Below are 144,179 nucleotides of genomic sequence, written 5' to 3'. Positions count from 1 at the left end.
AACATAATTACATACATTGGAATCAATGTAAGTGCAAATATTTGGAGCCAATGATCCAAACAAGTTAATCTGAATCTTAAATCTATCATGAACCGAGCCTAAGAGTGTTGATTTACACCTCTTAGCATACCAACATGCAATAGTTTCATGTCAATATACTTGGATGCACAGACAGTGAATGGCAGCACAGGCAGCGAAGAGGTCGGAACAGGCTTACTTAGGAGACAAAGAACCTGTTGGTGCTGATACCAATTTTGGAATATTAGCAGTGGAATGAATCTCTTCTTCTAGTAAGTTCACTCCTAGCGGCATGTCAGCCTGCAGTCTCTTTGCATGCAAAGGGACAACACCTGTGAATAGTAGATGAGGAGAGGAAGAAGCAAAAAGGGGCAGAATAAGGGAAACAATTGATTCGTGGGTTTGCTTTTGGGAGGCGCTTCAATGTCGATCTCATGATCAACCTTCACATGGATGTAAGCTGGGACTTTATAGTCCACCTCCCAGGATTTCCCAAATCCCAGCGTCAGTTCTGGCCAGAGAAATGCTTGGCAAGCTCGTGAATGGTAATAAATCGGACTTTAATTCTGTTTAATGAAAACTTTATTTTGGAAATCAGTTTTCTTTCTTAACTTAATCTCGTAACTGCAATTTCGCCCTTTTGCAGTTATGAAGTGAAGGATAGGGCTCAGGGCACTATCCAACAATTTCCACCGTTAAGAAAAGGTTGATGGGACGATCGTGAGCTTCCTTTGTGTACACGTTTAACTGTAAATCTTTTTCTCATTTGATGACGTGCTTCTATCTATCTTAATGTTGTGAGATTTTCTCACTGATAATGCACATGAACATTTTGCCAGCAGTTTGTCTCATGGAGTCCGATCTTTCTCCTAATTTTTGAATCTTTATAACCTGCAATTCAAATTTGAAGTTAATATGCAACTTCTGGTAATCGCGAAGAATACTTACCCCCTCCCCCCTTCCCCACATATATATAGATATAGCCCAAGTTCCTATATGGAAAAAAAAAGGTTGAGCTTCAGCGTGCACTCCGTTGTGCGCTCAATCAGTCGATTGTGATGAAATAGGCTCTTGGTTCATGTTTAAAAGGGTGGCGAGAAAGAGGACAGGTTACTTACATAAACTAATCATGTTGAGATTAGCGTAAACTGAGCGGTTTAATTCAAATTGAACCCATTTTATTTGGAACGAGGTTCAATTCGTTTTTGGGTTTCTTTGAATTTTGACCTGATTGACAGACAATCGTCTGATTAAATTATGCCAATTCATAAAAATTTTGTGTTGATCGAATCAATCGAGAAGAATTGCATTTATTTCCTTCTGCTTATTGCTTCATGTTTTCTTGACTTTTCCTTCATGTTGTCAATGTCACCTTTGGCTTTGTCACTACCTTATGTAATCAACAAGGAAATGGCCAAGCGGCTGGTGGCAGTTAGGAAATTTAGCAGTCCACAAATTCATTCTTCCAAATTTTGCAATTTGAAGGAAGCTGTCATTATTTTTCTCACAAGGTAATTGAAATAGACCATCTGCTGCACGTTGCCTGATTGGCAGAAGACTTAAAAAGCATGGCTAAAAAACCTTTGCCACAGGGCTATTACTGGAAAGCTATTATGCGTGCTAGTTTTAGCAACAATGTTTTGTTTTTCCAGCAGCACTTTTAAATTTGACCATCAGACTGCTGGCAGATTTCAATTCTCATGAATGAAACTCAAGCATGTCCCAGCTGCCTCGTTTAAATGGTCGGAGCTTATCCTTGTTGAAATTTCATAGCATGCATTTGAGTTTTCATGTTGGCAAAAGAAAAAGAATTTAAGGCATGCCGCTGTCACTATTTTATCTTGTGGAACTTTCTAGAGAGGAGATTATGCTGGAAGCTTCTAGAAAGGAGATTACGAATAATCTTCCAATTTTCTAGAGAGAAGATTACGTTGGATCTTTTTAGAAAAGAGATTGTGCTGAAACTTTTTAGAGAACTCTTCTTATTCTAAAAAAAAAATTATTCTGGAACTTTCTGGAGAACTCTTCATAATTTTTTGTGCTTTATCCCTAACGTTTCTCCCCTATTCTGAGCCAATTGTAAATTATAAATACCTCTTTTGTATCTCCAATTAATTCAAGTTCTCAATAAAAGAACTCGTCTCTTCTGTCGTGGATGTAGACTACAAGCTGAACCACGTAAATTGGTGTCTTTCTCTGTTTTTACCTCGTTCGTATCCTTTGTTTATCTATCATATGCTTTTTAACATATCCAACCAATAAAAGAAATGGCCCAATGTATAGGTGGCAGCCAAGAGGTCTTCTGGTCCAGTGACCTTAGTTTACCGGCAAAAGCAGAAGCTTCAACGTGTCATTGTGATTACTCTATCCGTTCAAAAAATGGCCCAATGAATAGCTGGGGTCCAGCAAAACTACTAGTCCACTAATTATTTATTTGAATTTTCAAAATCTGATTGAGCTGGGTTGATCAGAAATAATATAGGTTAACCATTAATTAAGGGGATTTTTGTTAAAATTGGCTGGTTTAAATAGGATTTGCTGAAAAAAGTTTTAGGGTCATGACTTGGTTAGCTTGTTCCAGTGATCACTAGAACATATTGATAATTGACCATAAGTTCTTTGTTCCCTAACAGTGGGGCACATTGCCCTTCTATCCAATGAGGGAAGCTGCAGCTTTAGGGGAAGCATCACACAAACATCTTTTTCATGCTCACTGATGCAATAGCAAGTGGGAAATTTAATAATATTGGCCCAATGAATAGCTGGTGTCCAGCAAAGCTACTAGTTTTTTTAACTTTTCAAAATCTGATTGAACTTCGAAATAATACGGGTTAAGCATTTAAGACGATTTTTTGTTAAAATTGGCTTGAATTGTCCGGTTTAGACTGGATTTGCTGAAATTGGTTTTAGGATAGAACAGTGGCTCATGACTTGGTCGTCTTGTTTTGGTAATCACTAGAACATATTGATGGTTGGCAATAAGTGCTTTGTTCCCTAAGGGGGCACATTGCCCTTACATCTAATGAGGGAAGCTGCGGCTGTAGGGGAAGCGTCACACAAACATCTCTTTCATGCTCACTGAATAGCAAGTGGGAACCTCCTATTTAATGGCCAGAGTTTGTAAGATCCTAGAGTATGTCTAATGCACTGTAACAAGACATACACTGATGTGTAACTCAACCAACATTGCAAGTTTTTAAGGAATTATTTTGCCTCTCCATTCTTCGATGTTTCACTCTCTACCAGGGAACCTTGAAACCTTGAATTTTGAAACACTGTCGATAGTTTTTTTTTTTAGTTTTTTTTTGTCGGATGCATTTAGAATTCGATGTTTGCATCTATTTTGATGAATTGGGACTACAATACTGCGTTTGAGCACCGGAATGATACAGAACGTACTCCATAAGAATCTGTTTTGAGTTTTTGACATACATTAACCACGGCCACTTGTAACCATTTGATAAAAAATTTAGATTCATTAGCAGAGGGCAGTTTAAAAGGGAAAGTCCAAGTACCCATAATTAGGCAAACGCCCACAATGCACTAAACCTTCAAGATAAAGGCTTTAGCAATGGGAGGCCATGGAATAAGTTGGCAATGACACGCCCAAGCTCAGTAGTTTATCCATGAATTTGGGTTGCAGAGGGACGGTAATTTAAAAACTCATAACTTCAGGGGCACATTATAAGATAATGAGCAAATCATTTAAGGCACCAATATAAATTAAAAAAAAAAAACTTATATGGAGCAGGTGTGGGAACTGCCCACACCTGCACATATGTGGATGCACTGCCCGAGCTTCTTTCTTCTGCCATATTAAGACTCAACCACTCAATCATAATGAAGCTTGGGCTCCCTCGATGAGCTTCTACAGTCAAAATATGGTAGCTCTAACTTGCTTGAGTTTCTTTAGTTACACCACAATCACATGGAAGCACTGGTGGCATAATCAATGCGATAGGATGAGACAGTACTTGGGATCAGAAGAGCACGAAGACTTTTATAAACGCATGGTATCCAACTCTGATCACCCACCATAAACACTAGATGAATGACATAGGAAAGGGTAAAATACTGAAGAAAAGGATGTACCATTCACAAAAAAATTAACATTGGACGTTATGTGGGGGCTAGCGAGATATAGGATTTCGTTGTTGCTCAGATGCGATTTTTCCTTTTTTTTAATTCATTTTTTAGCTTCGTTGTTATCTTGTTTCAAGTTTTAGAAGTCAGAATTTTATTGTTACTGAGCTTTGCTAAACTCAAAAGAATGCTGAAAATGGCGATGACATTTTTTAGGGAAAGGAAATGCCTGTCTGCAAGTAAGGCTGTAAAGTTTCTATTCTTCACCCTCATGTATAGTGTTGAATAAATGCTCTGTCAAAAGCTTCACATGAGTCCACTGTTGCTGCTTTATAGATCACGTAGTGAAGTCCATTCGGGCTAGAAGCTCTATAAGGTGGACAACTACGTCTTCTATTGCAACGATCGATTTAGTTTGATTTGTCTTTTGACATTTCCGCTTCCACCACTTGTAGCCATTTTTATTAGCACCCTCCAACCTTGTTTCGGATACGATGCTAGAATAGTTTATGTTTCAAATATTCATGTCTCATATGCTATTGCATTACGTTGGTTTGATTTCTAATTATTTACCTATTGCCCATGTTCAACTTTGTACTTCTGGTTCTTGACATATCGACGATCCAAAGGCGTATCGACGATCTAACAACCACGCATGTTGCAACAATGTAATGGTCCCACAAAATTAAAATCAAAATCCAACCCCGTGACCATTTGCGGGTCTGAAGCAGAGCATCACCACATGGCAAATCTGAGAGACAAAACCCTGAACTGAGCTATGACAGACATCATTGTTTCACAAATTACAGCCAAATTAAAAACAGCCTTTGATACTCGAAGATGCGATCAGCATGTCTAATCCAAGAAAATGCGTGGCTTTTTTACCCTGGTAGATCTCCTGATGGGCTTGTGAAGGCAAATAAGCATATCATTATGGCAGTAAAAAGAATCATAGCAAAAGAAAATAAATTAGAAGGGACGGTCGTTTATAATAGATCCAGGGATAACAAAACGTCTAACTGCGCCTCACTAGAAGGATCTTGGTGATCTTTGTAGGCAAATAATTATATATGTAGATGACAACTCACTACCAATATCATCAAGATAATGGAATTTTATCCGTGGATCTATGACGCAAGACGGACTAAGATAATGAATCCTAATTCGATGCGCTCACAACTAAGCAAGATTATGCTAAAAACTAATTAAAAGCCAAACAAATGACTAGACAAAAACGGAAGAACAAAGGAAAACTAACTAAAGTTTAAATTTGATTTCTCTTTCAACTCTGCAAAATGAAACCCACTCCCCTTTTATATAGAGAAATGGATGCATTAGGGATCTGGATTTATTGACAGTATTTGAAATTTTTTTGGTCTAGTTACAAACTTGGATTTACATTTATCTGCTTCAGGCTCTGCATCAACATAGGTCCTGCCCACCAAACCACGTAAACCCTGCTCTTCGCTTTTCCTTCCCCGCTCACTTTTTTGTTATGATACCAGAGCAGCCGAGTTCCATGATGTACCAAAGCTCTCAAGCGTTTCTTGTCCCATTTCTGCTGTGGTATGAGCTTGATGAAGAATGTGCAATTACTATAAATTTGGAACGGACGTGAAGGATACAATTATAACCATGGTGTTGACGACTGAGATCGACATCCAAGCTTCATTTATTATTAAGAACCACAGGATTTTCAAAAAAAAAGAACGATGGGTGCAGACTTGCGCTTTTTCATGTAACTTTATGAGAGGAACAGATACAGCAACAACGAGTCACACTATTTTGTACGTTGGGGAAAAATCATATTTTACAATGTAATTCAAAACTCAACTACACATAAGGGGGTGTTTGTTTGGGCTGCACGGAATGGTTAGTCATATTACAAACGGCATACTCGTTTGGGCTGCATGGATGAGTGTCTCAAGTATATGATTGAAACACTTTCATACCTGCCCTCCTTCCAACCACTGTAAGGGCCACTGTCCAAATGCCAGAAATAGAGCTGACAGGGGCTTCTTGCCCTCGTCGCCAGGAAAACAAGCTGTCAATGGCACATGATAAGGATGTCCTTGTTGAAAAACCAAATGTGGGCTCTAGATATAATTTAGATCCAAACTCGTATTTATGCGAAGAAAAAATGACAGAGTCTCGACATCCAAAATAATTCTCAATAATAAACTTAACAAAATATACTTAGTAAGAACTTAAAAACAACACCAACAAAATTAACAAAATGAACTTGACCAAGCAACGATATAACATGTGCATCAACACTTAAATCACGAATAACTATTTTTAACAATTAAATATTACATGAACACCAAGAGTCTAAGAAAGACTCACCTCACTAGCTCATGTAATGAGCTACCCTACTTACAAAAGAAGACACACCTTGCTGAACTGGTATCACCCAAGCAGCTCATGAAGTGAGCACACCCACTCAACACAATCCACTCAACACACTTCTTTGTCACACACACTAAATATGCCAGCATCCCTATTCATAGGGAGAGGAAGTCGGTGGTGGATGCTTCCACCGATTTCAACATTTTTTTTTCATCATTACACATGCACCGACTTAAAAAAAGAAAGAGGAAAAGAAAGAGGCTCATTGCCTCTTGAGTCATCTCGACTCTTCCAAGAGAGTCGATGATGACTCTTTACAATCTCCCCCTCATTACCGACTCTCTACTTATAACTCCTAACATTCTTCTAAGCTTGGCAAATGGTTGTAGTGGAAAGCCTTTGGTAAAATGTCTGCAACTTGGTCTTCTGAAGCGATTGGCTGCAACTGAATCTCTCCTTTGAGTACACTCTCTCTGATAAAGAGATGTTCTACCTCTATGTGTTTTGTTCGAACATGGAAGACAACATTCTCTGCAAGTCTAATTGCACTTTGATTATCGCAATAGATTCTCACTGCATAATCCACATCATGTTTAATGTCATTCAACAGTCGCATCAACCACACACATTGTTGTGCTTCTTGAGATGCTGCTCTATACTCTGCTTCTGTTATAGACCGTGAAACTGTCGGCTGTCGCTTACTGCACCATGAAATTGCACCACTTCCAGGACTGAATATACATCTAGTGGTTGATCTTCGTGTTGATATACCTTAATATTCTTTTGAGTTCCTTTGATATTCCTTAATATCCTTTTTACTGCTTCTAAATGTGGCTTCCTTGGAGTTTGCATGAACTTGCCCATGACACCAACTGCATAGGCAATGTCTGGTCTTGACAGTGTTAAGTAGATTAGGCTTCCAACCAGTTGTCGATACATAATGACATCTTCTAGCTTGTCTCCTTCATCAATTCTAAGCTTCATATTTGTCTCAATTGGTGTTGAGATAGATTTGCAACCGAGCATATCATACTTACGTAGTAAGTCATGAGCATACTTCTTTTGACTTAAAAATAATCCTTTAGATTCGTAATCAATTTCTAATCCAAGGAAGTGTTGCAACTCTCCCAACTCTTTCATTTCGAATCTCACGATGAGATGTTCACGAATGAGATTAATTTCTTTATTGTCATCTACTGTAATAATTAAATCGTCAACATAAATTAACAAAATAGTAAGCTTCGTACCTCTTGTCTTGACGAAGAGACTCGAATCTGCTGAGGCGACTTGAAATCTACTAAACACAAAAAATTCAGCTATTTTTCCCTACCATGCTCTTGGTGCTTGCTTCAATCCATAGAGTACTTTTCTTAGTTGGTAGATGTAGTCTGGCTTGTTTGAAGATTTGAATCCTTTAGGCTGATCCATATAGATTTCACGATCGAGATCTCCATATAGGAAATCATTTTTTACATCCATTGTCCATAACTTCTAGGATTTGCTTGCAGCAATGGCTATCAGAATATGTACGGATATGATCTTCGCAACATGACTAAAAGTTTCTTCAAATTCAATATTATACTGCTGAGAAAATCCTCTCTTGACTAGTCGAGCCTTTTATCTATCGACTGAGCCATCTGCCTTTCTTTTTATTTTGTAAACCCACTTACTAGTAATGGGCTTCACTCCTGCAGGCTTTGGTACGAGCTCCCAAGTCTCGTTATACTCCAATGCCTTCATTTCATCTTTTATTGTTGGTTGTCATTTTTCAACATCTTTTGCTTCTTCAAAAGAAGCTGGCTCGATCTCCTCCATGTTGGCACAATCTGCATCTGCATACCTGAGATTTGGTTTTGGTATTCTCGTCGATCTTCTTAGTGTTATGGGTGCTTCTTTTGGCTCTTCAAGTTGTGATGGTCTTTCTTCTTCTATACTTCGTTGTTGAAGAGGACTTACTCCTGTTCTCCATGGATCTACTCTTTTTTCTTGTCTTGGGCTATGAACTTGTTTATCTGGTCGTCTTGCTTCTATGACTTCTGGCTCAAGCTCTCAATGATTGATCTCAAATTGTATTTTATTTCGAACATTTCTCTCAAAAACTGGAGCATCTGGAAGCGCCTTCTTTCATCTGACAACCAGGACGATGCTTCATCGAAGATGACATCACGAGAAACATAAACTTGTCCTGTGCTAGGATTAGCACATCTCCAACTCTTTCGATATGGACCATATCCAACAAAGACACACATTTGTGCCTTCTTGTCAAACTTAGTCCTGTGTTGCTTAGATAGAAAGACATAGCATACACAACCAAATACTCTAAAATAACTCACAAAGGATTTCTTTTTATGGAGCATTTCATATGAAGACTTAAAATTAAATCTTGGCAACAGAAGTCGATTAATGACATGTACAACAGTGTTGACACCCTCGACCCAAAATCTTGGTGGCATGTTCTTTGCATGCATCATGCTTGGACATGTTTCTGCTATGTGGCGATTTTTCCGTTTTGCCACTCCATTTTGTTGTGGCGTATAGACATATGTAAATTGCCTTCGAATACCGTGTTGCCTCATGTATGCCATAAACATGTCAGATGTATATTCGCTACTATTATCGGTGGCTAGACACCAAATTTTTATACCCAAGTTCTTTTCGCACCATCTAGTGAAACTCCTTAAACTTTTCAAGTGTTCAGACTTTTCTTTCATAAAATAGACTCAAGTATATCTTGAAAAATCTTCAATAAATGTAATAAAATACCATTTACCTCCAACTGATGGGTCTGGTACTTTGCCGAATACATCTGAATGCACAAGCTCGAATGGTGCCTCTGTACTTGGATTCTTTAAATGGCCTTCTGTGCACCTTTCTATATTGACATCCAAGGCATACTTTGTTTGTTCGTACTTCAAGTTTTGGCAGGCCAATCAACTTCCCTTTATTAGACATCTCTGAAGTTTGTTGTATCTAATATGAGTAAGTCTCTTATATCAAATATCTGAAGTAACATGCTTTTTTGTTTTGTCAACATATGTTGTTTCTGCTGACATGACATATATGGACTCAACTTTTCTTCCTTAAAAAATGAGAGTTCCTTGAATATTTTCATTTCTATAAACTTTCACATCATTTGGGCCGAACAAAACATAGAGCCCTAAAGTTGTAAGTTGTGGCACAGACAACAAGTTCTTCGTCATTCCTGGAACATGATAAACGCTTCATAAAATCTGGTCTTTACCGAAGTTGGCTACAACTCTGCTTCTCCAATATGTGCCACTAGAAGCTTTGTGTAGTTAGTTGTAACAACAACTCGATTTCCGTCATATTCTTTCATACTTAAGAACTTGCTCTCATCACCAGTCATATGATTTGAACATTCAGAATCTATTATCCAATCAGTTTGATAATTGATCTTCTCTTCCCTTTCTTTTACTGGTTTTGTATGAGCGGAATTACATCTTGCTTGTTTAATATCATCTTTAACTTCCATTGAGTATAGAAACGAACTTTTCTGTATAGTCTCATTAGCTCCCCCATGTTGCGTACTTGTCATGACTGCATTTCCTTCATCTATTCTGACTTTGCAGTCACGAGCAAAATGACCCAATTTTCCACATTTGAAACATTTCTTCTTTGGCCTCCACTATTGTGTAGTTTTTCTTTTTTTTATATATTTTTCTCTTTCTTTGCATCAATGTTCATATTTGGAGACCTAATGACTGGCTTAGCTGGCCAACGTGATCTCTAACCCTTACTAAATAAAGCTTCCTCGTTATTTAATTTGAGTGAAAGTGAAGCCATTTACTTCGCTAATGTTTCTTGATTGATCAAAAGATTCTCCAACTCCAACAATGTTGGTTGAACTGGCCAGCCTTGAATACCAATTATAAAACTGCCAAATTCTGGACGAAGTCCACGAACAAGAATTCTCCGCATACGGGCCTCACTAATCTTAGACTCACGGCCAATTTGAGAAATCTTTCTATAGATGTTTTTTACCTTAATAAAATATTCTGCTATCGACATGTTTCCCTGAGTTAAGGTAGCTAACTCATTTTCTGGCAGTTGTAGGCGGGCATCATTAGCTCCAAAAAATAGTGTTGCAAAAACAACCCATGCTTCTTTAGGAGTCGTAGCATCACGTAAATGCTCTAATAAATCTTTTTCAATTGATACCTTAATTGCGAATAGAGCTTTTCCTACTTTAATCATCCATTTCATTTTAGCTTCCTCATCGACATGAATGTTTCTGTCTGATCCCAATACTATCCCCTATAATTCCTATCCAAGAAAATATGACTCCATACAAGATTTCCAATAGCCATAATTGCTATTGTAAATCTTCTCAATATCATTTAATTCAACCGCTAATGCCGCCATAATTTCATAATACAATTGGCCTAATTAATCTCACTAGTAAATCGGCCCTTAAACTGAACCTCGCTTTGATAGCACATGTAGGAAAAACGAATGTGGGCCCCAGATATAATTTAGATCCAAACTCGTATTTATGCGAAGAAAAACTGGCAGTCTCGACGTCCAAAATAATTCTCAATAATAAGCTTAACAAAGTATACTTAGTAGGAACTTAATAACAACACCAACAAAATTCACAAAATGAACTTGACCAAGCAACGATATAACATGTGCATCAACACTAACCAATAATAACTATTTTGAACAATTAAATATTACATGAACACCAAGAGTCTAAGAAAGACTCACCTCACTAGCTCATGTAATGAGCTACCCCACTTACAAAAGAAGACACACCTTGCTGCACTCATATCACCCAAGCAGCTCACGAAGTGAGGACACCCACTCAACACAATCCACTCAACACACTTCTTTTTCACCCACACTAAATATGCCCAGCATCCCTATTAAGTAGGGGAGAGGAAGTCGGTGATGGATGCTTCCACCGATTTCCACAATTTTTTTTTTCATCATTACACATGCACCGACTTACAAAAAAGAAAGAGGAAATGAAAGAGGCTCGGTGCCTCTTGAGTCATCTCGACTCTTCCAAGAGAGTCGGTGATGACTCTTTACAGTCCTAAGGTAAATAAGGAAAAGAAAATTCAAATATGCACAAACAGGGATGCTCGAAAAGGTTCCACCTACCCAATTTAATTGACAGAAACCTCAAGGCAGGTTGAATCTCGAGACCTTTGAGATTCAATAGGGCAGAAGAAGAATTAAGTCAGGTCTCTATGATCTATCAAATGCTGAAGTTCAAGAGTCAATAGGTGCATAATGAATCCAACTCATTGAACTAAATTTTGTCTAACGCTGATGGAATAGGTGAAGCCAAGCATTGCCTATGAAACGAGCTAAGCTTGTGCAGTAGCCCAAGTCGGCGATGTCAAATTAAAAAAGGCTGAGCTACAGCATGCCCCCTTTTGTGTTTGGTACATGACCAAACAGATTAGAAATTGAATGTCAAAGGGGTGTTGGGAGACGAAATAGGTTAGGGCCCGTTTGATGGCAAAGTATTTTACTGTAGAGGACAGATGTCTGTGTGTTTAAATTTTCTCAGGAATCCATCATGCACGGTTGAAAGCCCCGGTCAACCGACTTAAATTCTTATCCACGGATAAAAGTCTGATCTGGAGCTGAAGCTGTGACCTTCACTATTGCCACTCTCGTCCGTGTGTTTGAGATAGCTTCTCGGCAGCAGCACAAGTCTACTTCCTCTAGAGCATTAGGTCTTTACAGGTATGTGCTATCTAACCTCTCTCTCTATCTTTTCCTTACTCTTTCTCACACCCTCCCCCCCCTCCACACCCTGTTTTTTCTTCTTGTTTGGCTGCATTTTTTGATCCCCTAGCTGGATTTCAGGTTGTGCTGTTATGTTCTCTCGTTTTAGAGGACCAAGTGCTCGAGTACAAGTCTTTGATATGAACCAGTGGTTATGTTTTTATAAAACAGCATGGCTTTTTTAAATTGTATGCCAATTAAATATGCACAGGTGTGTGCGTGTATATATATATATATATACCTTGTAAGCCTCGAATCTGCTGATACTGGGCCAAATATAGAGATGGAGTAGCTGCCTTGGTCTAAAACTTTTATCGTCCTACAGTGTCATCGAGTGCACGTGTTCAACACAGAAATCTTGGTTCAGTGCCACTGACATCTTGAATCATATTACTCTCTTCAGACCAGTTTTTTTTGTGGTAATTATTCTATGAAGCTATCCCTAATATTGAGTTGATTCATGAACCACTTGAAATGGTGTTTCATAAATCTGTTTCAATATTTGAAGCAGATTTGCAGAGCAGTTACACAATGTTCCTTATCTCAAACAACCCCTTGAAGTATGACACTTGAGGAATCGAACAAAAACCTAGAAATCAGTTAAAAGAACATGAAAAAATAATCTATTTAACCTGCCGACCAACTGAATGGTGCATATAAGAGTAGATGAAAATTTTGCAGTTTGTTTGTAGGATAACATGGTAATTTCCATTGTAGGGCCTAGATTTAAAACAATAAAAAAGTAATCAGGTACTGACAGAGGGTAATATTGAAATGTAGTTGTTCCCAATCTTTTCTATTTTTCAAATCCTTAATCTTTTATCTATCTTAAAACTAACAAGGATTCACTTCAGATATTACACAGTTTTCATAAATCTTCAAACATTACGGAAACAACATCAAAGTAAGTTCGGATACCATAGTGAGTGATACCTTCAACTTGGACACAGTGTCTATCTTGCCACCTGCTTAGACATTAACCGCTCGTGGTCATAAAGATACTCCAAATCAAAACTTGGAAAATATTTTCATTAAAAAAAACAACAATGAGGATTCGATTTCAAAAATCATTGTCATCTGTTCTTAAAAGATAGACCAATTGGCATTGAATTTGTCATGGAAACGAACTAGGACTTGTGCAGTTCTATAAATTAGGTATTTTGGTTTCTAATTATACTTTATCCTAAATTTAATTTGAAAATAAAAAAATAGTAAATGCATTGACCATATGGTAGGACACGTATTAGCCAAAACACCTGTCCATCAGCAAAAAATTTTTGTTGTAATGACTAGTTTGGATTTGTTCAATATTCATTAGTGCTCTTTCAGCTACAAGAAGATGCTAGGAGTTAGGTACGTTTTGGAATCATGATGTCCTCCCATATTGTTTATTTTATCTGCTATAACCTTTTTCTTTAATTTTTTTTGGTAATCTGGTTGTGCTTGTTCAATTTGTGGCATTATCTCTCCAACAACATGAAAATCTAAGGTGAAAAACTCATTGATCTCATGCGTTAATTATCTTTTGCAATTGATATTTAATTTCAATAAGGGATGATCCTCAATATGGAGTGGAAAAATCAAAACCCGTATACGTATACATTTTTGCTCACTGCACAGCTGCCCTTGAAACAGCGATAGCACAATCAACTAGAAAAGCTCAAAGACGGACGGTCGAGCAAGTCCCAATCATACGCAAGCGAAGGAACCTTGACCAAGAGGGCTGATCGACATTAATGCGCCATTGGTGACAGATAATTCTGATTAGATTATGCCAATTCATAAAAATTTTCGTTGATCGAGTCAATGTAGGTGAATCACATTTATTTCCTTTGTTTATTGCCTTCATGTTTCTCCACTTTTCCTCTCAGATTGTTTAGGTCACCCATGGCTTTTTCACTAGTTCATGTAATCGATAAAGGAAATGGCTGCTTCAATATTACCAAATTGGAGGAAACTGCCATTATTTTCTCACAAGATAATTGAAAAGTTCCAGCTGCTGCACGTTGCCAGCCGGCTGGCCAAAAACCCATAGGGGGTATTAGCAACGATTTACTGTGAACCCATTACGTGTGCTACTTTTAACAACAATTTATGGTTTTTTCAGCTACAATTTTAAATTTGGCCATCCGGCAGCTGCCAAATTTGAATTCAATTTTCAACTCTCAGTAGGGAAGCTCAAGCAAGTCCATGCAGCTCGTTCAAATGGCCGAAGCTCAACGACGTTGAAATTTCATAGCATGCAATTGAGTTTTGATGTTGGCATAAGAAAAGAAATTAGGGAATGCCACTGCCACTGTTTTATCCAATCAATTAAAAGAAATGTCCCAATGTATAGGTGGTAGCCAAGAAATCTGCTGGTCCAGCGACCCTCCTTTAATGGCAGAAGCTGAAGTTTCAACGAACCTGTGCTTTAATGCGAAGGAAAATAGAATTCATGGTATGTCATTATCACTACTCTATCGGAAAGTTCAATAATATTGGCCCAATGAATAGCTGGTGTCCAGCAAAGCTACTAGTTTCTTTGAACTTTTCAAAATCTGATTGAGCTCAGAAATAGTACAGGTTAAGCATTTAAGACGATTTTTTGTTAAAATTGGCTTGAATTGGCCGATTTAAATTGGATTTGCTGAAAATGGTTTTAGGTTAGAACAGTGGCTCATGATTTGGTCATCTTGTTTAGGTAATCACTAGAACATAATGATGGTTGGCCATAAGTGCTTTGTTCCCTAACTGGGGGGCACAAACATCTCTTTCATGCTCAGTGACCCAATACCAAGTGGGAACCTCTTATTTAATGGCCAGACATTATAAGGCCCCAGAGTAATATATCTAGTGCATGTTACATACAGCTGACCAGTGGGATGTCTTCCTTGAATTCAAGTGTAACTCCATGAATAGTGCAAGTTGCATAATGAATTCCCTTTAATGGTAAAGTGTTCAGAATACATGCTAACGGAAATGAAACTATATCTCCTTACGCATTTATCTCTCCATATCCGACACATCTCCAATCATGTTTATAAGGCTTCCTAGCTAGGAGAACTTGAGATGGGTTACTCTGTAATGGTGCTAAGGATGAAGATCGGATTCCCCCTCCTCGTCCTCTTCCTCCTCCTTTCCTTCCGGGTCGACCAGGCAATGAGCAGTAATGACTTTGTTGATAGCTACTGCAACAGAGACATCAATTACATTGACGGAAGCAAGTTTCAAACGAACATGCACCTCGCCTTTGCCACCTTGATAGCGGATGTCAATCCCCTTGGTTTCTCCAATGCCCCAGAGGGTGAAGGATCGGAGAGAGTGTATGCCATGGTGCTGTGCAGGGGTGACATTGATAAGCAAACCTGCAAGGAGTGCATCGACACTTCGACCCAAAAGGTCAACGACACAGACTGCACCTACCCCATGGAAGCCATCATATGGTATGAAAAGTGCCAGCTCTGCTACTCCAACACCAAATTCTTTGGCCACCTCGATGTCGATCAATCTGGGGCTCATCTTTGGAACTCACCTGACGTTAATGATTCGTTCAACGAGAAGTTGAGCAGTCTGCTTCAGAATCTGATTTCCCAGGCGACAACAGGGCGTTCAACGCCCTTGTTTGCCACGGGATCCATCCCGTGGAATGGCCAAGAAACGATATACGGACTGATGCAGTGCACCAGGGATACCAGCCTTGCTAATTGCCAAAAGTGTTTGGAAACCACCAGATCCCAGATTCCTACGTCGGATACTTGCCAACATTCAATCGGTTGTGAATTTGTCAGGGGAAGTTGCCGTTTGAGGTACGATACAGTGCTCTTTTATGGAACCACAACTCCAAACCCACCCCCTCCATCAAAAATCAAGGCCAAGCCCACCTCTTACACCCTATTCAGCACCTCTATCAAGTCAAAAGCCAAGCGTATTAACTCCTCCGCCCAATGCTGGATCCAACACTACTACATCAGGCTGGTTCTCTCTCTCTGTCTCTCTCCCTCCCCCTCCCCAATTCATATGACAAGAATATTTTATATATGCAGGCCATCAGAAAAGTATAGGGAGAAAACGCATGTATATCATAACCGGCATCTCCGTCATGATGATTGTGGTTGTTATTACTTGCTTAATTTGCGGCTTTTACTGGTGGATGAGAGAATTTTGTTGCCTTTGGAGAAATACGTTGAAGCCTCGCGGATTGCAGAGGAAGAAAGAAGAAGATGACGGATCGGAACAACGAGGTTAGTAAAAAAAGGAACATTATAAATCAGAGAAAGAGAGGGACAGAGATAGGTTTTGGTTTAAACACCGGTTTATCCGTTCAAGTATCTCACTACAGTGTTACGGAAAACCCATTTTGTTTTTCAGTGTTTTCTTCAGGTTTTTTCACATTTTTCAGTACTAACCAATTTTTTATTTTCATGGAATTTACATTTTGCTTTCAGTTTTTTAACTTCTTTTGAAATTTATTGAAATTTACTCGAGAAAACTAACTTTACCGTACTGTATAATACATTTACATGATCCTATAGGAAGAACGGATGTATCATTGCATGCCATATTCATAATCGTCTGTGACAAAGCTTTCAATTTTCCATCCATAGTCCAGATTTATGTCAACCAAATCACAACCAACAAGTTTTCTGGTCCGCACGTTAAAGTCGTCGTTTGCTTCCTTGTTATGAAGATGACCTATCCAAGAAAAGTTGCATCATTTGTGCAGATCATACACAGACATTAAATTTTGGCAACATAAGATGTGTGCATGTGTGGGCTTCTGCCAAGCATGCCAATAGGTCCAATTTATATATAACATAAGATCGAACCACATAAAGGAAATAGGATAAGAGAAAATTTTGACATCAGATCGGATTCGAACATAAGAAATGACATCTCTTTGGATTCAAATTCAGATTTATGTAAATATTGATCAGATTTGGATTCAAAACATCATTCTAAATAAATATTCTATACTCAATGTCTGTAATTTGGTATGAATTCAGTTTAAAAATCAGATTTGGATTCGGCTGTTAGACCTGGATCCAGAGCATGAAAGGGAAAACCAAATTGACCTCGCATGGACCTCTGGCACCATTACGCAATGAGCCTATTTACCTTGTTTATTTGTGGAGTTCGTTTCAGCTTTGAGGAGAGCAGATGCGATAGATGGTGCAACACTCGATCTGGCTATCGTCAGAGCTGCCACCAATGATTTTGCACCCAAAAATAAGCTTGGAGAGGGAGGATTCGGTGCAGTTTACAGGGTATATGTGCACTAGTCTTTTATACTCAGTTTCCTGGCTCTGCTTGAAAATTTATGACACATCAGTTGGGAAAACGAGAGAGCTGCTGTTGAATCCGAGTTACTAAGCTTGCTAAGTTCCTTCACTAACCATGGCATTGTCAGGGCCAGCTACTGGATGGTCAAGAAATAGCTGTAAAAAGGCTGTCGCGCAATACAGGGCATGGTCCGAAGCAATTCGGCAATGAAGTGCAGACAATCACTAAACTTCAACACAGAAATCTTGTCCGACTTTTAGGAGGCTTTATGGAAGGTGAAGAGAAGATACTCATCTATGAGTATGTGCGGAATACTAGTCTCGACAATTTTCTCTTTAGCAAGTTTGTTTTAGCTTTTGCTCGTTATGCTTTCTTTTGCCTGAAGTGGTCGTCTTGTAGTGTAGTGGTGGAACCAGAGAGATGTTGTGAGAGGTGGCGACTGGGAATGGCAAGCCACAAATTTGTGGTTTAGGGTGAACTGTAATTTAAATTTCAAATTTTATGGGGCACTTAAAAATTATTAATTTGCAAATAAGAAAATTTTAAATGGCGACTCTGCTACTCATAGTAGGTAGGGAAATTGACTGTTTCATGACAAGAGGAGAGTTCCAGTGAAGGTGTTTGGCAATCAGTGGCAAAAGGAGTCAAAGTGTGTCGTTCTGAGCATGAGAACATAACATGTGTGCATGTGTAGGCAGCTGTCCATACAGGTCCACAAATTCTGTTTATTTTCACATGGGTAGTCTTCCACTAATTTGTTTATTCGTATAAGATATGCCCTTTTACCATTTTACTCTGTATGATTTTTCAAATGTATATCCCTTGGACAAAATTGAACAGGGAGACCATCTGGAGGTGAGTTTCAGAAACGGAGAGGTTGGACTCATAGTACACCTGTAACTTGTAAGAAGAAATAGCAGTGTAACAGCACCTGGTTTTCGGTTTTCTTGTTAGAGATAATTTCTTTAGCAAACTTTAGTTTGTCAGAGAGATCTTATCATTGCTGATGGAGCAAGTAGGACTGTAGACTGTAGTATGTATCATAAGTCACATAAGTACTTCAATAAGGTTCACATACTATGTTGATGTATCCGTACCTAAAGTGGGTAGTTGGATACACTTAGGTACTTTTAAAATAAAAAATGATCCAAACTATTTAATTTTACGTGATTCAATTTTTTTCAACTCATTTTTCATTCTATTTTTAGAGTTATTGTTTATTAACATGTAATGTTTTTATTGAAAATCACTTCTTTATTTAAATGTTGCTTTCATATTTTTGATTTTTGATTTTTTGATTTTTTGCATATATATATATATATATATATATCTTGTCGTACCTTCATATTCACATTTCTTAACGTTGCCATGTTGGTACCTATATCTCAGTATTCATACCCATTACTTAAGATGTATCAAGGAAGTATTGCCAGTGGATTTCTTTTAAAAAAATATAAGCAAGATAAGAGAAAAAACATGATTTTTTACTATGGAAGGCCACCATGGACCTTGTAGCGGATGGGTATCCAATTCCTTTGTTTGTAGATCTATTACAGCGATGCAATGCTTAAAATCAAGGGATCCGAACCCGACCAGGTTTATAAATATATCAACGTCATGAGTTTTGCTTGGCCTCCGTAACAAAAGACTGTGCAAATAACCTTAGCATTAGTATCTCGCTAATTTCTTTCAATTATCTCACGCTAAGATCAAAATTTATTCTAGAATGATATGGTTCAGGAAACTTCGAGACATTGATGCATATATAACTATTGGTGCCCCCTGGTTTTATTATGTTATATGCAGTTATTATGTTACACATGCAGTAGCAGAGCTATATATAGGCCAGTGTGGGCAGTTGTCCATGCTAACAACAATATTTTTATTCATTTTTGCATATTTTTACATCGATGTCTTATAATTATGTATTTATTTATATATGTTGTGCCCTTTCCAAAATAAGAATTTTTACAATAGTGCTCCATAGCCAAAAATTTCTGGCTACACCACTGGTTATATAAAGTCATACATTGCTGCATGGTTTATAAGAAAATGGTTGAACATGAAATGTTTTTGTACTTTATCTTGTAACGTTACGTATTTGCTTAGCATTACTAGAAAATAAAAGGACAATTCAACTTTGATTTTATTTTTCTTTGAAAGGGGAGCCAACCAAGTGTATGCAATTGGATTGGCCAGTACGTTTCAAGCTCATAAATGGAATAGCTAGAGGTCTCTTATTCCTGCACGAAGATTCAAGGCTGACAATTGTTCACAGGGATATGAAAGCAAGCAACATTTTACTAGATGAAGACATGAACTCCAAGATCTCAGATTTTGGCACTGCAAAGGTTGTCGACACAGACCAAACACAAACCGAAACACTTGAGATTATTTGAACTCGGTAAGTTGGTTGTTGCTTGTTGCTGCAATTTCTGATACTGCATTTGCAAAATTCAGATCGTATACCGACATTAGTATTCGAGCGTCCACAGCCCAAATTTAACTGGCAGATTCCTCTATGACTACAGTTACCAGAATTTGTCAAACTGAGTAAGCCATAGGTTGCTATTAACTTGTCCCGGTGATGTAGGTTTGCTAGATAATCTTAATCATGGAAATCTGCATTTTATGCTCACTTTGTTCAATCATTTCCAACAAAAACTGGGTTACGATGAGACGGCCCGAACTGTAACTGAACTTGGAGCAATCACACATATTAGATCCCAACCGGCTTGTTTGCTTGCTTTCAGATAGGCTCCTAAAAAGGCTATAATCTAGAATACAGGACAGTAATAAGAATAATAACTTTTTCGTTCAGAATTTGTATGAGCAAGTCGTTTCCTCACTAAAGTTTTTGCTATACATTTGCCTTCAAGGAACATGTATCTTTTTAGCTTCTGACAAAGTTCCAGAGTTATCCATATTACCAACTGTGATGGCTCACCGCCCAGCCAAAAAATTGATTCGAACATTTATTGTCATGGATCCTAACTTACTATTTGTATGCTTCAATTTAATTCCTATTGGAGCGAAAAATGATCGACAACTAGCATAGATGAGCATCAATCTTTTCGGCAATGCTCATTGCAAATGTTTTCACACTTGAATCATGTAATTAGGTTGTTTCAAAAAAATATCTTGTCTCTCCTGTTCCCTACTAAAGTTGCACCTAATGCATTTACATGAAGGCGAACTTGCTCATGAACTTAAGAAGAAAGCAGATTCGCTTGTAGCTTTAATAGTTTTTGTTTTTTTTCAGATTTTCATCTTTTTCTGCAGTGGATATATGGCACCAGAGTATCTGCTTGAAGGAAGGGTGTCAGTAAAGATAGATGTTTACACCTTTGGTGTTTTACTGCTGGAGATGATAAGTGGAAAAAAAAAATTCTCCATAATCCAAAAAGAGGCTGATGAAAATCTATTAAATTATGTAAGTGATCAACATTGTTTTTGTGCGTTTACTCTTTTGTAGGCACATTTTGTCTATTACTGGTATTATTGTTTGAATTGCATGAACATACAGATGTAATTTTGGATTTGCTTTTCTTTGTTGATCTTCAGCACCCAATAAAGCTCTTCACCATATAGGTAAAACTGTTGTCCATTCCCAGTAAATAATCCAAACAATGTTGTTTTGGTCTAGGTATGGAGACTTTGGGGGGAAAACAAGGCACTGCAAGTTGTGGATCAAATATTGGAAGGAACATGTGACAAGGACGAGATATTAAGATGCATCTATATTGGCCTGCCATGTGTTCAAGAAGATGCATCAAGCAGGACCAAAATGTCCAAGGTTGTTGCGATGCTTGAAAACAGGATCCTTCCATCCATTTTGCCTCCTGCCCCCCCTACCAAGAAAATCAGAAACCTTTCTTTGGGAGCACAAACGAGCTCAGGGTTGGTTCAAAGTTTTATTCATCATCTTACTGAAACTTTTAACTACTCATGAGAGAAGGAAGTAGAGATTGTAATTTGTTCCCTACCTTTCAATGCATGATTTGAATTGTTCCTTTGGCGTATGAGCTTTGAACTTCTTGGTTAGTTTGTCGCTGATGTGTTTTTTGTTTGTAATAGTTGTCAGGATGTGGAGATGTCTCCGTATACACTTGAGTTGTGATTTAATGTTGTGCAGTACAATGTCTAACCTCTTATTCCTCTGATAAGGAGATCAGTGTGGACCGATATGTCAAAGGAAGATGTCATCTGGGAACGGCAACTTGATCCCAAGCAGGAAATCTAAGCAACACTTAATTAGTCAAGCCATCCAAATCCATTGTTAAGAGTAGTTAATTAGTTTTACATCTTTTGTTTGTTATGTGCCAGTATGACAAGAACATTGGAAATTTCCTCTTATTATGGTAAATGAGTGAAAAGGGGACCATTATGTTTTATGTTCCTACTTGATGATGTTACCGTTAGACTTTGAAATGCATAAGCAAGTTACATGTTTCTCCTCACTCCTTGGAGGAGGGGGTGACTGTTTACCTGTATATTAATCCTTGTTCTGCTAGCTAGCTAACAAGGTAAAGTACAGTGACAATGGTTATAACCTCCAATTTGTCTGATAATTACAAGAAAACCATTGCTCTTAAATTTTGTATTGGAACTTGTTGTTTCTCTCGTGCAATAGCTGACTTCTTGTCATCTTGTAAAGAAATTCGCAGACATCGTTCTATGTAGAGATTGGACGTTGAAATGGTGATGGGTTGGACCTTTTTTAATTATCATTTCGTTGGATTTTCTGTGATGAATTTAGGATCATTTGTTAAGGGCATGTTTTATTCATCATTTGAAATCAGCAAAAATTAATTACTCGAGTTTGCCCTAGTTTTCTTGTGAATTCTTGCTTTTTTTTCCTTCCTTTTATTTCTTTCCATTTGTTTTCTCTCTTGTTCAATTTTGTTGTTTTGTTTACATACTTTTAAACTGTCGAATTTATATGAGCTTGTTTAGTTTTAGTTAGATCTTTTTTACATATATTTTTTGTTCGGTTTATGAAATAAAATGTTGAATATCATCTGCCGTTGCACTTGCCGCTTCATTTGAATAGTTAAATCGGCCAATGCTCCAAAATTGACGGTTCGGTCATATTCTAAAAATTGATTTTTACAATATTACTTTTAAAATAGAGGTGGGTGAGTCATGGTAAGATACTTGTGCAGATGGGTGCTGCAAAGCACTATGGTGGGGCTCATTAGCTACCTGTACACTAACTTGACGTGCAGGTGGGTTCAAGTGAAACCCTTTTAAGTCCAAGAGGACTTGGTGTCGCTGTGGTGTGGACCAACGATGGCGACCCTACGACTGCATGTGGACCTTTTCCAACTGCCAGGCATTGGAGTGAAGTACCCAGCCTGTGCCGTAGTCAGTACTCACTGTCCAAGAAAGTGGTAGGACAAGACAGTGGATAGAGGCGGGAGAACGGAGAACGTAGACGCATTTGTGGTCAGTCGCGCACTAAGATTTTTAGAACCACAGTGTATATTTTGTAAAAACTAGCCAAAATATGAAGGACGGCCACATGAACAACGGGCATCTTTTGAGAAGCATCCTCCTCCTCCTCTAATTAGGTTGGTGCAAAGATTACCAAGTCAAAGTCAGGGCAGACCCGAGTAGGCCGTTCTGGCAAATCCTACACCGATGTTCAAAAAGAAAGGAACTGATCAAAAGCTAGATAGGAATGCTTGGGGGCCATTAACGAACACTATTCCTTTACAACAGCTAAGATGATTAATGCTCATATTGACCTGTTCAACCACTTCAAGTACTGCGGCCACCAAGGTGCGACACTTTTTTTTGTGGGTACCAAAGTGTATGTTATCTTAAAGTGTATGCTACTTGAGACAAAAGATTAGGTGGGAGCTTCATCTTTGTACACTGAACAGTGAATCTGTACCTGCTCAGTTGGAATGTACGAATCAAACACTTGTTTTCCTTTCTCTCTCGTCATCTTTTTCATATAAATTCCATTATACAATCAAACTTATTTCCTTGGCATATAGCAAGGATGACCCGACGACGCATAAGCGACTACTGGCCATAGGTCGGACGCAGGTGGGATTTGTGTAGGGCATCTGCTGGCTAAGTCTGAGATGCACATCCGAGGTTGGGTCGACTAGGGGGTTTAAGTCTTCAATTGCTTGCCGAGAATGTGCAAGACCAAAGGTGAATTTCTGAAAAAAAAAAAATTATGGTAGACCAATGATTTTCTCGTTAGCCCCTTTTACCCGCTAATCATATCTCAGGTATATCTGATTGCTGTTCATCAAGTTGGACTGAGTCAACTTTTTGTTCGATTATAATTAGTCATCCAGAAACGGGTGAACTTGTCATTTTTTTTTCTTTTGAATGCAAAATGAATATATGATGCATTAAAGTATGACAAAGGAACTTAACGCCCTAAGGTCGATGATCGTTAAACAAAGTAATTATTTGAAGCAGCGTTTCTCAAAAATTTAGGACCTTTGAAAATGACTAGTTCTAAGGAAGGGGCCTGATACGAGTCTGCCTAGTCCTCCATCGAGCAGAATGTTTGAGTGTGGCGAGAGTAGTCAAGCCAGGGCTGAAGGGCATGAGAGCCAAGTCGAGCAAGGTGCTATGGCAGTTAAAGAGGCTAAACCAGGACTTAGTGCACAAGCAGTGGGTGGTGATGGTGGAGATGCAAAGGCCCTAGGTCCGGTTATATCGGCAGATGACCAGCACATCGGAATGGATCCAACTTTAGAAGGCCAAATTGATAGTCTTACCTCCGGTTTAGGCCTAGTCCACCCTAGTGTCGGTCAATATCCAAATCTTTAGAGGCAGCATAGGGCAAGCCTAGATAGGAGACTCGACTGAGCCTTTACTTAACTTAGGCAGGCCGAGCTGGTCAATGGGGAAATCTGAAGTCTGGGCGCAACCCAGACAAGTCCCCCACCTTGTGCTCACCAAGCGCAAGGGTTCATTTCATAGGTTAGGGGCATTACGCCCAAATTGATATGTTCATTTGCTTATGCATTTTATTTCATGTTGATTGGACCGAGATGGTTTGTATCTCGAGTCATTTGCTTTGAGTAGAAGTGAACCAGTTCGATCCATCTATTAACCGAGTCACTTAGAAAAGTATTTAAACCTTTTGTACTTTGTTTTTCGTATGCAATCAATCATTTGCCAAGCTTCTCTCTCTCCTCACGTCTCTCTCTCTCTCTCTCTATCTCTCTCTCTATCTCTCTCTATCTCTCTCTCTCTCTCTCTCTCTCTCTCGTGTGCCCCCTTCCTTTCCTTCACCTTCGTCAAGTGCCGGCCTTGGCTGGTTTCTTCCATCATGCAAGTCTCTCCATAACCGGCGGTCAATCTTCCTCCTCTCCTTTGTTTCTTGTTCTCTTCCTCAACCACTCGACCAACGGAATTGGTGGCTAGAAGATCAAGGTATGCTCCGGCGTATGCGACTTCAACAGCCCACGTTGTTCCCCACATCAACTCACGGCTATCAAAGGTGCATTCATCCTTGAACAGGAAGGAGGAATAGAAGCCAGATCAGCCCACGGGAGGACTGCATTCCAACTAGGCAACTAGGAGGCGTGTGGTGTTCGACATTTTACCAATCAAGAGAAGGTTAGTACGAGAACTTCCTTTGGTGAATTGTGAAACTTTGTTGGATTGTTTTGAGTTAGGATTCAGCCTTATAAGTTGGTTCACTCCCATGGTGTATACTCGTGAGTTTGGGCTATCATTCAACGGTGGAAGCTTGCCTTAAACCAGTTCTTAGAAGTCACAAGGACTCCTTGGAGTGATCATGATCTACCCTATCGAATTGGTGAAAATATACCAGCGAAAACTCTTTCAAATCTCAAGTCCAAGCCACGGTTTGGGCCTGATATTCACGCCAGAAACAACGAGAGAAACATCTTCAAATCAGTGCAAAAGCGGCATAAAAAAGAAGCAAAATCAGCATAGGAACCATCATCCAAGAAGAAGAAAGAAAACGTCAAAGTTTGGCGCAGTTTGGAGCCAAAACGGTAAAGTTCGGTGTCCACCGGAATTCTGAAGTTCCGGCAAACGCTGCTACTATTCTAGCAAGCATTTGGTCAGCAATGGCAGAGAGCAAGTCTACCCTTGAACCAGCAAAAGAACAACTACAGTTGGAGGGGCAAATTGGAAAAATGTGCGGTTTAGTTGGAGGCTCGCCTAGGGTTTCTTCGACCTAGCTGCCGGTGCACGTTTGGATCAAACGGCTGCCAATTCTGCACATTTGGTAAGTGGTTCTCTCCCTTGTCCATGTGAAACACCAGCCATTCATTAGGGACACGTGGCAACATTCCAAGGAAGAAGAATCCGAGCTGACCTAGCTCGATTCCTTTCCACATTTGGCGCACCACTTTCCGCGCCATCCATTTCCTTCATTTGGGCTAGAGATCCTCTTGCCCAATCCCTTCCTCATTTGGTGGGCCACCAGTGCCACCTTGCCCTACAATTCAGAATCCATTAGAGTAGGTGACCTACATTTTAGGAAAGCTTTGACCCCAACCAGCCATTTGGCCTAAACCCAATTCTGTTCACATTGCTTTTGCCTTTTCCTTCCTCACATGTTGCCTTATCTAACCCAGCCACCACCATCATTCTAGGAAGTTTCCTTGCCTCCCTTCCTACATTTGGGGAAGGTAGCCCCCACGGTCCGACATCGTCATCCATTGCCTACCCTAATCCTAATTTCGATTATACCCTAAGTTCAACTTTATATTACCTAGCCTACCCAAAACCGATCAGCATCTACTAAACCTAAACCTAAACCTAGACAACTAAACGCAAGTGATCTAACCTAGTCTAACCTTACCAAGCCCACTTGAACTAAACCTACCAAAGCCAGCCACACCATAGGTGCAGTCCGAGCTCTAGACCGAGCTTGTTTCCTTACACCGGCAGCCAAGCACTCATCGGCGAGCAGCAATCTTCCCCTAGCTCCCTTCTCACAGCCAGGCACTCCCTCTCACCTATAGACGCGACCCCATTCGTGACGAAGCCCGCGTCGCGCCATCCACAAGACCTCATCTGCAAGAAAAGGCACCCAGTGGATGAGCTTTTGCGGCAGTTCTGAAAAGCCGACAGACGTTCTCTTCAGAATTGGCTTCCTCCTACTGCATTGCTGTAGTACCCGGGGACTGGAATTCATCCCAAGGTCTCTTCTAAGTTAGCCCAGTCCGGTATTCTCCTTGATTTCTTTAGAGCTATTTAGATTACATTTTGTCCTTGCTTATTTGCATCTTTGTGGCTATGTTGTTCTTGCGGTTTTTCAGAGGTCCTTGGCCTAAGACCCAACTGCAAGACATTATCATCTTCATTGCTCTTTTTCTAGTAGTTGTTTTTTCGTATTCCATTCAGTTTAGTTTAGTTTGTTTTAATTGCGTTGTTTGTTTTCATGCCCGTTAGCATTTCTTGTAGTAGGATTTTCGTTGAATTTGTCCTTCTTTAGGTTTGCCTTAGGTGCCTCAAGAGATCTTGGGGATAGGATCGGCTATAGGAAAGCGTCTAGACCTACTTTGGAGCAAGGTCCTATCAGGGCCTCTCATTTTGAGAAACGCAAAACCGCAGCCTTTTGAAGTTTTGTGAAAGTTGCTTTTTAGCGAATGACTTGCCAGCTTTCTGGATTGGTAGAGTGCATAAGAAATGGTAAACCACTGGGAAAAGTAAACATGCACCATTCACAAATATATATATATATATATATATATATATATATATATATATATATATATATTTCGGTCTCCCTGCTCAGAGAGCTAAACCATGCCCTCGAACATTAATATTAAATATTCATTGAGGTCATTTTGAAAGGCATCTCGATTGAGAAGCATGCGTTTGGCACTTTGTTTCCATTTTCTTGTTAAATTGGTCAAACCTCTCCAGCGGAGATTTTGTTATCTTCCAATCCCAAGCTAAAAGAATGGAGATTGTTTATGGCCATGACCCCTATTTGTTGGTGTATGGAACTTGATCCATACTGAACACTCATATGCAATACCTCGGATCCAAATGCATTTATGTAAGAGCATTTATGTCATTTTATACAAATGCAGGTTTCGCCCTAATCCTTATGTTGAGAGGAAGGCCGCAGTTTTCTTTTGGAGTCTTCTTCTCTGTGAGTGTTTGTGTTCATCTGTGAGTGAATAGTAAAAGATCTGTTCGACCATGGACATTGGAGATTATTACTCCAAACCACGTAAATTTGTCTTCTTCCTTGTTGCTTCTAACCCCCTCTTGAGAGTGTGAGAGAAGAGTTTGTGTTGTTCCTAACAATTGGTATCAGATCCAGGTTCATTCGCAATAGGAACAATGGCGCTGGAAGAAGGAAAGTTAGAATCGAGAAGTTCGACGGTGAAGACTTTGGATTCTGGAAGATGCAGATCGAGGACTACTTGTATAAGAAGAAACTGCATGAACCGCTCATGGGAGCGAAGCCCGCAACAATGGCTGATGCAAATTGGCAGTTGTTGGATAGACAAGCCCTTGGAGTCATCCAGTTGACGCTGGCCGAAAACGTCGCCTTCAACATTGTTATCGAGAAAACGATAGTAAGTTTGATGTAGACGCTAACAGATATGTATGAAAAACCCCCTGCTTCGAATAAGGTATATTTGATGCATCGATTATTTAATTTGAAAATGGTTGAAGGTGCCTCTATTACGGATCACATAAATGAGTTCAATGTTATTACTTCTCAATTATGTTCTGTGGATATTAAATTTGATGATGAGGTTTAAGCCTTAATTTTACTGTCATCACTACCGGAGAGTTGGAGTGCCACTGTGACCACCATGAGTAATCGACGTCAAGTAAATTGAAGTTTAGTGGCGTTCTAGATTTAATACTTAGTGAGGAGATTCGCAGAAGGGAGGCAGGAGAACCTCTCAGTTCTGCCCTAAATGTTTGAAACAAGGGCAAAAAAAATGAACGCTACCAAGAGCATGGAAGGTCCAAATCTAAGGGAAGGAGTCAATCCAAACTTTGAAGTGATGGCTGTTGGAATTGTGGTAAGCCAGGACACCGGAAAAGAGATTGCAGGTTGTTGAAGAAGAATAACCCAAATCGTGAGGATGATTCAACGAATGCAGCAACAAAAGATACAGCTAACGCACTTGGTTTGAGTGTACACAGCTCCATAGAGTCTTGGATTTTAGACTCTGGTGCATCTTTTCATTCGACGTGTTCTAATGAAAGTATGCACAACTATGTTGTAGGAAAATTTAGCAGAGTATACCTTGCGGATGATGAACCTCTGGATATTGTAGGGAAAGGTGAGGTTCACATTAAAATGCAGAATGGACATATATGGAAGTTAAAAGATGTCAGACATGTCCCAGGGTTGAAGAAGAATCTCATTTCGGTTGGGCAGTTAGATGACGAAGGCTACGTTACTACCAAAGGTGCTATGGTTATAGTAGGAGGTTACAAACTTGGCACATTGTACATGACCGTAGATATGAAAAACACAGTGGTTGTGGCGAAATGTGAAAATAAATCCTTGTTGTGGCATTGCAGTCTTGGGCATATGAGTGAGAAGGGAATCAAGATCATGGCAATAAATGACAAGTTGCACGACTTGAAACCTGTAGACATTGGGCTATGTGAAGACTGTGTCTTTGGAAAACAGAAAATGGTCACCTTCTCCAAAGTTGGACGGCCTCTAAAGAAGGAAAAGTTAGAGTTGGTGCATACTGATGTTTTGGGACCAGCTCCAGTTCGTTCTCTTGGAGGATCCCTATACTATGTCACATTTATTGATGATTGTACCATAAAGGTATGGGTCTATTTTCTCAAGTATAAATATGATGTGTTTAATGTTTTTAAAAGGTTAAAAGCAGAAGTAGAAAATCAGACCGAAAAGAAGATTAAATGTCTGCAGTCATACAATGGAGGTGAGTATGATAGCAAAGAGTTTAAAGACTTTTGTGCAGATCATGGGATTCGAACACAAAGGACGATCCCTAAAAAGTCACGACAAAATGGGGTTGCTAAAAGAATGAACAGAACCCTTTGTGAAAGAGCAAGGAGCAGGAGACTGCATTCAGGCTTGCCAAAGACTTTTTGGGCTGATGCAATCAGTACTGCTGCATACTTGATAAATCGTGGGCCTTTTGTTCCTTTCGACATAGTCCAAACACAAACTCAACACCTAAGATTATGGAGTAAGTTGGTTATTGCATGTTATTTGATTACAAGTTGCTTGTTGCTTTTTTTTTTTGTAATATATTAGTCATAACGATATTTATATACAAATTGATAAATTTTATTTTTATTTAACGTAAAATATTTTTTATTTTCATAAATTTTTATATTAATCATAATCATTTTTTGTCAATATTAAAATAATATATAATTTTGTACACAAGAAAGACAACTTGACTTTCCCCCGAGAGTAGTGTCGCATTTCCATTTGGATGGTACCGTTGGCCGGTCAACCTTTGTTGTCACAAGCATCAGCACTCATACCGGTTCATCCGCCGTGCTTTAGGTGCCTTTCCCGATCCAACTAGCAAGGTCGACACTGAATTGCCCTTTAACGGTCAAGGTTTCAGAAACACAACAGGATTCTCCCGTCATACAAGGGGTTCACTTTTCACCCTCCATACCTTTGATATTGATGCAAATTATCTTTCTTTTTGGGCAATGGATATCTCCATACACTCTTATCTCTCCACTGCTTGCACACCACCAACCATGGCACAACATCTTATAATTAGGGCCATGGGTTCCTTATTTAAATCTTCCTTCCCCTTTGAGGTGATTTTGGGAGGCGGCCCTTAAAAGGCGGAGATTTTGTTCCCCTCCTGTCACGACCCAATTTTGCGACAATAATTTTTTTTTTCATTTCTATAATAGCAGAAGCAACATTAAGTCATGACCAAAACATAAAGAAATCAGACACTGTTTTATTTCAATAAGAAAATACATGGACCCAAACAAAAATAGAATAAACACAAGCCCAAAATCGACGTAGTGTCCGAAATGCCGATGCCTATCCATCACAAGACTGAGTCATCACTCCAAGTGCCAAAATCTATAAGGACTACCTATAGAGATAGAAAATCCAGCAATGAATGGAACATGGCCCAACAAAATAGTATTTTACTTGTGTAAAACAAATATCTTCAAATCTTAACACATATTAGAGTTATGTCACATTATAAAAAACAAAACGAGGTGTGCACAACCTCCAAAATTTCATAGGCTTCCAACCGTGGTCCTCCGACAAAGTCAGGGTCATCGTGCCGAGCAACAATAGAAATCCCCGTGGGCACAACTCACGAGCATAATAGAACATATCTTCACCAAGCGATCAAACAGATCGAGGGTACCTGTAGTGAAGCCTCCTGAGATATCGCAGATCGCCGCTGCAGCAGCATGGCCTCTCTAGGAACCCAGTTTGAGGGACCAAGAGACGCCTCACTCCCAAAAAGAAATAGAACAGAACCCTGGGCCCTTGTGCCGCCCAATACCCTGTGGGCCCTCCAGTACAGACAGAGGAGTGTTGCGACAACATTGAGCTATCGCGCACCACTACCTTCGGGGACAAAACCAACACTGGGCAAAAACACAAGCTCGTACTCACATAAACCATTGCACACAGTCCACGTTTTGCCTTCGAATTTCAAAAGTGAGGGTTTTTCATCATTAGACATCGTCTATTACCTCTCACAGAAACCGCCCTTAGAAAAAACATTAGGAAAGAAAGAAGAAGCATGGTAATTGCCTGAACAAGCCAGATGCTATCTTTAGCAATGCAACCTTGAATCAACAAGATAAAAAAAACTTGCTAGGAATAGAGCTTCCTCATGAAAATTGGCCATTGAACACTCCCCATCAAAGCTGAGAAGAATAAACATTCACAATTCCCAACTTGACCATGTTTTGGTTAACATTTCTTGTTTTACCACATTAGCGAAGATGTCCGCATGCTGCTCTTTGATATTACTAAATGGTGTTGCAATTTCTCTATTTTGGACTTTTTCTTATATTAAATGATAGCCAATTTTTATATGTTTTGTTCGTTCATAAAAGACAGAATTTGCTGCTATGCGAATGGCTGCTTGGTCATTACAATGTTGATTCATGGGTTCCTTTTGATTCAATCCCATATCTCTAAGCATAGCTTTGAGCCAAGTGAGTTCACAAGTAGTGTTATCCATGGATCTATATTCCACCTTTGTGCTAAATTTGGGAACCACTTTCTGCTTCTTACTTTTCCGTGAGACAAGATTTAAAAGGCTATAGTAAATTTTCTGTCATAACCACTACCAGCCCAATCTGCATTAGAGAAAAACTCAATAATAACTCCCTTATTACATTTCATTCAAAATACTTTGACCAAGAGCCTCCTTTAAATATCTTAAAATCTGATTAACAACATGAATGTGAGCACGTTGAGGAGAATGGACATATTTGCTCACTTCACTTACGGCATAAGTAATACCTGGTCTAGTGACGGTTAATTATATAAGTTTTCCCATAATTTTCTAATACATCTTCATGTCCTCTATAGGCTCATAATTTCCAACCATGTCCAACTTGTGGTTGACCTCAATGGATGTGACCATAGGCTTCACTCTTAATTTTCCGATCTCCTTTAACAAATCAAGAGTATACTTCCTTTCTCACAAAAATATACCTTTTTTAGAATGGATTATTTCAATACCAAGAAAGTATTTCAATCTCCTCAGATCTTTTATTTTGAACTTTTAATGCAGATATTTGTCGGTCTTGTCTATCATGGACTTGGAGTTCCTTGTGACAAAAATATCATCCACATAAACTAATACCAAAACCGTTTCATTTTGAAGTTAAAAAAGAGAATTATTTGACATACTTTGCTTGTATCCAAACTCTATCAAGGTAGAACTAACCTTGGAGTACCAAGCACGAGAAGAGTGCTTGAGTCCATAGATGGGCTTTTTTAATTTGCAAACAAGACCTTTTTACTATCATGAGTCAATCATTGAGGAACCATCATATATACTTTTTCCTGAAGATCACCTTGTAGGAAGCATTTTTAACGTCAAATTGAAATAATTCCTCATTCAAAATTACATGTAATAGTGATCAAGGTTCACAATGTTGTCATTTTTGCAATTGAAGCGAAGGTTTCTGTACAGTCAATTCCTTTAGAATGAGAGAAACCTTGCACAAGCTACAAGTCGAGTTTTGTACCTGTCAAAAGTTCCATAGTTGTGAAACTTTAATCTGAACACCCATCTACAACTAACCAGTTTTTTGCCTTGAGGAAGAGCAACAAGGCCCCATGTCCCATTTTTTCATTAGAACATTCAACTCCTCATTTATAGCCTTCTTCCAATTATGATCATGGTATGCCCCTTCAAATGTTTCTAGTTCAGCAAGGTTGTCTAATTTCCCAAAAGAAGATACCTTCTCTTGAGAAAACTTTGCCTTACTTGACATGAGATTCAATTGGGTACTTGACTTTACTGCACATAACATAATTTGTAAATATTGTGAGAGGCTTACGAGCTCTATCAGATCAGCGCAATCTAGAAACTTCCTCAATTGGGGCGTCATTCTCTTTGGAGATGATGTTCTCATTAGTATGAGTCATTATGGACTGGTTGGCATGGTCAACATCTGCCATGGGAGTCAAGTTTGGAAGAGGCAAAGAATCTGGTTTTGTGACTGTAGTCTTACCCTGAAACTGAATTTTTAAGTAGGCTTGTGACTCATCAAACTTGACGTCTCGTGAGATATACATCTTGTTTGAGAGCAGATCAAAACACCAATAGCCTTTCTTTGTTGGTGAATATCTCATAAATACACATGTAATAGCATGTGCTTGTAGTTTGTTCTGATGCCTAGGAGACTTCTAGACTTAATAACACACCCAAATTTCCTAAAATGCTCAATAGAGTGCCTTTGTCTCTTAAGAATTTCAATGGGAAACTTGTTTTTTAAATAGCATCATGGTATTTTGTTTATGATATAATTTGCTCTGGCACATGATTTTGAAATAGTAGGGCATGGATAACTTCCAAGAGATGATGATTTCTTCATTCAGAGACTCCATTTTGTTGTGGAGTCTCTCTACATGTCATTTGATGGTGCATTCCATTTTATTTACAAAAGACTCAAATTGGTGGTTTACATACTCAGATCCATTGTCAGTATGAAGAATTTTAATTCTAGTTCCAAACTGAGAACAACCATGTTATAAAAAAATTTAAATGTACAAAAAACTTCATCCTTGGATTGTAGAAAATATATCAACCAACTCTAGAATCATCAATAAAAGATGAATAATATTTGAATCCATTAGAAGAATCCTCAAATGTCCGAGTAAACTACCTCAAAAATGTTCTTAGTAGTACTTTCAGAAATAGGAAACAGTGGTCAGATTAACTTGGCATACCAGCACATCTCACAAGTACTGCAATCAAACTTTGTTTTGGTTTCAAGATGTCATCACATAGCTGGATGGGTGCCCCAATCTGGAATGCCCTGTCTCCTCTTCTTTCTTTGTAGCACCAAAAACCTTATTCAAATGATTCAAGTATAAAGCCCACAAAATTCAGTTCCTTCACTAATCGTCACCCCTATGGTTGGATCCTGGAATACAAACTTTGAAGGAGAGAAGATCACGTCGCAATTATAAGCCTTGGTAAATTTAATGACTGACATAAGGTTAGAGACTAAATCTAGCATATATAAGGCATCAATAGAATTCATGTTTTCAAAGAATAGAATTTCCTTTTGCCAATGACATTTATTTTGCCCCCATTAGCAATAATAATAAGTTTGATATAAAAAATATCCTTGATGTTATGTAAGATCTTCCTAAAGCCAGTCATATTATTTGAAGCACCAGAATCTATAATCCACGAATTTTCATCCAAGCTAGATAAATAACTACGTGCACCTGTCCCATCACCAGAGTCTTCGGTGGCTAGAGTGGCTGAGTTTGTCTTGCAAGAAGTTGTGTCAATTTTTCCATGGTCACAAGTGTCTCTGACTAGTCATCATTGAAAGCTTGGGCAGCCTTATTTCTTCCTCTGTTGTTTTATTTCTTGTTTAGCTTGCAAAAATTGTCCTGGGTATGATTTTCCTTCTTGCAATAAGTACAAAATATTTTCTTGTTCTTCTAGTTGTCTACAAGAGATGACACCGCTATAACTTTCTGTTGGAAATCATAACAGCTTGAGATTCATAATCTTCATTAATTTTATTTGATGAATTTGTGACTTGATAGCGACATTCTTCACACATGATAATAGAGCAAATAGTACTCAATTTAGGAAGGTCAGTAGTCATAAATACCTGGCTTTGAAGCTGTTCATATTCAGGTTAAAGGCTGGCCAAGCATCTGAAATATCTTGTCATCTTCTCTATCCTCATCCGACTGGTCCTCATAAAAAATTTGGGCAACCTTGTTTCTTCCCCAGTTGTCTTGTTTCTTGTTTAGCTTCTATCATTTGTTTCGGGTATGATTTTCCTTCTTGCAAAAAATACAAAATATTTTCTTTGTCTCCTTGTTATCTACATGGGATGACGCCACTATATGTTTTTGTTTGAAAATCATAAATTTTATTTGATGGATTCATGACTTGCTAGTGACATTCTTCATGCATGGTCCAGAAGATCTGACCGATGATGCGCCAGTCCTAATAGAGCAAATAGTACTCAATTTAGGGAGATCAGCAGTCATAAATACATAGCTTTGGAGTTGTTCATGTTCAAGTCGAAGGTTGACCAGCATCTAAAATATCTTGTCACCTTCTCTATTCTCATCCAACTGATCATTACGGAAAACTTGGGTACCCTTGTTTCTTCCCCATTGTTTTGTTTTTTGTTTAGCTTCTAGCATTTGTTTTGGATATGATTTTCCTTCTTGCAATAGGTACAAAATATTTTCTTTTTTCCCTATTGTCTACATGAGATGACACCAGTATATCATTTTGTTTGGAAATCATAGTAACTTGAGATTCATAAGCTTCATCAATTTTGTTTGATGGATTCATGATTTGCTGATGATATGCTTCATGCATGATATTAGAGCAAATAGTACTCAATTTAGGGAGATGAGCAGTCATAAGTATGTGGCTTTGGAGCTATTCATATTTAGGTCGAAGGTCAGCCAGCATCTAAAATATCTTGTCACCTTCTTTATTCTCATCCAACTGGTCATCATGTCTTGCCCTGTTGCTTTGTTTCTTGCTTAGCTTCTAGCATTTGTCCCATGTATAATTTTCCTTCTTGCAATAAGTACAAAATATATTCTTTTTTTTTGTGGTTGTCTACATGAGATGACACCACTATATCTTTTTGTTTGGAAGTCATAACAAGTTGAAATTCATAATCTTCATCAATTTTATTTAATGGATTCATGACTTGCTAGTGACATTCTTCACACATGATAATAGAGCTCATAGTATTCAAATTAAGGAGACCGATAGTCATAAGTACCTTGCTTTAGAACTGTTCATATTCAGGTTGAAGGCCGCCAGCATATGAAATATCTTGTCCCCTTCTTTATCCTCATCTGACTGGTCATCATGGAAAACTTAGGCAGCCTTGTTTCTTCCCCCATTGTTTTGTTACTTGTTTAGCTTCCTGCATTTGTTCTAGGTATGATGTTCTTTCTTCCAATAAGTACAAACTATTTTCATTTTCTCCTTGTTGTCTATATGAGATGACACCATGGCAACTCTTAGGGTCATGTAAAGTTGAGAAATAGTGATTGTTCAAATTTTAGGCAATTTTCTTGAAATTTTAGTGAAAATTTCTTACTTTTCAGGTCAAGATGCCAGAATGTGGGGATTAAAAATGGTAATTTTTGACTTGGATGACCTAGGCAGTTTAGGTCTAGGCATTCAATATTGATGTAAAAAGTGTTTGTTTGGCTCGAAATGACCATTTGTTCTTGAAATTTGATTATTGAAAATCAATTTTGAAATCTCATGGTAAAGGGTAAAATGGTCAATTTAAACTTGTAAAAATTTGGCTGTTCACATATGCCCCTCTTTGCTACTGAGCAGGGAATCATGCTTAGCGTCAGGAGATCGAACACTCATCCTAAAAATGATGAAATTTTTGAAATTGTGTTTTCAATTGAGATATATAAAGAAAATGCTACAGTTTGAATATTGGTGTGATGCTTGTGAAAATGCTTGAAAAATCTCATAAAATCTATGTGTTGGTGTACTTACAAGTTTATCTACATTGATGGGCAAAAATCTCACATTTTGTTTGTGCCAAAGCACAAAAATTTCACATAAATGTGAGTGCTTGTGAAATGCTTGTAAAATTCATGCAATGGAATGTGTATGCTTATATTGCACCAAAGTGTCGAAACCTCGTATGAATGTGAGTGCTTGTGAAATATTTGTGGACTTGTAATATGCTTGTAAAATTTGATAATATTATTTTGCTCATATCTCTTCTATCTTGTAAGGACTTGTATGATTTTATTTACTACAAGGACAAATTCTTTTAGCCAATGTTATGAGATTTGTTTGAGACAATTATTCTTTCATTTCATATGATAAGCCATGAAGAGTTGCTTTTTATCTCATAAGATTTCTTAGTGTAGGATTTGTCATTGTATTGACTCCCTTTGTAATCACAAGAAGAGTGCATTTTTATTTATCAGAGAATTCTTGACTCGAGTGACCTTGGCTTTCTACGTAGGCATTTTGCTTGTTTTGTTTTTGAATTTGACCATTTTGTCTTTGTTCATGCTTTCTTGATATTTTAGGTCAACCTTCGCCTGTAGAAGAAATACCTCACCACCTCACAAGCTACTATGAGGTTTTATGGCTTTGATGATCACGTAACTTTGTTATGTGCAGTGTCATGTCTATTGGGCTTTCAACTGAACTCTTTTAACAAGTTTCGGGTTGGTAGCTCTCAAACCGGTTGGCGCTGGTGTATAACACCTCTCAAACTTACTTGCTTAAACTCAAAAACTTTAAAACACATGACTAGACAAATCTTCATAGATCATACAATTTTGTAGAATATTATCAAATCAACTTTACATCTACCTGACTTTTTTGAGTATTGATCTAGTGGAATAACTACATTCGCCCCGAGCTCATATCTCAACAGTCAATTTTTACATTTACCTATTTTTCTCAAGTCAATTCAGTCTCTTGTTCTTTAATTGATTCCTGATATGCTCTTGTTTTACTAGGAGTCTAAAGCAAGTAACCTTTCCAAGACTTTTGATTTTCTCTATTTTTTCAAACTTTCTTCATGGCTTATAACTTGGTCTTGTCAAAATTTTCTTCTTTTGGCGATTATCAAATCATTGGCTAAAATTTTCTTGTTTTTTTTTGGAGAAATTGTAATCATTAAGTGTTTGCATGATACAAGTGAGAAATTGTAATCATTAAGTGCACTTCGGTGCTTGTACGAAAATATGCACCGAAGTGCGAAAATGTGTTGAGGTGTGCATACTTGTGTGCACCGAAAAGCATGAAATCTTGTACTAGAATTTAGAGACTTGAAAACTTATGAAACATGTGCATGCACTTGCATGCATCAAAGTGCAAAATCTTATGTCAATGCACATTTGCTTAGGAATAGCAAAGCACAAAATCTTATACCAAAGAGCATTTGCTTGTGTGCACAAAAGCATAAAATCTTACACTAAAACACTAGACTTATGCACCGGTACGTTTATTTGGGGGCACCAAAGTGTGAAATCTTATGCTGACACACATTTACTTGCAGTGCCGAAGCGTGAAATCTTATATCATAACATGGATGTTTGAAAACTTATGTGAATTGGTACGTTTGCTCGGGCATGCCAAAATGCAAAATCTTATACCAAAGCACGTCTACTTGTATGCATTGATGCCCAAAAATGGTGTGTTGAAGCACAAAATCATTTTCAAATTTGGGTGCACTGAAGTGCAAAAGCACAAAATTTTGAAAACTTGTGAAAATTTTAGTGTGCAAAAGCACTTAATTGAAACTTGCATGCACTTATGTGTGAACGGAAAACTTGTGTGATCAAATGTGTGAATTTGAAAACTTGCATGCACCTAGGTGCAAAATTGAAAACTCTTGTGTATTTATATGAAAATTTTGAAAAACTTATGTATGACTCAAGAATTTGTGGGTATTGAAATGTGGATATGGAAAACTTACTTGCAAAATTTGAGAAATCAGTGTGCACCAAGGAAAAACTTGTGAAATGTGAAATTGGAAAGACTGTGCACATCAAGGTGCAAAATTAGAAATACTTGAGAAATGTGAAATTAGAAAGCATGTGTGCACCTAAGTGCAGTATGTGAGATTCGAAAAGCTTGAGTAAAATTCGAAGAACTTGTGTGTGTCATAATGTGACATTTGAAAACTTTATAGTAAATGTTTGAAAACTTTAAGGTTCTTGAAAACTCACAAAAAACCTAGAAAATTGTCATGTACTTGGATGTGGAGACTCTTAGATTTGTTGAAAATATTTTGTGGTCATTTTCTTGCAGCAATTGATGTTTTGTTAAAAAAGATGCTTCAATATGAAGGGCTTTAGAGAGAATGCATGGGTTAGATAGAAAACAGAGCTAGTTAGGCCATCAAAAGAAATTGTAGTAATAGAGAAATTTTGATACAACTGGATTATACATAAAAACTTTTTCAAATGAAGAGCGTTTGCAGGATCAGACTATTCAACTTCATTCGTGTCAATCAGTCAATACAAATTGCCCAGCAAAACCCTTGATGACATATGGTCCATCCCGATTCGAGCTCACTTTCCACCAAGATGATCCTTTTAGGGGATGGTTGACCTTAACACTAGCTCATTGATTTTGAAACTCTGCTTGATGACTAATTTGGCATAATGTCAAGCTACCCTTTGTCGATTTCCTTTTGTGTATTCTATTGCTTGTAATCTTTTTTTATCGATTGGGTCTAACTATAACATCCATTGTTTTTTCTATTGGTCTATGGGTAGTTCAATAATGGATGCAAACTTCTAGGTTGACTTCTACAAATGCAAAGGAAGGACCACATTTGTGCCATATACTAGTTCTGTTGGGGTGGCATTGATGAGAGTTTTGATTGCAGTCCTATAGACCTATAATGCTTCATGTAGTATTCCATGTCAAACTCAGTCAGTTTCAACGGTCCTTTCCATGATCCGGATGAGGATCTTGTTCATTGTCTCTGGTTGGCAATTTCCTTGTCGATAGTAGGCGCTGAAAATGATCATAAACTTTGAGCAGAAAACATCTATCCTTTCATTCTTAAAATGTATTCCATTGTGGATATGATGTCATGTATCACCTTGAAACTACACGATATATTGTTATGAATGAAAGAGACAACATGCCTATCTTCCATGGTTCTCAAGGCAATGGCCTCCACTCGCTTGGTAAAATATTTCGTTGTGGTAAGGAATTATTTGTGTCCATTAGATGCATGAGGATTAATGAGGCCTACTACATCAAATGCCTACATTGATAAAGGCCATGGCAATACTACAAAATGTAAATATACTGCCAAAGCATGTACAACATCAGCATGAATCTGGCATTTCAAACACTTCTTGACAAACTTGGGATAGTATTGTTGCATAGTTGGCAAATAGTAGCCTACTCGAATCAGCTGCTTGACTAAAGTTTTGATATCTGGCAAGTCCCCCACATATTTCTTTATGAACTTTTAAAATCATTTCTTGAGCTTCCTGCCTGTCATGGTATCATGAATATTCTAAGAGGAACTTCATCTACTGCTAATATAAACTATCAGCCTAACATTTGTTGCATTGCTCTCTATTCTCTCTTAGGCATATTAGGAGGAAATTCACTTGTCTCCAAGTAGTTCTTGATGTTTTGAAACCAGGGAGTTTCATGTGAATCGATTTGATTTACTTGTTCTTGAGGGTGGCATGCTGGTTGAGTCTATCTTCCAACCTTAAAAGCTCTACATGTTTCTTTTTTTTTTTTTTGAAAATAAAAATGGATCCCAAACTAGCCAAATCATCTACAAATTAAACTCCCTCTTGATATGGAACAGCTATAATTCCTCAAACCACTGCACTAAGGCTCTAAACATCTTAGTGAGGTGCAAATTTAGATCTTTCACCTTCTATTCTTCATTGACTTGGTTTATGATAAATAAAGAATCACCATAAGCATGAACTTTTCTAACATTAAAGCATACTCAACCATGTCATGAATGCATGTGAATTCCAGCTTGAGAGAATAAGTGATCGTCACCTTTTCAGGCGTGAGTAGAAGAAATCTCAATACCTGTCCCAGCCACGTTATTGGAACCATCAAAGAACATCGTCTAGGGCTAAGTGGTTTCAATGTGTAAGGGCTAAGTGGTTTCTATCTTGTTTTCCTCTTGCTTGATTCATTGTTGAGACATCTTGAAATGAGATTTAGTAGCTACGAGTGTCTCTTTGACCTTGTATATGAGCTTCTTGATGGGCTTGAGCCTGTCGGCTTGGATTCTTATAGCCGATGTTTTCTTGCTAAGAAGCTTGATTAAAATTAAGTGGCTTCTACATAGGTTTGTCCTCAATGGCCATTATTGCCATATCCTCTTGTGTGTAGGGCTGAATATGGTCCTGCGGATAGAAAGAAATGTCAGCCACTACTGCATGGTCTTTGAATGTAACCTTGAAGACTTTAGGAGTGGCGTCCTTGACCAATAGAACTTTGTCAACAATCTTGAATAATATGTTCGAGAGGTACGCAATCTTCAGCGTCATACCCTAAAGCCCGGTGAAATTTACAGTATTAAGTTTTCCTTTTCCTTTTCATTTTCAAGGGATCTGACACACATGGCAAGTGGCAGAGTCCTTCTACTGGGAGATACTCCAGAATCTCCCCCTTTTTCTACTCCAAAGGAGTGAATTTCTTGTCTCACATCCAAGTAGGATTTTTATCACTGTTGCAGTTGGACTGTTATGCTTTCTTGCTACCTCTTTTGTTTAATCGATTTAGAAATCTTACAGTGAAAGGTAAAATGACCAAGATGGTCATTTGGACTTGTAAAAATTTTGAGTGTTCATAATAGTATTGTGTGAAATGTTTAGATGATTGTTAAACGATGCATGTCATATATTAATTGAAGAGAAATTGATATATTTGTGTGATTTTGTTTATAATTTGTTAATGTCATTTTTATTAATATATTGTAGTGAAATAACTACTTTTCCAATGTTTAGTTATTGCAAATGTCTAGTCTATTTTTATTTTTCTTTGTTAGTGTATATTGTATTATCACTAATATTCACATATTTTTTTGTTGAAGTGCGATGATCAAGGTGAAAATGCAATGGATGGACATTATTTTATTGTTGCTGGGGGCTGCGTGATGGCATGCGATCATCTTCATTTTCAAGTCATGAACTTTAATGAAGAATATGAAAGTTTTCTTTTCTATTATATAACTACTGTGATGTACATTTGCTTGTTTCTAGACAGAATTATAACTTGTCCATATGAACAGGAACTCTTTATTCTTAAAACACTTGTTTTAAGGACAAGTGTTCTAAGAACAATTGTTATTGCAACCAAACGGTATCAAAGGAATTTGAATAGCTTGGTTTTGAGCTACCACTCAGTGAGAAAATTTGAAAAGACTAATGCTTTCATTATTATGTTAAGTAATCTAAAAAAGTGGAGAGCATTGCTCGAAAAAAAGCATGGGTAACTTAGAGTAAATAAATTAGAGCTGTTTTGAGTGTCTAGGCCGGTAACCGACTCTCATGTTTGTGAACACACTAAATTTTCACAAGCTCACTATAAATTTTTGCCTCCCCACAAAAAACAAATATTTGTCACTTTCATCTATATATTGTCATTATACTATTCACTCAACTTACAGGTCTAGTTCGAACCTCGACCCAATATTCATAGCCTCAGGATCTATAATACTATTATTCATCTTCCAGATCCAAACTAGATCCAAATTCGAGTAACAAGGTCAATTTTGGATCCAAATCCAACCTTTAGATTCATTTTAGATTCAAAATCAGGACCAAATATATTTTTTGAATTCGTGTGGATCCAAATCTGTTTGGATTCATTTTGGATCCAACCAATCAATTTCATATCCAAATATTGTTTCTGGATCCCATTCAGATCCAAATTTCACTTCTGGATCCATTTCAGATCCATCTAACAAATTTGAATCCAAACTAGTTTTTGGATCCAATCCGAATCCAAATCTCTTCTTCCAAATAAAATTTGTATCTAAACTATCAATTCTAGATCCAAATATAGTTTCCGGATCCAAATCTCACTTTTTGGATAAATTTCAGATCCATACTATTTATTTCAGGTCCAAATCTAACTTTCGAACCCATGTAAATCCAAACTATCACCATTGGATCCATTTGTATCCAAACTATCATTTTTTGGATCCATTGGATCCACGCTATAACTTTTAAATATAAACTATCTTTTTGTATCAAAATCTCCATTTGGAACCAAATAATCACATTCAGATCCAAAACCAAAAATTGTATATCCAAAATCGAATTTTGAATCCATAACCCAATATCCCCACATTTTTGTTTCAAAGTCTACTTCCCTTAAAATAATACGCACCTTTTTCAAAACCAAAACCACCCTCTACCCATAAAATCTAAAACCATTGAAAAAACCATTTGAAATACCGATAAAGTTCAAACCCACAAAACAAAACCATTAAAGCCCCCAACATTTTAATGTCCCCATGAAACCATCAAACAAAACCACAAACCAGCCTAGAAGATCCCCTCATTCGTTATCACCTTTTCGCCCTTCTCCACATCCATAAATGGGAGTGCATTTTCCCCATTTGCATCCACCAAGTCTCTCTCATCTCCTTTATTCTCTCATTTACATTCCTCTCTTTTCTTCTTTACTTTATTCTATTTCGTCTTCATTATAATCTTTATTTATTTTTTGAGCTTGCTTAGATTATGTTAGAATTAATTTATTGTTATTATGTCTTAAAGGGTTAGGTGTGCCCCTCCCTAATAAGCTTAGTTGTTTTAATTAAACAAATGCACACACCATGCTTGATTAAATATTTAAAGATGATCAATCCCTCATTGTGGTACTACACTTAGATTAGGAACTTAATTATTGTCTCTTAAGCAAACATGTTTTCTTTCATTTTGTTTAGAATAAGATCATTGTTAATTTTTAATTTTTACATATTTTTATATTTCCCAAGATTTGCATATACTATGTTTAATTGGTGATTTAATGTGATTAAAATATTTAACCATGGTGCTAGGATTGTAATGACCCAACCCACACATGGACTTGAGCCCCTACTTTGACGAATCTCAACACACCCTTTAGCAGTTTTGATTCCAGCCCTCAAAAATCTAAGAACCGGAGCATTAATCACTTTGCAACCATTTTTATAAGTCTCTCAAAATCTCTCACAATCATTAATACAAGACTAAACTTTTATGGTGTTGTAATCTATACGCCCCTCCCCCCCTCTTTTTTAAGGCACATGCGTCCCCTAGGTCCAAGTGTTGAACATGGCTTTGATACCACTGTAACAACTCAATCCACATCAGGTTCGGGCCTCTAGTTTGACGGATCCCAACTTACTCCTAACAATTTTGGTTTCAGCACCAAAAAAGCAAGGAACCAAGACAATTAATTAGCTAACGATTTATTTTATAAATCCCCTCAATATCTTTCACAATTTTTAATACATGACTAAACTTTTGGAGTATTACAACCTTTGGTTTAGAAAATAAATAACCATCTTTTCAAAATTTTAAGGAACTTCACTTAGATTATTCCTTGTCAATTAGGTATCAAGGAGTTAGGTACCTCCCTCCATCCTTATTCCTTCTTTTTAAAAAAATGCTTAAATTCTTGATCAATTGCATATAGTTTAGACTTTAGCACTTTATTTAACATAAGATCAATTCATTGTTTCAGAAGTAATAAATTTTGATTCTTCATTACATACGAACAGACTTCACTCTTAATCATGTTTAGAAAGTGATTAAGCCTCCTAATTTGTGGTAATAATCTTGGATTATAGAGAAGCTAATTTCTTAATACTCACTTGACAAACAAATGTCATTAGTACTCACTGTACAAACAAATGTCATTTTCCATACCAAAACAGGTCAGGACTAATGAGAATTCTTGAGGAAAGGTCAGGACTAATGAGAATTCTTGAGGAATTGTCATTGCGTGGACATCCTCGTCACCCCTTCATCGTTTTCTCGTTGGCCACGAACTGCCACAAGTCGTCGCTTCGTTCCCAACTTGCTTCACTCTCGGGTAGTCACGTCCACTTGACCAAGTCTTCCGTGTAAGCTGGGACAGCACGTCGATGAACTTTGCGTTCTGTCATCACATATTCCACTTCCTTGTGGAAGGAAGTCGTCATCGTTGTCGGTGGCCTCTTGGGAACGCCTCATTGAGGGTCTTCCATGTCTTGATGGCATGTGGCTTGGAAGACAGGGTGGATCTTTTGCTTGGGAGGAAGCAGAAGTTTGTAGGCGTCCTACTTTCTTTATGATGGGGAATGGCCCCTCATACTTGCGGATGAGCCCCTGATATATTTGACGGAACACCTTGAATTGGTGGTTCCTTCATCGAGCGTATAGTGTAGACGACACTTTTCGTAAAGAGCCCCATTAGTGCGAGCGAGTTTGCGAGTCGAGACTCCATCCGATTTCGCGAGTCTACTCCGCGATACAACGAGCAAAGCACTCGCAAAGAGACTCATTTGTATGTCATCAGTACTCACCATACCAAAAAGGTGAGGACTCTTTTGAAAGGTCAGGACTCTTTTGAAAGGTCAAGACTCATTTGTATGTCATCAGTACTCACCATACCAAACATTTGAGACAAGAAACCGCTAAACCACCTATTCTCTCTGATCAGCCTTTGAACGACCTTTTCCTCCGAATCAGAGACGGACAGAAGGCCATGGAGGAGGAAACGGATACATCGGGGTTGCGGAATGGAGAGAGGTTCTTGATTCTGAAGATGTTTCTATCGGGGTGGGGGTCTAGAAAGATCTGTCCCCGCGCGCGGGTCAACTCAAAAGAAATGCAGCTAGCTCGCCAACCTGTCAAGTAAGTACTAATGACATACAATTGGTTGTCAAGTGAGTACTAATGACATATAATTGCAATGAGTCCTGACCTTTCAAAAGAGTCCTAACCTTTCTAGAAGAATGAGTCCTGACCTGTTTTGGTATTTCCCACATTCGCTTCTTCCACTCGAAACCCTTACCACTGGCGAATCAAAAGGCTTTTTTTTTGCTATGGTACAGACCGAACGAATTAGGTTTGGAATCCTATTGGGTTTGATTCCGCCTACAGCACCTGACCCCAGGCTGGGCCTTCGTTACCGCAACAACCTGCAAATACTTGATAAGGAACCCTTAAATTAGGCATGCATTGGTTTTAAAATTAAGCACAGTTTGCCCATGAAAGCCCACACTTCACAACTGCTTAGAATTTAAGTACGATTGAGTTAGTATTACAACCTAAGCATTAATTTGGGTATTGCATCATTTTTTTGAAAAAATAAAGAATACAAGTATTTTAAAAACAAAATTTTCTAAAACTACAGAGATCTAAATGATTAGGACATCATATAACTTAGGAAAATCAAAGCTTAACCAATCAAATTAAAAACATCAACTTAGACCTAAACTCTTACTAAAAAATCTTAACACATCAAAGCCCGTGAAAACCAATATCAAGTCCCAAATTAAAAATTTAAGTTAACTTCAACTACATGAGCCAACATAAAACCTCATGAGTCTGAAGCCCCTAACCTCAAACCTAAATAAAAAGTCACCAAGTCATAAAACCTAGATACCTTACCAAACTCATCACCTCAAACCATAATATTGAAAATGTTTACATCCTAAAGCGTAGACATTTAAACTCATCAATAAAGCCTAAGTCCAGTGTTTGCTAACCTACAATGAACCATTAAAGACTTAAACCCTAAAATCTCAAGTCACTTAAGTCTCATTAAGGAAAGCTGACCAAACCTAAGAATTTTAATTCATCTCCAAGATCCATTAAACTTAAAAATCATGTAATCTCAAACCCTAAATTTCAATAATAAACATATTTCAGCCCTTGGCAACTTAAAAAAAAAGATTAATAAAAAATTTAACTTTCAATTTAAACTAAGTTTTCCAAAATTCATTTTGAAATCAGAACATCAACAAATTAAAACTTAGGATATAGACCTATTTCTTAATATTTAGTCCTTAGAGACCATATCCTAATTATCAAATCTTTGATATGCATGCATCGTATAACCTAGGGGTCAATCGTTATATGGTCGTTGATGATGATGGAGATAATCCAATAACATCTCGTTATAAAATCATAAGTTCTAAAGGCCAAATTAGATTTTTATTGAACATTACTTTCAAAATTTAGGACAAGTTTGTTTTATTAAGATCAATAAAACATTTAGATACTTAGACAATAGAAGGGTAATGTTTAATCTTTGGATTGATTACTCCAAATAAAGGCACCACCAGGAATGATCTAGTCTCTCGAACCAATAGAGGTCTGGTCCCCCTAAAAATCTAGCATGAATCAAATGAAGACAAGTCAAATACTTAACAATCGACACATGGAGCAGTCAAATTTTTTACATGTAAATGTTCCACCTAAGTGACCACATGAGCACTGTGGGAGTCAAGGGGCCATGCCACTGAAACATCCGCCCCCTACGTTTTGAAAATATTAAAATTTGCCATATAAAATTCACAAAAATTTTCACTTGGCTGCACTGAAAATTTTAGAAATTATGTAATAGCTTGTATTTTGGAAAAAAAACTATCCCCACCCACATGCGCTGGACTCGCTCGTTGTACATTTCTACCCCCTATATCAATGCAACCTCTCTTTGCCTTGAAGGTCTAGGTTGCATTTGACTTGATGGGGGTAGGAATGTACAATGAGCGAGTCGAGCTCGAGTCCTATATTCCTCAGCTCAAGTTTGACTTGAGCTTTATGAGATGAGCCCCAAATCTACTCATAAACACCAAGTCCAAGCTCAATCTCGACTCATTTCAGCTTGTCACTTTATACATATATATATATATATATATATATTGGCATTGGATGGTTTATTTACAATATAATAATTCTACAATTTTGTATAATATGATGATAAGCTAGTACATCTACTCAATTAGAGACCAAATCTTTTGTGTGTGTGTGTGAGAGAGAGAGAGAGACCGGCCCTTGTACACATACCACATAACTTATAAAATAAATTTACAAACCTTGTGAAAATGAAAATTAAAGTCTATAGATAGATTGAACTCAGGCGAGAATTAAAGGGCAGGACTAATAAGATAAGTTTTGATCAATCTCCCTGCATAAGGTAAATTACACTAAACAGCTCAAAAAATTGAAGGAAAAAGAAAAACATGATGCTCGCACGAAATTTGATGAAAAAATGAAGCTAAGACTGTTGATTCTAACGAAGCACTGGCGCGCAAGAATGACCTGACAGCTTACTGTTCAATGCTTTGACGAACTTTATGTCCACTAGTGAATTGATTAATATGAATTGACGCATAACGAATTGCATACACAAGACTACATAAGTTTACTTATAAACTTAAAATGGAAGGCTCCGAGCCTCTCCCCGCCATTAAGCACGAAACTGGCATTTAGAAAATTACATAAACGGCCTTCTAGTAAAACACGTTCCCATGTTAATGACATAACATTAGAAGCGTCTTCACATCTTAATAATCTTATCATTATTTATGAATACATAAAAAATATAAGTGGTTTCTAAATTGCTCTTTTATTTAACAAAAGTAATTTTCATCTATTAGAATCTTTTTAATTTGAAAAGACAGTCTCATATCATGTCAAGGATATTTTGATTTTAACAAATATACTTTTGATTGATTTATACAAAAGAATTCATATTTCACCTTTTCTCTTATGAAAGGAAGTGGTTCATGTTAACATTGAACAGCGCCTTGGTCATTTGAGGCATCAGACGAGCGGCGACGAGACGACTTCCCTATTATGGCTTCAGGAGTACATTATGTGTTGTAGAGAGGACAACTTTCATGCCTTTCCTTCTTAAAGCCATAATATATAACCTATTCTGATTCAGTGTAAAAGGCTAATTTATATGCACCCCAAGTTAATCGGGGGACGTTTGCCGATGCTACTTTATAATTACCACACACAACTCGTTAATGACATGATGGACCCAAATGTACATGAAGGGCTCATTTGACAATGGTAGATTCTAACATTTTTGATAAATTCAATGGACAGCAACAACACTACTGTTATCAAACCGATTGACCCCAAAGATGACATAGAAAGCTCGTTTGACAATGATATGTTTTAATCTTTGAAAGAGGTTTACGAAACAATAACAACTTTATTGTTACCAAATATGCTGCTTGGAGAGTGCCTTTCATGCCCTCTCCTTATAAAGCCATAATATATAACGTACAATTCACATGTTTTGTGAATATTCAAATATGACTTTTCTTCATTCGTAATTGAATTCAAATACATCAATATCCAAAAAAGTAAATATGAATGTATCCAATCCAAATCCAATCAACTACTCCCAACATGTATGTTGATATACCCTTTTCGCGATTTACATTGCTGTAAGGCTGTTGCAAGAAATTGACGAAAAGACAACCTCAAAATCGACAGTTCATTCACCCGAGGAGGTTATAAGAAATCTCGAAAAATGTGTGCCTTAGAATTGAGAATTTCGTCGGCAGTGCCCAGCTTTTCCCGCGAGGAAGACGATCAACCGATTCTCTTGGAAAAACTAAATAAATTCGAAAATATAAAAAATGGAGGCCGAGGAGGAAGCGCAGAGGGCCACCGGTCTCTGCACCCGCGGGCAGGGAGATGAGGAGGGGCGCCGGCGGAGGAGGCCCGGGCTTGGGCGCAGCTGGGGGGCGGCGGTTGTCGGTGCTGAACGTGGCGGAGAAGCCGTCCGTTGCGAGGTCGGTGGCGTCGATCCTATCCGGAAGCGGCAACCCGCCGTCTCGGGAAGGGAGGTCGCGCTACAACAGGGTGTTCGAGTTCGAGTACAACATAAGAGGACAGCCATGCCTGATGCTCATGACCTCCGTCACGGGCCATCTGATGGAGCTTGACTTCGACCAGCGCTACCGCAAGTGGCACTCCTGCGATCCCTCCGACCTCTTCTCCGCTCCCGTACAAAAGTTCGTCCCCGAGGTCTCTCTCTCTCTCTCTCCTTCTACGGCACTCATTTTTAGCGATTCATAGGTAGATAGATGCGCGTTTTTTAGTTGATTTAAGTTGAATGTGGACGATTCCATGGTTTTTGGAATTCCATATGGTGGATGAGCTATTTCTATAAGATTTATGTCGGTTGGTAATTGGGTTTGGATTACCGCGTTCAAGTGAATCGCTTGGGTGTAGAAACCTGGGTGACTTTCTCATTGTATTGCTAATGCAGCACTTTCGGTTGCCTTCTCTACTGGACGAGTCCTGTGCATTCAATCTACCCAATTCCCAGTTACGTCTAAGTGGGTTTGTGGCTGCGTTGTTTGTTCCTCCCATGAATGAAAAATTAGATACCTGCTCAAATTTGGAGGTAAAAAAGTGTTTACCATGGAAAAGCCTGTGCGACGGATACTCAGTGCGGTCTGGTGCACCAGTTTGGCCAGAAAAGTGGCAGGTGGTAGTATTATAAAGCACAGTGCAATATCCGACCACTCTTTTCTTAAACGGAGACGGTGGCATCTAAACCGGCTCAACAAAATCAGCTTCCTGCTCATTTTTTCCCGACCGCAAGCAGGCCTCTTTCAAACGAGTTTTACTGTCCTTCGTAGGCGCTTATTGTGGTTTATATGTTCCGATTGCATTGCATTCTTGTGCAGTTAATTCCCTTGTCCGATTTTGTGTTCTTATTCTATTTTTGGTGGGAAATAAACAGGACAAGTTAGACATCAAGAGAACCTTGGAAGAGGAAGCTAGGAAATGTCAGTGGCTTGTACTCTGGCTGGATTGTGATAGAGAGGGGGAGAATATCGCATATGAAGTCATTGAGGTCTGCACAGCCGTGAATCCACACTTAAACATATTGAGAGCACACTTCTCTGCTTTAATTAATAGGTATGGTAGGCAATTCTTTGCTCATCTATATGCTGTGCAGTTTAGTGAATTCCATGTTTATCTGTTTTTTCTGTAATGATAATTTCTCTACATGCCTTGGTGCTTTCCAGGGAAATACACGAAGCTGCACAGAATCTTGACAGACCAAATCCACTGTTTGCAGATGCTGTAGATGTTCGGCAGGTTACATTCTGATATCCAAAATGACAAAGCTTTTGGGAGTTTCCTTTTGTCATTACTACTGGTTTTGCTTCATCTATTCTTACGTAATTTAAATTTTAGACCATTGGTGGAAAGGTGCATCTTAATGTCTTTAGTATAAACATGCAGAGGGAATCTGCACATGCACATTAAATGTGTTCTATCTGTGTTTCTTTTGTTTAAACTATTTTTTCCTCATCCTATTAATGTTCAGACTTATTCCCTTTGCTGCTGCCAGTGCTGAGGTTCTGTTTTGGATAATTTAAAACAGGAAATTGATTTGCGAATTGGAGCATCATTCACTAGGTTTCAGACCTTGCTTTTGGGGAATGCTTTCAATCTTGATTTTGCTGGAGAAAATAGAAACATTATTTTGAGTTATGGTCCATGCCAGGTAGGAATTTCATACAAATTATTCCCCTTGTTGTAACTGTTTACCAGTGTCATGATTTATACTTTGTTCTGCACAGTTTCCAACGCTTGGATTTGTGGTTGAAAGATTTTGGGAAATACAGTCGCATGAGCCAGAGGAGTTTTGGGCAATTAACTGTTCTCATGACTCTGAGGATGGAAGTGCCTCTTTCACTTGGATGTAATTTGCCTATTTTAATTGTCTATCGTTCAATTCATGTGTTTAAGTTGTCTGATCCTAAAGCACGTAACTTCATTTTGCTCTGCAGACGTGGTCACTTGTTTGACTATTCTAGTGCTCTGATAATTTATGAGATGTGTGTTGAAGAACCAACTGCTACGGTGAGGTGATATTTATGGTTTTACATTCTGGTTACCTTATGTTGCAAATGTGCAATTAGACTTGTTGCATTGTGATTCCCTTAAACTTTATTAATCTTTGATTTTTTTTTTTTAGCTATCGTTGGGAGCAAACGTGTAGGGATAGACATCAGTCTACATCAGGCTGCCCTGAGATGTCACTCAGAAGCGGCTGACAGGCCCAACTGAAACTCAGGCTCATCTTGGGCTTGGGTATTTCAGGTTCAGGAAGTAGCAATCAGCTCAAAGCCCAATTTGCTTGATGCCAAGAGAGCTTACAATGTAAGGGTTGGGGCGGAGATTGGAGAACTGAAGGGAAAAACCTCTTCAACTGAGAGTCTGAGAGAGAGTAGTAATTGTGTAAATAAAAGCTAATAATAAAATAATTAATTTAATTACAAGTTACCATTACAGTTGCAGGAAATCAAAACTTGTGATGAACAAATATCTGGATTTCACCTCTACTTGTCATCTTCAGGCACACATTTTGAAACCATCTTTTGGAAAAAATCTGAATAAGCAGTATTGTCCAAATCAGTGAGAATCAGCCTGAATTGACCGATTTCTATTCAATCAGGACCTAAGTCAAGTTGGGCACAGGTTAGTCAAGGCCTAAAAAGACTAGTTGGTCCAAGCCTACATGTTAACTGAAAACTATTTTCAGTAAGCCAGTGTACACATACACATTGTATGTGCACTTGTAAATGATATATATCATGCAGTCTTACACATACTTTTAAATCTATAGTAAAAAAAGGGAAAAGTATCTGAGACAACTTTTTTGATGTCAGGGACCAATCAGCATGCCACTGACTGGCCCAACTAGTCATAAACCTAATCTGATCCGTGGAGATGTGGTGTATCCTGTCATTTCTTTATAAACGTATATATATATATATATATATATATATATATATATATATATATATATATATATACATATATATATATATATACGTTTATATATTCTAATATACTTTTAACTTTATCTGATTCAAAAAATGACTGCCCATTCAATTTGACTGATTCCCTGAATCTTGAAACCCATTTTTAAGATCATGGTGGCCTCGGTTGGGCCCAGGTGCATGCACCTCTCCAAATTAACCATTGGGCTGGTCTGCTGCCTGGTTTGTTCAGCCACCCCTTTTTTCCCTGTTTTTGTTTGGTGGTGGTTTCGCCGGGGAGGGGGGGGGGTAGTTAGGATTTTTTTCCTTGATACTCATTTTAAGGATTAAGTTTATGACTTCAGTTTCCAAGAGGCTCAGTTTATTTGTTATTTGCATTTTCCTACCAACATTCACAAGAGAAAATAGCAGCCAAGTTACTGTTTGTTTTTCATTTTATATAAAGGTTAAAAAGGTTAATCATCAGGAGAAACGAAAATATCCACCTTACCCTTTGAGTACGGTTGAGCTACAAAGACGTGCATCTCAGTATTTCCGGATGAGCTCAGAGCATACAATGAAGGTAAGCTAGCTGTTCGTGTTGTCTCTATAATAAAAGTATCTTTCTGCCATATGTTTGTTGCCATACAGGTGCATCTTTGGGTTCTTATTTTTTGACTTGTATTTCATGCTAGATACAGCTTCTGTGTCTTTGCGCTTGATTCCTGTTGGTTTCATACATGGAAAGAAAGGGAATAGGTAATAAGAGGAACAGTTTAGTTAATCAATGTTCTGGGAGCAGGAAGTTGAACTGGTTAACTACAGACATACTTAGTTGTGCTGCCAACATATTCAAATACTAACTATGACTTTTGATCACACTGTTTGACATATCAATGGATGGCTCATGTTTAGACTAGACAAGTTTGATTGGATTGAATGTGGATAATGCCCCATGAACTCTAAATCATAAACTAATGTGCAAGCAAATAAACAACAAAATTATATAGATGTGTACAAAACAAAAGCTCAAATTGCTAGTGATATTTGAATATCATGTAACACATGGTCCATAAGACTTAAGAGTATGAAGAGTATTCTCCCTTCTTCCTCTGTGCTAGCCCAAGCTGGTTCTTATACATAACTGTAACATATATGTCTTCTCAAAATTTTGGAATAATATTATATTTTCAAGATTCATCAATAAAATTTTATTTTAGTACTTTTTATAAGCTGACATCTCTCTGAAAAATAGTTACTTGGTATCTCCAATGTAATTCATTGCCATTTGCCAATATATTTCTAAAAATGGTAACTGTCAATCTATAACGTCATGGGATGTATTTGGTAGAAGACAAGTAGACAACCTATGATGCAAGATACAATGACTTTCCCCTCATCTAAAGACCTAAAAACTTACTAATTTTTTGTTGTTTGTATGACATCAAATGCCACCAAGAGTATAGCTCAGGACAGCAGCAACAGTAATTCTTCCTTATCAAAGAAACCCTCCATAGAAATGATGAAGTCCTCATACTTTACATGATTTCCTGAACTTAAAAAGTAACACATACATATACACATGCACATATTCCTATGTTACAAAACGATGGTTTATTCCAGGGACTTGCTTTTGTACCATCAGGGAATTTAATTTGATTAACTGTCTTCTTATTTATGCTATATAAATCTTAATTTTGTATATTCATAACAGGATTGAAAAGCATAATCAAACTTCTTTACTTTTTTCCCCAGGTAGCAGAGGACCTCTATCAGGCTGGATTCATCAGCTATCCTCGAACTGAGACTGATAGCTTCTCTGTTAACACAAATTTGCATGTTGGTAACAGTTCACTCTTGATATGGTTTTTTTGTACATATGCTGATTGCCCAGGAATATTCTTTGTATTCCCTTTTAGCAGTGTTAGATGTTTCTGACTTGATTATTTTTACTCCACTACAATCTTTACGGAATAGCTAACTTTGTTAACTACAACAAAGAACAAACCATGCCAATACCTTCAATGATTGAATTCAGTTATTAGATTCAGTATGCATTTGCTTGGGGCAGACTATTGGTTAAAGTTAGCCTTGACAATTTTACTCTCTGTACCTTCAATAAAGTTTAGAGTCAGAAACTTATCGTATTAGATGATCTAGTATCCCTATGATATGAACCTAGAGAAAAATGAAATTCAGAGATAGTTTGAGGCATCATTGGCTTGAACTCATGACGTTATTAATATGTTATGACAATGGTATAGCACAATAATTGCAGGTAGCCTCAAAGTATTGAAAATATTTGGACATATTATGAGATTTCTTTCAACTTTGTTACTTTTGCTACGTTCAAATATGAATTTTCAAAGTTGGTAGCCTAATACCATAGCCACAAATATCGTTCTTGGGGTTTTATCGGGTATTTATCAGCAGAGTTTTTTTTTTTTTTGGGAAAATCTTGGAGTTTTTGAAAAACATAAAAAATCAAAATGTTAGGTAAAAATACAAGAAATGAAAAACTAATATGTATTGTATTTCATTTAGAAGGTTATGTTAAATACCTAAAACAAGAGAAAATGAAATAGTGAAGAAACCAATGTTGTAAAAGGCGTAGCGTAACGCGTATCGGTTAGGTCAACCTTTATGCCATCACAAACGTAGTATAGCGTATCGTAAAATTATATTTTTAATTTAAAAAATGTTAAAAAAATAGGAAAAATAAAGGAAAATAAGAAAAGATCGGGAAAAATAAACAAAAAATCGGAAAAAATCAAGAAAAATGTATTCAATATAAAATAAATCATCATACATAAGGAACATTCATGCATATCAACAACACATTAAAAAATAAGAAAATTGATCGATTCAATGATGAAAATGAGTATTTTTTTTTTACCTTCTTGGTGCAAAAAACTCTCGTTCTCCAAGCTTCCCACTATTCTCACTACGAGAAAGCTTCTTCACTGGCTAGTAGGCTCTCCCAAATCAATGAATCCTCAGTGATTTTTGATGAAAATGGACAAAATCTCTCCCTCCCCGTTTCATAGAATCTTTAGAAACAAGAAGAGAGAGAGAGAGAGAGGAGTGTAGGAATCTTTAAAACTATAGAAACACGTGGATCAAGAACAAAGGAATATGATGGACACGATGTAACATGGAAAAACCCTCTGCAAGAGGAAAAAAAACCACAGACGAGGAGGAACTGGCGCCCACTAGCGACCAGACTCTCTCTCTCTTAAGATTTCATTAACTTACTCAAAATTAGGGTTACAATCCTTAAGTAAGGCCCAACAAGGGCTACACGATGGATCGGGTATGGATCCAGACCCGGTCCCGAGACCCATCTAACATGCTTCAACACTCCCCCTCAAGTTGGACATACATATCAAACATGCCCAACTTTGATACATTTGTCTCGAACGAAGTCGAAGATAGAGCTTTCGTTAGAACATCAGCGGTTTGGTCTTCAGACTTCATGTAAGGTAAAATTAACTCTTTAGCATCAATCCTTTCACGAATGAAGTGACGATCATGTTAAGATTGTACAAATTGGATCGGGTCTACAGACCCGATCCAGCTTGCCCATATACCTAAACATAATGGGTGGTGGCATACTTGTAAATACTTGTTGTTTTCTGTATTTACTTGTAGCATACATTAGGTTATATTAATGACAAGGAGGAAGGGCCACGGTTGCTGCCCTCTTTTCTTCTCTCTCTCCATTGCACGTGCAGTCACCGCCTCTTCCTCTCTTCTCGCATCTGCAAAGGATTCAATCCAGTGGTTTGGCGCAATATCTCAAAATCTTACATGGTATCAGAGCCAGGTTGTGGCCACTGAGATTGTCCGGTAACAAGTCTCATTCTCTGCCCTAATTTCTGTTTGCTGCCCTAACCCTAAAATCTCTGCCCTAATTTCTGTTTTTCTGCCCTAACCCTAAAATCCCTTGATCTTTGCCCTACCCTAAAATCTCTGCCCTAATTTCAGCCCTAATTTCTGTTTTCTGCCCTAACCCTAAAATCTTTGACCTAACCCTAAAATCCTTGATCTCTGCTCTTATTCTTGACGTCTACCCTAATCTAAAATTCCGTTTTTCTGGTTGCTATCATCTACCCTAGTATCTACTGTAAGCCTTCATCCTTATACGTTTAGCCTCAAAATCAACCATGGACCATCACAACCGCAATTCTTCCATATTGTCGTCCAGTTTCCTCTCTCAACTCATCTCTCAAAAGCTGAATCACATCAACTATTTGACTTGGAAACGTCAAATAGTCCCCTTCATCAAGAGTCATCGTCTCTATGGTCATCTCAATGGCACCACACCTGCGCCACCCGAATGGATCATGCGAGAGGTGAAGAATGCTGCAGGGCAAATTCAAGAAACCGTTGCTGAAATTAATCCTGAATATGAAATGTGGATGGCACATGATCAATCCCTCGTAGCATATATCACCTCCACATTGTCAGAAGAAGTTCTGGCGGGCGTTGAATTGATGATCTTTCAGCATTGGAGTTGTGGAATGTACTCACTACCACGTATTCTCAAGTATTGGAAGCAAGATTTCTACAACTCAAGAGGCAACTTGAAGATATCAATCGAGGAACACGTTCAATTTTGGAATACATACATGAAATAAAAAATGTCAGTGACCAACTTGCAATCATCGGGCACCCAGTCAGTGACAAGGACAAGGTACAACAGGCTTTGAGTGGTTTGGGGTCAGATTTTGATGTTTTCTACACTGCTTTAGAGGTCTTACTTGTTCTTCCCTCTTTTGAAGACCTGAAAGCAAAATTGATTCAACATGAAGCAAGTCGTATACAACGACAAGAATTATTTCCTTCTGGCAGTCACAATGTGTTAGTCACCAGGACCCATGCTTTGCAAGGAAGCCGTCCTAGGGTTTGGAACTCACAGGCAGGCATGGCGAGAGGTATTCTTCCAACGCCAAATACAAATGCTCAGACCTACTTGCTTTTATTGCAATAAGAGAGGTCATGTGAAGTCAGAATGTTGGCATAACCCTCAAAACAAGGGAAAACAAGTCAGGCGTGACAATAAGGCAGCAGGGTCAGCTGTATTGAACACGATTGCAACATCAAACATTCCTACTTATGTGCAACAGATTTTAATGACGGCCTTGTCTAAAGTCAATATTAAGCAAAATGAAGAAGGACAATGGTATGTGGATTCTGGTGCTGCAGCCCATGTGACTGGTGATGCAGGTAAGCTTTCTAGTGCTCCAACCACCTGTTTTTGAGCGACAGGGGGAGTGTTCCAAGGTATGCAAATTAAAAAAGGCTATTTATGGACTTAAACAGAGTCCTCGTGCATGGTTCCATAAGCTAACTGAGGTTTTATCTAAATATGGATTTCGATGATCCCAGCTTGATTACTTGTTGTTTATCAAGCGAGGCATATCTGGTATAATGATATTGATTATATACGTGGATGATATTGTTATCACTGGAGAAAACAATCAAGAAATGGCTCAGACAAAGGAGTTTTTTACAACAACACTTTGTTACAAAAGACCTTGGACAACTCCATTATTTTCTTGGTATTGAGGTGGCTCGTAGTAGTAAAGGAGTTGTATGTCTCAAAGAAAATATGCTCTTGATCTTCTACAGGACACAAGTTTATTGGGGGCAAGTTTATTGGGGGCTAAACGTGTCACACTTCCTATGAATCCCCACATTCATATACATGATGATGAATCAAAGCCTTTTGGCTCTAGAACTTACAGATCTCTGATAGGGAAACTGTTATATTTGACTGTCACTCACCCCGACATTAGCTTCGTTGTGAATAAGCTAAGTCAGTTCATGGAAAAACCCCGGAAAGTTCATTGGGACGCTATTCTAATGATTGTCAGATACTTGAAACCAGCCCCGGAAAGGGGTTATGGTTCAAAAAGGGAGAAGGTGTTGACATGGAAGCATATAGTGATGCTGATTGTGCAGGATCTGTAGATGACAGGAAGTCTACTACAGGTTTTTGTGTCTTTGTGGGAAGTAATCTTATTACTTGGAGGAGCAAGAAGCAGAATGTGGTAGCTCAATCTAGTGCTGAGTCGAAATATAGGATAGTGCTGAGTCGAAATATAGGACTATGGCTCAAACTGTGGTTGAAATGTCATGGGTCAGATCATTGCTTCTAGAGTTGGGTGTTTCAGTGAATCTCTCAATGAAGACGTATTGTGACAACAAGGCATCGACCTATATTGCTACCAATCCTGTTTTCCATGAGAGGACGAAACACATTGAAGTGGATTGCCACTATGTTCAGTACCTAGTTCAAGAAGGAATTGTTAACACCATTCATGTCTCCTTAGAAGATCAGACAACTGATATCCTCACCAAAGCTCTTCCTAGAGGCGATTTCCTGAGATGTTGTAACAAGCTGAGCATGATTGATATATATGCTTCAGCTTGAGGGGAAGTGTTAAAGAGTGTTTTTGTAATATTAAAAAATTAGAGAGGTCTTTAAATATTTTCTTATAGTAGTTGGACTGTTTTTATAAAGTTTGTACAGCCAGCCCTAATCTCTTTAAAAGGAGATTAGGGTTACGTTAATAAGGATTTTCTTTTTGGCTCTCTTTCTTTGTCTCTCTCTCTCATTTTCTCCTTTCCTCAACATCTCTCTCGTTTACCTCAATTGTAACAGTTCTATTGCCCAATATAGTGATTGAGGTAGGATTTTCTCAAGAGCCCCACTTTGGTGCTTTTTCCTCTTTTTATTTTCCTCCTTTCCTTTTGTTGAACAGGACCCTTAGGCCCTAAGTAGGCGCTGCTTAGATTGTGCGTAAGTTTTTATGGCTGCCGCCTAGGCCTTTTTAGTGCTTTTAAGCATTGTCACAAAAGACGTGGACGTGTATAATACGGCGATGAAAAAAACGGGTATAATACGGCGAAGCCGAAAATCTCGGGAATAAAACGGGAAAAGGATGGCAAATTTTTAAAAAATAAATAAATAATCCTGATAATTATATAAAAAGAAAGTAAATGAGAAATTAAAAGAAACATTGAAAAATGACTAGATAAGCAACACATTAAAATTAGATAATGAAATGACAAATACATAACTAACAAAGCTCCCATTGAAGCCTTGTCACGGTCCACCATACTCCATAGCAATAGATTCCTTTGCAAGAATACCCACTAAAGCCATGATGGCCTATCAACTATTTACGGCCTTAATTCATCAAAATCGTAAGATACTACATATCAGTCTAAAAGCATTTATATGTAGCTACGGGATAAATGAATAAGAGCAATTACTGTGTTGCACAAACAGTCAATGAAAACAGTATCTACGTGCCCATCACACTAGGAATCATACACACAAGATTAATAAAACCCTGCAATCCAACCACTATCTGAGCTAACAATAAGAAACAGAAGTTGCACATACTGATTATCTACAATTTTTTTGTACGTCCAGGTTTGTTAGGATTCCAAAATGCTCTCATAACATTATAGTATAGTTAAGAAGGCTAGATGGAGACGAAGGCATGCATTGATGCATACGACAACAAGAAAAAAGAAAAATCGAACAACACATGTATACTATAGTTAATACTTAATAGTCTATAGTCTATACGTTGTAAAAAAATTAAAAAACGAAATGGAAACTTGGAAAGAGAACCTGTCACCGCTCGAATGAAAAAGAGATGGAGACGAAGGAAGTCGAATGAATGCCCTCCTCTTCAGCTGGATGAAAACGCCCCTCTTCAGCCGAAAAACGCCCCTCTTCAGCCGATTGAGAGGTGAGGTCGAGGAACGGACGAAGGAAGAAGTTCTCACCTCACTCGAAGAAGAAGTTCGAAACTTCCTTCGAACGCCTGTTACGCTTACGCCTCTTTCGATTTCAAGTTTTTAACCCTAAGCCCTCTTTTCCTGTGTGAAAATACTTTTTTGCCACTAAAAGGTCGAACAAGTTTAAAAAAAAGCCAACGTCTTAAACAATATTACAAGCTATGCCATTTACAGTCGCACGTTAAAAGAAAGCTCAAAAAATCATTTTATACGCGTTTTATACGCGTTTTTTAAAATTTACCGTTTTTTTCAAAAAAAACGCGTCTTTTTCCCTTTTTTTTCGGCTGGAACTTTTTTGGCGTTAAATACGCGTTTTTTTTAATATAACGCCGTTTTTTGTGACAATACTTTTCAGTTTTAACTAGATAGTCTACTTCATGTGTTTGGTTTTAGAAGTGCTTTATTCCAACAAGTTATTCCAATCCTCACTGGAACATTCTCTTACTGAGTTCCAATTTGATGCAACTCTGACTTATGATCGATGTTAAATACTCTAGACAGTCGATTAGAGTGTTTCTACAATATTAGAAAGTTGGAGTGTAGGTCTTTTAATATTTTCTTATGTTGCTTGGACTAATGTTGTAAGTCTTGTACTGCCAGCCCTAATCTCTTTAACTTTAAGATTAGGGCCACGTTAATGATAACATTTTGGCCTCTCTCTCTCTCTCTGATCGTAACATGGTCTCAGAGCCATCTTTGGCATCGACAACCAAGTAAGTTCTCTGGCGACTCCCTTCTCCGGCAACCTCTTCCTCCAGCGACCTCTTCGCTCTTCCCTCTTCTCGTCGCCCATCTCTATTTCCTCTTATCCACCAATAAGGAGGCGGTAAGAGAATAGAGTTTGGGTGTGCTGCGTGGAGGAGGACCTGATCACGCCTATGTGGAAGGCATGATCAGATCCTTAAGTGGATGTCATGGATGCTACTTCAGTTGTGACCAGAGTTTTACATGAATCGTATGGAGCAGAATGATCTACAAATCGTGGATGTGAAATCTGTATGTTAAGGCTTCGTGAGTTGTGGACTGCTGCAAATCGTAAGTATGAGATCTGTTAGTTGATATTGTTTGTCTCTATGTCGTGCGTTGTGGACAGTTAGTTTTATGTGGAACAGCTGTATTTAGGAGTAGCAGGCTAGCAGCAGCCATCAGTTGATGGTAGAAGGAGTTTCAGTCATCGGCTGAAGCAGGACTATTCAGAATTGTTGCCTGATTTATAGAGTTACAGATTTGAAGTTGGAGTCATAAGTGATTTACAGATTCTACTGTATTGTCGTGCCTTTGTTATTCCTCTGATATTCTTGGTCAGTGGTATTACGTTTCAAATTTGTGGTTAGCAACTACACCCGAGACTCTTAACTTATGCGCCAGTTGTGTTTTCTTTATGTAGTGTGGCTGAAAATAGTAAATCCGAAGGTTCTACTGAATACAAGATTGTTGGAAACTCCTTCTCTTACAGAACCACGATCAAGCTTAATGGTTCAAATTATGAAATATAGTCTAGGGTGTTCATAATGTCTGTGGCTGGTCATAGGAAGAAATATGTTCTTGAGGAGGATGCACCTACTGAGAAAAGAGAAAAATATACTATGTGGGATGAAGACAATTACATTGTTATGTTGTGGATTATGAAGAACGTGAAATTTCATATAGCTCCAACAATTGCATACTATACCAAGGCCAAAGATATGTGGTCTTTCTTGAGGAAGACATACTCTCATGCTACTAATGTGTGTGCAAAGAGAGCATGCAGAGAGAGAAAAGAGAGGAATGATCAGAGAGGGAGAGACAGGGATTGTAGTTTGAAAAGAGTGGAATGATTATAGGGGGAGAATCGGAGATTGTAGTTAGGGTTATCATGTTTGTACATGACAGTATCTAGTTATTATTATTATCATATATATATATATATATATATATATATATATATGTTAAAATAGATGTAATGGGGAACCGGGTCCATTTCTGGACCCGGTCCCATGGGGCACGGGTACCGAGGCCGGCTCGGTACCCTAGGCGGCATTCTTCTCTCCCTCCTATATAATCTTCACTTAAGTGTAATTGTGTGATTAAGTGAAAATAATTTTCTCTCTCCTAGGGTTGCGGTGTGCACTTAGGTTAGAGCTTCCCGTGGTTTTTTCCTCTTTCTGAGGTTTTTCCACGTATATCGTGTGTTCCCCTCTTCTTCTTTCGTGTGTTGCATGTTTCTACATGGTATCAGAGCTGTGAGATCGTTCGGCTTCGTCTCGTATTTTCGTAGTCGTCCTTGCACCGCAGCCGCCTGCGCCGTTAGGGTTTCCTGCGCCGCCACCATTGGGATCTTCTGCGCCGCCGCCTTCAGACGATCCAGCGCCGTCGCCTGTTGCCGCTTGTGACTTCCGCTGCCGTGGGTGTCTCCTTTTCCGTCGTCGGTCGATCCAGCGCCATCCCATCTTTCCGCTGCCGTGGGTGTCCAGCGCCGTCACGCCTCTGCGTCGCCGCCGTCGGGCGATCCAGCACCGTCGCCGACACCTAAGGTTCCGTGTGGTGCTGGTGTTTCAGCCGCCGCCGTGCTGTCTTGTTGCTGCCTGGGGTTGTCTCTGACTTGACTGCTTGTGATGGCGGAAGAGCTTGCACCTAAAAGTGATATGGCCTTTGACGCGGGCAGCGCTCCCAAGAGCGAGATCTTGCCGGTTCAGGTCACGCCCATTCGTCTGACCAAAGACAATTATCTTTCTTGGTCTGCTGCTCTCGAGATTGGGATAACGAGCCGTGGTCGTCTTTCCTATATCACAGGCGACCAACCGGCGCCCAGCAAAACTGATCCTCAATGGGCAACGTGGGTGTTGGAAGACAGTCAGGTTAAGGTATGGATCATCAGCTCTGTGTCTGCTGATATTCAGCCTCTTATTCTGCGAAAGCCTACTTCGTTTGATATGTGGACTGTGCTTGCAAGGATGTATGGTCGCAAGAAACGGGTTCTGCGTACGTATCAGATTAAACGCAGTATCTATTCTCTGAAACAGGGTGACCTGTCTGTTGCCTCCTTCTATGCAGCCCTGAAAACTAAGTGGGAGGAACTTGATTATCATGTGAATGATAACTGGGACTGTGGTTCTGATCATGCTCGGTACTGGGAAAAGGAATGGATGGACCGAACGTTCCTCTTCCTTGGAGGCTTGCGTGATGAGTTTGAATCCATTCGGAGTCAAATTCTCAACTGTGATGAGATTCCTGGAATAGAAGATGTTTATGCCAGAGTGGAATCAGAGGAACAAAGGCGTCAAGTGATGCAAATTGACCCTAGTCACGGGACTGGTCCCTCGGCCTTTGTTAGCCGTTCTTCTGTGTCTGGACCACGCCCTGTTAGGCGATGTACACATTGTCACAAATCAGGACATTCTGTTGACTTTTGTTGGGATCTTCACCCTGAGAAGAGACTTGTTCGTGGTCGCCCTCCGTCTAGTCGGCGAGGTCCTCTTGTGCAGGACTCAACTCAGAGTGGTTCTTCAAGTGGTGAAAAATCGAGGCTTTCCCCTGATCAAATCAAGGAACTACAAGCTTACATCAGTCGCCTTTCTACTACGTCAGAGGACACATCTACGTCTGATGGAGTTAAATTAGCTCAGGCTCTTGTTGCTACAAGTGATCAAGGTAATTCCTCTCCTGGTGATTGGATTGTTGACAGTGGGGCTACTCATCATATGACCGGGGACCCTAAGATGTTTCAAGAATACAAGTTGACTTCTGGGCAGCAGCGTGTTTCTATGGCTGATGGTTCCTCTATTTCTGTGGCTGGAAAAGGGAGTTTCTCATTACTGAACAAATATTGTCTTCATAATGCCCTGCATGTTCCTAATATTCCCGTGAATTTGTTATCTGTCAGCAGTATTACCAAAGAGCTAAACTGTAATCTAATATTTTCTGCTGATCGTTGTGTACTGCAGGACTTGGGGACGGGGCAGAAGATTGGGATTGGTTCGGCTATTGATGGTCTCTACAGAATGCCAGTACAGGTTGCCTCTGCTTTGATTTCAGCCACCAGTGGACAGTTATCTGACGTGGAGGACAGATCCGCTATTATGCGCTGGCACGAGAGACTTGGTCATCTTCCTTTTCAGTTGATTAAACACTTGTTTCCTAAGATGTTTCGGTCTGTTTCTTTGGACACCTTCGCCTGTGAAGTGTGTCAGTTGTCTAAGCATGTTAGGGCCTCGTACCCTATTTCGTTCAATAAAACCAGCCGTCCTTTTGCTTTGGTTCACTCTGATGTTTGGGGTCCTTCGGGAGTGCCCACCGGTCGTGGTTTTCGTTATTTCATGACTCTTATCGATGACTACTCTCGTTGTACGTTCGTGTACTTGTTGAAAGAACGCAGTGAGGTTTCCGGCATTGTCAAAAACTTCGTTGCATTTGTTGAAACTCAATTCCAAACCCCTGTTCAGACCCTTCGTACTGACAATGCTCGAGAGTATGTCTCCTTATCCCTTGATGACTTCTTGCGAAGCAAAGGTATTATACATGAAACATCCTGTAGCTACACACCTCCTCAGAATGGCGTGGCTGAAAGGAAGAACCGTCATTTGTTAAATGTCACCCGGGCCCTTATGTTTCAACGTCATGTCCCTAAGCGGTATTGGGGTGATGCACTTCTCACTAGTGCTCATCTCATTAACCGTATGCCTACTCGTGTGTTGAATGGACATTCCCCTTATTCTGCTTTGTGGCCTGATCAGAGTCCCTGGCCTTTGACCCCTCGGGTGTTTGGGTGTATTTGCTTTGTCCATGATCATAGTCCCACTCTCAAGAAACTTGATCCTCGGTCCATCAAAGCGGTCTTTTTGGGGTATTCCTCCACTCAGAAGGGATACAAGTGTGTTGACCCTAGCACTTCCAGAGTCTATGTCTCCAGGGATGTTACCTTTCATGAACACGAGGCATACTTTCCTGCGAATCCTCTTCAGGGGGAGTGTTTAGGTGAGAGAGTGGACGAGTATTCTTCGCATCAGTTGATTCAGTTCACAGATTTCTTGGATTACACGGCTAGTTCTCCGAGTGTGAGTGTGGATGACACAGTCAGTGAGGACAGAGACAGTCAGATGGAAGGGGGCCCTGTGGAAGAACAGTCCCGTGATCATTTGTTTGGTCAGGTATACACCAGGAAGAAGAATGATGTGATGGAGGTTGTTGATGTTACCAATCCCGATCTTGTGAGCTCCCCGGATGATCCAAGTCCAATGAATGAAGATCTTCCCATAGCCCTACGCAAAGGCACCAGGTCATGTACTTCTCACCCTATTCAGAGATTTGTCTCGTATGCTAAACTCAGTAAAGACTACAAGTGCTTTATTACCTCTTTATCTATGACTGTTATTCCCAGGTCAGTGGAGGATGCCAGGGAGGATCCCAAATGGCTACAGGCCATGACAGAGGAGATGGACGCCCTGGCAAAGAACAATACGTGGGAGGTTGTTGATATTCCTAATGGAACTCACTTAGTTGGTTCCAAGTGGGTGTTTACTGTGAAGTACAAACCTGATGGCACTGTAGAACGCTATAAAGCTCGTCTTGTTGCAAAGGGGTTTAGCCAGAAATATGGGATTGACTATCTTGAGACGTTCGCTCCTGTTGCTAAACTGAAGACAGTAAGGGTCATCTTAGCTCTGGCAGTACAAAAGAAGTGGAGCATGGACCAACTTGATGTCAAGAACGCCTTTTTGAATGGGCACCTTGAGGAAGAAGTCTATATGAGCATGCCGCCTGGATATGCGCAGAAAGGAAAGTGTTGTTATCTCAAGAAAGCATTGTATGGCCTCAAGCAGTCCCCTAGAGCGTGGTTTGAAAGACTAAGGGTTGTGATGAAGACTAATGGATATAAACAGGGAAATGGTGATCACACCCTCTTCATCAAGCAGAGAAATGGTCTGGTGAGCCTCCTACTAATATATGTTGATGATATGATTGTCACAGGTGATGACGAAGAAGAAAAAAGGAAGATGAAAGAAACGTTAGCTGCTGAATTTGACCTCAAAGATCTGGGTAAACTGAGGTATTTTTTGGGAATTGAGATTGCTAGATCTGAGACTGGTCTTGTTATGAGCCAAAGGAAATACACTTTGGACCTTCTAAAAGAGACAGGTAAACTGGGATGCAGGCCCTTTCTTACTCCAATGGAGTCTGGCACAAGGATAAGTATCAAAACTGGGACGATCTTGGATGAGGAAGGAAAAGGGAGGTATCAGCGGCTGGTTGGTAAACTCATTTATCTCACCCTTACTCGCCCGGATATTACGTATGCTGTGGGTGTGTTAAGTCAGTTTATGCATGCCCCTACTGATTGTCATTGGAAAAGTGCTGAAAGAGTATTGGGATACCTAAAGAATGACCCAGGGAAAGGACTGCTCTATACTCGACAAAGTCAACTCAGTATTGAAGGATACTCTGACGCCGACTGGGCAGGTTGCACAGATACTAGAAGGTCTACCACAGGATACTGCATCTTTCTTGGAGGTAACCTGGTGGTATGGAGAAGTAAAAGACAAGAAGTTTGTTCCAGGTCCAGTGCTGAGGCTGAATACAGGGCGGTTGCCATGGGGGTTACAGAAATGTTATGGCTCAAAATTCTGTTAGCAGATATTGGGGTGAAAATGGAAGAGAAGATGAGGATGTATTGTGACAACAAGTCGGCTATTAACTTGGCAAACAATCCAGTATTGCACGACAGAACCAAACATGTGGAGATCGATCGCCATTTCATACGGGAACGCATAGATTCTAAGGAGTTGATCCTGCCCTACATGAAGTCTGAAGATCAAGTTGCTGATGTTTTAACTAAGTCTTTATGTACATCTCAATTTGAGAAAAATGTTAGCAAGCTTGGCATGTTTGACATGTATGCCAAGCTTGAGGGGGAGTGTTAAAATAGATGTAATGGGGAACCGGGTCCATTTCTGGACCCGGTCCCATGGGGCACGGGTACCGAGGCCGGCTCGGTACCCTAGGCGGCATTCTTCTCTCCCTCCTATATAATCTTCACTTAAGTGTAATTGTGTGATTAAGTGAAAATATTTTTCTCTCTCCTAGGGTTGCGGTGTGCACCTAGGTTAGAGCTTCCCGTGGTTTTTTCCTCTTTCTGAGGTTTTTCCACGTATATCGTGTGTTCCCCTCTTCTTCTTTCGTGTGTTGCATGTTTCTACAATATATATAATATGAATGGATGTATGCATGTGTATGTGTGTGTGTCACTACATATATGTATATATAGAGTTTATGGAGTCCATGCTTATAGCTCACAAGTTTTTTCCTATTGGAGGCAGGCAATTGTGCAGGAACAGCAAGGTCATCCTTCTTGGGGTTTATATGCGCAACGTCTTTTGGATCCAGAGTCTGGTCTTTGGAGAAACCCTAGTAATGGCGGTCATGATGACAAGGCACACCCACCCATTCATCCAACAAAATTTTCAGCTGGAGAAGCCAGTTGGAGTCAAGATCATAATGCATGTGATTTCTTCTCTTTCCACTGTTTTTTCTTTTGGTTGGTAGTAAACTAACAAATAAAACTAAATTTAAAACACTGCAGAGATTATATGAGCTTGTTGTTCGCCACTTTCTTGCATGTGTTTCACAACCTGCTGTCGGTGCTGGAACAACAGTTGAAATTGACATTGCTGGTGAGTCGTTTACAGCAAGTGGACTGATGATACTTGCGGTAAGCATTTTTATGTTTCTGTTCATCATCTTTCAGAAATATTGCGCATGAGATTGATTTTTCTTTCTAATGACATGGGCTTAGGAAATTTTTTCTATTAGAATGTTGAAAGTATGAAACAACTTCAGAAATTAGCTAGTTTTAACTTGTGGTCTAATTCCTCCTACCATCTTTTCTCTTCCAGGCAAGAATCACATTGTCAATCTAATAGCTAGGCCCTATTTGCATGCTGGGAACGTCCAACTTTCACAAAAGTGAGCTCTTTTGCAGGACCACATTGTGGTGTTGGAGTATGGAACAAATCCATTCATGTGCAAATTTCTATGGGTTGAAATGTATATTTTTATAACAAAAGGACATGATCTAAGAGATCTTTTCTATCAAACAAATCATGCAGAATGCACATATATGGTCTAGTTGTAATGGTATTGGTGACACCAGTAGCTGTGTCATTCACAACATAGTCATAGCTGTAGGTGCTCAGGCGCACCATAGCATTTGCATGTTGTATCTTCATATTTAGATTTTAAAAAATTGGCATTTTTATGTTGCTTATCTGCAGCATATCCTAGTTTAATATCCATAAATATGTGGCATGCATGAAATAGATATCCACAAGATCAGGTATGTAAGTCGGTTCTGGCACAAGTCATCACAATCAAAATTTATCATTAGTATGAAAAGGTCAGAATTTAACGGTTAAACCCAGATAGCTTGTAACTATGTCCCATTGAAGTTCTTTTCTGAATGTAGTTCTTTTTTGGTAGTGAAAGCAGGTTCTCTGATTTTTTTGTGAAATTCTTCTTGTTGCTATGTTTGCAAACAAAGCTGTTATGATTATTTTTATGCAGGCTAATGATGAAAGCATGCTTCCTTTTTAGCTTGCAAGGTAACTTCACCTTTTTGCTACAGAAAAATTACCTTGATGTCTACAGATTTGAGTCTTGGGGTGGTTCAACAATTCCAATGTATCAACTTGGTCAGCAGGTTTGTACTTGTTTGGTTCATTGTTACTTTTTTATATTCAAATGACGTTCTTGGGTTTTTATTGACGAGGTTTTGCTTGGTATGAAATGGGAAGTTTGTTTTCTTGGGGAGAAACTCAATAACAAAATTATTAAAAAAAATCTGAAAATTGGAGTTTTCTACTATTTTTCTTACAAAGAAATGGATAAATGTTCAGAATAATTATGAAAATGTTAAAAGAAACTTCAAAAGGTTTAGGACACATAAAAAAAAATTGTGCTTTTAAAAATGTCAAAAAAGCGGAAAGAAGCTTGATTTTCTCATTTAGTTTTTTTTTTGTTCAAATGTCACACTTTTTTCTTTTTTCCTTTTTTATTGTCCCGTTCTTTTTTTCAAAAGTGCTGTCCTTTGTGTGAAAATTCCTTTTTAAAAATGTTGGAAAATGTGAAACTGCTTTTGTATATCAAAAATTGTGATTTCTAGAAGCTCTTACACAATTGCTGGTCAAACAAGAGATGCATTTGCCACCAAAGTGCATAGTCATCACAGAATCTTAGCTGTTAAGTCATCTGGATGTGTTTGTTAGAACAAGATTTCCATGCTGGATAATTGCAACAACCATAACTCTGCTTTCTAATATTGCAGTTCCTGCCAACCACGTTGACCCTTGATTCTAGCGTTACAAGACCTCCACCTCTTTTGAGTGAGTCTGATCTGCTAGGCTGTATGGATAAGGTGAGAAGAACTTGATTGGAATGTGAATATTTCATTTAAATCATTGGTCTGAATTGAATTTTTTTTCTCTTTCCTGTACTTGTTTACATGATCATATGCATGTGGATCAAGTCATGAGGACATCAGGGGCTAAGTAAACAATAAAATGCATAAGCAAAAACTTTTGGGCTTGAGAAGGGCAAAAAGCTGGTTTAGAGAAACTAGGTTTTTGGCATATAAAGTTTGCCAAACGCCTCATTTGTTCACTATTTGGATGCCAAAAAATATAGGGCATGTTTTTGTGTTTAAAAAAGGTGGAAAAATAGCCTTTTTTTTGGATATGTACCATCTGAAAAGCAGGCTGGTTGGGTTTGCTTGACAAAGTAGCCTCACTAAGCCTTTTCTTCATCTGGTGGATGGATGAAATGGGCTGAAATTGACAAACAATTGACAAAGGCAAGAAGCATACTACACGTGATTTTTCATCCTTCCAGCATCTGGGGCCTCTCATGTCTAGTGTCCCCAGCTGGCCCTTTTCCTACTTGTCGATGGTTGGAGAATAGGAAAAAAAATAGGTGATTGGAAGAAAAAAGGCCCGTCTTCTGGCCACACACTTCTAATGTTCTTGATTTCAAATGTTTATGGCGTTGTGTTTCAAATGGATTTTTCCACCTAGATATCTGAACTTATGCCTTGTGATAACAAGGAAGATGCAACTTTATTTACGCTATGGTGTAGTTTTTTCCTTTCTTCGTGGCTCCAATAATGGGTTTGATAATGTTATTAGATACAAAGTTTAGAATTACCAGAATCAGCTGTGGTTCCACCACTTACTGCTGCTAGCACAGACTACTCCATGAACCTTCAAACCTGTTGTTTTAAACTTGAAAATTAACATATTTGTCCATGTGATGAAACTTGAGAATTCACTTCGTCTTTATGCATGAGATGAAGAAACAATAATATCTGTGGTTTGACCACTACCAATTTAGTGAATCACAGTTAATGCAGTTGTATTTAGCTGGATGCTTGCTGATATTGCAGATGAATTATCACTACAATGAGAAACATTCAAGTTGATATTAGATTCCCATTGATAATTCTTAACATTGTTTTATTTGGATGGAGATCTATCCCTTCTTGGATTGGCCAAATCAAATAACCTGAAGAGGTTAAGTTAATTACATGAGTTTCAACGGAGATAGAAAGTTGTTTATCAATTCCTAGCGTGACACACTAGATACAGCTGCAGCATTTCTTTTTGTCCAAGTCACTTCTCTTTTTGTCTAAGTCACTTACTTCTTTCTTTGTGAGTATCGGGAATATCCCCAGCTCAGCAACAGTTGGACAAGTGGGTAATGTCGGGGCGCTTGACATGCCGCGAACCCTCTTGAAAGAGAGGGGTGCCTTCGGGAACGCGGACACAGGTGGAGCCAAGGTCGAAAAGATTGAGAAAGTTAGTCATTCACAAGCACTGATGAAGGATTCCTCGAAAAGTTAAGGATTAGTAATCACGTTGAAATTGTTCGTTTGGAAATTTCCCGAAAAGCTAATCATAGGTTCTTCTCTCCATCGGAACAATAGGGCGGTGTTCTTTTCTTCCCCCTCTTTTTGTTATTTTCTTTTACGTGTCACCTTTGTTCGCTTCTTCTCCACCAAGCACGGAAGTGTCAGGTGAGGGGTTATTTATTTGTTTCGTCCAGTCATTAATAACTGGGATTAGTTACTAGTCTCAATTTGATAAGGATTCCTCAAGAGTCTCGGGTCCAAGAAGCGCACGATCCCAAATGAACAGGTATGGAAGCTATAATTGTAAAACACGATCGAATCTATGGAAGCATTGATTTATACTTGGACAGGGCAAAAAACTCAATTTAGTTTAGGTCTTTTTCTGTTTAGTCAAAACGGATCAATTATATATGTTTGAATAACAATTCGATTTACCACTTTGATATGATTGCTATTTTGATCTTTTTTAACTCTGTCTGTAACTCACTAGAGACTTGGGAAATAAAGAGAAGATGCCCATTTTATTTACAGGATTTATCACTACTTTAGCTACTTCAGCAGCTTGGCTAGTTACCCGAAATTCGCGATTGTTCCATTTCCTGATGTTAGCAATGTACAGATCTGGAGAAAAAATCCTCTGAAACTTCATTTCATTATCTTGTTCGTGTTATGCAAATAAATGAGGCCAGCTTGAGATTATGGCTTGCTTCATGATAACTAGAAAGTGAAAACAGAGAAAAAACACTGATTCGAAAATTCATTGGGCACCTTGTCATGTTTTACCATATAGGCCGAGTCTAGTCTCTTTTATTGGATCAGACACCTAGGCATGCTCAGCGTAGTTTAACTGCATAGATTTTATCCAAATTTATGTTTGTGCTTATGCCTTTTGTCTTACATATTTTTCTATTGATTAGGCAGGTATTGGGACAGATGCTACAATGCATGATCATATCAAAAAGCTTCTTGATAGGTTTTATGCTGTCAAAGATTCAAATACTCGCTTCTCACCCACAAATTTGGTAATTTGCAAACTTTATTGTTCCACCAGAAGCATGAACATTTGAAAATAGTTACTCTATGTCTTCCTATGATTGTATGAATGAGAATATGTGTAAGGAGAGGCTGAGGTTTTATAGCTTCATAGAGTGCCCTTAATTCTTATGTTGGTCAGTCATCAAGTTCTTTTCCTTTTTGCAATGGTAATGATAGCATCCATTTGTCATTTCACAATGGTAACAATAGCATCAGTTTGAGCTTTCTATTAGACTGTTCATGCTCTATAACGACATATTGGTTTGAAGTGGATCTTAGCATTGGATGCTTGCTGGCATCTTTTTCTTTACCATGCAATTTTCCTACATTTTGATTTTTCAGCAAATTATTTTTAAATTTGACAGCTTTCTTGGAAGCCATCATTATAAATGCATACCTTAAAGTATATTTCAGAATCTTTGTTACATTTATGAGTCAGAAGATACAGGTACTATCTAGTACCTTGACTCAATATACGGGTACTTGTCTAGTGGTGTTTCTTTGTTATTGTGCCTAGTGTCAGTTGATTGTGATAAGATGTTGGATCTAATCTGATGTAGATCCAACACGTTTACTGATTCAGATCCAACAATTCTGACCATGTCTGAACACATTTATCTAGGCAGGGTTATGATTGTAATTTTAGTAATTGTTTGATTATAGACTCTAGGTTATTGTGTTGCTTCACTCTAGGCTCTAGATTATTGTGATTGTTTCATTCTAGATTCTTGTAAAATGTGTAGAGGAATCACTGTATAAATGAGTTGTGTGAGAATGTAAAATCTCACCTCCCTTCCTCATTTCTCTTTTCCTATTCTCTCTCTTATCTTTTCCTTGCTGAATCTGAACATGAGTTATACTTCGACACCCAAAACCTTACATGGTATCAGAGCAAGGTCTGGCTGGTTCTACCAAGGAGAATGTTTGAACAAACTTGAAATCTCTTGGTTGGTTTTCTCTTATACCCCTTCTAACATTCTGCTTCTAATCCTTCATCTATCTTGACAACACTTTTATATTTCTGTTAGTGTATATCTACGTCGATAGATATATAATTTATCATGGATATTCTCTCCCAATCCAGTCTGTCCTCCAACTTTTTACCACACTTATTTTTGAAAAACTAAACCACTCTAACTACCTTACTTGGAAAAGGCAGATCACTCCTTTTATAAGGAGTCAGGATCTGTACGGGCATCTTGATGACTCCATCCCAAATTCTAACATTCTGCTCCTAATCCTTCATCTATCTAGACAACACTCTTATATTTCTGTTAGTATATATCTACCTCGGTAGATATATAATTTATCATGGATATTCTCTCCCAATCCAGTATGTCCTCCAACTTCTTACCACACCTTATTTCTGAAAAACTAAAGCACTCCAACTACCTTACCTGGAAAAGGCAGATCACTCCTTTTTCATAAGGTGTCAGGATCTGTACGGGCATCTTGATGGCTCCATCCCAATCCCACCACAGTTCATTCAACAAGAGGTTAAGAATGAGAGAGGAGAGACAATTTCCACTCAGGAAATTCGTAACCCCCAATTTATAACATGGATGAAACGAGATCAAAGTCTTGTTGTGTATATCACATCAACGCTCTCTCAAGAAGTGTTGATTTCTCTTTCTGATGACTGTACAGTAGGACAGTTATGGATCAGTCTTGCTGAAACCTATTCTCAAATTTCAGAGGCATGTATTCTATATTTGAAGAAGGAATTTCAGAATCTCAGCAAAGGATCAATGTCAATTGTGGAATATTTGGAACGTTTTACAGGATAGCTGATCGGTTGGGAGTGGCTGGATATGTTGTTTCTGACAAAGAAAAAGTACAGCAGACTATTAGCGGCCTTGGATCAGATTTTTATGCCTTCACTACTGCCCTTAAAGTTTTGCCTATCTTGCCCACCTTCAATGAACTTTAGGGCAAGCTGCTTCAACATGCAATGAACATGAACCCACATTCAGATTCAGCAAAGGAAAGATAAGATGGTGATGTTGACAAAGTTTGTATCATCTACAAGTTTAGATCAAACTCCCACCAGCCAATGGACAACAAATACTTATGACTGTCTTCTCCAAGATGACAGTGAAACAAAATGATCAAGGCGAATGGTATTTGGATTCAGGTGCTGCTACTCGTGTAACTGGAAATGCTGGTAAGTTACATGACCTTTTTTCCTATTCTGGTAAAAGTAATATAGTTACAGGTGACGAAAGTTTTCATCCTATCACGCATATTGGAAATGCACAAATTTCTCTTCCAACATCACCATTTCCACTATCTTTGTCAAATGTTGCCCTTGCTCCAAATATCAAAAAGAATATTATTTCAATTTCTAAACTTGTAGATGATACAAACTTTGTCAACTTTACCATCTTATCTTTCCTTTGCTGAATCTGAACATGGGTTCATGTTCATTGCATGTTGAAGCAGCTTGTCCTGAAGTTCATTGAAGGTGGGCAAGATAGGCAAAACTTCAAGGGCAGTAGTGAAGGCATAAAAATCTGGTCCAAGGCCGCTAATAGTCTGTTGGACATTTTCTTTGTCGAAAACAACATATCCAGCAACTCCCAACCGATCAGCTATCCTTTAAAACGTCACAAATATTCCATAATTGACATTGACCGTTTGCTGAGATTCTGAAATTCCTTCTTCAAATATAGAATACATGCCTCTAAAATTTGAGAATAGGTTTCAGCAAGACTGATCCATAATTGTCCTACTGTACAGTCATCAGAAAGAGAAATTAACACTTCTTGAGAGAGCGTTGATGTGATATACACAACAAGACTTTGATCTCGTTTCATCCATGTTATAAATTGGGGGTTACGAATTTCCTGAGTAGAAATTGTCTCTCCTCTCTCATTCTTAACCTCTTGTTGAATGAACTGTGGTGGGATTGGGATGGAGCCATCAAGATGACCGTACAGATCCTGATTTCTTATGAAAGGAGTGATCTGCCTTTTCCAGGTAAGGAAGTTGGAGTGGTTTAGTTTTTTTGAAATAAGGTGTGGTAAGAAGTTGGAGGACATACTGGATTGAGAGAGATATCCATGATAAATTATATATCTATCGACGTAGATATATACTAACAAAAATATAAGAGTGTTGTCAAGATAGATGAAGGATTAGGAGCAGAATGTTAGAATTTGGGATGGAGCCATCAAGATGCCCGTCTATGTCACACGGATACGGGTACGGGTACCCTATGGGTATGGGTACGGCAATTTTCAAAATTTTAGGATACGCGGACACGACGAATATTATATTCAAAAAAATTAAAAATGATAATAAAAAAAAACATGCAATTAATAATTCACTCTTCCAATCTCAGAAATCATACAAAAGAAAGTCTCAAACAAAACATTGTTTTTTCATCACCAATCTCATAAGGCAGATCAAAGAATTCTAGACTTCCAGTTCAGGAGAAGAAATACATATTCAGTTAATCATAAGGCAGGAAATTAGAAAGACAAAAAGAAATGCAGTTTAATGTAAAAACGAGATTCAGCAACAAAAGAAGAGACTTCAGATTGTGCAATCAAGAAAGCCAGAACCAGTCAAATGCACAAAGAGACTTCAGATTGTGACACTCTTCAAATATAGGACATATCCAATAAACAAAATAATAAGTTGAGGAGAAAAAACGATGGCAACGAGGGCATGAACTCTGAAACGGCAGTTCGTTACGGCAAAGAAAATACAAAGAGAAAAGGAGGAACTCTGAAACAGAAGAACAAAATAAGAAAGAAAAGGAATGAAATAGATGGAACAAATCGGCAAAATCCCCAAATCCCCAAATCGGCAAAAGTTGAAACCCTAACTTCTAAAAGAAAAAAAAAACACTTACCTGTCTGTCGCCGTCGATCGCCGGAGCTTGTTGCCGTCGCCGTAATCCGCCATTGTCTACTACTCTGCTGTCACCACAAGGAGTTGAGGGTCGAGCGTAAAATGATCGTCGAGGGTTAAAAACTTTTAAAACAGGTTATGAAAGTGGTTCGGATCGGGTCTGACCCAGACCTGATCCAAAAGGTATCCGGCCGTGTCCAAGTATCGGGATCTGCGTGTCGATGTGTCGACGCCGGTACGTGGCCCAGACTGCCGTATCCGTGTGACATAGATGCCCGTACAGATCCTGACTCCTTATAAAAGGAGTGATCTGCCTTTTCCAGGTAAGGTAGTTAGATGGTTTAGTTTTTCAAAAATAAAGTGTGGTAAGAAGTTGGAGGACAGATTGGATTGGGAGAGAATATCCATGATAAATTATATATCTATCGACGTAGATATACACTAACAGAAATATAAAAGTGTTGTCAAGATAGATGAAGGATTAGAAGCAGAATGTTAGAAGGGGTATAAGAGAAAACCAACCAGGAGATTTCAAGTTTGTTCAAACATTCTCCTTGGTAGAACCAGCCAGACCTTGCTCTGATACCATGTAAGATTTTGGGTGTCGAAGTATAACTCATGTTCAGATTCAGCAAGGAAAAGATAAGAGAGAGAATAGGAAAAGAGAAATGAGGAAGGGAGGTGAGATTTTACATTCTCACACAACTCATTTATACAGTGATTCCTCTACACATTTTACAAGAATCTAGAATGAAACAATCACAATAATCTAGAGCCTAGAGTGAAGCAACACAATAACCTAGAGTCTACAATGAAACAATTACAAAAATTACAATCATAACCCTGCCTAGATAAATGCATTCAGACATGGTTAGACGTGTTGGATCTGGATCAGATTAGATCCAACATCTTATCATCTAACACATGGAGAGAGAAAAGAAACTTTTAATTTATAATCATTTAGGTAATGTGTTGACGACATGTATGCATAATGCTGCTTAAATAAATTTCTTACATAAATTTTTGATAATCACTTGCATTGTAAAGAGATGAGGATTGTACATATATTTTCACACCCACACTGCAACATACTTAGACCTCTTAAGCCCACTTAAGAGGTTTGGTAAGTGACTTGGGTCGCTATCATAGAGTTGGTTTAACAATGAAATTGAAAGTTTGAAACTCGATCAGTTACCAGAAGAATGATATTCTTTTATGTTTCTGACACTGGACTACTGCAGATATCAAATTCTTGAGTCGTATCGTTTGTTTAAAATTTCAAATCCAATGCACACTAGTTCCAGGTTATGTAGGTGCCTCACTGACTTTCAGTCCATCATTGGCATAATGTGGGTATAGTTGGCAGGTCACAACCTGAGCCTCATTTTTATGACTTTATATTTGCTCCTTTTGTGTTGCCTCACTTTGTCTTTCAACGTGAGATCTTCAGTTATAGTAACAAAAAAAAAAAGAGGTTATTATGCATTCCCTTTAGCATAAGAAAATGCAACAGTGAAGGTTGTTTCAGTTTCTATTTTTAGTACAACTTTTTTAGAACCTAGATCCACTTTAAACCCATTTTAGAAATTACCTTTTTTTTAAATTTCTTATTTTAGCACAATTTCCTGTCAAATCACTTTTGATTGAAAAACCATCTTAGGAGTTTTTTTTTTTGGAAGTTTCTTGGGCCTACCTTTCTAATAGTAAACAAGTTATATGACATGGGTTGGGTGCTGAGTAATTTCAAAAAGTTTCAAAACAGGGACATGATGCTGTGTGTGCGTGTGCATACGTGTATGTGATAAAGTAACAGGAACATGCTCACCAAAAGATCAAATGATTCTAATTTTATTTCGGTATTATTAACTAAGAAAGGCTGAGAACTCCAGTTGTTCACATTTCACAACTACAACATTGACAAACAATGACATTGAAACAGCAGACAAGACAAATGACAAATAATATTTGTACTAAGGTGTAAATCGTGAGATGAACATTGATTTTTATTAGCTAACAATGCGTGCTAAGATGGTTTTAAGAAAGTTTTTCCTTTTCTGGAAAACGATAGACTTGGTCAGATTTGACCAAGTTCAATTTTTTGGTAAAAACAGACATGGCTGCGTTGACTGCACTTGACAGTTCTTTGGCCATGTCTGGACTGAACGATCTTCACATGCTGATTTGTTCAGCATGAAGAACAGTATGATGGCAGCCACACTTGTTCTAGGCATGCTTTTATCTTATCAAACATAAGAAGATGTGTTACAATGACAAAAAAGTACAAGGATAAGAATAAATAACAACAGTGCCCTTACGTACACGCTATCCCCTTGGTACATGCATAATTATACTATATAGTTTGGATCCAGTCCAGATCCAAACATAAGTGCACTATACGTAACACGTCTTTCCCTAAACCATGTCAAATAAAGGCAGTTCAGATTTAAGGAAGGAATAAAAATAAGAAGAGAAAACAGGACTTGGAGAAGTCAAATTCAGAAATACAGGAAATTAGAATATGAAGAAATCAAGAGAGAGAAGAAATCGAGAGGTAGAAGACTTGGATAAAGACACTAGATCTGTAGAGAGTGCAGCCCTGGGATCTCAACCTGGGTCTTCTACCTTGTTTGAAATCTGAAATATCATGCTGGAATCTGCGTTGAATAGAGAATGAACAAAACAATGGAAGAAAAGGGCCTTATTCCTAATTTAAGGGTCGTGACTTAGTATTCTTTCATTATTTTTAAAAAGGACTTATTTTTGCAAAGGACAATTACATCCTTAATAACTTGTGACAATTACAATGATACATAACACAAAACACGTCTGGAACCACATCCAAATCAGACCTGAATTCAGACCTGATCTGTATACATCTTAACAGATGTCTCCATTTATTTTGGTATGCTTAGTCTCAGGTTCCAGAATTGTTTCTTTAACTTAAGTCAGAGCCCTTTGCCTTGAAAACTGACACAGCAAAGCCTTCTTTACAAACAATGAGAGTTAAAGCCAGAACACTCCTCAAAGAGCCTAAGTAGCCTTTACCAACTTGATGGTCTCCTTGAAGAATCTGACACTGATACCATGCACAAATATCCTCCAAAAAGCAATATTTATGTGTGAATACAGAACTGACACAAGTGAAATTTCACTTAAATATCAGTGTTTATTGTTAAAAAACACTTACATGAAGCATTAAGTTAAAAAGTGAGTAATGCCCTCAATATATGCATCAAAGGAAACTGAGCTGACTGTTGTGGCTGGCCAAAGGCTAGTTTAGTCCTGGTCAAGGGTCATTCTTGACCAGAACTGAGCTAAAACCTGAAAAGGAAAAGGAAATACGAAAAAGAATAGAAAAAGGAAATACAAAAAAGAATAGAAAACATACGTAAAGAAAATTCCTGAGATGATAAAATACATACTATATACTAATGAGCCAGCTCTCTTTCTCTCTCTCTTTCTCTCTACCCACACACGCCATCATATGTACATATTTTAACACTGGTAACGGTATTCAGTCTCACTCACCTGAACACTAGAGGTATTATGAGTTTACTTTTTATTGGGCTGCAGTTGGAGAAAATATTCTTTTGAAGTGTAGTTTCTTTCTATTACAGGGGGAGGCATTGGTGATGGGATATGATGAAATGGGGTATGCCTTTTTCTGCTGTAAGAAACTTTTGCTTGTGTATATATTGCAATTTGAGCAACTGCTAGAAGACAGAGAAGAATCAAAGTAGATCAGGCAATCTTTGATTGCTTACCCAGTGGCAAACCTTTGTTGGCATTAGTATTCATTTGTGTTGTACATGTTGCAGCTTCTGTGCAAGTTTCCTATGTTTGTGTGTGCATTTGTATTGGAGCCATTGACTATGTGCAAATCACTGTTATCAACTTTTTAGCTCCTGTTGAATATTGGAGGAAGGGGACGAGAGAGAGAGAGAGAGAGAGAGAGAGAGGAAACACTTTCTTCATGATTCACGTGACCCTAATCTCATATTAAAAGAGATTAGGGTTGGCAATATAACAATTACAGATTCAGTTCACTAAATATAAGAAAATATTTAAAGAACTACTCTTCAACTTTCTAGTATTGTAGAAACACTCTTTAACTCTCCCCCTCAAGCTGGAGCATAGATATCAATCATGCTCTGCTTGTTACAACCTCTCAGGAAATTGCCTATGGGAAGAGCCTTGGTGAACATATCAGTTGCCTGATCTTCAGAGGAGACATGAATAGTTTTAATAATTCCTTCTCGAAATAGTGGCAATCCACTTCAATATGTTTTGTCCTCTCATGAAAGACAGGATTGTTAGCAATATAGGTAGCCGCCTTGTTATCACAATACATCTTCATTGGGAGATTCATTGAAACACCCAACTCTAGAAGTAATGATCTGACCCATGACATTTCAGCCGCAGTTTGAGCCATAGCCCTATATTCTGACTCAGCACTAGATCGAGCCACCACATTCTAGCACTAGATCGAGCCACCACATTCTGCTTCTTGCTCCTCCAAGAAATAAAATTACCTCCCACAAAGACACAAAAACCTGTAGTAGACTTTCTGTCATCTACAAATCCTGCATAATCAACATCACTATATGCTTCAATGTTAACACCTTCTCCCTTTTTGAATCATAACCCCTTTTCTGGGGCTGATTTCAGGTATCTGACAACCATTAGAGCAGCGTCTCAATGAACTTTCCTGGGTTTCTCCATGAACTGACTTAGTTTATTCACAGCGAAGCTAATGTCAAGGCGAGTGATAGTCAAATATAGCAGTTTTCCTATTAGAGATCTGTAAGATTTAGAGTCAAAATGTTCTGATTCATCATCATGTATATGAATGCGAGGGTTCATGGGAAGAGTGGCAGGTTTAGCCCCCTGTAGAGATACGAACAAGAAGAAGAGGAAGAGAAGCAATGATCACGATGTAACGTGGAAAACCCTCAACACGAGGGAGAAAAAACCACGAATGAGGAGGAGTTGGTGCCCACTAGCAGCCAGACTCTCTCTCTCTTAAGATTATCATTAACACTTAAGGATTAGGGTTACATGACTTAAGTAGAGCCCAAAACGGGCTACAAGGCGGGTCGGGTATGGATCCGGACCCGAAACCCACAATCTATCAACACTCCCCCTCAAGTTGGGCGTACATATCAAACATGCCCAACTTGGATACATTCCTCTCAAATGAAGCTGAAGGAAGAGCTTTCGTCAGAACATCAGCAGTTTGGTCTTCAGACTTCATGTAAGGTAAGATCAACTCTTTCGCATCAATCCTTTCCCGAATGAAGTGACGATCAATTTCAACATGTTTTGTTCTGTCGTGAAGTACAGGATTGTTGGCTAAGTTGATTGCAGACTTGTTATCACAATACATCTTCATAGGTCCTTCAATCTCTATTCCAATGTCAGTCAACAATATCTTCAACCATAATAACTCTGACACTCCCATAGCAACTGCCCTATATTCTGCCTCTGCACTGGATCTAGAGCAAACATCCTGTCTCTTGCTCCTCCATACAACAAGGTTTCCTCCCAAGTAGACACAGTACCCTGTAGTGGATCGTCTGGTATCACCACAACCTGCCCAATCCGCATCAGAATAGCCCTCGATTTCCACAGTCTCTTGTTTCACATACAGGAGTCCCTTACCAGGATTTTTCTTCAGGTAGCATAGCACTCTGTCCACAGCCTTCAGATGTGCATCGGTTGGCGCATGCATGAATTGGCTCAAAACATTCACCGCAAAGGTGATATCAGGTCTCGTGAGGGTAAGATAAATTAGCTTCCCAACCAAACGTTGATATCTTCCCTTGTCTTCTTCACAGAGAGGCTCTCCATCTCTGAGACTCAACTTGTGCCCAGTGTCAAAAGGGGTAGGAGTAGGTCTACATCCCAATTTACCAGTTTCTTCCAGCAGGTCTAATGTATATTTCCTTTGGTTTAGTACAAGACCAGTACTAGACCTAGCAACCTCCATACCAAGAAAATACCTTAGTTTTCCAAGATCTTTGAGGTCGAATTCTGTAGCCAGTAACCCTTTTAGCTTGATAATCTCCTCCTCATCATCTCCAGTAACAATCATGTCATCTACGTAGACGAGCAGGAGAGTAACCTTGCTCTCCTTCTTCTTCACAAACAGAGTGTGATCTCCATTTCCTTGTTTGTATCCATGACGTATCATCACTCTTCTCAGTCGTTCAAACCACGCTCTGGGCGATTGCTTAAGGCCATACAATGCCTTTTTCAGCTTACAACACATTTCTGGTTCTTCATATCCTGGAGGCATATGCATATATACTTCTTCTTCGAGGTCACCATTGAGGAATGCATTCTTAACATCCAGTTGATACATCTTCCACTCCTTCATCACAGCTAGGGATATAACCACCCTCACAGTCTTCATTTTCGCAACAGGAGCAAAGGTTTCCAAGTAATCAATTCCATATTTCTGGCTAAACCCCTTGGCCACAAGTCGAGCTTTATATCTTTCAACACTCCCATCTGGTTTGTACTTGATGGTATACACCCATTTGGATCCAACTAGGTGAGCGGCTTCAGGAATCTTCACCACTTCCCATGTCAAGTTTCTTCTTAGGGCATCTATTTCTTCTTTCATTGCATCGGCCCACTTGGAGTCACTTTGAGCTTCAGCGACAGTCCTGGGAATCACAGCCAAAGAAAGAGTAGAAACAAAACACTTGTAATCTTTCCCAAGTCTGGAATAAGAAACAAAATTACCAATGGGGTGTTGAGTACATGACCTGACACCCTTTCTCAGGGCAATGGGAAGATCGTCATTCTTCTTTTCAACCTCATCATGGGTCTCTACGGTCTCCTCGGTAGGACTTGGTTCATCCAGGGAAGGAGTGGCATTGGGATTGGAAGTAGATCTAGCATCACAAGTCATCACCTCTGTCCGAGTACCTCGTCTAGAGTAGAACTGTCCAAACAACTGAGGGCCTTCCTTCTCAATGCTATTGTCACCCCTTTCCTCCTTCTCAGGCACATCAACAGTATTAAGTGATTCTGTTTTCTTGTAGTCCAAAAAATCTATAAACTGAAGTTCCTGTCTCTGAGAATACTCTTCCCTGCCCACTGACTGCTCCCCCTGAAGAGGATTCGCACCAAAGTAAGAGGCATGTTCCAAGAAGGTAACATCCCTCGTAACATAAGCTCGACCAGTAATAGGATCAATACATTTGTATCCTTTTTGCGTAGGGGAGTATCCAACAAAGACACCTTTGATAGACCTAGGATCAAGTTTCTTGACATTTGGACTGTGATCATGGATAAAACATACACAACCAAAAACACGAGGAGGAAGAGGAAATGGTGGACGACTGCCAGGAAGCAACGAGTGGGGAGTCCTACCATTCAAAACACGACTGGGCATTCGGTTAATAAGATAGGCACTAGTAAGAACTGCATCACCCCAATAGTGTTTAGGAAGATTTCTCTGAAACAAAAGAGCCCTGGTGACATTAAGAAGTTGACGATTTTTCCTTTCAGCTACCCCATTTTGAGGGGGGTGTAACTACAGGATGTCTCGTGAACAATCCCCCGTTGTCTAAGAAACTCCTCAACAGGCCGACACATGTACTCACGGGCATTATCGGACCTGAAAGTTTTAACATTCGCACCATACTGGGTATGCACAAGAAGAATAAATGTCTCGATGATTCGAGGAACCTCGCTGCGGTCTTTTAACAAGTATATAAATGTAGCACGAGAGAAATCATCAATGAAAGTGATAAAATACTGGAAACCTTGACGGGTATGAATGCCCGAAGGTCTCCATACATCAGAGTGAATCAGAGAAAAAGCTTCATTAGCACAACTAGAAGAAAGAGGGTACGAAGCCCTCACATGTTTGGCAAACTGACAAACATCACAAGAAATGGAAGACACATCAAAGGAGGAACACAAGTCTGGAAACAAATGTTTCAAAATCCCAAAAGGTAAATGCCCAAAACGTTCATGCCAGTACATAAAAGACTGAAGACAATCTTCTCTTCTCTTATCTGTCTTGCGGATCGCTGTCAACAGAGCAGTAGCCACACGTATGGGAAGATGATATAATCCATCAGAAGCTAAACCAATCCCAATCCTCTTCCCTGTCACCAAGTCCTGCAAAACACAACGATCGGCAGAGAATATAAGTTCACAATTCAATTCTTTAGTAAGTCTACTGACTGATAAGAGATTTAAAGGAAACTGGGGAACATGTAAAGCGCCCTGCACATGAAATTTGTCCAACAAGGACAGAGTGCCTTCGCCTGCCACACAGGTAGAGGAACCATCTGCAAGAGAAACACGTTCCCTTCCCGAGGACAACTTATACTCATGAAACAATTTTGGATTACCTGTCATGTGATGAGTAGCACCACTATCGACAATCCATTCCCCCACAGAAGAGTTACCTTGATTGCCAATAGCTGCAAGAGCATGATTAGCTGTAGTTCCCTCTGAGGTCTCAGTCTTGTTGACATCGAGCCTGCCCAAATAAGCCCTTAGTTCACGAAGCTGGTCAGCAGAAATGGAGACTTTTTCTCCACTAGAGGCTTGCACCTCAGACACGGGCGTTCTCCCAGTCAAAGATCTCCCTCTGTTCCCCTTCTTTTCTGGATGAAGATCCCAGCAATAATCCACAGTGTGACCTGTCTTCTTGCAGTGAGTGCACCGGCGAAGAGACCTAGATGGGCCGCCAGGACCACGACTCACGAGAGCAGATCTCTCGTTATAGGGCACAAGTTCCCTCTTCCCTTCTTTTGTAACAAGCCTTCGCTGTTCTTCCGCTTCAACACAGGAGTACACATCTTCAATACTGGACACCTCCCCTGAATTCAAAATCTGACTTCGAACACCTTCAAACTCATCATTTAAACCTGCTAAAAATAGGAACACCCTGTTTTCCCATTCATGAGCAACATAGAGCGCCTGATCATGGGGACAATGCCAAGGAATATCAGAATGATAGTCAAGCTCTTCCCACTTGGCTTTCAAAGCCCCATAGTACTCTGCAACAGACGAGGTCCCTTGTCGAATGCCATAGACTGTCTTCATTACTTGGTAAGTACGAATTGCGGTCTTCTTTTGGCCATACATTTGCTCGAGGACCACCCACATGTCTCTAGCAGTCTTCTTCCGAAGGATAAGGGGCTGAATATCGGCGGAAACGGAATTGACAATCCAAGTTTTCACTTGATTATCCTCAAGAAACCAAGTATGCCACACATCACTTGTTCTTGCTGGTTCGGGGTTGCTCCCATCAATATAGGCCATGCGACCACGGCCAGCAATCCCCATGGTCATAGCAGGCGACCACGAGAAATAATTATCCTTGGTGAGGCGAAGAGTGATGACCTGCATGGGAACATTCTCCGTTCTAAAAGCCCCTATTTCAGTGGGATTGGTGTTGACGGTTGACGAGGAAGAGGCTGCCATAATCACAGACCAGTAGGCAGCAAGGGCAGCAAGAAGCAATCACACGATACAACACCAAAAAAACGGACAGAGAGCAGGAAACGGAACCAGGCAAAGCGGCGCGGCGCTGGGCGGGAACAGACCAGGCAGTCGGCGCGGCGCTGGGCGGAAACAGACCAGGCAGAGCGGCACGGCGTCGGAAAAAGGACACGGCGTTGGGCGGAAAAAGACCGCCGCTGGACAGGTCGTCGTTTGGGCAGGTCGACGCTGGGCGGAAGCGGCAGAACGGGAACGCCGCTGGGCAGGCCGACGCTGGGCGGAAGCGGCTGCGCTAATCAGGGCGTCGCTGGGCCGGTTGTCGCTAGGCGGAGACGGCGGAATCCTGATCGGCGTTGATCAGGGCGGCGCTGGGCGGAGACGGCGGCGGGACGACAGACGACGCTCGGGCACGAGCGTCGGGCACGGGCGAGACGATGAACAGTGCCGGGCGATTCTCCTCTAACACGGGCAAAAGACAACCAGAAACGCCGGAACTTCACGGCTCTGATACCATGTAGAGATACGAACAAGAAGAAGAGGAAGAGAAGCAATGATCACGATGTAACGTGGAAAACCCTCAACACGAGGGAGAAAAAACCACGAATGAGGAGGAGTTGGTGCCCACTAGCAGCCAGACTCTCTCTCTCTTAAGATTATCATTAACACTTAAGGATTAGGGTTACATGACTTAAGTAGAGCCCAAAACGGGCTACAAGGCGGGTCGGGTATGGATCCGGACCCGAAACCCACAATCTATCAACACCCCCAATAAGCCTGTTTCTTGCATAAGATCCAAAGCATATTTTCTCTGAAATACTACAACTCCTTTACTACTAGGGACCACCTCAATACCAAGGAAATAATGGAGTTGTCCAAGGTCTTTTGTGACAAAGTGTTTCTGAAGAAACTCCTTTGTTTGAGCTATCTCTTGATCACTTTCCCCAATGAGAACAATATCATCAACGTAAACAATTATTATCACTATACCAGATGTACCTTGCTTGATAAACAATGAGTGATCAAGTTGAGATCGACGAAAGCCACATTTAGATAAGACCTCAGATAGCTTATGAAACCATGCACGAGGACTCTGTTTAAGCCCATAACTAGCATTTTTTAATTTGCATACCTTGAAATACTCTCCATGTCGCTCAGAACTTGGTTGTTGTTGCATATAGACAGTTTCAGAAAGATCTCCATATAGAAAAGCATTTTTCACGTCCAGCTGAAATAAAGGCCATCGTCGCTGAACAACAAGAGACATAATAAGTCGAATAGAGCCCAATCGAGCCACGGGTGAAAAAGTCTCAAAGAAGTCGACGCCATAAGTCTGTGTATATCCTTTAGCGACAAGACGTGCCTTGAACCGTTCAATTGAACCAGCAGAATGATACTTGATAGTGAACACCCACTTGGAGCCAACCACATCACAATGCCTCGATGGATCCACCAATTCCCAAGTCTCTTGAGAGATATAGCATCCATTTCCTCCTGCATGGCATGCCGCTACCGTGAATCTAATAGGTCTTGATGGTGAGAAGAAGGGATCATGTGACTAGACAGAGCTCGATCAAACTGCACCAAACTTGTACTCAAATGGTCAGTAGAGACAGAATTAGAAATCGGGTGTAGTGTGCATTGTCACTTTCCCTTACGAATAGCAATAGGGAGATCATCTGCAAAGTATTCAGCATTTAAACTTGAATCAGTCTAATGAGTGGAGCTTACCTCTTGAGAAGACGCTGGTGGGCGGTTGGGAGAGGGATCAAGACGACAAGTGTAAACCAATGGAGGATCAAGGAAACGTTCATGTGACATAGGTTGAGATGGCGGGAATGACTCAAGGGACACTAGTGGAATAGGAAAAGGAACAAATATAGGCATCTCAGACGGAGGAGGACTCGAAGGGGAAAAATAAGGACGAAACTCAAAGAATGTAACATCCGCACTGATAATCTCTTTCTTGGTCTGGGGATCAAAACACTTATATCCTTTTTGATTGGCAGAGTATCTAATAAATACACATTTGATGGCTTGGGAAACAAGTTTGTTTTTGTCTGGGCCTAGGATGTGTGCAAAACAAGTGCATCCAAATACTTTGGGAGGTATATGAAATAATGGTTGATTTGGATATAAAAGTTGAATGGGAATACATTCTTGGATGGCTGAAGAGGGTAATCTGTTAATGAGATAACATGCAATAAGAATAACATCCCTCCAAAAGTAGCATGTGAGAATGCAGCATGAAGGTACGAGCCACATTTAGGAGGTGCCGATGTTTGCGTTCGGCAATACCATTTTGTTGGGATGTGTGTAGACAAGTATATTGAGGCCGAATTCCATGATTGACATAAAACTTAAGTAGAACGGAAGATTTGAATTCAAGAGCATTATCAGTGCGAATATTTTTGATAATGAAACCAAACTGAGTTTTTATTTCCTTGAAAAATTTAGGAAGAATACATATGACTTCAGATCTTTCCCGTAACAAGAATACCCAACTGACTCAAATAAAATCATTAACCAAAACAAGATAATACCGAAAATGCGAGTGAAAAGGAACCTGACTAGGACCCCACACATCCACATGAAGGAGATCAAATGGACTTTGACTAAATGGTTCTTGACTCGAAGGAAAGCTACTCCGTGTATGTTTGCCTAACTGGCAAACATCACATAAGGACTCTGATATAGTAATGCCTGAAAGCATGCGACGAAGTTTGGACATTGAAGGATGACCCCGTTTGAGATGCCACTGAAAAGGAGAAGGCTTCGAGGAGAATGATGATGCAGCAACATTTACTGAGACAGGCAAGAAATAGAGACCCTCACGTTCATAGCCGCCACCAATCATCTTCCCAATTAGTAAGTCCTGAAAAGAACATGAACGTGGGTAAAAAATGACTCTACACTTTAAATCAATAGCCAACTGCTTAACAAATAACAAATTAACAGGAAACTGTGGAGCATAGAGCACGTGAGTAATAGTGCCTAAATGTAGGAGATAAATATCACCGCTGCCCAATACAGGAGATCGCTTGCCATCAGCCAGTCTGACATGCTGTGGTGTAGAGAATCTGACTAATGATTAAAAAATATGTGGTTGATTACAACAGTGCCTGGAGGCGCCAGAATCTATCATCCACATCATGTCTGGGTCATCGGTAGGAGCACCAACACCAACATAGAAGGAAGAGTCTATTACAGTCGTGTTGTTATATGAGAAGGAATTTCCAGCCATCTTGTAGTCATTGAAACCCTCGGACACATTACCATCAGCCATAGTAAAATTCCAACCAAAATTTTTCTCACAATATGTATGTATAAGGTGCAGTAGTCAACTTCAACCAAGGCACGGCAGCACAAAAGAATCTGGAACACACTTATGGCTCCAATCATCAACTCAAAAATTCACTAAAACAGGCAGCAACATAGGTAGTGTAGAAACACGAGGATCAAGAACAAAGGAATACGATGAACACGATGTAACGTGGAAAAACCCTTAGCAAGACGAAAAAAACCATGGATGAGGAGGAACTGGCACCCACTAGCGACCAAACTCTCTCTCTCTTAAGATTTCATTAACTTCTCAAAATTAGGGTTACAACCCTTAAGTAAGGCCCAACAAGGGCTACACGATGGATCGGGTATGGATCCAGACCCGGTCCTGAAACCCATTTGACATGCTTCAACACTCCCCCTCAAGTTGGGCATACATATCAAACATGCCCAACTTGGATACATTTCTCTCGAATGAAGTCGAAGACAGAGCTTTCGTCAGAACATCAGCAGTTTGGTCTTCAGACTTCTTGTAAGGTAGAATTAACTCTTTAGCATCAATCCTTTCACGGATGAAGTGACGGTCGATCTCAACATGCTTCGTTCTGTCGTGTAGTACAGGGTTGTTGGCTAAGCTGATTGCAGACTTGTTGTCGCAGTACATCTTCATAGGTCCTTCAATCTCTATTCCGATATCAGTCAGTAATATTTTCAGTCATAGTAGCTCTGACACTCCCATAGCAATGGCTCTATGCTCTGCTTCTGCACTAGATCGAGAACACACATCCTGTCTCTTACTTTTCCAAACAACAAGGTTTCCTCTCAAGTAGACACAATACCCTGTGGTAGACCGTCTAGTGTCAGCACAACCTGCCCAGTCTGCATCGGAATGACCCTCGATCTCTAAAGTCTCTTGTTTTACATACAAGAGTCCCTTGCCAGGATTTCTCTTCAAATAGCACAGTATTTTGTCCACAGCCTTCAGGTGTGCATCAGTAGGTGCATGCATGAATTGACTCAGTACATTCACTGCAAAAGTGATATCTGGTCTTGTAAGGGTAAGATAAATCAACTTTCCAACCAGACGTTGATCTCTTTCCTTAGCTTCTTCACAGAGCAGCTCTCCATCTCTGAGGCTCAACTTGTGTCCAACATCAAGTGGGGTAGAAGCAGGTCTGCACCCCAACTTACCAGTCTCCTCCAACATATCTGTAGAAACACGAACCACAAGGAGAGAGCAGAGAAAGAACACACAATATACGTGGAAAACCTCAAAAAGAGATGAAAAACCACGGGGAAGCTCTGACCTAGGGGCAAACCGCAACCCTAGGAGAGAGAGAAAGAGTGCCTCCTAGGGTACCGAGCCCGCCTCGGTATCCGTGCCACATAGGACCGGGTCCAGATATGGACCCAGTTCCCAATATAATATATTCTAACACTCCCCCTCAAGCTTGGCATACATGTCAAACATACCAAGCTTGCTAACATTTTTCTCAAATTGAGATGTACATAAAGACTTAGTTAAGACATCCGCAACTTGATCTTCAGACTTCATATAGGGCAGAATCAACTCCTTTGAATCTATGCGTTCCCGTATGAAGTGACGATCGATCTCCACATGTTTGGTCCTGTCGTGCATGACCGGATTGTTTGCCAAGTTAATCGCAGACTTGTTGTCACAATACATCCTCATCTTCTCTTCCATTTTAACCCCAATATCTGCTAAAAGAATTTTGAGTCATAACATCTCTGTAACCCCCATAGCAACCGCCCTGTATTCAGCCTCAGCACTGGACCTGGAACAAACTTCTTGACGTTTACTTCTCCATACCACAAGGTTACCTCCAAGAAATATGCAGTATCCTGTGGTAGACTTCCTAGTATCTGTGCATCCTGCCCAGTCCGCGTCAGAGTACCCTTCAATGCTTAGTTGATCTTGTCGAGTGTAGAGTAGTCCTTTCCCTGGGTCATTCTTTAAGTATCCCAATACTCTTTCAGCACTTTTCCAATGACAATCAGTAGGGGCATGCATAAACTGACTTAACACACCCACAGCATACGTAATATCTGGGCGAGTAAGAGTGAGATAAATAAGTTTACCAACCAGACGCTGATACCTCCCTTTTCCTTCCTCATCCAAGATAGTCCCAGATTTGATACTTATCCTTGTGCCAGACTCCATTGGGGTAAGAAAGGGCCTGCATCCCAGTTTACCTGTCTCTTTTAGAAGATCCAACGTGTATTTTCTTTGGCTCATAACAAGCCCAGTCTCAGATCACGCGATCTCAATCCCCAAGAAATACCTTAGTTTACCCAGATCTTTGAGATCGAATTCTGCAGCTAACGTTTCTTTCATCTTTCTTTTCTCCCCCTCGTCGTCACCTGTGACAATCATATCATCAACATATACAAGTAAAAGGCTCACCAGACCATTTCTCTGCTTGATGGTTGTGATCACAATTTCCCTGTTTATACCCATTAGTCTTCATTACAACCCTTAGCCTTTCAAACCAAGCTCTAGGGGATTGCTTGAGACCATACAAAGCTTTCTTGAGATAGCAACACTTCCCGTTCCGAGCATACCCAGGCGGCATGCTCATATAGACTTCTTCCTCAAGGTGACCATTCAAGAAGGCGTTCTTTACATCAAGTTGGTCCATGCTCCACTTCTTTTGCACTGCAAGAGCTAAGATGACCCTTACGGTCTTCAGTTTCGCCACGGGAGCAAACGTCTCAAGATAGTCAATCTCATATTTCTGGCTAAACCCTTTAGCAACAAGACGAGCTTTATAGCGTTCTACAGTGCCATCAGGTTTGTACTTCACATTAAACACCCACTTGGAGCCAACTAAGTGAGTTCCCTTGGGGATATCAACAACCTCCCACGTATTGTTCTTTTCCAGGACGTCCATCTCTTCTGTCTTGGCCTGTAGCCATTTAGGATCCTTCCTTGCATCTTCCACTGACCTGGGAATAACAACCATAGATAAAGAGGTAACAAAGCACTTGTAGTCTTTACTGAGTTTTGCATATGAAACAAATCTCTGAATAGGATGAGAAGTACATGACTTGGTGCCCTTGCGCAGAGCTATGGGAAGTTCTTCATTCATTGGACTTGGATCATCCGGGGAGGTCACAAGATTGGGAAGATTGGGATTGGTAACATCAACATCTTCCATCACATCCTTCTTCTTCCTGCTGTAAACCTGACCAAATAGGTGATCTCGAGACTGTTCTTCCACAGGGCCCCCCTCCATCTGACTGTCTCTGTCCTCACTGACAACGTCTTCCTCACTTGGAGAACTCATCGTATAATCCAAGAAATCCATGAACTGAATCAACTGATGCGAAGAATACTCTTCCCTTCCGTCACCTAGACACTCCCCCTGAAGAGGATTCGCAGGAAAGTATGCCTCATGTTCATGAAAGGTCACATCCCTGGAGACATATACTCTGGAAGTGCTAGGGTCAACACACCTGTATCTCTTCTGGGTGGAGGAATATCCCAAGAAGACTGCTTTGATGGACCGAGGGTCAAGTTTCTTGAGAGTGGGACGATGATCATGGACAAAACAAACACACCCAAACACTCGAGGGGTTAAAGGCCAGGGATTCTGAGTGGGCCACAACACAGAATAAGGAGAATGACCATCCAACACACGAGTAGGCATACGGTTGATAAGGTGAGCACTAGTGAGAAGTGCGTCCCCCCAGTACCTCGTAGGGACATGACGTTGAAACATAATTGCCCGGGTAACATTTAACAAATGACGGTTTTTTCTTTCAGCCACGCCATTCTGAGGAGGGGTGTAGCTACAGGATGTTTCATGAATAATACCCTTGCTTCGCAAGAAGTCATCAAGGGATTGGGAGACATACTCTCGGGCATTGTCAGTACGGAAGGCCTGAACAGTGGCCTGGAATTGAGTTTCGACAAATGCCACAAAGTTTTTGACAATGTCGGGAACTTCACTACGTTCTTTCAACAGATACACGAACGTACACCGGGAGTAGTCATCAATAAGAGTCATAAAATAGTGAAAGCCACGACAAGTGGGTACTCCCGAAGGACCCCAAACATCAGAGTGAACCAAAGCAAAAGGACGGTTGGCTTTATTGAACGAAATAGGGTACGAGGCCCTAACATGCTTAGACAACTGACACACTTCACAGGCGAATGTGTCCAAAGAAACAGAATTAAACATCCTAGGAAACAACTTTCTAAGCAACTGGAATGGAAGATGACCAAGTCTCTCGTGCCAACGCATAATGACGGATCTGGCCTCCACGCCAGGCAACTGTCCACTGGTGGCTGAAATCAAAGCAGAAGCAACTCGAACGGGCAGTCTGTAGAGCCCATCAATAGCCGAACCAATCCCAATCTTCTGCCCCGTCCCCAAGTCCTGCAGGAAACAACGATCAGCAGAGAAAATTAGATTACAGTTTAGCTCTTTAGTAATGCTGCTGACAGATAACAAATTTACGGGAATATTGGGAACATGCAGGGCATTATGAAGACAATATTTGTTCAGTAGTGATAAACTCCCTTTTCCAGCCACAGAGATAGAAGAACCATCAGCCATAGACACACGCTGTTGCCCAGAGGTCAACTTGTACTCTTGAAACATCGTAGGGTCCCCTGTCATATGATGAGTAGCCCCACTGTCAACAATCCAATCACCGAGAGGAGAATTACCTTGATCACTAGTAGCAACCAGAGCCTGGGCTAACTTAGCCCCCTCAGAAGTAGAAGCATCATCCTGGGTAGTCAACCGACTAATGTAGGCTTGCAACTCTCTGAGTTGATCTGAGGAGAGCTTGGATTTGGCAACATTGGATGATCCTGGGCTAGGCTCTGGCACAGAAGAAGCACGGCGATGAGGAGGAGGACGACCTCGGACGAGACGCTTCTCAGGATGAAGATCCCAACAAAAATCAACAGAATGACCCACTTTGTTGCAATGGCTGCATCGTCGAGTAGGACGCTGCCCCGTCCCTGAAGTATGGCTCACAAAGGCTGCTGGAGAACTCCCCTGATGGGAGTCAATATGCATAATCTGGCGCCGATGCTCCTCAGACTCAATACGGGCATACACCTCTTCGATGCCAGGAATCTCATCACAGTTAAGAATCTGGCTTCGAATGGTTTCAAACTCATCACGCAGGCCTCCAAGGAAGATAAAGGTGCGGTCCATCCATTCTTTTTCTCAATACAGGGCATGATCTACACCACATTTCCAGTCATCATTCACATGATAGTCAAGTTCCTTCCATTTGGTCTTCAGGGCGGCATAGAAGGAGGCAACAGATAAGTCACCCTGTTTAAGAGCATATATGCTACGTTTGATTTGATAGGCACGTAAAACACGCTTCTTACGACCATACATACGTGCAAGAACAGTCCACATATCATACGCCGTCGATTTACGCAAGATCAAGGGCTGAATATCTGCGGAAACCGAACTAATAATCCATACTTTAACCTGACTATCCTCCAACGCCCAGGTCGGCCATTGCGAATCAGTTTTAGAAGGTGCAGGCTTCTCCCCAGTGATATAGTGCAGGCGACCACGACTAGTAATCCCGATTTCTAGGGCAGCAGACCACGAGAGATAGTTATCCTTGTTCAGTCGAATGGAGGTGACATGAACAGGCAAGTTCTCACCCTTGGTATTGCTGCCCGTGTCGAGGGCATCATCAAGCTTGGGCATTGCGGCGTCAGCCATCGCAATCCCCAAAGAAGATCACAACCGGCGACCGGCGGAAACAAGACACTCGGCGGCGGCGCAGGGCAGCGCTTGGAACAGCAACGGCGGCAGAGCAGCGCTGGGAGCAGCGGAGATAACCCAGGCGACGGCGGCGCTGGGAGAAGCGACGGCGACGGCGCAGGGCGGCGGAAAAACGACGACGGCGCTGGGAACGATGGGCGGCGTCGGTGCTGGAAACGGCAACGGAGGCGGCACGAGAACGGCGGAAAAAACACTACTTGCACACCAACGATCTCACACGCGGTGGCTCTGATACCATGTAGAAACACGAACCACAAGGAGAGAGCAGAGAAAGAACACACAATATACGTGGAAAACCTCAGAAAGAGGTGAAAAACCACGGGGAAGCTCTGACCTAGGGGCAAACCGCAACCCTAGGAGAGAGAAAATAATATTCACTTAACTCAACAATTACATGTAAGTGAAGAATATATAGGAGGGAGAGAAAGAGTGCCTCCTAGGGTACCGAGCCCGCCTCGGTATCCGTGCCACATAGGACCGGGTCCAGATATGGACCCGGTTCCCAATACAATATATTCTAACAATATCTAATGTGTATTTCTTTTGGTTTAGCACAAGGCCAGTTCTAAATCTAGCAATTTCAATACCAAGAAAATACCTCAGTTTGCCAAGATCCTTAAGATCAAATTCAACAGCCAGTAACACTTTTAACTTGATGATCTCTACCTCATCATCTCCTGTGACAATCATGTCATCCACATAGACAAGTAAAAGAGTGACCTTGCCCTTCTTTTTCTTCACAAATAGAGTGTGGTTTCCATTCCCTTTATTATACCCATAGCGTTGCATCACTCGTCTGAGTTGTTCGAACCATGCTCTGGTGACTGCTTGAGGCCATATAGTGCCCTTTTCAGCTTACAGCATTTCTCTGGTTCTTCATATCCTGGGGGCATGTGCATGTACACTTCTTCTTCGAGATCACCATTGAGAAAAGCATTCCTAACATCGAGTTGGTACATCCTCCACTCCTTCATCAGCTAGGGACATAACAACTCTAACTGTCTTCATTTTCGCAACTGGAGCAAAAGTCTCTAGGTAATCATTCCCATATTTTTGACTAAACCTCTTGGCCACAAGACGAGCTTTGTATCTTTCAACACTCCCATCTGGTTTGTACTTGATGGTATACACCCACTTGGATCCAATCAAATGAGCTGCCTCAGGAATCTTCACAACTTCCCATGTCATGTTTCTTCTCAAGGCTTCCATTTCTTCCTTCATAGCATCAGCCCACTTGGAATCACTCTGAGCTTCAGCAACGGTCCTGAGAATCGCAGCCAAAGAAAGAGAAGATACAAAACACTTGTAATCCTTGCAAAGTCTAGAATAAGATACAAAATTACCAATCGGGTGTTGAGTACATGACCTGACACCCTTCCTCAGGGCAATAGGAAGCTCTTCATTCTCTTTTTCAACCTCATCTTGAGTCTTCAAGTTTGGACTTGGTTCATCTAGGGAAAGAAGGGCATTGGGACTGGAATTAGACCTCGCACCACAAGTCATCTCCTTTGTCTGAGCACCTCGTCTAGAGTAGACCTGTCCAAACAAACGAAGGCCTTCCTTCTCAGTCCCGGTGTTACACCCTTTCTCCTTCTCAGGCATATCAACAACTGTGATAGGTTCTTTCTTGTAATCCAAAAAATCTGTAAATTGAATCTCTTGACTCTGAGAATACTCTTCCCTAACCACAGACTTTTCCCCCTGAAGAGGATTCTCACAGAAGTAAGAGGCATATTCCAAGAAGGTAACATCCCTTGTAACATAAACTCGACCAATGGTAGGATCAAGACATTTATACCCTTTCTGAGTGTGAGAATACCCAACAAACACACCCTTGATAGACTGGGGATCAAGTTTCTTAACATTGGGATTGTGATCATGAATAAAACACACACAGCCAAACACACGAGGGGGGAGAAGAAAAGGTTGACGACTTCCCGGAAGTAAGGAATGGGGAGTCTGACCATTCAGCACACGACTGGGCATGCGGTTGATGAGGTACGCACTAGTAAGAACTGCATCACCCCAATAGTGTTTGGGAAGATTTCTCTGAAACAAAAGGGCTCTGGTGACATTAAGGAGCTGGCGGTTCTTCCTCTCAGCCACCCTGTTCTGAGGGGGGGTATAACTACAGGACGTCTCATGAACAATCCCCCTTTTTTGAAGGAAATCATCAACTGACTGACACATATACTCACGGGCATTGTCCGATCGAAAAGTTTTAACATTTCCACCATATTGAGTTTGCACAAGAAGAATGAATATCTTTATGATTTGAGGCATCACAACAAATCAAAGACAAATTCAGAGTGGAACACAAATCGGGAAACAACTGTTTTAAAATCCCAAAAGGTAAATGCCCAAGGCGTTCATGCCAATACAAAAAGGACTGAAGACAATCTTCTCTTCTCTTTTCTGTCTTGCTGATTTCTGTCATAAGAGCCGTGGCCACGCGTATGGGAAGACGATATAAGCCATCAGACGCCAAACCAATCCCAATCCTCTTCCCTGTCACCAAGTCTTGCAAAACACAACGATTTGCAGAGAAAATGAGTTCACAATTCAGCTCTTTAGTAAGTTTACTAACTGATAAAAGATTTAAGCTGAGGGACATGTAATGCGCTTCGCACATGAAATTTATCCAACAAGGACAGACTCCCTTCTCCAGCCACAGAGGTAGAGAAACCATCTGCGAGAGATACACGTTCTCTTCCAGAAGCCAACTTATATTCATGAAACAATTTAGGGTTACCTGTCATGTGGTGAGTAGCATCACCGTCAACAATCCATTCTCCCAAGTAGGAGTTACCTTTATCCCCTACAATGGCAAGAGCATGATTAGTCTTCGTCTCATCTGATGTCTCGACCGGATTGACATCGATCCGACCCAAATAGGCCCGTAGTTCACGAAGCTGTTTAGCAGAAATGGAGGCCTTGCCTCCACTAGACTTGGTATCCTCTGACACAGGCGTCTTCCCACTAGAAGATCTCGCCCTATTACCCAGTCTTTCTAGATGAAGATCCCAACAGAAATCCACAGTATGGCCAGTCTTCTTGCAATGAGTAGTGCATCTACGAAGAGGTTTGGGAGCACTACTCGGACCACGACTAACAAGTGCAGATCTCTCATTATAAGGTATGTGATCCCTCTTCCCCCCAGGGGTAACAAGTCTTCTCTGTTCTTCAACCTCAACACGGGAGTAGACATCTTCAATACTGAAGGATTCTTCAGAGTTAAGAATCTGACTCCTGATATTTTCAAATTCGTCATTTAGCCCTGCTAAGAACAGGAATATCCTATTGTCCCATTCTTTGGCAACATACTGCATCTGATCGTCATGACAGTGCCAAGTGGCCTCAGAATGATAGTCAAGATCCTCCCATTTGGATTTTAGAGTTGCATAGAAATCTGCGACCGAGAGATCCCCTTGCCTGAGAGCATATACATCCTTCATCAGTTGATACACACGAACCTTCCTCTTCTTTTGGCCATACATTTGTTCCAACATGATCCACATATCTCTCGCAGTCTTCTTACGAAGAATGAGAGATTGAATATCAGACGAGACCGAATTATCAATCCAAGTTTTCACTTGGTTGTCCTCAAGAAACCAAGTATCCCAAGCTGTACTGTTTGCAGCAGGTTCAACCTTACTCCCATTCACATATGCAATACGGCCTCGACCAGCTATTCCCATGGTGATGGCGGCAGCCCACTTAAGATAATTTTCCTTAGTAAGGCGAATGGTAGTGACCTGAACAGGAATACTCTCGGTTCTATAAGCCACAGCTTCATTCTGATGAGTGTTGACGGTCGACGAGGAAGAGGCTGCCATAATTGCAGACCTGTCTTATAAAGAGGGCAAAAAGAACCAGCAACAGCGGCAGAACACAGACAGCAAAAGAGGGAACAAACGGGCCAAAAATAAGAACTCCACCACAGCAGAAACAGGGGCTGAACTGAAAAACCTGTTGGGCGATGGAGTAACGTCGGGTGAGGACAGTGGCAGCAGCGTTTCCAAGCGATGCAGTCAGGTGGTGGCGGTAGCGGCGGCGAAAGTGGCAGCGGCGGCAGGAACAGAGCACGGAGTGGCGACGTTAGGTGCTGGCAGAGGCGACAGCAGCAGTCTCGGGCGATGCTCTACGAAGGGCGAAGAGAAAAAAACTCTCGGGCGCAGAAGTTGCATCGTCGGACACAACAGCCTTCGCATGAGTCCACCAGAACGTCACAACGGCAAGCAGGACAGAAACAGAGAGTCACCGAAACAGAGAGACGCCAAAGCTCCAGACGGCGTCGAGTGCGTCGCCAAAACTTCAATAGTGTCGAGTGTGTCGTTGGAAGAGATGTCGGAACTCCACGGTGTCAGGCGATGACCAACGTCGGGCAGTGAACAGTAACAACACGTGATTGGAACCGTCGGGCGATGGGCAATGAACAGTACCGGCACGAGTCCTCCTCTCACACAGCCACAACAGAAACAAAAACGCGAATCAGTCACGCCGGAACTTCACGGCTCTGATACCATGTAGAAACACAAGGATCAAGAACAAAGGAATACGATGAACACGATGTAACGTCGAAAAACCCTCAGCAAGAGGAAAATATCCACGGACGAGGAGGAACTGGCGCCCACTAGCGACCAGACTCTCTCTCTCTTAAGATTTCATTAACTTCTCAAAATTAGGGTTACAACCCTTAAGTAAGGCCCAACAAGGGCTACACGATGGATCGGGTATGGATCCAGACCCGGTCCTGAAACCCATTTGACATGCTTCAACAAGTAGAAACTCAGGCAGCAACTCAACAAAATAATTTCAGCCGATGACTGCAACACAAGCAGGAACTTTACGATTAGCAGCAGTCCACAACTAATGAGACATCAACTTATAGATTTCATATCCACGATTTGTAGGTCATTCTGCTCCTCGCGTCAAATTAAATCCACAAGCAGCAGATTGACTCTGCCCCACACGGTCAACATAAAAATCTGATTACAGCAACAGTAACCTCCACGAGATCCACTTAAGGATCAGGTTGAACACAAACACAAAACAAATTGGCAGACTGTTTCAGACGTGGATAGCAGGCAACACTTTCAGATGTCGATAATAGGTAGCAAACAAGCACATGTTTGACAGCAGAGAAAACCTGTCTTACTTCAACGATGCAGAAAGAAAACAGAAATCTGTCTACTCCATACAATTTCAAACTTGTCTCACTTCAACGATGCAGGAAAAAGATTGAACTTGCCAACACGACATACCTTTACCTGTGGGAATCTACCAGGCACCACATGACTAAACGGATCAGACTGCCCTAGCAGATCCGACGTTCTTTGGCCTGAACATCTTCCACGGCTGCACTTGAGTTAGATCTGATTTTGCAGCAAAGTCTGATTTGATTCACCATTTCAGCGACGTGATATGCTTCAAAGGCAGCAGCTTTCAGCAACTTCATGACAGCAGCAACAACACAAGGGTGCTAATCACATTCCAACCAATCAACTTGCTTGTTTTGTAAACAGCACGAACCAATCAACTTTGCACTATTAGTCAAAATTTGTTTCTGTCAATTTAACCTTGATCATCATGAATCCAACTTGGGTTCGAATCTCAAGAGTTGATCCCATTCAGAATTGGGTTCGGGATAAAATGAAAATCATCCAAAATTTGTTAGTGTATGTACACATGCATAAATGCACACCCTCCTCCTATTGTATGGGACATAGCCAGTTTTAGTATATATTTATATATATATATATATATATATATATATATATATACTAAAACCACTAAAACTAGCTGTGTCCCATACAATAGGAGGAGAGGACATGGCCTGAGGCTGAACCTTAAATGCTCAAATCTTTTAGTTTTATCCCATTTGGTCTGCTGGGACACTATTTTATGCTGAAACCTACAAGGACTTGGTAGGTTCCGAAAATCAGCATGACAACTTTATATGTTTCTTGTTAACATATCATGTGTAGGGAACCGGGTCTGGATCCAGACCCGGTCCCATGGGCACGGGTACCGAGAGTGGCTCGGTACCCTAGGCGTTTTTCCCTCTTATTTAATCTCACTTATAGTGTAATTGTTGATTAAGTGATATAAGATTTTCTCTCTCCTAGGGTTGCGGTTGTGCACCTAGGTTAGAGCTTCTCCGTGGTTTTTCACCTCTCTTTGAGGTTTTCCACGTATATTGTGTGTTCCTTCTCTTTTTCTCCATCTTGGTGTGTGTTTCTACATGGTATCAGAGCCAACGCGTGAGAGATCGTTGGTGTGATAGTCGTGTTTCCGCCGTTTTTTTTGCCGCTGCTGTTTCCGCCGTTTTTTTCCTCTGCCGCTGCTGCGCCGCCGCCGTCCAGCGCTGCCAGCTGCGCCGCCATCGTCCAGCGTGGTTGTTCTCTGCTGCGTTGCCGCTGTCCAGCGCCGCCGTCGCCCACTTCAGCGCCGCCGCCGTCCCGCGCCACCGCTGCCCACCGCCGTCGCTCTCTCCCGCACCGCCGCCGTCCAGCGCCGCTGCCTCTTGTTTGTCGTCTCTGGTGCTGGGTATTCTTTCTCCTTGGTGATTGTGATGGCCGAGGAGATGTCCCTCAAGATCGATGATGCCCTAGACTCGGGCAGCAATACCAAGAGCGAGATCTTGCCTGTTCAAGTCACCTCCATCCGGCTGAACAAGGATAACTATCTCTCTTGGTCGGCTGCCCTAGAAATTGGGATAACCAGTCGTGGTCGCCTGCCCTACATCACTGGGGAGAAGCCTGCACCTTCAAAAACCGATCCGCGATGGGCTACTTGGACGTTGGAAGATAGTCAGGTTAAAGTATGGATTATTAGTTCTGTTTCTGCAGATATTCAGCCTTTGATCTTGCGTAAATTGACTGCCTACGACATGTGGACTGTGCTTGCATGGATGTATGGCCGTAAGAAGAGAGTATTGCGTACGTACCAAATCAAACGTAGCATATACTCTCTTAAACAGGGTGACTTGTCTGTAGCCGCTTTCTTTGCAGCCCTAAAGACTAAGGGGGAGGAACTTGACTACCATGTGAATGATGACTGGCACTGTGGGTCTGATCATGCCTTGTACTGGGACAAAGAGTGGATGGATCGGACGTTTCTTTTCCTCGGAGGCTTACGCGATGAATTTGAATCCATTAGGAGCCAAATTCTCAATTGTGACGAGGTCCCCGGAATTGAAGAGGTGTATGCCCGTGTGGAATCTGAGGAACAGCGTCGACAGGTGATGCATATTGACACCAGTCAGGGGAGTTCTCCTTCAGCCTTTGTTAGTCGTGCTTCTGGGATTGGACAGCGTCCTGTTCGGCGGTGTAGCCATTGCAACAAATCAGGACATTCTGTTGATTTTTGTTGGGATCTTCATCCTGAGAGGCGGCTTGTCCAGGGTCGTCCTCCTTCTAGCCGCCGGAGTCCTTCTGTGCCTGAGCCTAGTCAGAGTAGTCCTTCAAATGTTGCCAAATCTAAGCTTTCCTCCGATCAAATCAAAGAACTGCAAGCGTATATCAGCCGGCTGTCTACTACTCAGGAGGATACTTCCACGTCTGAGGGGGCTAAGTTAGCCCAAGCTCTCGTGGCCACTAGTGACCAAGGTACTTCCTCACATGGTGATTGGATTGTTGACAGTGGTGCTACGCATCATATGACAGGGGACCCTAAGATGTTCCAAGAATACAAATTGTCTTCGGGGCAGCAACGTGTATCTATGGCTGATGGTTCTTCTATCTCTGTGGCTGGAAAAGGGAGTTTGTCCTTGTTAAATAAATACTGTCCTCATAATGCTCTTCATGTTCCCAATATTCCTGTGAATTTGTTATCTGTCAGCAGTATTACTAAAGAGCTCAACTGTAATCTGATCTTTTCTGCTGATCGGTGTTTTCTGCAGGACTTGGTGACGGGGCAGAAGATTGGGATTGGTTCGGCTATTGATGGACTCTACAGACTGCCTGTGCAGGTTGTGTCCGCTCTTATTTCAGCCACTAGTGGACAGTTGTCAGGCATGGAAGACAGATCTACTATTATGCGATGGCACGAGCGGCTTGGTCATCTTCCGTTTCCATTGATTAAGAAGTTGTTTCCTAGTTTGTTTCATTCTGTTTCCGTGGACTCCTTCACCTGTGAAGTGTGTCAGTTAGCTAAACATGTTAGGGCCTCGTACCCTATTTCATTCAATAAAACCACTCGTCCATTTGCTTTGGTTCATTCTGATGTTTGGGGTCCTTCGGGAGTACCCACTTGTCGTGGTTTTCATTACTTTATGACCCTTATTGATGATTACTCCCGTTGTACGTTCGTGTATCTGTTGAAAGAACGTAGTGAAGTTCCCGTTATTGTAAAAAATTTTGTGGCCTTTGTTGAGACTCAGTTTCAGACGTCTGTCCAAGCTTTTCGCACCGATAATGCTCGAGAGTATGTCTCTCAATCCCTAGATGATTTCTTGAAGAGCAAGGGTATTGTCCATGAAACGTCATGTAGTTACACACCTCCCCAAAATGGCGTGGCTGAACGAAAGAATCGCCATTTGCTTGATGTTACCCGGGCTCTTCTGTTCCATCGACAGGTTCCCAAGCGCTACTGGGGTGATGCGCTTCTCACTAGTGCCCACCTTATCAACCGTATGCCTACCCGTGTGTTGCAGGGCCATTCCCCGTACTCTATGCTTTGGCCTTCTCAGAATCCCTGGCCTCTTACTCCTCGGGTGTTCGGGTGTGTCTGTTTTGTTCATGACCATAGTCCCACCCTCAAGAAACTTGATCCTCGGTCTGTCAAGGCTGTCTTCCTGGGGTATTCCTCCACTCAGAAGGGATACAAATGTGTTGATCCTACCACCTCTAAAGTCTATGTTTCCCGGGACGTCACCTTCCATGAACATGAGGCATACTTTCATGTGAATCCTCTTCAGGGGGAGTATCTAGGACACAGTAGTGAAGAGTATTCCTCAAATCAGTTGATTCAGTTTACGGATTTCTTGGATTACAAGGCCAGTGAAAGTGTGGCAGACACAGTCAGAGATGATAGAGACCGTCACATGGACGAGGGTCTTGATGATAATCAGCCTACAGCCCGTGATCATTTGTTTGGCCAGGTGTACAGAAGGAAGAAGACAGATGTGATTGAAAATGTTGATGTAACCAATCCCAATCCTGTGAGCTCCCCGGATGACCCAAGTCTAATCAATGAAGAGCTTCCTATAGCCCTGCGTAAGGGCACCAGGTCTTGCACTTCTCATCCTATTCAGAGATTTGTCTCTTATGCGAAATTGAGTAAGGATTACAAATGCTTTATAACATCCTTGTCTAAGTCTGTTATTCCCAGGTGTGTGGAAGATGCTAGAGAGGATCCTAAATGGCTACAGGCCATGACAGAGGAGATGAATGCCTTGGCAAAGAATGACACTTGGGAAGTTGTGGATATTCCCAAAGGGACTCATTTAGTTGGTTCAAAGTGGGTGTTCAACGTGAAGTACAAACCAGATGGTACTGTGGAAAGGTATAAGGCTCGGCTTGTTGCAAAGGGGTTTAGCCAGAAATATGGTATTGATTATCTTGAAACCTTTGCACCTGTTGCCAAACTGAAAACTGTGAGGGTCATATTAGCACTTGCCGTGAAAAAGGGGTGGAGCATGGATCAACTTGATGTTAAGAACGCATTCTTGAATGGCAATCTAGAAGAAGAGGTCTATATGAGTATGCCTCCTGGATATGTTCAAAGCGGAAAATGCTGTCATCTTAAGAAAGCCTTGTATGGATTAAAGCAGTCTCCTAGAGCATGGTTTGAAAGACTGAGGATAGTGATGAAGACAAATGGATACAAACAGGGAAATGGTGATCACACCCTATTCATTAAGCAGAGAGATGGCCTGGTGAGTCTTCTTCTTGTGTATGTTGATGATATGATAGTCACAGGTGACGATGAAGAAGAGAAAAAGAAGATGAAGGAGAGGTTAGCTGCTGAATTTGATCTTAAAGATTTGGGTAAACTAAGGTACTTTCTGGGGATAGAGATTGCTCGGTCAGAGACAGAGCTGGTTATGAGCCAAAGGAAATACACTCTGGATCTTCTAAAGGAGACAGGCAAACTTGGATGCAGACCCTTTCAAACTCCAATGGAGTCTGGTACAAAGATAAACATCAAAACTGGCAACATCCTAGATGAAGAAGGAAAAGGGCGGTATCAGAGGCTGGTTGGTAAGCTCATCTATCTTACTCTTACTCGCCCTGATATTACTTATGCTGTGAATGTGTTGAGTCAGTTTATGCATGCTCCTACTGATTGTCACTGGAAGAGTGCAGAAAGAGTGTTGGGGTACCTAAAGAATAACCCAGGAAAAGGATTACTCTATACTCAGCAAGACCAACTTAATATTGAAGGATACTTTGACGCAGATTGGGCCGGATGTACTGATACTAGGAGGTCTACCACAGGGTACTGCATCTTTCTGGGAGGTAACCTGGTTGTATGGAGAAGTAAGAGGCAGGAAGTTTGCTCTAGATCCAGTGCTGAGGCTGAATACAGGGCTGTGGCTATGGGAGTTACAGAAATGTTATGGTTAAAGATTCTCCTAGCAGATATTGGTGTTGAAACAGAAGAGAAGATGAGGATGTACTGCGACAACAAGTCTGCAATTAATCTTGCGAATAATCCCGTTTTGCATGACAGAACTAAACATGTGGAGATTGATCGCCACTTCATACGGGAACGCATAGATTCAAAGGAGTTGATCCTACCTTATATGAAGTCTGAAGATCAAATTGCAGATGTTCTAACCAAAGCCTTATGTACATCTCAATTCGAGAAAAATGTAAGCAAGCTAGGCATGTTTGACATGTATGCCAAGCTTGAGGGGGAGTGTTAACATATCATGTGTAGGGAACCGGGTCTGGATCCAGACCCGGTCCCATGGGCACGGGTACCGAGAGTGGCTCGGTACCCTAGGCGTTTTTCCCTCTTATTTAATCTCACTTATAGTGTAATTGTTGATTAAGTGATATAAGATTTTCTCTCTCCTAGGGTTGCGGTTGTGCACCTAGGTTAGAGCTTCTCCGTGGTTTTTCACCTCTCTTTGAGGTTTTCCACGTATATTGTGTGTTCCTTCTCTTTCTCTCCATCTTGGTGTGTGTTTCTACATTTCTAAAAGCATGTTTAGAACAAATTCATCTTATCTTGATATGTATATTGGGATGCTTCCTTGACTAGGCGAAAAGGTAAGTTGAAACTTGAAACTTGAACCTGCTGTCCTCTTCGAACATGGTTAACCCTTAGTTTGTTGGCATGTTCCTGAGTTTATAGCTGTTAAGATTAGGTGTTTTACTAACCAAGCATTAGTTAGATGCATCTTTTTGGCAATGTTAGAAGATTAGGTTTTGGTTTGGTTTACTGTGAAAATTTAGGTGCATGCTTGAAAGTTTCAGGGCTTTTGTTTTTTAAAATTATTTTAGCTTCCTAGATCTTTACGGGAGCAGAACAGTTGTCTTGAAGTTCAGTTAATGCAGACTTGATGAAACCAGTAGATGAATATTTTCATAACCAAGAAATTGGTGTGTTCTTGGTGTACTTAATTTTTTTTTGCTTTGATTGTTTCCCAGCCTTTAGCTCCACTTCCAAGCTTCCCTAGTTAGTAATATTGAAGCAACATATCTTTATAATCTAGTCTTAAGTGACGGTTAGCTTTATGAGTACCTTGACCGGTTTTCCTTATTCAAAGTACTACATGGGCTGACTATAGTAAGGTTTTAATCTGGACCCTCTTGGTGCATTTTTCACATGCAGATTGTGGCAAAAGCATATGTTGCAGTTTCTTTAATTTTTTTCTCCACATGCTGTTCACCTTCATAGATTTTAGGTTGAGCTGTTCTTATATCCTAATTGAATGTATTTTCTTAGATATGAGTTGTGGAAGCCATATTTAAGGTCTGCAATGGAGAGTGACATGAAATCTGTTAGTGTGGGCACAAAGAGAAAAGCAGAAGTTCTTGAGAGTTGCTTGCAGCAGATGAAAGCTTGCTTCTTGGACGTAAGCAACAAATCCGTTGAATTACAGATGCAGGACACTAATAGTGTCTTGATGTGCATCATTCTTTGTTATGGCAATTAATGGTTATAACTTATAAGCTTTTCAGTTGTCCTTTCTATGCAGACTGAGTTGTCAAATGTGGTACCGAATGTGATTTTATGCATGGCATATCACTATTGTTTCGTTCTTTATTTTTGTTCTCCTGCATGTTATTTAAAGCTTATGTGGCAGTTTGATATTGCAGATTTATGTGTGTACCGTACATGCCCCTAAACCACTGGATATGAGTGAATGTGTGGGTATGGAAGGTACAAAAAAAGCAATTTCAAAAAGCATAGGTGTGGGGTGTGCTGGGTATATATGAATCTTCAAATTTTGAAGGCTTGTGGTTCGGATCTCAAAGAGAAGACGAGGAACAACTGCTACCAATTGAATGTGGCAGTGGTGCAGAGTATCAGATTTGCTAGGCTGGTGAAAGACAGCAGCTTCTGTCATGATGCAGATGGAAGGAGGGGACTGGGCAGGGATATGTGGAGTATACTGACCTACACAAAGGCAGAGGCTAGAAGGTAAAAGACGACAGTAAATTATGATAAAGGAGAAGATGCAAGTTGGCAGGTAAAGGGGGAGAAGGAACTAGAGAAAGGCGAAATTCCAAGTCACATGGATATTGGTACTAGTACGGGTATGGATATGGCAAAGCGGGTATGGGTATGACAGTTGGAAAATGTGGGTACGATGATATGACAATGTACATATAATATACATACAAAATCCCACAAAAATGTGCACATTTTGTTAAAAAGCAAAAAGGGTTAATACATGTTGAATAAGATCTGACATATATATACAAAATCTCACAAAAAAATCACACATTTTTTTGAAATGAAGGATTTAATGCTTTTGGATCAGGTCTGACGCAGACCTGATCCAAAACATGTCCTGATGTATTGGAGTACCAATATCAGAGTATTGAAGTATGAACACGGGTATGAGGAAAAATTTTCCATGTCCATAGACATAGGTGCGATTTTCTAAGAGTTGCAGATCTGAGCTAAATGAGGTTGTCATGGCTGAAAATTTGCAGAGATAAACAAGAAATGAAATGTGTAAGAGTGAGAGAGGGAAGGGACATTTGCCATTTTCACTAAAATTAATTGATTGGGTTTGTGTCTTGCCCAAATTTGATCCAAAATGTACCTTGGCTATCTCCACTGGTCTTCACACCCTAGCATGGGTGCTTGTACCTAAGTGGCATTCCATGTGACTTAGACACACTCATGCAAACACAACGTACATGCACAAACACATATGCACATACACATGTACCTAAGAAGGTGTTTGTTAGCCCTGGATCTCACATTCAACCTTGGATGTACTGGAAGGTCCGACTTCATGAGCAAATCCTGCCACACAAACACACACAAAGAGAGAGAGAGAGCTTCAAAGTCATCCTTTTCCGTCATAAGCATGGGCTTCAAAGACATATTGTCCGGCCGGCTGGTTGAGAAAGAGGGAGAGACTCACTGGCAGTCACCATGGTGGGACAAATCCTCAACACCACCAGGGTTCTCATCACCCTTGGATCTATGATCTTCGGACCTACATCTGAAGTTTCTGGATCCCCTCAGATATAAGGTTCGAGGGGCCATCAAACACGACTTAAATATCTGCATGTGCACAAGCGTACTGGTGCTTCTTACATAGGATCTTTCATGAATCTTTTAGTCAATTTATGATGAATGGCTTTCTTTGCATAAATTAGTTGTAAATTGTTGATGATCTATGTCATGTCGAAATGGTGGAAATGACTCAAGTGACATCAGTGTAATAGGAAGAGGTATAGGTACATGCATCTCAGATAGAGATGGACTTGACGGGGCAAAATAAGGGCAAGACTCAAAGAAGGTAACATCCACACTGATAATGTCTTTCTTAGTCAGGGGATCAAAGCATTTATATCCTTTTTGATTGACTGAGTAGCCAATAAAGACACATTTGATGGCTTGGGCAGCAAGTTTATTTTTGTTTGGGCCTAGGATATGTGCAAAGCAAGTGCATCCAAATACTTTGAGAGGTAAGTGAAATAATGGACGCCCTGGATATAGAATTTGAATGGGAATACGTTCTTGGATGGAGGAAGAGGGTAATATATTAATGAGATAACATGCAGTAAGTAAGAATAACATCACCCCAAAAATAGGCAGGCATGTGAGAATGTAGCATAAGGGTGCGAGCCACATTTAGGAGTTGTTGATGTTTGCGTTCGGCTACACCATTTTGTTGGGACGTATGCAGACAAGTATATTGAGGGTGAATTCCATGATTGGCATAAAACTGAAGTAGAATGAAAGACTTGAATTCAAGAGCATTATCAGTGCGAATATTTTTGGCAATGAGACCAAACTGAGTTTTTATTTCATTGACAAATTTTTGAAGAATACATATGACTTCAGATTTTTCCCTTAACAAAAAAATTCAACTGACTCTAGTAAAATCAACAACTAAAACAAGATAGTATCGAAAACATGACCGAAAAGGAACTCGACTAGGACCCCATACATCCACATGAATGAGATCAAACGGACTCTGACTAGACTGACTCTGACTCGAAGGAAAGCTGCTCCGTGTATGCTTGCCCAACTGACAAGCATCACATAAGAAAGACTCTGATGCAGAAATATCTGAAAACATGCGACAAAGTTTTGGTACTGATGGATGACCCAGTCTGAGATGCCATTGGAAAGGAGAAGGCTTCGAAGGGACTGAAGATGCAACAACATCAACTGGGATCGACAGAAAATAAAGTCTCTCAAGTTCATGGCCACCACCAATCATCTTCCCAGTTGGTAAGTATTGAAAAGAACAAGAGTCAGGGTCAAAAATGACTTTACACTGTAAGTCGTTAGCTAGCTGCTTAACAGATAACAAGTTAACAGGAAACTGAGGAGCATATAGCACACTTGCCTAAATGTGGAAGGTAGATATCACCGCCGCCTAAAACAGGAGACAACTTGCCATCAGCCAACCTGACATGTTGTGGTGTAGAAAATCTGACAAATGATGAAAAATTCTATGGTTGATTACAACAATGTCTAGAAGCGTCAGAATCTATCATCCATGTCATACCTAGATCATCAGTAGGAGCACCAACAGAGAATGCTGAATCTATAACAGTAGCATTGGCAGATGTAGAGGCAGACCTTTGAGCAAGAACACAATCATATTCATCCTTACTTATGTTAAGAGAATATGACATGGATATAGAAGGATCAATAGAAGACTCAACCATAGATATTGTTGCCTTTGAATGAGCTGCTTGGGATGAAGAAGGACCTTTGCCTGTGGCGATTCTACTTCCACCACGTCCAGAGGAAACATTAGAACGGAGGTGAGGATGCTAGTCCCAACAACGATCTTCTAGATGACCAATTTTGCCATAATAAGAGCACTAAAATCTGTCGCGTCCTGCACCACAGCCTGTACCACGTCCCCTACTGCCACCAAAAGAACTGGGGACCCGTTCTCTTGATATCACAAGTGCAGAGACTGGTGTGTCTTTGCGTATTTTGAGAAAGAGTGACTGCAAGACGACTCAACCTATTATACGTGTCTACTAGATCTGGATGATCACTGCCTGTGAGAATTTGAGACTTTGCCTGTGGCGATTCTACCTCCACCACGTCTAGAGGAAACACTAGAACGGAGGTGAGGATGCTTGTCCCAACAACGATCCTCTAGATGACCAATTTTGCCACAATAAGAGCACTGAAATCTGTCGTGTCCTGCACCACGGCCTGTACCACATCTCCTACTGCCACCAAAAGAACTGGGGACCCGTTCTCTTGATATCACAAGTGCAGAGATTGGTGTGTCTTGCGTATTTTGAGAAAGAGTGACTGCAAGACGACTCAGCCTATTATATGTGTCTACTAGATCTGGAAGATCACTTCCTGTGAGAATTTGAGACTTTGCCACAGAGTATTCTGGAGATAAGCCAGACAGAAGCTTCGCTACCATACCAGTTTCAAAGTGTGATGCATAACAATGTTGGCAGGGTGGACGAAGAGCCTTTAACCGTTCATACGCAGCAGTCAAAGTGGCAAAATACTGAGATAGATCCTGATCCCCTTGTCGTATGTTGCATAACTCTTCTTCCAATTATAGGATTTTAATTACATTAGTGGCATGCGAGTATGTCTTCCTCAAGAAAGACCACATATCCTTGGCCTTGGTATAATATGCAATAGTTGGGGCTATATGAGACTTCACACTATTCATAATCCAAGACATAACAATATAATTATCTTCATGCCACGCAGCATATATTCCCTTTTTCTCAGTAGGTTCATCCTCCTCAAGAACATATTTTTTCTATGCCCAGCCACAAAGATCATGAACACCCTAGACCATATTTCATATTTGAACCATTCAATTTTATCGTGGTTCCATAAGAGAATGAATTTCCAGCCATCTTGTATTCGGTAGAACTTTCTGATTTACTGTTTTCCGCCATAATAAATCAAGGGGACCCAGCTGACTACTAATATTAGAGGAATATCAAAATCACTGCAGCGCAGGAGAATCTAAAAAATTCTTACAGCTGCAATTTAAAATCAGAAATTCAATAAAGCAGGCAGCTACCCAGATACAAACTCTGAATATTTCCATCAGACACAAGCAGCAACATGGACTGAAATTCAGGCAGTAAAACAGGAAGAAACACAGGCATGCACTCAAATAATAGTTGCAGCCGATGAAGGCAACACAGGCAGAAAATCTTCAATAGACAGTAAATACTAAACTTCAATAATATCTGCCAAAGACAGCAACTACTTCCACCATCAACAAATGACTGCTGCTATTCTTAAATACAGCCACGTGGGGAAGGACCTGATCACGCCTATGTGGAAGGCGTGATCAGATCCTTGTTTATCAATCTCGTGGATGATACTGCTGCTGTGATCAGAATTTGTGTTGACCGTGGGGAGCAAAATATCCTATAGATCGTGGATATCAAGTCTGCAAGTTAAAGTTTAATGAGTTGTGGACTGCTGCTGATTCTAAGTATGGAACCTATCAACTACTTCCACCATCAACAAATGACTGCTGCTATTCTTAAATACAGCCACACCACATAAGACTGGCTGTCCACAACATACGGCAAGAATCTCAACATAATCAAATGATAGGTTCCATACTTAGAATCAGCAGCAGTCCACAACTCATTAAACTTTAACTTTCAGACTTGATATCCACGATCTATAGGATATTTTGCTCCCCACGGTCAACACAAATTCTGATCACAGCAGCAGTATCATCCACGAGATTGATAAACAAGGATCTGATCACGCCTTCCACATAGGCATGATCAGGTCCTTCCCCACGCAGGCCCCCCAACCTCTATTCTCTTACCGTCTCCTTATTGGGTGGTAAGAAAGAATATAGTTGGGAGATGAAAAGAGGGAGGAAGGAAGAGATCTCCGGAGGGAGAGGTCGCTGGAGAGTCGCCGGAAAAACTCACTTGGCTGTTGGCACAGGAGAGTGCTCTGATACCATGTTACGATGAGAAAGAAAGAGCCAAAAAGAATCATCATTCACGTAACCCTAATCTCTTTTAAAAGAGATTAGGGCTGGCTGTAAACACTTTACAAAAAAGGTCCAACAACTATAAGAAAATATTTAAAGACCTGCTCTCTAACTTTCTAATATTTCAAAAAAACTCTTTAACAAAAATCAATACAGCTTTCTCAAACATGACAATGAACAAAAATCAAGTGACTGCCTGGACTCATGGTTCATTGCATTTTATTAGTTCTGATGCTTTTCTCTATTCGTAGTTGACTGGTTGTTTGTCTATCCAGGCAAGGGTTCAAAAAGGAAAACTTATGGGGGCAATGGAGATTTTCTTCGAAAGGTGATTACTGGCCCATGTTTGTTTGTGCAAATTTGACTATATAACATTCTAAGCTGTTGTAACAGATCCAACAGGAATGACACTGATGATAATCATGGGCAGACAGTGCGTTCTTGTACAGTATGCCAAGAGTCAGAGATGGTGTTGAGAAGAAAACCTGTATGTGGTTTTATTCTGGGTGACATGTCTAGTCTGGTTATCTTCTGTTTGTAAGGTTGATTCTATGCATAGAGACAACATTATGATTTTGAAAACAATGTTTAGATAAATTGGACAAGCTGTATTGAAAAGACAGCCAGGACTAGGAAATTGAAATATTAGCTATGTAACCTGTTTCTGTGCAACAAATGATTGGATTGTAGTTAGAAGACCTGCTAATATATGGATTATATGCTGCTGTATTAGTGCATTATGCATTAAAATTAGCTATTGGCAGACTGATGGAGATGCATGAGCTGTCCAATTCTGCAATAAGCTATCATGGCGCAAGAACTTGAGTTTGAACGTAACTGTTACAGCTTGTAAAAAACTAGGTTTTTCTTGGGAAATAATTGGAGAGTTTGTTTTTCTCGGGAAGCCTAGGAAATTCAAATAATTAAAAAAATCTAAAAGACGGAAAATTTTTTAGTTACGAGTTGTCCGTTCATCTTGAATTCCATCCACTTACAGCCGCCTGACGCAATGCATTAGGCCATGTGCTGTGAGAAGCAGAGGATTTCTCCATTCAAACCCAGATAGAAAAAGCCACAAACCCTATGTGGAAATATATATATGTATATCTGTGTGTGTTCTAAGCTTTGGTAGTAAATGATATGCATATTGTGTCCACTAATAAGTATGATGCTATTGGTAGAATGATCATGGGATTGCATTGTTATTTGTTTGTATATGTTTCTATGATATTACATGTACTTGACTTCAAAATGGTTTCTATTTTATCTAAATTTCACAAACAACTCCGTTATTTCCAGGATGGAAATTACATGGTCGGATGCCTGCGCTTCCCACTTGTAAGTAGATTGAGTTATAACAATCTCTCTCTCTCTCTTTCTCTCTCATCTTCTTCTTATTCTCTCCCACTCCCAAGAGTCCAATGGATTAAACGTTAGTCCTGCATAGATTTGTGAAAGTGAAATTTGCATGGCTTTCTCATGGTTTGAATTTTAGTCCTGCATATCCTTTCAGAAGATCTTATTCAATGTATATTTCTTTCTCTAAGAATGCCAATTTCATTTCATGGCTTTGTTGTGGGCTAAATGTTTGACCATAGGCTTTCCAAAAACCAGCGAGAGGTTCCTCACTCTTCTTTGTAACTACTGAACCTCATCTTTCTTTATTCGAGCTTATATTATGTTCTATGCTTCCCGTGGATCGGAGGATGCTTTTTGGGCTTGGACCTGGGTTCCTATTACTTGATCATGTTTTAAGTTGCTTGGACCTTCTTATGTAATTCTTTGAGAGCATGCATTCTTGATCTGGTAGTTTCAGTCTCATCATAGAAAGGTGTAGGACTTGCGTCTGCCTAAGTGATCTTTTCATTTAGTGAATCTTCTTCCAAATTGAACAAACTCATTTACCTTTTTCTCTGGTTACAACTGAAACAACACGAGAAACTACTCTCCTTGGTTACATACGTCTAGAATGTCTGCTATATACTACACTTTAGTTTGTGAACATTTGTCTGCTATATGCTAAACTTAGTTTTCAATGTTTATCTACTCTAGACCACATTGATTTTCCTGTTGGGACCTTGTTCTATCTTTAGTGTGGCATATTTGATGATATTGTTGCTTGTTGAATTTTCATAGTGCAGGAACGTTGTTTGGCTTCCAGGAGCCATTGCTGAAGCACATGTTAGTGAAAACATATGCACTACTTGCACTCCTGGTATAGTACCAAATATGTGTATTTCTTTTTTTAACTCCCACCTCAGAGAAAACCCAATTTAATTTTCTTTATTACAGTGATGATTTACTGTTTTGTTTTCTTTTCCAGGGCCAATTTTTAAGATACAGTTCAAATTTCGGAGAATGGAAATACCTCCTACCTTCAATGTTGACCATTTAGGTGTGTATCAGATTGCATATCAAGTCTGAACCAGTGAACCAGAATGCCAGCAGCACAAATTCATGTGCATCATGTGCTTGATTTTACTATTCTAAGTTGCATGAAACTAGATGCGAAAATTGCATAACTCAAGCACCTAAGAAATCAACTTAGAATGATGTGGTCTCTTTGACCAAAACTTTTGCATATGCAAGATATTCAAATCATGGGTCCATACCGTTGGCACAAATATAGTTCTTGAGGTTTTTATTGGTGAGGTTTCTTGGACATTAATTGAAAAATTGATAAGTTTGTTTTCTTGGAAACATCTTAGGAATTCAAAATTTAAAATATATAGAAGGGGAAAAACCTGTGAAATTTTGAATTTCCTACTAATTTTATTTATAAAAAATAAATGTAAATATTAAAATGCTAAAAGAAACTAAACAAGGTTAAAATAAATTAAAAATGTTTTTTGGTAAATATATTTGTCGAAAATTTTGTGATAGAAACATGATATTTTCATTTGTGGCAATTCTTTCAAAATATTGCAAATTCTTTATGTTTTTTTCATTTTCTCTTGGTTTTCCGTTTTTAACATGATATTTTGAAAAATATGACAGCTCCAAATTGGAGGTTCTTGAACTCCATAATAACATCGAAACTAAAAATTTGAACCTGCTCATACATATAAGTAGCAAAATTATTTGTCATTATCACGTGTTGCATTTGATCTTTTATCAATTTTGGCAAGACCTTGTCAACTATATCCAGAAGATGGTTCAGAGAAAATTTGGCCACGAGTCTGCTGAATTTAAGGATTAAATACCTCCCAAGCATGATAGAAGTTAATGGTATTGGTAGATCACCAAATTTCTCAAGAAACAATATTCCTTAACAATATTTTTACATGTATGAACCATTAATATCTTGTGAAATTTTGAAAAAATCATGACAGAAAAGCAAGAAGAATAACAAAGACATTGAATAGACACAATAATGGAAAGAGGCCAGGTTTCTTTTTTCACCCTTTGTTGCTCTTTTTGTAATATAGCTGGCAAACCTTGAATGACGGCCATCCAAGCCCATATTCTATGGTTAGAGAAATTAAAGATTGAAGAAAATAACACGTGTACTTTTATCAGAGTGCTTGCGGCCCATACTCCCTGTTCCTATTGATACAGTACTACTTTGGAAGCTGTGGAAGTATAGCTCATCAGTCTTTTTCTCCAAAATCTCCAACTTTTCCTCTCCATCAACCCGAATTGCATCTCTCTCTCTCTCTCTTTTTCTTTCTCTCACACACACATACAGTCATACACACACAGAGAGAAATATGTTCACCATCTAATTTTGATATGTAGAGATTTTTCCAATTAGAAAAAGTTCCTTGACAAAGAAAACCCAAAAGAGATTTGTAACCATACTTGCAGCATTGATGCAAAATTTTCTGTCAGGAACATTTTCGGGCATTAGATATTTTTAAGTTGGAATTGTTTGGGGAAGATGAGAGGAACAGTTGACTCTATATTTAATCAAAAAATTCTGTTGTGACCATAAACTGCAAAGCGACAGTCACATATATAGTTCTTGGGTTTTTTTTGGTAAGGTTTCCAGTGTATTAATCAGAAAGTTTTATTTTCTCGGGCAAAACTTGGGAATTAATAAAGTTAAATAAATACACAAAAATAATGGAAAATATTATGAAATTATGAGCGTTTTACTGATTTTCTTACAGAAACAACGATAAAAATTCAAAGTAGTTATTAAAAGTGTCAAAATAGACAAAAACATTATGTTTGAAATAATTTAAAACTAAAATTTTGTGAAAATATCATAATATTATTGTGTGAATTTGATATTGATTATATTTTCAAAAGATTGTGATAATTTTTGCATTTTGTTGTTTTTGTTGATATTATCTATGATGTGTGAAATTGGAAAGGTAGCTACAATATCCTAAACAATGACTGTCATTTATTTAATAGAACCAATGGTTGTGATTTATATTTGGTCCACTTTGTAGGTTAAAATTGTTTAGCTTCTAAAGGCTTGATAACTTTGGACTTCTTTCATTCCAGTGCCAGCTTTGTGTTTTTGTTTTCTCTTTTCCTGCTTTAAACTTTTTTAGAGTATGTTACAGAAGGTTCTGTGGCTAAAATTTGCACCTCATTTTACGGAATGGAAAGTGTCTTTGTTAGTTTTGCTTGTGGCAAGTCAAAGTTGCTAAAAGCTTGTCAAGGTGTTCATTATTGCAGTTTCAGATGCATGTTTTACCTGTTTGTATTTGTTGTTGGCCAGATTTTTTTTTTTTTTTACTTCCTGAGTCATAAGATACTGTTCATGGCTTGGTCTGCTGACACATCAAACATTATATATTCCCGATTAAGAGGCTTTAATTTTTGTTTTTTGTACTAATTTAAGGAAGGTTTAGGACATAACGTTATAAAGAATTGACAGTTTTGTAGTTTCTGAATGATTCTGCACTATATGCATCTCTATGCTATTTGGAGGACAGAAGTAATTCAGCCACGCCGTGATTGTGTTACTGTCATTTGTACTAATGCTAATCTATTTATCGTGGGGAATTGTTTTGGTTAAATGATTGTACTTCTCACAGGGATTGTTGTGGTTAAATGATGATTTCCATTTCAGGCTGCATAGGTGGCTGTGATGAGATCTTACTTGAACTGATTGAGACCTGTGGTACTGGCTCACGCAATCCATCCGCTGCACCAGGTATGTTACTTCTATTAGTTCCAGGCCAGTATTTCAGCTAATTTCTGCAGAAAGGACCAAGGGACATTTTGACCGAGGTATATACATAAGTTTAAAATGACTTGCTGAGTACTACATGAATAATTTTGTCGCCAAAATATGATTTCAATCTTGAGATACAAAAGAAATACTTGACTACAGGTGACTGTTGATCATTGTCATAGAAACTTTGGCTGGCTGTAGATAGGTGATGATTGATGAGCATTGACAAGTAGCTTCAGTCCCAGTTTTCATGGGCAGAACATGGCCAGAGTGCTTGACTTGCACTTTAACAGTCTAGTCCATAGGGCATTGTGAATCTGGAAAGATTTGGCCTCAGCATTGAATGGGTGTTGTTGAAGCATGTAAAGATGGGTCTTGGGACCGGGTCTGGATCTAGACCCGATCCAGCTTGTAGCCCTTGTTGGGCCTTACTTAAAAACGTGTAACCCTAATTTCTAGTGGGAATGAAGTTCTAAGAGAGAGAGTCTGGCGGCTAGTGGGCACCAGACCTCCTCACCTGTGATTTTTTCTCTCTCGTTGAGGGTTTTCCACGTTACATCCGTGTTCGATCTTTATTTCTTGTGTTTCTACTGTTTCTACATGGTATCAGAGCAAGGTTCTAGTTTGTGAAATTTTGCCGGCTGTGAAGTTTTGGCCCTGACCGTTCCATTGCTTGCTGCCCTTGTTCCGCCGCCGCCGCTGCCACAGCTGCCGCCGCCACCACTTCCATTGTTGCCACAAATTCCGGCTGCTCTTGCTACTGGTTTCTGCTGCAGCCCGGCACCGTTGCCTAGCTCTGCCGCTTCTGGTTAATGCTGCCGGTGGTGGTTTCGTCATCCAGGGTTGTCGTTGGTACTAGTTGGTGATCATGGTTGATTCTTCTTCCTCTACAGTCAATACCGATCAGACAGATGTTGGGATCTCGAGATTTGAAAATTTCCCCGTTCAAGTTACTACCATTCGGCTCACCAAGGAAAATTACCTTCAATGGTCTGCTGCCATCACCATGGGGATTGCTGGTTGAGGCCGTATTGCCTATGTGAATGGGAGAAAGGTTGAACCGGTTGCGACTAGTGCGGCTTGGCATACTTGGTTCCTTGAAGACAACCAAGTAAAACTTGGATTGTCAATTCTGTATCTTCTGATATTCAACCTCTCATTCTTGGTAAGAAGACTGCGAGAGATATGTGGATTATTTTGGAACAAATGTATGGCCAGAAGAAGAGGAAGATTCGAGTGTATCAACTGATGAAGGATGTGTATGCTCTTCGGCAAGGGGATCTCTCAGTCGCAGATTTTTATGCAGCCTTAAAGTCCAAATGGGAAGATCTTGACTACTGTTCAGATGACACTTGGAATTGTCCCCAAGACCAGATGCATTATGTGGCCAAAGAATGGGAGAATAGGATATTCCTATTCTTAGTCGGACTGAACGATGAATTCGAAAATGTAAGGAGTCAAATTCTAATTCTGAAGAAGCATTTAGTATTAAAGATGTCTACTCCCGTGTGGAAGTTGAAGAACAAAGGCGTCTAGTCATAAGTGGAAGAAAGGGGGAACACATGTCACATAATGAACGGTCAGCTTTGGTTAGCCGTGCCTCTATGGGAATTGCCCGACGTCCTTGGAAATGTACTCACTGCAAGAAACTAGGCCACACCATGGAGTTCTGTTGGGACCTGCATCCTGAAAAGAAGAATAGTAAAGGGAGGTTTTCTGGTGGGAAGAAGCCTATTTCTGATGCATCAAACCTTAGTGGAGGAAAAACTTCTATCTTTGCGGAACAGATTCGTAAGCTTCGCGCATATTTGAGTCAGATTGATGTTGATCAGGCCGAAGCGTCAGATGATTGTTGACAGTGGTGCTACTCATCACATGACTGGCAACCCTAAGCTCTTTCACGAATATAAGCTGTCTTCGGGAAAAGAACGTGTCTCTCTTGCCGACGGTTCCTTTACCTCTGTGGCCGGAAAAGGGAGTCTTTCCTTGTTAAACAAATTTTTAGTGCACGAGGCCTTACATGTTCCTCATCTTCCCTTGAATCTTTTATCTGTTAGTAAAATCACAAAAGAGTTGAATTGTGAACTTATATTTTCTGCAAATCGTTGTGTTTTGCAGGACTTGGTGACAGGGAAGAAGATTGGGATTGGTTTGGTGTCTAAGGGCCTATATCGACTTCCTATCCGCGCGGCTACAGCTCTTATGATAGCAGTTAGCAGGACCGAGAAGAAGAGGGAAGAGAGTATTTAGTTATTTTTGTATTGGCATGAACGCCTTGGACATCTCCCTTTTGGGATTTTGAAGCAATTGTTTCCTGATCTATGTTCTAGTTTGAACATTTCTATGTTATCTTGTGATGTGTGCTAGTTTGCTAAACATGTTAGGGCTTCGTACCCAGCTTCTAATAGTCGTGCTAATAAAGTTTTCTCCTTGATTCATTCTGATGTGTGGGGGCCTTCGAGAATTCATTCTCGTAATGGTTTTCAGTATTTTATAACTTTCATAGATGATTACTCAAGGAGTACATTTGTTTACCTGTTGAAAGATCGTAGCGAAGTACCTCATGTTATAGAAACTTTCATTCTTCTAGTGCTAAACCAGTATGGTGGCTCTGTCAAGACCTTTCAGTCTGATAATGCCCGTGAGTATATGTGTCAAACTGTTGAGGAGTTTCTTCAGAAAAAAGGGATTGTTCATGAGACGTCGTGCAGCTATACACCTCCTCAAAATGGGGTTGCTGAGAGGAAAAATCGTCAGTTGCTTAATGTTACCAGAGCCCTATTGTTTCAAAGGAATCTTCCAAAACGTTATTGAGGAGATGCGGTTATTACTAGTGCATACTTGATTAATCGCATGCCTAGTCGTGTGTTAAACGGGCGGTCACCACACTCTATGCTTCGAGGGAGTGGTCAACCCTTTCATCTTCCCCCTCGTGTCTTTGGATGTGTTTGTTTCATTCATGATCACAGCCCCAATGTGAAAAAACTTGATCCCAAGTCAATTAAGGGAATATTTATTGGGTATTCTCCTACTCAAAAGGGGTATAAATGTCTAGATCCCACTACTGGTCGTGTTCACGTTACCAAGGATGTCACATTCTTGGAACATGTCTCCTATTTTGGTGAGAATCCTCTTCAGGGGGAGATGTCAAGGGAAGAGTATTCTCCAAGTCAGGAAATTCAGTTTACAAATTTTTTGGACTACAGGCGCGAAGAAAATCCATCTGTCGGCGAAAATCCATCTGTTGAGGTGCTTGAAAAGGAGAAAAATGGAGAGTCTACTGAGGTGCTTGAACAGGAGAGGAATGGAGAGTGTTCTACTGGGACGGAAAAGGAATGCAGTCGTTTGTTTGGGAAAGTGTACTCTAGGAGAAGAGATTGTACAAATAAGGTGACTGATGGTGAGAAGTCTACTCTGAATCCCAATCCTACTTCTTCCCTGGATGACCCAAGTCGTGCTCAGAAGCAACCTATTGAGGAAGATAGACAGAGAGGAACTGGAAAAGAGGACCTTCCCATTGCCCTAAGGAAGGGTGTCAGGTCATGTACTGAACACCCTATTGGTAACTGTGTGTCTTATTCTAGATTGAGCACTGATTACAAATGTTTTGTATCATCTTTGTCTTTGGCTGTGATTCACAAGAATGTTATAGAGGCTCAAAATGATCCCAAGTGGACTCATGCTATGCAAGAAGAGATGAAGGCCTTGGGTAGAATCCAGACATGGGAAGTGGTAGAGATCCCTGAAGCGGCTCATCTGGTTGGGTCCAAGTGAGTCTACACCATTAAGTACATACCAGATGGGAACGTTGAGAGGTACAAAGCTCGTCTGGTGGCCAAGGGGTTCAGTTAGAAATATGTGATCGACTACTTAGAGACGTTTTCTCCTATTGTGAAGATGAAGACTATGAGAGTTATTATTTCTTTGGCAGTGTTGAAGGGTTGGAAGATGTGCCAACTTGACGTTAAAAACGTCTTTCTCAATGGAGATCTTGAAGAAGAAATGTATATGTGTTTGCCCCCAGGTTTTGAGAGACCTGGAAAATGTTGTAAACTGAAAAAGGCTTTGTATGTGCTTAAACAGTCTCCCCGAGCATGGTTTGAACGTCTTAGACTTGTAATGAGAAAGCAAACAAGGAAATGGAGCTGATACCCTGTTTGTAAAGAGGATGGAGGGTAAGGTTACTCTTTTGTTAGTTTATGTTGATGATATGATCGTTACAGGTGATGATGAAGAGGAGATAGCAAGATTAAAGGGTTTACTGGTTGTCGAATTTGACCTCAAGGATCTTGGTAAACTGAGGTACTTTCTTGGTATTGAGATTGCTAGGTCCAGTACCGGCCTTGTGTTAAATCAACGGAAATACACACTAGATCTATTGAAGGAGATCGGTAAGCTGTGGTGTAGACCAGCTTCTACTCCTATTGATGCTGGGCACAAGTTGAGCCTTAGAGATGAGGAGTTGCTCTGTGAAGAAGCCAAAGGAAGATATCAACGTCTTGTTGGGAAGTTGATTTATCTTACCCTCACTCGACTAGATATCACTTTTGCTGTGAATGTACTGAGTCAATTCATGCATGCCCCTACTGATGCACACTTGAAGGCTGTGGACAAAATATTGTGTTGTTTGAAGAGAAATAATCCTGGCAAGGGGCTCTTATATGTGAAACAAGAGCCTGTTGAGATAGAAGGGTATTCCGATGCTGACTGGGCAAGTTGTACTGATACTAGAAGGTCTACCTCAGGGTACTGTGTCTACTTAGGAGGAAACCTTATTATCTGGAGAAGCAAGAGGCAAGATGTGTGTTCTCGATCTAGTATAGAGGCTGAATATAGAGCTATTGCTATGGGAGTGTCAGAGTTACTATGGCAAAAAATATTGCTAGCTGATATCGGGATAGAGATTGGAGGACCTATGAAGATTGCAATCAACCTAGCTAATAACCATGTACTACATGACAGAACAAAGCATGTTGAGATTGATCGCCACTTTATCCGTGAGAGGATTGATGGTAAAGAGTTAATCTTACCTTACATGAAGTCTGAAGACCAAACCGCTGATGTTCTGACTAAAGCTCTATCTTCAACTTCTTTTGAGAGAAATGTATCCAAGTTGGGTATGTTTGATATGTATGCCCAACTTGAGGGGGAGTGTTGAAGCATGTAAAGATGGGTCTTGGGACCGGGTCTGGATCTAAACCCGATCCAGCTTGTAGCCTTTGTTGGGCCTTACTTAAAAACGTGTAACCCTAATTTCTAGTGTGAATGAAGTTCTAAGAGAGAGAGAGTCTGGCAGTTAGTGGGCACCAGACCTCCTCACCCGTGGTTTTTTCCCTCTCGTTGAGGGTTTTCCACGTTACATCCGTGTTCGATCTTTATTTCCTGTGTTTCTACTTTTTCTACAGGTGTCATATATGTTTAGGAATGAGCGGAAGCCTGCCTTGATGTCACACAGGTGCGGGTGTGACATTTTTCTAAAAAAGATGGGTGTGTGTGCAGTGAGGAATATATATATATATATATATATATATGATAAAATTAGAAAGAATAATCTTTGATTATCCTCGAAATCTGCCCTAACTCCTCTTTATATAGACTAGAGGAGAGAGAGAAGTTACAAGAGAAACATCTAAAGGAAAAGTTATTACAAAAGTACCCTCTTAAACCTAAAACTGAATATAAACACATCTTAACACTCCCCCTCAAGTTGGAGCGTATATGTCAAATAGGCTCAACTTGGAACAGCAGCTTTGGAATGGTCCCCTTGCAAGAGCCTTAGTAAAGATATCAGCCGTTTGCCCTGTAGTTGAAATGTGTGAGGTACTTACAAACCCCTTTTGAATCATGTCTCTAGTATAGTGACAATCTACTTCAACATGCTTGGTTCTTTCATGAAAAGCCGGATTATTAGCAATAAACAGTGCAGCTTTGTTATCACATAACAGTTGCATAGGAAGAGGCACTTCGACAGTAAGATCCAACATCAGGGATCTAACCCACATAACTTCAGCAGTACCCTGAGCCATAGCTCTATACTCAGATTCTGCACTTGATCTGGCAACCACAGTTTGCTTCTTACTCTTCCATGTAACCAAGTTGGATCCAATAAACACACAAAATCCAGTAGTGGATTTTCTGTCTGAGGGGCATCCTGCATAGTCGGCATCAACATACACAGATATAGTGAGTGAGGTACCATTCTGAAAGAAGAGTCCCGTTCCTGGTGAATTCTTTAGATACCTAAGAATCATCATAGCAGCATCCCAATGAACTTTCTTGGGCTTATCCATAAATTGACTCACTCTGCTAACAGCATAGGCAATGTCAGGTCGAGTAACAGTGATGTATAGGAGCTTCCCAACAATCCCTCTATACTGTCTTGCATCAACATCTTCAGTATCATCATCATACAAGCGGGTATTGATATCCATAGGCGTGGATGCAGGCCGACACCCCAGCATCCCTGTCTCTTGCAAAACATCAGTAACGTATTTCCTCTGGCACATGATAAGGCCCTTTTGATTTCTGGCAAACTCAATACCAAGGAAATAACGTAGTTCACCAAGGTCCTTGGTGACAAAGTGTTGTCCAAGGACATCCTTGATGTTGGAAATCCCCTGATCATCATCCCCTGTAACAATGATATCATCAACATAAACAAGAACTATCACCGTACCTGTAGAAGTCTTCTTGACAAAGAGGGAATGGTCGGCCGAAGAACGTCTGAAGCCCTCATTCTCAATATTTTCTGACAATTTCTGAAACCAAGCTCGAGGACTCTGTTTCAGACCATAAATCGCCTTTCGCAATCTGCACACTTTCTGACACTCCCCCTCAGCAACAAACCCTGGTGGTTGCTGCATATACACTTCTTCATGTAAGTCACCATAGAGAAAGGCATTTTTGACATCAAGCTGTGAGAGGGACCAATTCTTGCTGACAGCCACAGCAAGGAGAATCCGTAAGGAAGCATGTCGTGCCACAGGAGAGAAGGTATCATAATAATCAACCCCATAAGTTTGGGTATAGCCTTTTGCAACCAGACGAGCCTTATATCTGTCAATACTGCCATCTGCTCGGTATTTGATAGTAAAGACCCATCTGCAACCAACAATGGCTGCATCAACTGAAGGAGTAACAAGGGTCCAGGTGCCTCTAGACTGAAGAGCATCCATCTCTTCTTGCATAGCCGCTGCCCATTTGGGATCAGAGAGAGCATCCATGGGATTCTGTGGAAGAGCAATAGCCGACAGCCCCTTGACAAACTGTCGGTACATAGGGGTGAGTCTATCCATGGATAAATGACCAGAGATAGGATGCAAAGTGCAACTGCGTTTGCCTTTCCTTTGAGCAATGGGCACATCAAGTTCATTAGGAGCAGGAACATGCTCGTGACATACTCCTATGTCATCATTACGTAAAACATTGTCAGTTGAGTTTGGGTCAGGAATTACCTTGGGCGTGCTGGGTGAAGGCACAGGTGCACATTGAACAGGCGCAGCAGGCTTAGTACGACGATGGTAGACAGCCCCAAAACGTGGATCAACTGGGTTTGGACAACTCATGAGAGGTAGAGGAAATTGGACTTCATCATTTAATGCAGGCGCCCTTAATTGAGTTCCATTTGGGGAGAAGAAAGAGGTTGATTCAAAAAATGTAACATCAGCACTCACATAATACCGACGAGTAGAAGGATCATAACATCGATATCCCTTTTGAGTGCGGGAATAACCAACAAAGATCGTTTTGATGGCCCGAGGAGACAACTTATCGCGCCCAGGACCAAGCAACTGAACAAAGGCAACACATCCAAAAACACGAGGTGGAACAGAAAACAAGTCTCTGTCAGGAAAGAGGACAGAGATAGGAATAAGGTCTCCCAACACAGATGACGGCATACGATTAATAAGATAGCATGCTGTGAGAACAGCATCGCCCCAGTAAGAATGGGGAACATGGCTATGTATGATAATGGTTCTGGCAACATCAAGAATATGACGGTGTTTCCGTTCAGCAACCCCATTTTGTTGGGAGGTATAGGCACAAGAAGTTTGGTGGATGATACCCTTATCCCTGAAAAATTGTTCCAAAGAGGAAGCACAGAACTCAAGAGCATTGTCAGAGCGCACAATTTTGACACAAGTATCAAACTGAGTCAGAATTTCATTGATAAAATTTTTGATTACATGACCCACTTCAGATTTATGCTTCATAAGAAAAACCCAACTAACACGACTATAGTCATCGACAGCAACAAGATAATATCGATGACCTTGAAGAGCAGGTGTACGACTCGGACCCCAAACATCAAAATGAAGTAACTCAAACACAGAATGGCTACTTCGACTGGGCCGCGGAGGAAAGGATGACCTATGGTGTTTGCCCAACTGACAAGACTCGCATTGAAAAGAAGACTTGGGAGACAGCTGAGGAAGAACATGCAGCAGTTTCTGAAACGGTAGATGTCCAAAACGTAAATGCCAAGTATAAGCCGAGGATGAGGACGACCCTGCAGAGGTAGATCCAGCAAAGGGAAAGGGATGCACTAGCCTGTAAAGACCTCCCTGTTCACGGCCACTGCCAATCACCCTGCCCGTCAGTATATCCTGAAACACAAGAGAAGAGGAGTCAAATATCGCACGACAGTTTAAATCTCTGGTAATCTGACTGATAGATAGTAGGCTATGTGGGAATTCTGGTGCATGAAGAACATGTTGCAATGGTAATGATGAAGTAAGTTGGACCTCTCCAAGTCCAACAACGGGAGAATATTTGCCATCTGCTAGAATAACCGAGCGACCAGGTGGAGTAGGGACATAAGAAGTAAACTGTGCCTTGTCTCCACAGAGATGTGTCGATGCACCCGAATCAATGAGCCAATCTGTAGTGTCAGAATACATACCAGATGAAGATGCACTGGCAGCAGTAGTGATAGTAGAGGTGGTCGGATCAGGAGCTTGTTGAGGTCTATCTCCAATCAAGTGTCTCAACTGAGAGATAATATCATCTGCACGTAACTCACTGGAGGAAACAGGATGTTGAGTCTTAGGCTGCTCTGGAGAATCAGTAAAAACAGTCTGATTGGCAACAGCTGGACGACCATGTTTCTGCCAACACTTATCCACAGTGTGACCAATGCGATGACAAAACTGACATACTGGGCGCGAAGGGGTATTGCCACGGCCACGGTATCCTCGTCCTCTGGCAAAGAGGGACCCACCTCTGCCACGAGTAGCAAGCATAGCAGAAGTGGTATCAAGAACAGTCGATGAAGGGATTGGAATTCTGCTTAGCCTACTATAAGCTTCATCAATAGGAGGAATCGAGGGACTAGTGAGCATCTGATTCTTTGCTGATTCATAAACAGAGTCTAATCCAGACAGAAATACTCCGACCATAAGCATATCTCTGTATGCCTTCTGTTGCTCACACTTACATGCAGGAAAGTAGCTGTTTAGTCTCTCAAACATGGACTTGAGACTAGAATAATAAGTATGTAGAGGGCGACCATCTTGGCGCATCTGATGAATATCATGATGAAGCTGCATAATTCTGGTTTCATTCCTTGCTTGTGAATAGGTGGCTGCAAGGGAATCCCACATATCCTTTGCACTTTCCTTATGCAGGACTTCATTGGCAATGTCTTGAGTAAGAGTACCAACAATCCATACCATAACCAACGAATTATCTTTAAACCAAGTAGTATATTTTCCTACCTTCTGTACGGGCTCGGGCTCCAATATAAGATGTTCCTTCTCATGAGCGATCAAGGTTCTTTTTACTTGCATGGCCCACATCTCGTAATTACCCCCATCCATTTTGGTGATAAAGCTGGAAAATGGGGAACTCTTCATCTCTCCCGACGACACAAAGGAAGAGGTATTAGCGCCGCTGCTAATTTCAGACATCGCTCAACACAATGGAGGAAACCGAGCCACGGAATAGGAAGTGCAGGCAAAAAAAAAGAAGACAATCACATATCGAAAGACAACATGCTGATCATGAAGCAGTTAACACGGGCAGCAATCCATAAGTCTGATCGGCTGGAAGAGGCAACAACAGAACTGAACGAAGACAGATTACCAAAGGCGACAGCGAAGACGCTGAGAGGAAAATCAGCGTGCAGAGCAGCGGCGGAGTAGAGGAGGCGATGCAGCGAAGACGCTGAGAAGAAAATCAGCGTGCAGGGCAGCGGCGGAGCAGAGGAGAATGGTGGAGACAGCAGGGGCGATGCAGCGTGCAGCGGCAGCGGAGAAGCAACAGTGACAGACGGCGGCGGCGGGCGGAGGTGACAGCCACGGCGGGCAGCGGCGAAGATGACTGCAACAGCGGACGGAGGCGTCGGGCGGAGAAGACAGCAACGGGCGGAGGCGTCGGGCGGAGAAGACAGCAACGGGCGGAGGCGTCGGGTGGAGAAGACAGCAACGGGCGGAGATGGGTGGACACGAGCGGGTGGAGGAAGCGCAGCGATGGGCGCGGTCAGGCGGCGGGCGGCGCCGCTCAATCGGCGCGCCAAGGAGGAGGAGACGGCTGCTGCTCTGATACCATGATAAAATTAGAAAGAATAATCTTTGATTATCCTCGAAATCTGCCCTAACTCCTCTTTATATAGACTAGAGGAGAGAGAGAAGTTACAAGAGAAACATCTAAAGGAAAAGTTATTACAAAAGTACCCTCTTAAACCTAAAACTGAATATAAACACATCTTAACAATATATATATATATATATATATCCACAAACAGTACAACTAGCAATAAAAGTATTCGTGAGTAATAACAATTAACAGTTAACAAGCTATGATTTTATCAGTGATACAAGAAAGAAAGGCAATTTGTTTGTTCCACACCCTAGCTGCTGCAGCAACCTTTTTGAAGGGTTTGCATAGTATTGGTTGTTTGTGCATTGAACAAATCAATGCTCTTTGGTTTTAAATTCCTGGCACAAATCCTCTCTAGTTTTGCCAGACATGATAGGCAATCCGACAGATGTAACCACGTCCAGCTCCTTGTCAAAACTGTTTTATTTGGAGATGTAGAGAAAATGTGCACATTTGTAGGTGAGAGATGTCCTGTAATTTAAAACTTCTCATGCTTCTCTTATGCTGCCTGTCTAAATTAGAGTGAATCATTTGTCTTGTGAATTGTGATATATAGTTGATATGGGAAGTTGATGAAATTGAGAATATCTCACTTCAAACTATGAGTACTGGTCTGGGCATGCAGTTCTTGTATCCATGGACATACCTGAAAGGCAAACTGTCACCATTGAGGATGATGCAGTTGCCGTCAACCATACTATGAGGAGGAAGCTTGGGTTGCGTTTAGCTCCAGCTTCTTAGGTGTCTTTTGGGTAGTCAATAGTGGTCGTCTTGAAACTGATGTTGCGACTTGTGACTTCTAAAAAAATGTACAAAGATAAGTCCTCCCATCTGCATGTACTTTGAGGTAATCTGCCAATGTTTTTTGTCTGATTCAAGTTTATATGTGTCCACTATTTGTCATGCTCTCTACAAAAGTAGTCTGAATCAACTTTTGATGCTACTAAAATAAATGGATGCTGGTCTTACTAAAAGGGGTGCTACATCTGATACTGGTTGTTGACATTTTCTCTGTAATTTGCGTTAATGGACACATTCTTTGCATAAAAATATTTAGAGAAGAATATCATGGTTGGCATTTGTTAGGCTAAGCATTTTCTTTATTTTGTCCTCATATTGTATGAACTGCTGAGCGTTTAATTGGTTCTTATGTAAGTTCATTATGATTTTAAATTTTAAGCAATCAGAGACCCATACCATGTTCTAAGCTATATGGCATATCAGAAAATACTGGCCAATGTGTTTTGATCCATATAAGCTTTAAATTAATTTTATATTAAAGAATCATTTTTTAATATTATGTTATCTGCATATCGACCAATAGAGGGCCCTGTTGCCTTATTTGACTGATAAATTCCCCATATTGACAGATATCCAAAAGGGGGACTATTTGGACCCTGCAGCATTGCATTGAGGGGTTGCTGCCAATATTAACATTGATTTTGAGTTAGTACTAATGGTTTTGATGTTTCAGTACAGTATGTTGAACTGTTCTATGACTAACACATTAATATGTTATATGATTACCACACTAATATCTTCATAAAATATAAATTTTAGTGAAAAATATTTTTTGCAAAGTCAGAAACCTTACTCTATTTTGTGTAGATTGGGTTTCCTACTTGGCACTTTCTAATGCACATACTATTTCTTGTATTCATTATGTTATTGAATTCGATGTGATTTTATATAAATTTTATGCTTGAGACTTAGGGGTTCCAAAGCTTTTCCGGCATGATAGCTAAGGTTTCTCTCCTGTCTACTACCAACCTTTGGACACTGGGCCTCATTATTTAGCAATATTTCATACTACCACTAGGCCAGGGGAATGGTATCTGATGCTTTTAGCAGTTGACATATTTATTCCATCTGTTTGGATTGGTTTATTTAACCTGTATAAGAGCTTTGATGTGGGTATGCTTGGTATGACAACAGTCAAATGAACTAAAATGAGAAATCGTGATCATGAAAGGGAATATGTGAAGTTCATGGCAAGGTATTGATTTTATCTAATAGTGGCTTCAATATGTTCACATCCAAGAACTGGATGTCAGTGTGAGTGGTGCTTGCCAACTGAAGTTTTCATGCACCTTAAAAAAATTCAGATGCTTGTAAGACCTAGCGTTAAGGGTTGACAGGGAGTGCTTGTAGTCCATTATGCATGACTGCTTGTGATAATGTTTAGAAGAGAAATAGGGCTTGCTTTGTTTGGTTCACAGTTCCTACGTAAGCTTTGTCAAAATTAGAAGCTGAACAAATGGTAGGAGAAAGTCCAAACTTGCTTAGACTAGCCACAAAAAGATGTTCCTTGAATTATTGGATGCATCCATGGATGTCATGATTTCTGACGTGATGATAATATAGGGCTCCATGTTGTAATAGCATGATAAGAAAGGGCTTTGACAAGTTGGACAGAGTATCGTGTAATTTGGAGTGGTTATGTTTTCATTTCTACCTTATATGCACTGAATGAATGAACCTGTTGAGAATTAAAAGAATAGATATCCTTTGTCTATCCACATGCAGCTCAGGAGCGACGACGGGTGGTGCCACCCACTAGAAATCCTCCAGCAAGGAACTCACGGCAAGTACCATGTACGCACTGCAGACAAGTGGGACATTCTGCCAGTGATTGTCCTGCCCTGGTTGGAGGCCCTCCAACAGCTTCAGGTTCAAATCTTGGTAAGTAATCCTAACTAGAAAGAGTATGGGTTTTTACGTCATAGCTCCTATAAGTGAACTTGAAAGTTCCCACTTGTCATGTTCAAATTTACTTTGCTGGAATCTTGTTTTCCTTCTTGGGCCATCTTTTTATTTTACATATGTATTTGCTTCTTAATATAGGGAGATCAGAAATCCTATGCGATGCATGTCAAATGCCTTGTGTGGGGCGGACTGCTAATACATCAAGTAACAGAGGGAGGAAATTTTATACTTGCCAATCTAGAGACTGCAATTTCTTTGTGTACGTTGACTGGTCCCGTATCTCTTCCTTTTCTAAAATATCTGTCACTAAAAGAACCATGCTTCTCTTTGTTCCAATATAATGTGGTGTTCTAGTTTTCCATTCATACTGGTATTAGTTTTTTTTTTAATCTTTACTTCTTTTGTCTATGACTTTAAATTTTGTGAACCCTTTGACTATGAATTTGACCTGCAATCTTGTCTTAATTAGATATTTTCTATCTTTCTGTTTTTGTGCTGTGAAATCCTGTTTTTTGTTGTGAACAATATACTCTTTTTCCTCTTTTTTTAAGCCATCGTCTTTTTTCCTTTTTTTTTTTTTTTTTGGTATTTATCAAGGTGGGAAGACAATCTCCAGAATGGTCGTGTTGGTGGAGCATCACGAAATTCCAACTCATCAAACCGTAGCCAAAGAGATAACCGAGCCGGCAGAGGACGAGGACGGCAGCGAGAACGAAATGCTGGAGGAAGCTTTGTAATGGCTACTGGTGAACCTACGGAACGGAGGTGTTTTGTGTGTGGCGACCCTTCTCACTTTGCCAATGTTTGTCCAAATAGAGGCTGATGCCTCATGAATGTTATTTAATCAACATTATTATGTAAGCCATTCAACGAAAGCACTCAAATCTTGTATATCCCGTTCTTGAAATTCGCTTATCTATGTTCACAGTGTCGACCTTTCGTCTCTGTCCTCCCCTTTGCCTCTCTCCAATTGGATCCTGAAGGCAAATTTTTGCTGTTGCTGAATGTGATCCGAACCTGATTCCATGCATTCTGCTAACCTGAATTTGAATTATTACCTATTATGGGATGCTGCTGCTGATAGATCGATATGCATTACTTTTGTTTACCGTTCATTTTGTTGTTTGATTCTTGTTTTCCATCCAAAAAGAAGCTTATGAGTAGAAAATGTGATGCTGGCATACACTTGCCAAGGGGCTAACTTTACTTAAAGAACACAATGCACTATAACCCAGTGTCACAGTTAAGTGCATCAAGAGGGGTTTCGATGTTAAATTTTGGGTACTCAGATCCAGACTGAATCAGAGTTCATCAAGCGCCATGTGAGAAATCAATAAAAGGTTCTTGGAAAGCTTGAAGCGTGTGGTGTATCACCTCATGCATGAAGTTCGATCCCTTTTGAAACATAAAACTTGTCCCCAAACTATTACCTTTCATTTACATGAAGCAAGTAATAAGCATTTATTTTTAAAGCATATATAGTGTATCGGTAATAATGAAAATACATCTAAGTATCGTTATTATCGAAAATCACACCGGATTTTTTTTGCTCATTGATGAAGATATTTCTTTCAGTTTTAACCAGTTATCTTAAACTCAAGGTTAGTTGTTGAATTGAAATGACTAAAATGATTTGAACGTAGGTACCTTACTCTGTTTTGACTATTGGCTTCTCATATTCTCCTCTGCCCTCCCCCTTCAAATGTGCAATCTTTTAGTAAATTTTACTCCATCATATCCTCGTTTATTTTAAAATTAAAGAAATAGGGAAAGATCAGTTTCTCTTCTTCTCTCGTGAAATCTTAAATATTTGCATTTCTTTATCGGGGGAACAGGTCACTTTACCACCCACATGACACGTTAGTGCTTTGTTGATTTGCTTTGCAAGTGCCTGTTTTTTGTATAGCCCTAGGGTGCATTCAAAGTTGTAAGTGCGTGCTTTGTGCTTTTCCATACGGTGAATTTTGAGACTCTGTGCTTTGTGCAAAGCATTCTTTGTTGCGAGTGCTTTTTATGGGCTTTGCTCGTGACAAGCCATTGAAAGTTGAAAGGGCTTTTCGGTTTTGCTAATCTAATTTAAAGCCTTAGGTCTCCTGAAACAATCCAAAATAATACAAATGAGATTGCTTTATATGATAGTCATACAAACAACGAAAAAATACAAATGAGATTGATTTATATGAATAGTCATACAAACAACAAAAAACTTGTAGTATGGCATTGGAGGAAGATCTTGCAAACTAAATGTCTTGAAGCATATCAATGTATGTAGCTCTTCAAGGAGAATATATCAGTGGGATCATGGAAAACTGATATGAGTTGTAAATATGCGTAGTTCCACCTGGTTCCAGAGCATGTCTGGCTCATCTGAAGTGCATCCCCTGCCCCTCTTGGTCAACTTTCCTGGGCCTACTTAAGAAAGTACACCATGAGACTAAGCAACTACAGAAAGGAAAAAAGGAGCAAGTCATGCATCTCTCTCTCTCTCTAAGCTGAATGCCATCCAACTCATGTTCAAACTCTCTGTCCCTATGTTCAGCTTTTGATTTTGGCCTAATCCCAATTCCAAAGCAAATGTCTGAGTGTGTGCAATGCACTTTTCAGGCAGCTGTGCACAAGACATGTTAATGGGATCACAAATTGGATAGATCTGGTAATTAACTTTAGCTATTTTTTGCTCTATTGGACCAAGATCAGACCTGGACTTCAGTGGGTTTTTCCGTTTCCAGTTCCAAATCATTTGCACACCCAATAGTTTGAGGCTAATGTGCGTGTGTGTGAGAGAGAGAGAGAGAGTGAGAGAAAAACTCGGTCACAAACTTTATAGGGACAAAACCAATTCATTTTGTCAAACCCTTTACTGAATATACATTTGGAAGCCTCTGATTTGATTTCCAAAAGGCGCCCAACTTTTCTATAGTGACAAAGACAAGCACAAGTGTTGTTTACAACTTCTCCATCAGCAACAGCTATAAATTACACCGTTAGACTGACCAAGGTTAATCAAAGGTATGTATATATATATATATATATATATATATATATATATATATATAGAGAGAGAGAGAGAGAGAGAGGATAAATTCGGTCACAAACACACTAATGCCAAAACCCATCCATTATGTCAACAACCCTTTCAGGTCTACTGAATATACATTTGGAAGCCTCTGATTTGATTCCCTAAAGGCATCTAGCTTTTTGATAGTGACAAAGACAAGCACCAGTCTCTTCATTTAACTGCTTGTTGTGTACAACTTCTCAATCAACAGCAGCTGTAAACTGCACTGTTAGACTGACCAAGGTTAATCAAAGGTGAGTCGCAAAAATAACCTTATTTGCCTCTCTCTCTCTCTCTCTAGTTGATTAATTTTTTTGTTAACTATTGGATTTGTGGATTTGAAAGGAGGTCATGGATTTGTTCCGAGTCTGTTGACTTATTTTTGGGTCTCAGAAAAAATAAAAAAAGTTTAAGTTGGCCTCCCAAATGCAATACTTAGATTAAGGAAGGAGCTGTTGCTACTGATTTTTTTTAGGACTTGATATGGTTAAAAAAAGAAATCTACTAGAAGCCAAATGCAAGTCATCATCAGAAAAGCACAGATACAAATTTCAACCACCAAAGAGAACTTGAAGAAAAAAATTAATGCTTCTGATATGTGTGTGTGTGTGTGTGTGTGAGAGAGAGAGAGAGAGAGAGCTGATTCGTTGAGATGAAGTTGGAATTGAACCCATGACAAAAAATGAGTCATTGAGATGAGGACTGATGCAGCATATATATATATATATATATATATATATATATATATATATATATATATATATATATATATATATATATATATAAGATAAAAAATAAATGTATGGCATGTGACCTTCTAGTGTCATCCGGTGGATCAAATCGATGAGTGAACATTAGCTTGAACAAATGGGTACATGAAAGAACTTAAAACTGAAGTGTATTCCCTATTGCTCCAAACGCTAGGTGCTCATTTGTAAAATATTGGTAAAACTTTTGAGACTGTAAACTCTGATTCCAAGTTACAGAAATTGAATATTTTGATTGTAAACTAAAGTAGCTTTTTGATAGTGACAAAGATGAGCACCAGTCTCTTCATTGAACTAGTGATGTCAAGTGAACTACTCATCTATTGTTTCTCTTACTAGACAGATTATTGAAATGTATCACAGTAGGAAGATGCTAAAATTTTTTTGCACTTCTAAAGACCTCGTTGTCACTTCAGACAAACGATAAGCTAAGTGGTGGAAAAACTAAAAGAAAATAATGGTAAAGGACATTTCTCATCATATTGAATTATGGCCAACATTAATGTTGCTATATTACGTCATGAAATGAATATTTTCTTAAGAAAATTTGAGCCTATAAAGAAAGTGGTAAAATAAGAAGTCGTTAGTGTAGCTGGTTGGGCTAGCAGTTGGTACAAGGCCAATTGCTTTGGGCACGAGATTACTAGTCTCCAGGTGTTAAGCACAACTAATACATGCCCGATACATTGCATGACTTAGTGTATTTATCGGCTAGTCGTGATTGGACAGAGCTCAAGATGGCTGGAGGATTGCAGTTCCTCTATATTTCATATCTAGAATACCAAGAACATTTTAAAATTAATCCATTTTAAAATTAATGGTTTTATATACACGAACGTAAAAGATTGTATAATGCATGCCCGATACATTGTATGAGGTAGTGTATTGATCGGCTGGCCGTGATTAGACAGAACTCAAAAAATTATTTATTTATTTTCATATTGAAACATCACGTCAGTTTTTCTTATTTACATACAGATGCCTCTTAAAAATTTTAAATTATATAATAAGTGTCCCTTAGCCAAAATTTTCTTTCTCTACCCTGACATGATTGAAGCACCAACATGGTTTTTTTTTGGCTTGTCATAGCCATGCTAGTTAATCTATTGTTTATTGAACATTTACAAGAAGATGAAGAAATGTTTAGTGAGGATATCCCCACTTGAGTGGTTGATGGGCTGGCTCCTTGTGATTCTACAAAGAAAATGATGTCTTGTTACACCTTTTGGACATGGATTGGATCTTTTCAACTTAATTTCAAACAGCTAGGGACAGTTCAACAATCAGTCCACTTGCTCATCTGGTCTGTCTCTGTCCTTGAAGTGACTCTCCATGACTTTGAAAATGTTTGGTAAGAAGGATCTTGATGCATGATGGGCTTTTGATTAATCCACCCCTTCTATAAACCCCATTCCAATCTGTTTTTAAAAGATGCCCTTGGCGGAACCAGAAAATTATGTTTAAAACTCCTAATTGTTTAAGTTTTAAACTTTAATTAGGAGGCACTTGTATATAAAATAAATAAAAATAAGGGAGACATCAATGTATAAATAAGGCAATTTCTGCGTGCAGGTGTTGAGGGGGGCATCAGCCTACGCTGGCCTCCACAGTTAGGACCGCTACTGCTCATGATCTCCAAAAATATTAGTATATATGCCTGAAGTTTACTGCAAAAAGTTGATTTCCTGCCACTTTGGTGGTGGTGTTCTCGAACTCATAGGAGTTGTTTGGTATTAGGAACAATGAGCAAATGTTTTATGAATTGTCTCAAAATTAAGGGAGATTCATGAAGCCCTTGAACAGATGTATTACGAATCTACTCCAATTTTGAGGTAAATTCATTTAATGGTCACATGCTATTCTTAATGTTAAACTACACCTTAGTGTCTACTCTGCTAGTGACATAGATCTCAAAAAAGAACATGCAAAATAAAATGATTGAACATTTTTTTTCCTACTATGGAAGGCGACATAGACCTTAAAGTAAGCAGTGTTTGATGCCCTTATATTTGTAACAGATTATTCACTGGTTTCCAAAAGATTCTCCTAAATGAAAGGAGTTGGCACATTATTAGAAATTCTTTCTTGATAACATTTATGTCTCTTATTATTTCGTAGTATCTGCATGCATTACCATTCCTTACTTCATTTGATTATGCTGCAACCTTGATCATTAGCAGCTATATCGAGAGAACATCTTCATGTTCAATGTAATGATATGCTTTGATCAGTCCGTTCTTTCTTTGCCTTCTGGATTATAGTGTTTCTTGGTTGCCATGGGTCTCAAAAGTCCATCCGGAAGCATTTTTACTAATGGCTCTTAGCAGAGATGTCAATAGTTCGGATTATCCGGCGAGAACACTTTATGGAAAGAAATTAGCATTTGGTTAATTGATCAGATCGGATTTAAGAAATAACATCCGATTAGATTCAAATTAGGATTTAATTAGTTTCAACCAATTATTTGATTGGATAATATGGATCGAAGTGACCAATTAAATTTTCCTACATCCATTGTATGTACGCTTTAGAAGCAATTTCTTAGCATAACATAATGCAATTCGGAGTTTGATTGTGTATTTAAAAGTTGGATTCCAATATATGATATAGATTTTTCTTTATTTGAATTCAAATATGTGAACGTCCAATAAATTGGATATGTTAATATGGTATGTTGGAAAGCATCATGCTTAGGAATCAACTACAACTACAGGCACCTAGACACCAAGGAGGGGCAGAGGCAGGTGAGGGCTGGCTGTGGGCAATTGCCCATACTGAGCTCAAAAATTTTGTCATTTTTATATTGATATTTATGAGTAATTCTTCTCATTTATATGTTAGTGCCCTTTAGAAGTGTCAAATTTTATGCATAATGTCCCTTAGTTTGAATTTTCTGGCTCTTCTCCTAACTCCAAGCCCCAAGATCACCTTTTCAACTAGGCTGCGACATCTAGATGCTCAAGTGAAAATAGATATCTTGAAAGCAAATCTCTCAACTTTTACCTTTATTTACTTCTTATTATTTTTTTCTACTTGTTCTTTTCCTTCTCATTCTCCTTTCTTCATCTTTTGTTTCCTCATTGTGCTTTGGCCTGAGTAGACGCCATCGAATCTTTTTTCAAGGCAACACTACTTGACTCAATGCATATTTTATGTCAAAATAGTCTTTATAAACATATTAAGATGTTTATATTGTATTTAAAATAGTTTTGAAACAAAAAAAACAATGGGTCTGGTATATATATATATATATATATATATATATATATATATATATATATATATATATATATATATATATATATATATATATTGAATTGTGATTCTGACTTGCAAAGTCGCACAACCATCTTATGAGGGTCATACAATTCAACGTAAAGGATGGTTAAAAGAAAAACAAGGAGAAAAATGTGATGACGACTTGTAAAAAGGTTGGACTTGCAAGGCGGCTAGTCGGGTTGATCCAGTTTTCTCTCATATATACATGCTATGGCAAGAACTGGCATTCAAGCCCATCTATTACTATCAGCCAACACGGTGATCTCAACTGAAAACCACATCTACATGGAGAGACAACTCAAGCCAGAACTAATGTGGGCTGTGTGGGCCTGTAGGTTCCAAATGAGAAATGGATTAGGATCTCAATCCAGATATATGAGCTGCCCCTTACAAGACCTGGCATGCTTTTGTGTGTGTTTCTTAAGAGGAACATTATTACTCTATGTATTTACCTCAAAAGCTGAGATAAATTTGTAGAACTTTTTTTGAAAGTATTGCATAAATTTATGCTATTTTTAAGTAAAAATATGAAACAATAACATACTGCTACTATTGCCAAGTGGCATTGGGTCTCCGCCGCTACTAAAGGCTTTAATATTTTAATCATCTGGCAGTCCCTTATCTGGAATTGTGTCTCTGCCACTACTAAAGGATTTAATATTTTAATCATACCAACTCGTTTCAATTATTTGTCTTAAATATTTAAAAACTTATGGTGGTCCTCTTGAACCGGCCATCAAATCATCAGGTCCAATTTGGTCTATTTTTGGTTCAAAGTATTAGTTTCTCACTTATTTTATTTTTTTTTATTTTTAGTTTTTTTCAAGCTCTATTATACTCGAGAAAAACCTCACCGTTTAAAACTCCGAGACGTTATTTGTAACTATTGTTCGAACCTACATGCAAATCTAACATCCAAATCAAAATCTGGATCAGGATTGGGACATATCCATATAACGTTCCAATTTGATGAAGTTTGAAACAACGTTTTCACTTGGAACAGATCTGCAACTCATTCAGATAATGAACTCAGTTTCGAGTGTGCAATCAGATCTGAACCCTCTAGAGATCAGAGCGCCGAAACCCAGATCTCAGTTGGGTGGATCCGACATGATCCAGAACTCAGAACCATAGTAGAGTCCATGTACCCACTTGTAGTCGGTCACATAGAATATAAATAGATCTTTGAAAAAAACAATGTAAAGTAGTTTGAAAAACTAAGCATTGGATCGCACTAATACCTCAAATCCAGAACCTTTTTTGCTTGAAACGAGATCTTGGTCTCCTCTCACTAGACAATCTCCGTCCACTTTTTTTTTTTTCAAAAAAAAATTCAAAAATTGACAGTAATAGCTACATTCATAAGTACTTTTCATACTCTTTAAGTTTTTCTATGGTTAATATAAATCATAGAAAAAGAACATCATAGAATTATTTTTAAAAATTTAATTGTCAATCAGTAAAAATATTGTTTTACCCTCTATTGATCATCATGAAGATACTCAAACAATCAATTTTTTCTTACAGAACTTTCTGGCGTTAATGGAAAAAAAAAATACAACATAATGCGAATAGAAAAACTGATTTTTTTTGTTATAATTTATTATATATAGCAATAAATTTTGCAATTTATCTTCACTAAGGGCATTATGGTCTTTTTATCATATTAATTCAAACAATAACGTGAATTAAATGGGCAAACGGTTTAATTTGTTCATTAATGCCCCACAACTTAGTTGTCTTTTTAACAATACAAAATCCATTGTCAATAATTACTTAAAGATTTTGTAATTAAATAAATTAAATGGCATCCATTGAAGAGGACAGCACCAAACAGAAGCTGGAGGTCGTTAAGTCTGCGTGCTTTTGAGGCCATCCATGGAATGAACCAGAACGTGGCCGTGCCCACCGCCATTATCATCGTTGACAGCTCCAAAAAGATTTCCTTGACAGTGACAAAAGCATATGATTCTCACATACCAAACTCATTATTTATCAGCATGCAGTAAATATTTCATAAGAAGCTCTCTTCCGTCGCTAAAAAGCCAACGGTTCATTGGCATTACATTTCGAATTGCACTGAAAATGGTGGAGCTAGTAATTTGTTTCAAAATTCTTAACAGAAGCTGAAATACACTTTTCTAAATTTTGTATATTAGTTTAATTAAATTTTTAAAATTTATATAAATTTTTTTTATTAAATGCCCCCCCCCCCTACTCACTCGCATCATTGGTTAGTCAAGCCCAGTTCGAGCCAAACCGAGTCAATCTAGAACTCGTCTTGAGTTACCAAAACAAAACTTAAGGAAATATTGAGTTCACCACATCTAAGCTTGAATCTATTGCTGCGGGTGCATGTATATATTTTTTTTAAAAAAATAAAAGACTAAGGTGAAAATAATTAAAAAAAGGGCCTTTTTCCCATTTTCGTTTTCACCGACCCTCAAAAGCGTTCCAAAGGTCCAACTTTGTACAGTTCCCACTTTCCGTGCACAAAACGCCCAGGCCAAAAACGAAAACAACACGAGGGAATGAGCATTGTAACGGAAAGGCCCCCTAACTTTTGTTCTAATAACTAAAATAAGCGCCAGTTTCTTTTTTCTTTTCCAGCTCAGTCTTTTATATTTTACGGCTTCACGACAAATGCAAGTTTCTTCGAGTTGAAGGTAATTAGAAAGAAAGCACACCTTCACCTTTTTGGGGTAGCAAAGACACACTGAAATCAATCAAACTAAAAACATACAAGTCAGGTATTTAATAGTTTGATTGAATTATTTTTAAAAAAATCATATATTGAAAATTTTAAATTAACATTTGATTAAAAAATCATATTGGATTCCGACACAGTAAACGACACTCCAATAGATTTGGATTTATTAAACAAAATATGTAACCCATTTGGATTGGATATGGATACCAACACAATTTTTAATAAACATCCCACATCTAATGGAAGACAATTATTAAAATATCACAATCCATTTCAAATTGGATTGTGCATATAAAAACTGGATTCAGATACAGACATAAAAATAAAAGTCAAATTCAAATTGAGTTCGGTTTGTGAACTTAAAAATCAAGGAAACGAATCGAATACTTGGACATCTAATACATTAGATATGATAAAGGCATATTTCGTGATAAGTCTATTAATGTCCATGGTAGACCTTCCATGGTGATCGAAAAAAAAAATTAAGAAAGTTTAAAAGAAAATTTAAAAAAAAAAATATTACTTTTTCTACATACGGATGAAATAATAGTTTTTTTTTTCAGTCTTGGTGGTTGCATGGCAACTAAATGAAACATGATCACCTGGCTGTCATTCTTGATAAAGTGTAGGACCTCATTGTAGAATGTGTGGAAACGAACTTGAAAAGGTCACCGAAGTTTCCCTTCCGTCCTTGACTAACTTTTTCTTCATAATATTGTAAATTTCTTCTTCCAGCATAAACGCATGGAAACCGACTTGCCTCCCCACTCGAGAGGGAGATTTCGCCATTAACGCTCAGAGGAAGTGCTTTGCCTCCCCAGTTCTTCCCATCACTCGTCTCTCTCGTAACGAAGAATTGGAGGTCAGAAACTAACCAAGAAATCATTTCCTGACTGGAAATGAATTTCCTTTCCAAGTTTTTGACTCAGTTTTACTTTTACACTATCAGAGTAACTTTTCGGTTAGTGGAAGAGTTCCGTAATTTCTTGCTAACGTGCCTCATATTTTTCTCTTCAGTGTTTTTTTCTTTTTTCCCGTTTCCATCCTTTATTGGTAATGATTCGTTAGGCATGCGGAGGTTCTTTCGTTTATTTCTCTAGCTATCTGCATTTGGTTTTCTCTTCGGGGATTCTTTCTTTGATTACTCTAACTATCTGCATTTGTTTTTCTCTTGTTCTTCAAGGCTGATCATTTTCTCTTGTAATTCGCGAATGACTTTTGATCCTGTCAGGCTTCTGTTGGGTTGAATTGTTGAATCATTTTTTTATGATTTGTAAGTCTTCAGTGGTGCTTGGCTTGTGAACCTTTTCTTGTTTCTTTTTAAAATTCTGGATGGGTGACGAAAAACACTTCTATGGATTGAAGATGGGTGAATTTCCAATGGCAGGTTCATGATCCATGCCTGATGAGTTAATTAGTACATGTTTTAAAAGTCAACAGTCAGAGAAAGCTGTAGATGAAAGTTGGCTTTTTGAGTCATTTTTTCAGGTGGAGGCTCAGTGACATGGTTATGGTGTTTGTGCAAACAACATAAAAATACGCACGTTCATTCAGTCGATGAGCATTAATAGGTGCATTTTGTTCGCTGGATGAATGTCCAACAAAAGGCTTGAATTAAGATGAGTTCTTACTGATTCTTTAAATAGATATGTGTTAAAGAATGTAGCGCCATCAAATTGTGATTAGTTGTTGAGATTTCTTTTGATGCAATTGATCTTAGTGCTTGAAATTGTTTGAAGAAAGGTATTTCATCAGCCCATATTGGAATTATGTGCAAAAAAGTACAAAATGTGATCTAGAATATGTGTTTCAAATATTATGTCCACGTATGCTTGTATGTGTGGCCTTTTATATGATATGTCATTTTGGTTGATCCACAAAGCTGCTGAAAATGCTTCTGCCTGCATATATGCCCGTGCAATTTAGGATATAAGTTGCTATTTCAGATGCATTTTTGCTTACTTACTAGCACATCAGAGGCATACAATCAGAACTATGAAGTTGGTTAATAAGAGAATGGGAAAAGCTTTTATCTATGTCCCTTACAACGCCAACAAAGATATTTGGCTCTGTTGGTTATTCGTTCAACGCCAGAGTCACAGTCTGACAATGTAGGAAAGATAAGTATTTGGTTAATGGTTCATCTTGGTGCATGGTTGTTGCGGATAACGAAAATAAACTCCTTCGGTCCTTTTATTCCTTTAACAAACATTATCAGTTACCAAGGTTGCCTGACCTGCCAAAGGTAACCTTGGAGTCAATGGATTTCGCAAGTAAAGTCAAATATGTTTTTTGGTGACCTCTGTGAATGAGAAATATCTCAATTTTCAAGATAAAAAGGAATTTAGGCCTTTAAAATGGCAACAAACAAAGCTTGGGCATGAAGTAGTGGACGTCTAACCTCTATGCTCGTAGAGGAGCAAACAGGGCCAGTCCAAGGTGCCATGACATAGAATTTGGCTGACCGAGATGCCTATTCACAGATTTGATGTGAATGATATTCTTGACTTTACACAAATCCGTCACTCACGGATGGCGTTAATTGGAATAGGTAACTGCAGCATATGGCATATCCGAGTAGTACAACTCGATGCTAGGCAGTTTTAATTAACAGAAAGCATAAGGATTCTGAAATAGAAATGAGGACAGCTCAAAATCAGACACTTAACAACGCACTAGAAACAGTCAGCAAGAAGAAGGTTTACTGGAAACCGAATTCTAAAGACTGTAATTTTCGTTGAAAGTTGACTGCAGAGCTTCAGTGAGAGGCTTCTAGCTGGAAAGCTGCAGACAGGCTTTCTGCAAGAAAATTTTCAAGCCTCTCAATGGAAACAATAAGATTTTGATTAATCCATAGTTATTAGTTAAGTTCCTATTTCTAAACTTCACTGCAGTTATTACTCCAATTTACTTATGCGATGTTTTTGATGTAGATGATAAAAAGGACAGAGAAAAAAGTTTAATGTCTATTATATATAAATCAAGTGTAAGTGGATTGTTCAAATATTTCATAGTATTCAGTAAGATCCCATCAATAGATCCGGAGAGTAGTAAGAGCTACCACCAAGTAAGTTGGCCCCTAACTCGTGAGGGTGCAATTGGTGGCAAATGTTTCATAGGAAGCAGATACTTCATGTTCCACACCTTCCATCTACTAGAACTGGGAAATACCAAAAATATCTGGAAAAATCTTAAGTTGGAGTAGATAGTTGAAGGATTGAATGAAACGTTTTTACGGATACCTGATGAAATGATTCTGAAGGATAATTTATTATCATGATTGCCATTAGTATCATCATCATCATCATCATTGTCCTTATCATCATTAATATTATTTTGGGTTGAAAGGTGCAATAATGCCTTGGGCGATCTATTGGCTCCTAATAATAGCAGATTCCTGTTTTCAGTGAACCTATTGTTCAACTTGCTCAAGTAAGAGGCTGCAGGTGTCAACTGTCAAGGGAGTTAGGAACTGCTGAATCTTTGAAGAGAGACAGAAAATCAAATAAATTGGTGGATGACTTCCATGCCTATTTCTTTTGTTTCCATGGGCCACCAAGATAAATTCTGCAAATGCTTAATTATTTTCAATTGCTTTGTTAGTCCAAGAAAAGTTTTTCTCCTAATCTGAAGCTTGGCAGACTATTGAAGCTGGATTGGTATTTGTTTTCACAGCTTCAATGGACCTTTTTTCATTCTAATGTTCAGATGCAAAGTGGGCTCAACTTGTTCACTGATCCTAGTGATTATCT

At 39.7% G+C, this 144,179-nt stretch overlaps 3 protein-coding genes across 24 annotated transcripts in view; all 3 read left to right on the top strand.

The window, feature by feature from the left end:
- Window positions 1–15,197: 15,197 nt before the first annotated feature.
- LOC116266616 (cysteine-rich receptor-like protein kinase 10) lies at window positions 15,198–21,869 on the top strand. 20 transcript variants are annotated; one of them, XM_050081180.1, is made up of 7 exons: window positions 15,198–16,001; window positions 16,239–16,436; window positions 17,338–17,459; window positions 17,603–17,750; window positions 19,639–19,879; window positions 20,738–20,908; window positions 21,122–21,869. In XM_050081180.1, the coding sequence occupies exons 2-5, from the start codon at window positions 16,268–16,270 to the stop codon at window positions 19,872–19,874; spliced, it is 675 nt and encodes a 224-aa protein (XP_049937137.1). In that variant the 5' UTR covers window positions 15,198–16,001; window positions 16,239–16,267; the 3' UTR covers window positions 19,875–19,879; window positions 20,738–20,908; window positions 21,122–21,869. The 20 variants fall into 20 exon arrangements, with proteins under 20 accessions (XP_049937137.1, XP_049937134.1, XP_049937133.1 ...); XM_050081177.1 differs by having other exon boundaries at window positions 15,198–16,166; window positions 17,609–17,750; XM_050081176.1 differs by having other exon boundaries at window positions 15,198–16,166; window positions 20,758–20,908.
- A 27,381-nt stretch (window positions 21,870–49,250) lies between these two features.
- LOC116266903 (DNA topoisomerase 3-alpha) lies at window positions 49,251–131,723 on the top strand. The gene is made up of 24 exons (XM_031648369.2): window positions 49,251–49,666; window positions 50,391–50,569; window positions 50,680–50,752; window positions 51,042–51,164; window positions 51,241–51,362; window positions 51,451–51,523; window positions 52,892–53,008; window positions 54,181–54,264; window positions 67,539–67,718; window positions 67,802–67,930; window positions 68,843–68,917; window positions 69,542–69,631; window positions 72,037–72,141; window positions 79,630–79,664; window positions 106,456–106,585; window positions 112,450–112,502; window positions 112,568–112,661; window positions 113,474–113,512; window positions 114,311–114,389; window positions 114,498–114,569; window positions 117,204–117,287; window positions 130,434–130,589; window positions 130,752–130,872; window positions 131,211–131,723. The coding sequence occupies exons 1-24, from the start codon at window positions 49,334–49,336 to the stop codon at window positions 131,434–131,436; spliced, it is 2,772 nt and encodes a 923-aa protein (XP_031504229.1). The 5' UTR covers window positions 49,251–49,333; the 3' UTR covers window positions 131,437–131,723.
- A 9,429-nt stretch (window positions 131,724–141,152) lies between these two features.
- Window positions 141,153–144,179, top strand: part of LOC116267318 (glutathione S-transferase TCHQD) — a 5,522-nt gene continuing 2,495 nt past the window's right edge. Inside the window, exons 1-2 of one of the 3 annotated variants that reach the window (XM_050081067.1) lie at window positions 141,166–141,289; window positions 143,835–144,179. The exon at window positions 143,835–144,179 is cut by the window's right edge and continues 10 nt beyond it. The gene's annotated coding sequence lies outside the window, so the exon portion shown is untranslated. Of the gene's footprint in view, window positions 141,290–141,367; window positions 141,389–143,834 lie in introns of those variants that run through there. The other 2 variants (XM_031648998.2, XM_031648999.2) reach the window with 2 other exon arrangements.

This window comes from Nymphaea colorata, chromosome 13 (genome assembly GCF_008831285.2).
Source record: "Nymphaea colorata isolate Beijing-Zhang1983 chromosome 13, ASM883128v2, whole genome shotgun sequence".
Taxonomy (NCBI): Eukaryota; Viridiplantae; Streptophyta; class Magnoliopsida; order Nymphaeales; family Nymphaeaceae; genus Nymphaea; species Nymphaea colorata.
Note: the sequence above shows the minus strand (reverse complement) of the source record. Positions and strands in the feature narration are given on the sequence as shown.

What these genes read in the sequence shown, in the direction of transcription:
- LOC116266616 (XM_031647895.2), top strand. Translation starts at nt 15,265, where the DNA reads ATGGGTTACTCTGTAATGGTGCTAAGGATGAAGATCGGATTCCCCCTC.
- LOC116266903 (XM_031648369.2), top strand. Translation starts at nt 49,334, where the DNA reads ATGAGGAGGGGCGCCGGCGGAGGAGGCCCGGGCTTGGGCGCAGCTGGG. An exon ending in ATGCTGTAGATGTTCGGCAG is followed by an intron (nt 50,753 to 51,041) that starts GTTACATTCTGA and finishes AATTTAAAACAG; the next exon opens with GAAATTGATTTGCGAATTGG. An exon ending in TGTATCAACTTGGTCAGCAG is followed by an intron (nt 68,918 to 69,541) that starts GTTTGTACTTGT and finishes CTAATATTGCAG; the next exon opens with TTCCTGCCAACCACGTTGAC.